Genomic DNA, 144,179 nt, shown 5'->3' with positions numbered 1-144,179 from the left:
AAACTAAAAAATTGTAAGGTGACATAATGTCATAACATACCAAGTTACTTGAGTTTGAGCTGTCAGAGAATATTTCTGTAAAGTGCCAAAAGACCTCAGAGCATCATAATAGTATAACTGAGTACTTATTATGCACATTGAAGAGCGTATATATTACAGAAAAATATATAAGCCACCTGTGAAGTTTAATTGCATCCAAAGTAACCTGCATATTACTACAGAAAGCAAGATAAACTGCATTAAAAAAAATGGAGACAAGGCCTTTATGTTTATAAACAGTAAAGTCTTATCTGGTATAGTCTGTGCAGTACTGAACACTACTCTGTAAAAATACATATCAGAACAAGAAATGTCTGGCTATTGACAAAGAAAGATGATGGGATGCTTTAAGGACTTGTACCTTACATCAGGAAGAGGAATACTAAGTGACATCAAATATATAACCCATATAATGAATGGAACACTGAGCAGCTATTGTCTCTGACCTGTGACAGAATAGGGACATATACAATCAAACAAAAAGAAAGTAAATACCCAGCTGATTAATTGTATTTTTACCCAAACACAAATAAAATCAAGGATTTTACTGCCAAAGGCTGCCAGATACCTTCCAATGTGCCACTGTTAGACTGAAAATTTGCATTTTACCTAAGGTGGTAGCACAAGACTGATAAGGATCCTAGAAAGACTGGCAACTTTACAGCCTTGGCCAACTTCTAAGTGGAGATCAGAAGCCTCAGTATTGGAGTCTGCCAAGCTCTTACAACTTTCCTTGAAGGACCAGGCCCTGTTCACCCATTTGATGAAGACTCAGTGTCATTGTGCCTAAATCTAAATTACAACACTTGTATTCATTAGAGAAAAATCAAACTTGATTAACTGTCTGAAATTCTTAGTTCTGTCTGTAAGGCACACCCATGGTCTTTCAGTTTGACCCAAGCACAGAAGGATAAAAGAAATGGAAAAGAAATGGTCACCAAGCAAAGTATTTGGGAGTTTACAAGTTTCGATCTGAAGAAAGGTCTGGTTTAGGTGTACCACCAAGCCTAACGGCTATAGGATGAACTTAGTCAGCATTAAATATTCCCCTCTACAAACACAGACAGTGGTCTGGTGACAAGGTTGATCATTTCTATTGTCTCATTATTGCAGCTGAAACCAATACAGTTTTATTCCTGCAAAGACTGAAGGATCAAATTCTCAATAATTAAGTACAAATATGATTATGAGAGCACCTACATCAACAGGAGAGGCTGTGAAGTGTAGAAGATGCTTTTACATTGCAGCTGGCATTGGGTGATTTTGAAGGAGAAGCAAGGTCAAACTGAGAACGTGTGAGTCCTTTCATCATGGACTAGTACAATCCTCCAGCAACGTTGCTTAAAGAATTATCACTCTCTGTTCTTTAGATCATTTGTGTTTTGGTTTGGAATGACCTTAAGAAGCCCAATGGAAAATACTTCAGAAGCAATGAAACTTTGGACATTATTTTAATTCCCCAATGAAACTGATTGTAGTCATCTCTTTACAGTCACATCTATCTTGATGTGCTTGTGCACCTCCTTCCAGCTGGCTGCTTGCTTAGTTTGTTTTCCCAGTGGTTTTAATGCTAATTAACAGAATACCGAATTTCTATGGCCTGTGAATTAATTTGATCTCCTCCCAGGTCCTTAATCAATAGGAGCCACCTCTCTTTTAATGAGGAAGAGAGAGTAAACCAAAGATCTTCAGTGCTCAAGTGAAAAAAAAAACCAAAAACCAAACTCAAAATAAAACCACCAAAATAATTCAACACCAACACCATCTTCCTAGCAGCAGGCTGTAACTGGCAGCTTTAAGCTGTAAAAGTAAGTAGCACAAACCTGAGCCTATGCTCACACAGTAGAAGGGCAATCTCTTTCTTTGAGGAAATGTATTTCAGCTTCAAACTCTCCAAGGATTGCTCCAAGCAAATTCTTATTTTAAATTTTAAAAAACTAACTTCTTGATACTACCTTTTGAAACAGCGCTTTTACTCAGTGCAGCCTGAAAAGACCGTGAGAGAAAGTCTCCACAACAGCTTTAGAAGGGGAAGGAAGAAACACCCCTAAAGAAAAAAAAACCCTCAGAATGGAAAACACCCTCATAGTAGAGCCATCAAATAAGTGGTGGCAGAAAAAGCTGTCAGGGAGGAAAGGAATTGACCCACCTACAGATGCAGAGCACTCATACTACTGTTAAACCAAGAAAATTAAGTACCAGCCACTGACTCATCAAGTCCTGTGGATTTTAAATTAAAAGGACTCATCAAGTCCTTTTAATTTTTTAGCACCTGTGGTGCTACTGGTCTTTGTTGGAGTCAGCAGTGAATTCCAGTGATGCAGGCTAGAGGGACATCCACTATGGGTAGATCTTCGAGTATCACTGTCACACTGGACACACTCCACTTAATCACATGATGGTATTTCATTCTTGAATTTCATTTCACCCTTTGCATTTCACCCTTTTCTTTTAATCACCTTTACTAAGGGCTAAGATGAGGGTTCTCATATTCTCCATAAAAATGATCATAACTCAAGTAGGCTGCAATCACTAACCAGTAAGGGAAAAGATCGGAAGAAAGAGAGAAGAGGGCACATTGCTTGGTGTTGGATCTATTCCAAAGGAGTCCTCCTGACTCAGGTTGTTTGCAGTTAGTTTGAGAACTGCTCAGTGCAGCATAGAGAGGTCACAACAAAAGGTCAGGCATAGATTTACAGGAAACAGAAAGTTTCCCTCTTTAAAGGTATTTTCTTTCCTTTTCACATTACATCTAGAAAATCAAGTTTTCTTGCTGTTATGTGGGAGAGAAAGTACACTTTTTCATGAAGAGCATTTAACACATGAAAGTTAGGAATTGGGCACTCCTGTGTCAAACAGGGTCAGAATATTTAGTGACAACTAGCAAAGCACACATGAAATCATACTGACAAAGATATTTTGTCTGTAATCAAAAACTAAAGTTTAACAGCAGAGTCTATTTATTCCTTTGCCTTTTTTCCATGTTGGTATGATGACCAGTTTTCAAACTTAATTTCTTTAAAAATGTATTCTGAATCTGTGAAAATGCAGTAATTTGTGAAATGTGTTCTCAGTGTATCAGCCACTAAATACATAGATGCTATTACCTGCAATTTCATTAGGCACATCTTTCAAGACTGAAAGGAAAAGTGAAGCTGACTGCAGGGCAGTAAGATGCATTCATGTAGAAATGGCTTTATTCATGTGTCTCATCTTCTCACCTCAGGGAGTGACATCTTTGCAAAGACGGATGCCATCACCCCTCCCATCTGCATCCTCTTTGATGATTCCCTGGAGACATGCCTGCCAGTTACACACAGCCTTTCCAGGAGAGGAGATAAGCACTGCAATATGATACCATGGTTTTGCATGACAAATTTTATTGTTATCACCTTAGTATCAGACTAAGCAACCAGATATCTGGATGAGTTGATCTCATTGAGAGTACTGTGAAGATCAAACTAAGGCTCTGGGAGGAATAATGAAGAACAGATGCACTCCATGAAACTATTTTTAATACTTTTTTTAAAATAGCTATAAAGTCATGACAATCAGAACCCATTACAATTGAGAAATACACAAGATCTCCTTCCAAAAACTAAAATATTTTTTAAAATTATTGATTTTGACATGTACTATAGATTTTCAGGTTTGAACTTGAATATTTTTCTTATTTTGGATAAAAAATTATTCAACTTATTTGGGACTGCTGATGTTGAAAAACTAGCTAACGGAATTCAAATAGCAGCTTTCTAAAAATTTGAAACAGAATGAGATCAGTTATGAATATTCCGCTATCAGATCTCAGATTTATTTTTTATTATTCTTTAACACCTACATTCTGTCATTGCTGGTTTTTCTACTTTTCTCTGCATCTACCCATGACTCATTTGTCACTTGCAAATCTGAAGCATTTAATTTTAGACATTTGTCTTCTTAGAATCAGTCATAAAATACTCTAAGAGCTGACAGTCTTTTAGGACAAAAATGTTACCTCCCTCCAGAGATGTTGAGCCTTTTTCTCCATCCTCTTATCTTCCTATTCTTCCACTCATTTCTGCAGAGGAAGTCTTAATTCACATCAGCCCCAAAGAAGAATTAATTCGATAATTTCAAGGCTTAGCAAAGAATACCAGTTAACTAGGAGTAATGGATTCAAAAATACTCATTTGGGCTGTAGTAAGGTATTTTCAGCAAATCCTATTTTAAGAGAATTTGCACGTCCCGCAGTAGAAATGAATAAATGTCAGACCAAAGAGAAAATATAAAATCAATATTACCCAGTTTTATGTTTTTAGAAGTAGAAGAAGACTTTTAAGCAGGAACTAAATGCATATGATGACTGCTCCAACCATTTGCATCATTTGCCTTGTATTTTAATTTTAATTTTTTGATGTTGTTTTCTTTCCCTTGCTTTAAAATTGAGCTAGTGAATTCTTGTTTTGCTGTTATATCCAGGAAAAAACCTGCTGGGATATCACAGCTATTGTGGAGCTCTGCCAAACGAGTGAGCCCACACACACTGGCATGGGTCAAATGTTACCATATCAAACATTCTTGACACCTTTTAAAAAGGTACATTTTAATCATATTGCTCGTGAAAAATTGCACATGGAATTTCTTTTACTGTATATAAACATGATCAGGCTGGGCCTGTCTAGAAGAAACAGAACTCCATGAAAACCAACCCCAAATCCTATTAATTCTCACAGAATCACAGAATCATCTAGGTTGGGAAAGACCTTTAAGGTCATTGAGTCCAACCTATGATCTAACACTACCTTGTCAACTAGACCATAGCAGTGACTGCCAGATCCAGTCTTTTCTTCAACACTTATAGGGATCATAACTCCACCATTTCCCTGTGCAGTCCATTCCAATGCCCAATCACTCTTTCTTGAAGAACTTCTTAATGTTAAGCCAAAACCTCCTTTGGTGCAGGTTAAGACTGCGTACTCCTGTCCTGTCACTGGGTGCCTGGGAGAAGAGGCTGACCCCCTCTCCCCCTCCAGCTACAACCTCCTTCTCAGTAATTGTAGAGCATGATAAGATCTCTCCTGAGCCTTCTCCAGGTAAAACAACCCCAGCTGCCTCAGCTGCTCCTCACAGGACTTGTGCTCCAGACCCTTCACCAGCTCCATTGCCCTTCTCTGGACAAACTCCAGCAACTCAAGGTCCTTCTGAAGTTTTGGGCCACAGAACTGGACACAGTACTCAAGGTACCAGTGCTTTGTACAGGGGAAGAATCCCTGCCCTGGTCCTGCTGGCTGCACTATTACTGATAGAGGCCAGCATACCAATTGTCCTTCTTGGCCATGTGGACACCCTGCAGGCTCATTTTCAGTTGCTGTCAACCAGCACCCACAGCTCCCTTTCTGCCTGACTGCTCTCCAGCCACTCTATCCCCAACCTGTAGTGCTTCATGGGGTTGTTGTGACCAAAGTACAGGACTCAGCACTTGATCTGTTAAACCTCTTAGTGCTGGATTCAGCTCATCTATCCAGCCTGTCCAGGTCCCTCTGCAGAGCCCTCCTCCAACAGGTCAACACTTGCACCCAGCTTGGTGTCATCTGCAAATTTGCTACTGGTAAACTCGATCCCTTAATTCAGATCATCAATATACTGGCACATCGCAGATTATCCCATTTGATATTGTACACACAGGTTTTTCTTAAGAAAGTGTCGGTGCCTCCACAAGGCATTAAGTAATTATTTTTACTTAATAATTAAGTAATAACAGTGCTTTAAAACCATAAGAAAACAGGTTTTGTTTCAAGGGGATTACCTTAGAAAAAGGTAAGTCTTGAGGGCCATGGAAGACAATAGAGGAAAAACTTCAACATCTGAGGAACTGAGAGAACGGCATCAAAGTGCATCAACATTCCACTATTCCCAGATAGCTACAGATGTGAAGATACTGAATTCAAAGTGTTGACAAAAGAAGAGAGAGACACAAAAGAGTGGGAACAAGGGAATATGGGAAAAGCCAGTTGTGGGCCTAGGCAGGAGTATGTAAACAAGCAAAAGAACCCAAGACAACAGGAATGAAATGCCATTAATGAGGGTTAAAGCAAAATTCAGAAAGAAAGGTAAGGAAGGACAGACTGGGAAGATCAGCAATTTGCCCTTTATGTTGAGAGTAGTGAGAATGCACGGGGCTCTAGGGATGGACATGAGCCAGCAGGCAATTTTCACATTATGACTGTTGGCCAGACTATCATGGGTGACAATGCCGTGGGCCTCTGCTACAGCCCTCTTGTTCAAGAAGTAGATGAGGTATTCTTAATGTAACCGGATGTTAGCCCATGTGAAAATCTATGAGCTCTTCCAAGGTCCTGGGTGTGTAAAATCTTGCAACCAGAGTACACTGACACTTCCATTTGAGTCACCAGTAGTGACTACATTAAAGTTATAAAAGTGATGACTACCAAGTATAAAAATAGACCTTTTGTTCTTGCACAGTAGTCAGGCACACTAAAAGCAGACTCAGACCTGCTCCAAATGTCTTTGCAGCCTCATGGGTATCTTTCCACTCACTCCAGCAAGAGGTGAATTATAAATATTGCACCAAAGATGTGCAAGGCAGGCACATCTTGCAATATATTCATAATGGTGACATTTGACTGAGCTGCAATGGGCCATGAGTCACATACTGCTAGATGTAACAGTCTGACAACAAAAAAGGCTACACACATAATAAGGAGAGGGGGTGGGATAAGAATGCTGTGCAGGATAAGTAAAAGTTACGTGCCTCCAAAAGCCACAAAAACCAAAAGATTATCTGGCCATAAATGCACTCAAACATTTTAAAGTGACATTTTAAAGACTCAGTAAATCAAGAATGCAGGAATTGCCCACCCAGCCACATGAGGTAGTTATGTGATGCCTAACTCTTCTAAAGTTAAGAAATGACAGCCTGTTAAAAGCTTCTTGTTTTGCAATAGATTTGAGTATTATCTGTAAGTTTGCCAAGTGCAGTCCCAAACAGATTCAATTCCCTGCTGCCCATGGCCAAGCTCAGCTCTGTAACAACTCCTTAACCACTGACTCATGAATGCAAGGACTAAACAAAATCTTTTTAGTTATCACAGTTAAACTACTCTGCCTCAGATTTATTTTTAATATTTCAGAGGATGATTCAACCCATGATCCCAACATCCATGAGCAACATCCCTTTGTCCACTGGAACAAAAGCTGAATCCAAGTTTTTCTATCTCTTTCTGTTGTCAGCTACAGCAGTGTACAGTAAGGTCTGGTTGCTCCCTAAGGGATAGGAAGGTGGAAGCCAAGCATGATGTCCAGCCAGCAGATCAGGTGTCTTGCCAGTAAAGGCCCAGCTCCACAGTACCCAGGCAAGGGCAGGGCAGACCCAGAGATGGCAGCCAAACTCAACCAAGAGTGCAGATCATCAGAAAAATTCCTGTTGATGAGGCAGGTCTGAGATCAAGCCATGAAAGCAGCCTTTGGTTAGGGTCTTGATTAACAGAGCCCATGGCCAGGAAGGGCTGTGGCTGAGCTAGAAACCAGCAGTCTCTGATACAGCTCAGAGAAGGACTGAAGGCCTGGGCTAAGCTGAAATCAGGCTCCCTGGCCCATGGATAGAGGTGTAGACAGAGGCCCAACAGGAGGTTGGTCAGGACAATTAAGGTCTAGTCGTGCCCTGATCATAGAATCATAGAATGTCCTGAGCTGGAAGGGACCCATAAAGATCACTGAAGTCCAAGTACTGTTAAGATCCTTCACCAGCAGCAATCAGTTGAATGATTCCCCATGTCATTAAGAATTGTATGTAATGAACATAGATTAATATCTGATGGAAACTTTTTGGTCAAAGGGCTAAAAATTATAAGTATCATTTCAGCTTTCATTTAGCAATGACAGATGTGGAAACAACTTTGTGACTATTATGAATTAGGAAGGCAGCTGAGACACAATTTATGTTTTACAAAGGTTGTTTTCTTCTGGGTGGTTTTTTTTGGGGGGGTACGTATTATGAAACACTATAAAACATTATGAGCCACTACACATGAGAAAATTGCAGGTTTTACAATGAATGTCCCTTACATGCTTAAAGGTAATCTTGAATGTGTATCAATTTTTATTTTGCTACTTCAGTTGTTCAAATATAAATGCTCCATAAAATGCTGATCTTGTTAAAATCAACGATGACCATTGTAATTCCTCTTTCTTAGAGTTAGGTTTTCAATTTTTCATTCCTCAATACTTTACTGAAAATCAATGGTTAAAATAGGCAACTTTTTCTACATTGACATCTGGCTCAAAGTTTCATTAAAATATTGTTAAAATGTTAGACAGATGGATTAACTGAGACCAAACATTGCCCCATATAAATTAACCCTACAAGTATAATGAAAGCTCTCTTTCACACATGCTACTATAAAGCTTTTGTTAATAAGATTTCCCCTTCTTGGATACTAAAAATGAAGTATTGTTCATTGTCATGTGGCTCACATTAAATACAAGGAAACAAACAAAAACACAGTAAGTCTTTGACATTTTAATGACTGTGGATCAGCTACTCCTACCAGAAGCTGCTCTATTAGCTAATGACACTCACTAGTAAAAACATTAATTTCAGCTCCTGCCTTTTCCCACTGACTTTGGGTTCAGATCTTGGTGCTGGAAAAGGTTATGCGCATTATCAATAGCCCTTAAAGACCTCATCTGAGATAAGAGTTATTTTGGCCTTTCATATTTAGAATATGAAAGAAAGCTTTTGAATAAGATTGCTTACACAAGACAGAAATAGAGATATGTTAAAAGTGAATGGACATGAGAGCATCTCCATTTTTGGGTAGGGAATTTTCTTCCCTGTGGGGGAAAAGGCTTTTATAGAATCCACGCTGGTGGTCTAGCTGGCTCCAAGGGCCAGTCAATAAAATTTTGCACAAGCACAAGCTTCCCATTAATCTTAACTTTTGGAATTCAGGTTGTTACTGAATGATGCCAGCTCCTACTGCTACCAGAAGCATTTGCAGGTTTGCAGTAGTTCATAGGATCTTCTCTCCATCTCCCTTTGAAAAGCACAGATTTGCTATTGAATATAGATGAGACAGAAAATATCTTTTCAGTACAGTATTGTGTTAAATGGAAATCAGTTCTCTTCAGAAGGAGAGACATGGTGATCAGACTTTAGAATCATCATCTGACTGAAGATGATACTGGCTGACAGAGTGAGATAATAATTAGTAATAATTAATATAAGTATATGAAAGTTAAGTGAAAGACTGATGCATATGGTAGACATATGCATCAGTCTTTCACTGATATGTCCAAGACACCATTGGACTACTGCCTACCACGATGTCAGGGTACTACTTTGTGCCAGAAGAGATGTCCAGTGAAAAGAGGACAAACCCACAAAGCAAAGTTATTATCTAATTTTGAACATTCTCCAAAGATCAGGCCAACCATGGCTGGCACCTTTGCTTGTAGTCAGTCTCATATGGAGGAAAAACGATAAACCTTTGTATATGGACAAACTGAGCTTGAGCATAATGGACTTACGGCAACATATCACAGATACAAGAAATGGAGTACCATTAAAATATTTCTTACACTGAAATATTATTAAAAGACAATATTTTAAGGCCCTAGGTGATCCCACATAAATATTTGGAAAGATTACAGATTCCAAGAGAAAAAATACAAAGCCATGCAAGCACAATTATTTTCCTAAATGCCAGTGTTGAGAAAACAAGGAGTAGATGTCATGTGAATCTGACAGTGATGAAGACAATGGCACAGACACATGGCTGGGGCTCCTAAAGGTTCAGATTCTGGGTAATACACCAACAATTCCAACGTGCAAGTCTGCCCCCATCATTCTCTGTACCCACATATTCACCCTGATAGATACACACAGAGAGAAAAGGATCTATTAAGTGTCTCCTTGGTCTCTACTGAAAGATAATTTTGCTTGGTTTTTTTTCCCTAAATAACTTCCAGTATTTTAAATAAAAACAATGGAACTGGAAAAGATTACATCTGTACTTCAGAAAGGTATTGAAAAGATAAGCATACACCTCCACGTAACACAATTGCTTTCAGCACTGACCTGCTCTGCATAGAATATTACTTGGACATGATGAAGGAAATGAGCACAAGAAATGCAAGGTAGGTAAGAAACAGCCTCAACAGAACATAGTGATATGCAAAGTAGAACTATTCATTTGAGGGGCAAGTCTTAAAGAAGATCTTCAAGGATCCATTTGAGGATGAGTCTTTTCTTAATATTTTCACTGATGACCTGGACACAAAAAATTACATGCACTAATTACTCTTTGCTGATGTAAAACTGTAAAGCAGCAACAGTCTTGGCTGAGGGCCAGAATATCCTACACAAAGAGCTCTATGACCCTGAGGACTGAAGTAATAGAAACTGGATTAAATTTTAATACCACAAAATACAGTGTTATGCACTTGAGGGCTGCTATGAAATACAGATAACTGGAAGCAGTAGAGAAAAAGGATGGCCATCATAGGATACCCAAGACACCCATTTGATACAGCTTGGAAAAGGACAACTGAAATAATATGATGCATAAGAAAAACTATTTCCAGCAAAGAAAAGAAAATATAAGTGTTATTGTATAAAGCACTTTTAGTGTTGCAGCACAAATGCAGTCTATACTTCTGAACATGTATGTTAAAAAAAAATACAAACTGGATCAGGTGCAGAGAATTCTTCAAAGATAATCAAAGGAATACACAGCTTCTCTGTCTACTGAAGGAAGACACTAGCATACACTGGGAAAAATAAAATTAAGCCAACTATGATACCACATATGCATTGAGCTTGCAGGGCAAGACTTTAATAGTGGTAGGGCTACAAGGGTGGCTCCTCTGAGAGTCTGCCAGAAGCTTTCCCCATGTCCAACAGAGCCAACACCAGCCAACTCCAGGACAGACAGGCCACTGGCCAAGGCTGAGCCTGTCAGCAATGGTGGTAGCACGTATGGGATAACAGATTTAAGAAGGGAAGAAAAGAATTTTGCAGAAAAAACAGCAGCCAGAGTGAGCAACAGCTCTGCAGACACCAAAGTCAAGAAGAGAAGGAGGAGATGGAGGCGCTGCTGGTGCCAGAGCTGAGGTTCCTCTGCAACCAGCAATGAAGAGCATGGTGAGGCAGCTGGGTCCCCAAAACCCATGGAGGTCCATGCTGGAGCAAAGATCCACTTGCAAGACCATGCAAAACTCTACATAGAGCAAAGGTGTCGCTATGGAACATGAAAGAACACAGTCGCACACCACTGCTCTCAAGGTGAAGAGCAAAAAGGGAAGTTTATTTACTGACTCAAACATTTATAGTTTTCTAAAAGTGACAGTGGATTAGAGGGTGATGGTGCCACCTTTCCAATGACACTGGACAAACTAACAGTCCATCAAATTTCTCTTCTTCCATAAAAGAATGCAAAACAATTTGTTATTTACAGAAAGTATGTGAGAGAGTTCTCTATAAGAATGTCAACATCAGAAGGCTTAGAAAATCTTAAAAAATCAGGGCGACACAAGGGAATGCCCAAAAGAGGCTGTAGTCCCTTGGGAAGCAGGCTTCCGTCAGGACCTGTGGACTCATGGAGAGAGGCCACACTGAAGCAGTTTTGCTGGGAGGACTTGTAACCCTGTGGGGGACCCACGCTGGAGCAGTCTCCTCCTGAAAGACTGCACACTGGGGAAGATATTAATGTTGGAGTTGTTCATGAAGAACTGTAGTTCATGGGAAGAACTCGCACTGGAGATGATCAAGGAGGGCCTTCTCCTAGGAGGGATCTCACACCAGAGGAGGTAAAGAATGTGAGGAATTACCACATCCCCCATTCCCTGTCCCTCTGCACTGTTTTGGGGAGAGAAGTAAAGAAAATGGGGAACGAAGGTGAGGCCCAGAAGACAAGGGATGTTTGGGAGAGCTGTTTTAAGATTTAGTAAGATTTCTCATTATTCTACTCTGATTTTTTTGGCAATAAATTAATTTCCCCAGGTGGAGTCTGTTTTGCCTTTGACATTAATTGGCGATTGTAATTGGCGACTGATCTCTTCCTGCCCTTATCTTGACCCATGAGCTTTTCATTACATTTTCTCTCCCTGTCCAGCTGATGAGAGGAGTGGTAGAGGCCTTTGGTGGGCACCTGGCATCCAGTCAGAGTCAATCCACCACAACATCAGATAGGAAAGCACCAGCAAGGAGAGGTTAAACTAGGCTAAAGAATACTGGCCAAAGGACAAATGGATTCATAATGGCCACAAATATTTAGGCCAGAATTAGGAAGAGGCTCCTCGTTTAATCAGTAAAATGTATTTTTGCAAGAGCCTTCCAACAAAAGTAGTGAGCGCTAGAAATATCACTCACATCAAAATGTATCTTAAGCTCCATGAAAGGGACTCTAATATGTTCTATGATATGATTTCTGAAAACAGCTGGAGGCTAAACCTAGTGACACAGAGATCATTTCACTCCTCTTCCTATTTTCCTACGTCTATTCAACAATTAATCCATACATATGCACATGCTCCACTTTACAGGAGAGATTATGGACTATGCTTGTCATCATGGTTGGTGTAGCCATGAAAGAAATACCTGTGTTGTTCTTACAACTTCACTTGACTGGTCAGCTAAGTGAGGCAAAGGGGTACTTCTCACCAGATGACATTTAACACTTATTTCTTCCCTCGCCCAGAAGTCTCAGCCTATTTCAAATCACCTTATTGAAAAAACACATATACATTCCATCAATTACCATTATCTATAGCTTGGTAACAAAAGACAAAATTACAGGAACACTTTGAAATAAATAGGTAAATTTTGTGTGAAGGCAAACTCTTTCTAGCCCTGCACTTAGCTCACTGCACAGAAAGCTAGAGGGCATAAAAAATGCTATCCCAACAGTAACAATTCATAATGACAACAAAATTAAATGACTGTCTTTATAAATTCAAAGGTCATTTGCAAGGTTTCACTAGCATCTTTTACAATCTTTACTGATGAAAATAATCCAGCTTTTTCAACATCAGGAAAGAGGGAATGAAAAGGCAAATGAAATTAGTCTAATTTCCATGTATTGCCAGAATATTCTTTACAAATAAAATTATTTCAGTTTAACTTTTTTTTATGAAAAAAGAAAAATCAGCTGCTTGAGGAACATGCTTTCTTACAGATAATCTGTTAGAGATCCAGAATACATTTTTTATTAATCTAAATCTGTTCTGGCCTTTGTGGTTCTGCCTCTATCATGAGATCTGAGAGCATCTGTTATCCCCTGGGTACAAGTGCATGTGCCTGGGTCCACACCAGCATAAGCATTACTCATTTTGCGTGTATTGTTTCCAAGGAGGAAGACATTTAAAGGAATAGTTGGGAGGACAATCACAGAATACTTTTTCTCGGCACCAGAAACCTAAATGTGCTTAACCTGGCCTTCCAATTCAGGGACTATTTCCCAATCATGGGAAACTTAGTAGAATCAATGTTTGCAAATTGTGGATTACTATTCTGCCATTTCTAACTCAGAAATGTATAATTATTGCATTATTGCATATATATATATAAACATACATACACATATGTATATGTAATACAAGGTATGCTAAAATAATTTTATTGCTGTATTGGGGAAGTGAATTCCAACAACTTTTTCATGACTGCCTTAGTATTGCTATATAAAAGGATAAAAGGAACACAAATATTTTTTTGTCACAGTGAAAAGATGATAAACACATAAGACTGAAAAGTATCACTTCCCAAGACATACCAATAACGTAAATATCTAGAACTAGTGGGTTCTAAGAGCTACTAACACTATGAGAGTCCAAAAAATTTGGACTCTCATAGTTCATCAATATCGACAGAGTTGCTGACACCTGTAGCATTCAAGGTGAGAAATCAAGTACCTATGAAATGCCAACTACACTGTGAGCCATCATATAGCAGAAATGAATGATGAGAATGACAACAGTATGTTACCAACAGATTCTGAAAGACACAATTTCATAGGCAGCTTTCAGATGACCAAATATAAATGGGAAAAGGTTATTCGTATCAGAGATCCAAAGGCACATGGACTGATCAAATAATTTATTTCATATGCTGATAGCTACAGAATCTGGTTCGCAGACAGAAAGGGACATTATCATATGGATCTTGACACTGTAAATGTAATCAAGGATAGAAAGGAAAATGGGAAGATAAGAAGTTCTAGAACAAATGAAGTAAAAAGAAAAAGTGCAATTTTACCTAGTGGTATTGTAACAACACATATTTTCATCAGAATTTTAACCTAGCATAAGATTTATTTCCCAGCTGGTATGCACCAGGTGTGTTGCAACAGCACAGTCCATGGGAAGAGGACCTCACTGCTGGCATACAAGACAAGCAAGCAAGGTGATTTTTACTATGACTGGAGTCAACATTTCTACAATTCAGAAGAGGTAAGGACTAGCACAAAATAGATAAGCAGCAATAGAAGTATCTATTCCCCCCCCACTACTCTACTTTTGGGGAAGTATTTAGCTTAAAAATTTATGAATATTCATAAATTCCTTAGATATTGACTAAAGCTTAGAATATCCATGTCTCAGATAACCAAAATGTCAAAGCCTAAGGCTACATTGCTAGCAATTTCCATTGCCAATATTGAATTCAGGGACCACCATAAAGTTACTGCTGCAGAAAGTATAAAATTTTAGCACAGCTTTTTTTGGATATTGACAGTGACAGAATCTTTCAACTGTACATCATAATTCAGAGCTGCTCTAGTAGTATGAATTTAATTTAGCAAAAGCTAGCCTCTGTGAGATGAATATCATATTTCAAATATGACAACATATCATATTTTAAAACTGAACAAAGTCACAGCTTTCCTACTGATAGGGAGCTCAACATACAAGAAGTCATCTGAATCACTCCCTGAAACATGTTTCTTTAGCATCAACTCCCACAGAATACTCCTGCAGTGCTTCCTCATTCCTGTATCTAACTCCATAAGCCAAAAGGACATCTCTTCCTAGAATAGTGGTCACCAGAAACTAAGACAGGAATTAGAAAGCGTTGGAGAGCCTAAGTAAAATTTGAATTTATGCAAATTCTATTCAGTTTCCATATGCCAGAAGAGGGCTGTGTGGATTTTTACAAACACAATCTAGTTTTGCAAGACACAAATAAACAAGAGATCTCCTCTACACAAATACTGATGGGAGACACAAATATATAAATCTTTTGGACAAACAGACAATCAATTATGAGCATTTTTTTACATTCCCAGCCCATCATAAGTTTTTCTGGAACACATGGTAAAGATAACATAGGCGATATAAAAGCCTGATGTTTATAAGACAGCCACTGATTTCCTGCAATAAACTGATAGGCTGCAGTCTAGGACTTACCATTGTGAAAAACATTTAAGCAGTTCTTTCTTATATCGCAAATAATTTTGACCCAGTTTATGCAGAAGGGTCACAACTGCAATGCTTAAAATGTAAACTCAAATTACATGTTTTCTTCATTCTCTCCCAACACTCAGAAAAATGATAATTCTTTCCCAGTTTGTAAATAAATATGAAATTGTCTCAGGCCAGCATTGTGCATGGTACTTTTTTGGAAAACAAATCATAACAATATCCCTTGTATATTTTTTTTTGATTGTTGAAGGTTAAAAGTACAATAGTGAATACAGGCTGAAGATTAAAAATACAACAGTGAATACAGATAGAACAACATTCCAAAAGGACAGAGTCTCCTTAAGACATGCAAACCAGTGCAGGATTTGTGGTAGAAATAGCAGTATAGGTTTCCACAATAATGATTCAGTCATTATATGACAGTGAACAGCTACTCTGTTCACATTAGTGAATTATGCTGCAGTTAGAATCATTCAGTGGCTGGATCTATCTTGGGGGACATTTATTTCATGGCTGGGCTATTACCACAATTTATATAGAAGACATACTTGCTTTTTGCTCATTCAGATAACAAAGTAGTCTTTAAACAGGTTTGTAACCTGAAACAATCATCCATTCTAACACCTAGACCTTTCATGTGCAGGACTAAATACTGTATTGAACTGCTATTTTTAGTGTTCTGATGAGAGTAATAAGATACCACCTCACAATCTCCGACTGGTTTGTCCTCTAAGGGGCATGTATTTGAGTAAGGATAGCAAAAAACCAAACTCTACATTGATCCTGAGTTAAGGCTAAACAGCAGGAATCGAATCAATTTGTAGGTGAAGTCAAGACTTAGGTTTTCACTTGATTATGTAAGTATCTAGGGGTCTTACAGATGCTATAGACACCCTGTTAGACTACTTGCTCTCTTCAGAGATACAACACATGTGTATGCAGACCAATGTTTTCAAAAGAAGAACAACTTGCCTACGCCTGTGGTTGCAGAGTTACCTTACACTCAACCATCACAGACATTGTTTCATGAATCTTTTACTCCCTGCAGAAAAATTACTGAGACTCTCTTCTCACTCTTCTTCAGCACCTGTGCAAAAACAATCTTCCACTCCATTACTTTCTGTTCATACAATAATTTTTTTCTATTTAGTAAATATCTGTGTAAAGGAATATTATTTAGGGAGTGCAAAGGAATATTATTTACAGAGTATCAACCACTTGACTGGATCCACTGATTTGCCTCATGCATGCAGATATTTGATCAAAATTGTGTAAGCATTAGCTTTGAAAACCCAATAGCAAAGTCCCTTCTTTTGGAAGCCCTATATATTTTTAGCATTTTTGCTTCCAGAGGAAGGACATATTTACCAGGGGACACATAAAGGAGCTACAGTTCCTGCTCGACCCCATTTGCTCTGCACAGATAGATGTGCTCTCCAAGTCATATCACAGAGGATGTGTTATGCTGTTCAACAGCACTCTTATTCACATCCTGACTGTATCCAGTCCTGCTGTATAGCAGTACTGTGTGAACAGATTGCTTTCATGGCAGTTTTGAGACTCAGAGGGAGCTGGTTTGAATTGCAATTTTATTTGTAATCATCCTACAAGAGATGTCTACAATCTAAGACACAACTGTCTCCAACATGATGCCAGTGTAAATTGTGGATGCTTCTGAATGGTTACCTTACATAGCTTTAAAAGGCAAGCCATGATCCTGGAGAGATTCAGAGTCCTAGTACCCAGTTTGGAAAAAAAAAAAAAAAGCCTTTTCTTTTAGTTCCCATCTTCTTTTTCTTGTAGTAACTACATAAAAATGTGGTGAATTTAACTACATAAAAATGTGGTGAATTTGGGAAACTGCTCCAAAAACTATATGGAAGTACCCACATTCAGCTTGAATTCTGTATTCCTGGATAACCAGAGTAGTATGACTCAGAGGACTGGATAAACTTCCCAATCATCTGTTTCACAAAAGTACTTCAAGTACTTTTTAAACATTTTCAACTAAAATTGTGTGATTATTTTAGCCCTTTGCACTTGCACTGTGAAATGCTCAAATTAAACAAGACCAATTAGGCACATTCTTTTTGTACAGGATAACACTTATCTCAAGTGGTGTAATTGGCACTTGGGTTATGCGTACACTATGTAATGCAGTGCAATACAGAGATATCCAGCCTAACAGGAAAGAACACAATCATGGTAATTACAAAAAGAGTGCAACAATGTGGAAGGGAGGAGAACTTTGGAAAAAGGAAAATTAACTTCCGGAACAAAAGCTTCTTTAGCATCCACACTTGGGTTTTGCTAAACAGCTTTAGGATATTTTTACCAGTGGATAAATGAAAGTGCCAGTAATTGTCTTTGATAGACAAGAAAAAAATATCTGCATCTCATTACCGGGTCCTACTACAGCAGATCCATTTTAATCAACTGATTCCAGTCTCCTTTCCTAGACAGAAACTCACATCTCCCAGAATAAATTGCCACCTGATTACACAGTCTCTATGGCCTTATAGCTCTGTCCAGGTAGTAATTATCTTATCAAGGTTTCCATGACAACTTTCTTTGGTCACAATGGCCACTAAGTAAAGCCATTCATTTAAGTGAACACATTTTGGTTCAAAGCAAGATGCAATGAACTATCACTTTCCACCTTATTCTATGTATTCTAATGCATAGAGGCTACTCACAAGGGAATCCCAACATCTTTGGCCACATGTTGTATTCTCCTCTAGATTAAGGCTCCCACAAAGTGAAATCCACTCTTCACTTGTGGAACAGTTCAGTAAAATCCAAAGATGTTGTCAGGACTGAATGGGAGAGAGGAAATAAATGAGTTGCACAGGAATAAGATCACATGCATCAACTACATAAAAAGTGCCAGATATGAGGTAAAAAAAAAAAAAAAGCTTTTTTGAAAAAGCACATGGACTCATTCACCAGCTGTGCTGCATCTCTCTTGAGGCAATATCATACAGGCAGAAAGAAAACACCATCGTGGAGAAAGATTTCTGAGAAATGCAAGGAGTTAGCAATTGGCTACAAATTGCTTAATTAATAAAGAACCAAATTATTACGCTAACTAATCTTGTGATTATAGACTGATTTAAGCATTGCTGATAAATATTATTATTAGTCAGCAATGCAGCCATATTATACAGTATTTAATTTGCATTAGAAAAGATGAAATTGTAAGAGGTCAATGCTTTTTCTGATTTATGGAAATTTAACTGCTTGCCTCCTGTTACTGTAAGTAGCCATGTGGTTAAATCACCTTTCCTTATTTTAAAGAAACAAAACCAGGGATTTTTTAAAAAAAATTATTTCAATTCTTAACATCTCTCACAACAAAATTTTCCATTTTGTTGACATTCTTGGGTTTTGTCTCATACTACAAAAACCACTTGGTCACCAATATCAGATTATACTAAGATGATTAGAGTGCCATCAGCTGTAGGATGATGACAATGGTCCTTTGTGCTTTATATCTGTTTCCAGGTATATGTACACACCATAATAGGTGCCTTCTTCAAGTTATATTTCTGCTGGCTCACTTGATTAATTCTAGATTTTTACATATTTTTCCCCAAAAAATGAAGCTAAATCAAAAATTTTTTTACATAGAATGTTAAATGTTGTGAAGATATACTTTCAGAGAGGAGTTGAAAAGGAGGAAAAACATTAGTCATACCACAAAGCAAAACTTATATACCAATGGTGTGAATATGAGAGACAACAATGGCGAAATTAAATGATAGCTTGTTACAAAGTATAAATCAAATTTTCTATAATTTTCTTATAACTCTAGCAGATGGTCACCTTTTACGAGCATGGAGCCTGATTTGCACTGGCGTCCCTGCCTGCTCTATGGGATGCTCCACTGAGCACACTCTCAGCAAATCTGCTTGTGACACCTGCAGCAAAGTGCGTGCTGCAGTTAACAGGCTGGAGGGAAGGGATGGTGTCCAGAGGGACCTTGGACAGGATTGAAAGGTGGGCCCATAAAAGCCCCATGAAGTTCAACTGGGCCAGCTGCAATGTCCTGCCCCTGGGTTGGGGCAATTCAAAGCACAAGTACAGGCTGGGCAAGAATGGATTAAGAGCAGCCCTGAGGAAAAGGACTTGGGAGTGTTTGTGAATGAGGAGCTTGACATGACCTTGTAACACGTGCCAGCAGCCCAGAAATGCAGTCACATCGTGGGCTTCATCAAAAGCAGAGTGGCCAGAAGGTCAAGGGAGTTGATTCTGCCCATTTTGTTCTTCTGAAATGCTATATGGAGTGCTGTATCCAGCTCGGGGGTCCTCAACACAAGAAGGACACAGACCTGTTTGAGCAAGTCCAGAGGAAGTCCATGAAGATGATAAGAGGGCTGGAGCACCTTTCCAATGAAGACAGGCTGAGAGAGTTGGGGATGTTCAGGTTAGAAAACAGAAGGCTCCATGGAGGCCTTAGAACAGCCTCCAAGTACCTAAAAGGGGCCTAGAAGAGAGACAGAGAGGGACCTTTTGCACAGGAATGTTGTGACAGGACAAGGGGGAATGGCTTCAAACAGACAGTAAGTAGGTTTACATTTGGTATTAGGAAGAAATTGTTAACTGTGAGGGTGATGATTGCTGGTACAGGCTGCTGCAGATGCCCCTTGCCTGGAAGTGTTCAAGGATGGGTTGGATGGGTTTTGAGTCACCTGGCCTTGTGGAAGGCATCCCTGCCCATGGCAGGGGGACTGGAACTAACTGATCTTAAAGGTCTTTCCAGTGCAAAGCATTATGTGGTTATATGAAAAAAATACTGTTGACCTTTTCTCTAAGAACACTTAGACAGCAAATGCTTTTCTACAGGGTTTCTGAGATGTTATTCCACAATTATATATAACCAAGGTGTTTGACAATGATTGTAGCCTATTTCATTCAATGGCTTAATGCCAGGTGGTTGGCTGAAAGCCACAGCACTTTGCACAAATGAACAAAGGGTCTTGCTAGAACCTTCCAGAAGTAGCAGGTGCCCACATCCTTTCTTAGATAATTAATTACTGATTACAATGCTCACATACAGTAACACATATACAATGACTTAAAATATGTTAGAATTCAATTCACTAGTTTAACTCAACACATTTTTCTGAGAAGTCTTATGACATTTTGTAAATTTGAACATACACAACTGACAACAGAAACTGGGTACCTAATAGCAATTTGAAAAAAATCAGTAGTGCTTAAGTATATTCAGGTGTTTAAGTGGGTAGATGGCACTCTGAAGACACTGAGTCTTTAATAAGTTTGCATTAAAAACAAGTGGAGTTTTAGAACATTTTAGTAACATCCAAGATTTTTTTTCTTTACTACACTATTAATGCACTATGGTCCAATTATAGTGAAAACACAATTAGCAGTAATTCAACAAGAGTTTCCAAAAATCCTTCTTGCAACATCTATCCCATTTGTTGGTTTTCATTCCTCCCCTTTTCCTTAATTAGCTCCCTCTAGTTACACAGAATGATTTGACTGATAGAATCAATGTAAGAAGTTTTGCTGTTCTTTTAAACCAGCTTTGTTACTTGAACAAAACAAAACCAGAGTTGAAACTCCCATATAAATAAATGCATTTTCTGTGATGAGGTCCCTGCCTAGCTTCCTCCTTTTCTTCTTCATATGAACTTTTACATCTCTCTTCTGACAGGCAACAAATGGGAAAGCAGATAAGTAAAAAAGAAAATTGAACAATTAAGGAAAAAAATAAGAAATAATGCAGAAGAAAAGCAGTATGTTACGTTGTGTTTTGTGGCATACTAAAAATGCTTTAAGCTATGTCCTGCTGAATTATCCAAAACCTTAAGCTTTTTTTTTACATTTAGATCTGTTGAAAACTGGGACCAGAAAGAAAGGGGTTAAATGGCAAGGAAGCAGGTACAGCTGAGACCCTGCAACCCAACAGCCAGTGCTGATACCTTGGAAGGAGCGCACTATAAAAGAGAACAAGGCTGCTAGTAAGAAAGCATGCAGCTTGTTTCATAGATTAACAGCCTACTGGCCTACTTCGGCTTTGTTTGCTTTGCTGTTGTGACCTGCAATGGTAAGAGTTTTCATTGGGAGTTGTTTGTTTTCTTAATCTGTTGGCACATGTAATTTAATAAGAGGGTTTTATCCCCATTTGCTCTGAGAAAAGTAGAATAATGAGGTTGTCTTACAATAGCTGGTGTATTTATCTTTTTGCTGAGAAAGCAACAACTGCTGATTAGCAAAGGTGCTAGCTAAGTTGTCTTGAGATGAGTACTACTAAGTATGTTAGAAAAAAAGTCAAATATAAGGGAGCTGACTGGAAAGATTTGGGTTACTTGGTAGAACCAAAACAATTTGGCTCTGAACAAAAACCAAAACTGTTTGTGCCCTGAGGCATCTTGTATATGGTGTTCCTAAGTTTAAAACATATTTTTAAGTAGAACAGGTAATTATCAAATTGTTTTCTTGTGTAAATACAGAATAACATGCAAAGGGGATGAAGAGACACTGTTCTATAATTTTTCACCAATGCAATATGAATGTTCTTCTCATGTTCGTTGAAAAAGTGGCATTGATAAACTTAAGACAGTTGTTTGTCTCTAAAATGGGAAACATCTCTCTGGATGTGGAGATTTGCATTTGTGTCCTGCATGAGACTCTTGATAACTTTGGCTTTCTGTGTGGTGAAGTTTGTGGGGGTTTTTTTTTGGTTTTGGGGTGTTTTTTTTTGTTGTTGTTTTTGGGTATTTTTTGTTGTTCTTAGCTGGGGCTGTTTTTTAAGGCTTTTTCTTGATTTAGAGTGTTAAGGGTTTTTCTTTGAGGGAGGTATGTAGTATTTTTTTTAAAGCCATCTTAGCTAGCCAGTACTACTGAATGTTACCTGAGGAGTCTCTAGGAGAGGTGCCATATGAGCTCACAAGACAGAGGCAATGCCTGTGTATTTTTGTCAGTATACTATGAAAAAAAGAGTGCTTAAAGCTTGGATTGTGCTGGTAACTAAGTTAGTAGCATACAAAGCTGTCAGACTACTATAAGTAGGAGATGAAATGCAATTTCATTATATTCAAGAATATCCCTAAGAGCTGTGGGCATTTGTGGCTTGTGAAAAGTAGCATATCTCAACAGAGACAAAGCTTAAAGTTACAAAATCTCAAGGAACAGTGATGATGCTAAAGACAAAATCTTTCTGTGAAAGAAGTACTTGTTACCTTCTGGGGTGATTAAGTAGGCTCCTTGAAGTTGAGGAAGCATGTCAGGACCATCCTATGGTGTGAAATGTCTTTTAGACATACTGTATTTGCAGCTTCCCGGTGGGGTCTATCCTAGATGGGTTACTCTACTAAGAGCAGATTCAGCTCTGTGGAAGGAGCACGAAGCCCAGGGCTACAGCATCGAGGGGAAATGCCACACTCTGCTTGGTCTCCCAGCACCATCCCAGTGAGAGAAGGCTTGTTTCCCAATACTGGGTATAAAAGCCTGCCTTAGCCCAAATCATCATCTTTGCATATGCTGTAACCATGGGTGAGGACTTTAGACAGGTTTTCCTGCTGCACCGCTTGTTTATGGCAGCTTATAGTAACAAGGCAGATGAAAGGTGAATGGGATCACAGAAAACCGAGTAGGATGTTTTCTCAGTGCTCCCTATGTTGTGCAATGCCATGGCATAGCAATTCCAGGTGAGCATCACAGCTGACTGGTTCCAGACTGGAAAGAGTAGAGCTGTGGCAGCTTCAGTACTTCACCTGAATTAATTAGTTATGCTTATAGATGGAAAGGGTAACTTATTTGGGAACAGACTGTGCTAATGCCACACAGCCCTAGGCACTGAAGCTGTTAGCTGGGAATGGCACGGTGAGAATATGTGGTGTTTTGTGTTACTAGCTGGCAGAAGTTTATTGTATTGCTACACTACAAGCCATATGGAGTGGAAACATCTGAACAGGTCTGAGGGAAGAATTTTAAATATGAACATAAGTCTAAAGGCGATGTCATACTTTAGCACTGCCTTAAAGACTTACATAAAAAGCAGTTTCTGTTGCTTTTGATGTTTTGTGGTTGCCAGGGTGCCCAGAAAAATGCAAGTAGAAAGGTTTCTTACAGAAGTTGCTAAATATAATTGGATTGTTCACCCTAAACCATTTACTTAATCCTCAAGTTTAGTGACTCTCAGAGCAATAACAGCTACAAAAGTTATGATTTGCAAATGGTTTATTGAAAAATCTAGACTACTCTCCTGCAGGATGTTAATACATAAAACTGGATTTACCCTGCCGCTGAAGAACTTTGCCTGTTATAGCCAGCAATTCTGTGTCTCTCAGATAATAGGAATATGATCAATTCTCCCAACTGAGCTGAATTCCTGACTCACTCTATTCTAAGCCAAAGTGACTCAGAGACACAATTTTCTACCTCCTCACCACATTATTTGTCAGGGGAAGAAGCCAAAGCGTACATACTAGATAAAATGTTAATACCATCAGCCAGAACTTAGGGGATGTATATTATTTCATTATTCCTATTGACTGCCACCCTAATATCCAGTTACAGAAGAATGTGACTGCTCTTGATGTGAGGAAACTGTCCCATGAAAACAGGGTCCTGAGGTTCTGACACTGAAGATTGGGAGGTGCTGTGTACTAATACAATATAAAACACATGCCAGTCTTAGGAGTTATAATGGTAAAACAATGTATAAAGGGTTTGTCTCACTGGTAAACATGTTTATCAAGTGTTGCTTCTTGCATATCAGAAATACAAAACCTCACAAAAGGTATCTACAAAGTAGTCATTGATTTTGAATTACTTGCTATTAGATTACTTTCATTTTTATGTATGAGACCAAAAACTTTCCTTTTCATTTATTACCAACAGGGGCACCATCCGGACTTGATACTTTTTTTCCTCCTTACCCGTATGCAGTATTTTGTACATAAGCAGGCAAGAGTTTAAAGTGAGGACTAACGAGTAATTTCAATGCAGAATAGTGTAGGTGTTCTGTGTTCCAAGCACTCATAATTTATGTGATCAGAATGGTTTCCCATTCTGCTCTTATTTGAATGGTATTCAAATAAGAGCAGAAAGAAACGGTTTGGCTTGCAGTAAAATACTACTGCCACCATAAAATTATAGTCTACTGGTAGCTGCCAGATCTAAATAATAGTGGTTCAAATGCCGGATTACAGCAGTATTAAGCTGTCAGTTTACACTCTTGTCAAGAGCAGTTATTGCAAGGCTCACCAAATTGATGCCTAAATAATATTAATTTATATTCTAAAATATTTATCTAACTTCAAGTCCTTCACAGAAAGACTACTGTGTTATCTTCACCTATAGTCCTTTTTAAACATTCAAAACACAAAGTATCCTGAAACCTCTAGGCTGTCTCAGGAAATACATGTCCTGCAGTATCCTGATCAATTTTCTCCCAGTTATGACTTCCTCTCTGCACTGTATTCTTTCATTTACCCTGGTGTATGTAGCCTTCCTTGCAGAACTGCAAGGGGAGCTGGCAGGGATCCAGGACAACCTGTCAGCACAAGCAGCAGTGAGGTGATGAGTCAGCAGAGGCACTGTGTGTCTTTGCGCTCTGCTGCAGCATTGCTCACTCCCAACCCTCCTGGAGACAAGTCTTGGCTTTGACCTTGAAAAGTGTCCACAGCTCCTGCTCATCCTTATTTTGGTGAAAGGGAGGATGTGTCCTTCAGTGAACCTGAAAATGTAGAGCTGCCCTACAGAAGCTAATAGCCCAAGGAACAAGAGGCTCTGTGTAATCTGAGGATTATGTGAGGCTTAAACTGAGACCAAGGCTGGCAGTTTTGTAAAGCAATTCAGTAAGAACCACCACATAAACTGCATTGTTAAAACTATTTTAAAATAGATCAATTTCACTGCATTTGTGCCACACTGCATTCAGCACATCCCCAATGTGATAGCTGTAAACAGAAATGTCCAGCAGCTGCTACATATGCTGTGATTACATAGAATAAGACAAAATTATCTAGGGCTCAGAAATAAGATGTCCACATTGAAAGGACATCAATGTGGCCACTCGTGTATTCAGGTATTTTTGTCTTCACTCTTTATACTGCTTTTTAATAAAAAGAATTTAAATGGCTCCCTCTTGTGTCAAGAGAAAGGCAGTATCATTTCGGCAAAAATCTAGTCCTTGAACAGAAATGAGATTTTTATCTATATTTATACTGTAGAGTCTAGTTATCAGTATGTTGTGGTGACTGAGGAGACTGAACACCTGTATCCCTTTCTGCTAAGGTACTCTTTGAAACTACCTAAAATAAGTACCATAAACAGTTACCCTTCAGCTGCACATGATGAAGGGTAGGGAAAAATAACTTGTGAACCATATGTATTGCATCCCTTCTAATTTGCTAATGCATTCTAGACTAGATAGGTATCTTGTCTTGGAGATCCCTGTCCTTCAAGATCTTTAACATCTCAGCATAGAATATCTGGATCAGTGTAGCTTAGTTTACTTGTGTTTTTCGCAGGTGGGTAAATCTTCACCTTGTAAGGGGTGGGAGGAAAGCAATGAACTCTGACAGTAAACTCTGAGCATGAAAGAATCAGTGAATGGCAGTGAGGAAGGAAAAACCTGATTTCAACAATCCTGCAAGTCTTCTTTCCTTCTTTTTAGTACCTGCTAGCTGATAAAGTTTATTGTTCTGGCTTTTGAATAATGAAAACTTTTTCCACAATAATTAATACCCATAAAACTCTGAACCTGAAAACTGAGAAGATTGATTTTTGGTTTGTTTGGGTTTTCTTGGTTTTTTTGTTTTGTTTTGTTTTTTTGGGTTTTTTGGTTTTTTTTTTTTTTTTTGCATAGCATGGAGTACACTTTGGTAACTTTGGATATTAAGCAATAATCTTGGAAATGAACACAGAAGAGGAAAAACCCTTATAGGACACTAAAGTCTTGCGAACCTCAAGGGGCAAATAAAATGTATGAGGAAATATGTGTGTGTGTATACACAGGAAGTATCTACAATAGCTTTTGAGAAAGCAGGTCTGAAAAGCTTTGTTTCAAGGAAGCATGCTTTAGCTCTGTAGTTTCTCACAAAATCTCTTCCTGTACTTATAAATTAACAAAACAAAAACAATCTAAATGAAAAGAAATTAGGCCCACTTCAGAGTGGGATTAATCATACTGATGACTGGAGAGCTTGATAAAGCTACTTTGTAGATAATTATCTTGAGATAATTTCAGTTTATCCTGATTCAGAAGTCTGGTGGCACATGCACAGGAAGCTATCTATGTTTTCTAGCTTGAAAGGGAGGCTTTAAAATACCATATTATAAATTCTGCTGTAGCTATTTATCCTTTGTAAAAAGTCTTCCTTGTTACAGCCTTACAGGTTGTTATCAGAATAAATGAAAATATGACTACCAATATCAAATTATATATTCTTTTCAAATCTAGGACTTTGTATCCTCCTATAAGAGGAGTAAGACAATTTGTCCTTACTTCTCATACAGAAGGAGTTACCACTCGTTCATGGAGAGGAAAAAATTACTAAGGTGGACAGACTGACCATTCAGTATCTTAGCATTTCTTGTTTAAGGGCCTCTACAGTGGCACCCCACAATCTGTTTCCACATTTCAGAGAAGAACTGCTGAGGGTAGACTTAACTGAAGAGAAACTGAAAGGGTTTATTGAATCTAAATCATGTACTTAGGCTCCAAACTTCTGTTTGGAAAAGATCTCATCAGCTGCCACCTGGGACTAGATACATCTAGACTAAAAAAAATACTCGTTTTATCTATTCAACCATGCAAAGTTACTTTTCTGAACACAACCATCATCACAATCTTAATGGAACTGAGCTACCTGCCTCATATTCCAAGCCTGAAAAGACAGGATGAGGTAACTGGGCATTTTATTACCTATTTCTTTTGAGGTACTCATTCCAAATTTACTTGGAAGGTACTTATAAAAATATTGAGTTGCACTATATACATACACACATAAAAGTATTTTAAAAATCACATTTTATCTTAAGTATGGCTAAACACTGGTCCTCTTAACCAATAAACCAATAATCTTGTGGCTGGGGTACCTGCCTGGAAAGTATAAGAGACCAGGGTTCTCAGATGGAGAGCATTTTGTATGCTCCTCCTTGGATTATGCACTTTTTTCTTTCCTGGCTTATTTCCAAAGTCTGGGCTGTCCTAGAAGACAGGTGCTCTTGGACTCTTTAATAGCTTGTGTGGAGAAAAGAATAAAAAAAATTGATTGATCAATAAAGCTCATGAGCTGTATCTTCAGTGGTAAAATCACCCCAAGTTAGGCTTTAGACACCCACCACTACCACTAAGTCAGTGTAGGAGTATTTTTCTAGTCAGTTTGCATTCTTTCCAGTATAAGTGTGCCTTGTGAGGTACTGGCATATCTAAAATGGGGGCCACTACAAATTTATTTGATGCTTACTTTACTTCTGTTTTAATACTGTAATGCAAAATATTGTAAGAGGCAAAAGTCAATCATTTTAAAGGTAGAAAACTTTGAAAAGCTGCTGTCTTCTTCTTGACTCAAAGTAAAGGTAAATGCTTTCAGGCTGACCTTATTTACTTGTTTTTCCTTTGGCTGACATTTCCCCTAGCCTCCACTATGGCTAAGGTTTTGTATAGTACAAATTGAGTGAGACTCATAATTTAATTCTAGAAAGCATTTCCCAAAGAAACCTCAGGCTAGAACTCTTGACACTTTTGAGAAAGTAAATTAGGTTTGTGGTTTCTCAGTAAGCTTTTGTGCCTCGTTTCTGCTTAACCTCAGGCAATGAAATGTAAATTGTTAAACAAAGTTTTGATGTGAAATTTAATATTCCTTGCTTGTGTATGCAGGATTTTGCTAAGCAAACAGCAGGTATGCTGATTTAAACAGTAATTTTTCCATCTGAGAAAGGTGACTTTGATGCAGGCTTTGTTCCGCATCTACATCATAGCAAACCTTGCTGGTTTATGTACAGGCAGTACCATCCATCAGTCAGGATCAAGTTTCCTGTGACTTGTGTGTAACTCTTAAAAGTGAGTGCTGCGACCTGACTTAACATCATCGAGCTTTTGTGAAGTCATACAGCTGTCAGGTGGCTGAAGCACACTGCACCTTATTCCTAGACCTAAGCTAACAATCCATACCACAGCAAATATTTACAGCCTTAACAGACTGCAGGATAAAAAGATCTTATGGTATTTATTTATGCCATACACGCATCTATCTTTCTGGTAGGCACTGTGAGTTCACCAATCCTGTAGCTTAAATACATAATGTTTCTTTAAATAAACCTATTGCGATCCCGCTTACTGAAACAAAAAAAAAGTGAAGTTTTATAAATAACCAGCTTCCCACTGCCGCCTCCTGTGCCGCTGGTTTTCCAGGCCCTCTCCTTTGCAAAGCACTTGAGCAGAGTGAGCGGATGTTGCATAATGTGATTATGGGCTGCTGTAAACTGAGGAGTGTGTCCCACTTGTGGCATGCTACACACGGCTGCCTCGGTTCTTTCACTGAACAGAAGCTGTGATGCTGTTTTCATACTCCTGGCAGCTGTCAATTGCTAAAGCAGAAGATTAGGGGATTGGGCTTTTTTTTTTTTTTTTTTGGTACTGAAAATCTGTATTGCTTCCTCTCTCTTATGCCTTTAGCTCTGAAGGAGATGATTACATTTCAGGTCATCTTTTCTTCTGTCTGATCCCAATACACCACCCTAACTCATATTACAGGAATTTGCACGTATATGTAAGTAGGATTTAAACAAATCAGCCTCCAAATATCTATGCGGTGTATCTACCGCTGAGGGAACATGGCGGTGAACTCCCGACTCGTCTTCAGCACCAGCCGTATCCGCCGTCCGAGGTGAACTGCGACCCTTGTCGTGCCCCGTCGCTGCCCCCTGGGTGGCCGCTGTGGCGGCGGTGCCCCAGCCGGGGCTGCCGGCGGCCCCCGCCCCCTCAGCGCCCCTCACGCTCCCGGCCCCTCACAGCCCCTCGCGGCCGCCGCGCGGGGCCGGGGCTGCGCAGGCGCGGCTGGCGCGCGGGATGCGGGCGGCGGGAGCGCATGGCAGGTGGCGGGAAGCGGAGGCCGCGCGGCGCGGCGGGACCGGCCGGAGAGCAGGTGGGGCGGGGGGCGGCGGGGACGCGGCCGGGGGCGGCCGGACACCCGCCTGCGAGGGCCGCGGGCTTGCTCCGCGCGGGTGCCTTTTGGTGTTTGTTGGCCCTCTGTCTCCTTGCCCCTAGTTCTGTTTTGCTCCGTGGCTTTGGGGACTGTCACAGGGCCCCGCATTCTCCTGCGCGGCAGACGCTCCTCCGCCCGGGCGTTCCGCGGGGACCGCCGCGCACGGGGTGCGCTGGGCCCACCGGCCGCCGCATCATCCCGGCGACACGCGCCGCGACCCGGCTTAGCTGGCAGCGGCCCTGCTTCGGAGATGCTCTCCTAAGAACGAGAAAGAAGCCTTGTTGTTTGTTTATTTATTTTATTTGTATATTCTTTCCAATGGGGGGAGTAGCGATTCCTACTAATTCATGGAGACTTATGTGGGAATGGTGGTTGAGGCTACTGCCCCAGCAGAGTGTGCCCGTATGGATAATTTCCTAGCCTGCTTCAGCTCATGTAACATCATTTTTAAAAGCAACTTCACCTCTAAGCTGCTTCTGAAATGCTGCGTTGCAAACTGCAGTAGTCGTGATATGGTAGTACTGCTATACACAGTAGTACTGTGAATAGCACAGTAGTTAAAATAGTAGAGACCAGCAGATTTTTGCTGCATTATTTAATTTGACAAAATAGTATTCTTACTTTTAACCATCTGTAAAACGCATAAACATATTGTATATTGTCTGCAGTATGATTGGAAGTGGTCATTTTAGAGCAATGTAGAATTAGATTAAACTTTAGGATTGCTTGCTCCTTTGCTTAATTAACTAACAGAAGTAATTCTGTTGATTATATTGACCCATTAATATCAAAGTAGCAGTTTGCTACTGCAGATGTGATTAGTACGTTTGTCAGCCTGCACTTTTAATGGGTTCTGTCCAAAACAGATGTTTTAGGCTGTATATATACTGCTTTAACTAACAAACATATCCTAATGGATCTAATCCTTGTTCCTTCAATAATATAAAAGTTTTGTAGACTCCTTTGGTAGAATTGAGAGAAAGCAACCAAGTTAATTCCGTTTTGGGTTGAGTTTTTGGGTTTTTTTTAATCTGCAGAGTGAAAAAAATGGAGCTGTCAAGAAGAGAAGATCAAACCAGGCAGATATTCCTGATAGTCTTTGCCAAGAAGCAGAAACATGCTATCGGCTTAGACTGCCTGAGGACTTCTACCAGTTTTGGAAGTTTTGTGAGGAACTAGATCCTGAGAAACCAAGTGGTGAGGTTTTAAATTTTGCCTCTTCTAACTTTCACTCTCAAAAGCAACCTGGAAGCAGGTGAACTGGAGTTGGTCAGATGCATTTTAATGAAGCTTCAGCTTTTCACTTGAGATGGAGGATATTTACATGAGTGTAAACTAGAACACTGGCTATAATCACTAAGATGTACACTTCAAGCTTTCTAAAATGTAACTACTGAAGTTGTGCAATGTAAAGGGACTAAATGTGGTCTAAGTCTGCCTTTCTCACAGGTGCATTTAAAATGTTTAGTGTGGAACTCAAGTTTCCTCCTGTATCATGGTTTAATCCCAGTCAACAACTAAGCACCACTCAGGCACTTGCTCACTTTGCCTTGGTGAGAAAGAATTGAAAGGGTGAAAGTGAGAACATGTGGGTTGAGCTGAAGACAGTTTAATAGGGAAAGCAAAACAAGGAATTAATTCACCAATTCCCATGTTCAGGTAGGCAGGTGTTCAGCCATCTCCAAGAAGGCAGGTCTTTGTCATGCTGAGCGTGATGCCAAATGCTGTGGAATATCCCTTTGGTCAGTTGGGATCAGCTGTCCCAGCTGCATCCCCTCTCAGCTTCTTGTGCACCCACAGCCTCCTTGCTGGTGGGAAGAGAGGTTGACAAGACTTTAGCTCAGTGTAAGCACTACTAAATCTGGATTTCAGCCTCTTCAAGTTTATTATATAACAGAATGTGGCATCCCTGTGTGCTCTAGAAATGACCGTGTCTTTCAGAGTCAGAATGGTTTGGGTTGGAAGGGGCCTTAGAAGGTGATCGAGTCAAACCCCCTGCACTGAGCAGGGACATCTTCAGCAGAGCCAGATTGCTCAGAGCTGGGTCCAGCCCAGCCTTAAATGTTTCTAGGTCATCCACTGTGCCTCTGGGCACCCTGTTTCAGTGTTTCACCACCTGCATCATAACGCTTTTTTTTCTTGTATTTAGTCTGAATCTGCTCTGTTTTAGTTAAGAACCATTACCCCTTGTCCTCTTGCTACGGGCCCTGCTAAAATATTTGTCCTTACCTTCAATACCTAAAGTACTGAAAGGCTGCAGTAAAGACCCTGATACCTTTTGTTCTCCAGACTGAACAACCAAAGTCCTCTCAACCTGTCTTTATAGGAGAGGTGCTCTAGTCCTCTCATCATCTTCATGACCCTGTTCTGGACCCACTCCAGCTGGTCCATGACCTTGCTGTGCTGACAACTGTAGAGCTGGATGAGCACTGCAGGTGGGGTCTGAGCAGAGCAGAGGGAAAGAATCCTCTCCCTTGCCCTGCTGGCCACCCTGCTTTGGATGCAGCCCAGGATGTTTGGCTTTCTGGGCTGGGAATGCCTGTGGCTGGGTCATGTCCAGCCTCTCACCCCCCCAGCACGCCCAAGTCCTTCTGGGCAGGGCTGCTCTCCATCTGTTCATCCCCAGCCTGTGTTGATACCAGGGGTTGCCCCACCTCAGGTGCAGAACTTTCCAAGACCACTTGGTCTTGTTAAGCCTGAAGAGATTCCAATGGGCCCAATTCTTGAGCTTGTCAAGGTCCCTTGGGATGGCATCCCATCCTTCAGGAGTGTCATCTGCACCCCTCACCTTGGTGTCATCTGCAGATTTGCTGAGATTTGCTGATCCAGTCTTGTGTAATTGATAAAGATGAATATTAAACAATACTGGTCCCAGTATGTAACCCTGAGGGACACCATCATCACTGATCTCTGGCCTGACACTGGACTGTGGCTGGATGGCCACTTTTTGTTACAATATAATAACTCTTCAATGAAAACTATCTGGACAAAACAATTCTTAGCTTTCCTTGTCTAGTGAATAGTGTTTGACTGAATTTATGGAAACCTTCGATACCTGAGCAACACCAGAACTTCCCGGTCTAGACGTGCACCTGATTCATGGTTTGCTTTTCAGATGCACTTGTGTCAAGTGTTGGACTTAAACTGGTTGGACCATATGATATTCTTGCTGGAAAACACAAAAAAGCAAAATCAACAGATGTGAACTTCAATCTTCATTGGAGATTCTTCTATGATCCCCCAGAATTTCAGACTATACTTGTTGGGGATAGCAGAACACAGTATCACATGGGATATTTCAGGTATTTTTATTTCCTGTGTGCTCTTGTTCCACTACAACTATGCATAGCTTTTGTCCTCTTTTTCCATGAAACATAACTTGCGTGCTATCACCAAGCAAGAATCTTTCTTTTTTGTAGTAGCACATTAACACATGGCTTTATCTTTTTATTCAAGAAGTTTGCAGTAACAGGAGTTGAAGACTAGTTTTGAATATTTATTAATCTATCTCCTCCAGCCATCCAGAGCACCTTCATTCATTAATCTTTAACTTTTGCCATGATGCTGAGAAGAAAATAAAGTTACCAAAAGGAAATGTGTATTCTCTGTGCATGTATGGATGCAAGCTCTTTTCAAGGCTTGCTCTAAGATTTTAGAGCTTTAGCTCTAAGGGCATTTCTTGGTGGGGTTCTGAAGGAGATAGCAGCATAGTGAGGAGGAAAATTTAGTTTTACTTTGAAATAGGAGAAATGGACATAGCTTGACTATTTTGTGTGTACTTTTTCATCAATAGGGATGTGCCAGATGAGCTGCCAGTGTGGGTTGGTGCAAATGAAGCAAAGAAGGGTTGTGTGATTTCACAAGTTGGTGATAATGTCTTTGCTGCAGTCAAGTAAGGTTCATATTAACTTTTATTTACAAAGAACAGAATAGACAGAAATTTTTAATTAGGAGGTGGGATGTGGAATAATGAAGCTAACTTATTATATGTCTTTCTTAAGAAACCCTCACTTATTTTCTGCCCCTATTGGCAAGTTTTAAGATTCTCTCTAAAGCCTTTGTAGGCTTTTAACAGTGCTTTCCTTTCGGAACTAAAATAAGTGCTAATTACATAATTCCTTAAATATATTGGCTGTGACAGCCTCTAAATTGGAAAAAATACTCACTGGATATGTTAAAATATATTTTGTAAGTAGAGAAAGGGCATCTCAAAAAGTGGTGAAGGAATTTGAGTATCATAGTAGATTAATATAATCTGGCTCTTGTTCTTGTCTACATAAAAATGATACGTTATTTTGTATATAATTAATATTGACAAGAAGCACCATTTCTGCCCTGTGGCAGGATAACACTGATGTGGATGTGTAGTTCAGTCTGATTCATGGAACTTTACATGTTCCTGTGTCAGGAAGGTAAACAACTGACCTCATCCCTGCCTGTTAAAAATGGAAAGCTTTCTAAGGACAGACACGTGTCAGTCAGTGAAAGCCGACTGAAGAATGGCTTCTGCAAAAGAACCCTTGTGCACTGCAGAGTTAAACGAGGACATTTGTTTTGAAAATACCGTGGGGAAGCTCATAAATATGTATTTGTGTGCATGACTTGGATGACAAATGGTGTATATGGCACAGAAACAGCAAGCTGAATTCTTTAGATAGAAAGATGATCAGTTACTGAGCCTGGGAGAACCATCAGCACCTGCAGATTGCATAAGCTAGATTGTAATGCAGGTACAGATAAGAAAAGCCCAAGTACTAGATGTGCCAAACTATTTTCTTGCCTCTTCTTAAGAGGCTTGCATTTTAAAGTCTGTATAAATAAACACAGGACTGCTGATCTTTGTTGTTAAGATCTAGAGGTTTAGCGTTTAAAAGGCTATTAATTTTTTTTGTTTTCTTGACACGTTTCATCTGTTTGCAGATTATTTTTGTCAAAAAAACTTAAGGAAGTGGCTGATAAAAAGAAAAATGCTGTTTTGAAAGACATAGATGAAAAACTAACAAGAACAGCAAAAGAACTGGGTTATTCTCTGGAACAAAAAACCCTGAAGATGAAACAGAGAGATAAGAAAGTATGACTTTCCTCATCTACTGGAGAGAACTAAGTTCTGTTAAATTTTTTTTCATTTACTTCCTGTTTGTGTTTTTCCATTCTTCTAGTCAGTAAGGATGCTACACTAGGCATTTCCCGAGGTAATCAGCTCTCTATAAAACTTCAAAGGAGGGAAGATTACTGCAAGTGTGTTCCAAGTACAATTTAATAAAAACACTTCTAAGTCATAGCTTGGCATTCAAATGAAAACAAAGTAAAAAGAGCAAACCACCAACAAAAAACTCAGTGAACTAAACAGTAGTCTAAAAGCTGGAACAAATAGAGGCCATGGAGAAAACTGCTTTAAATTGAAGATTGTTCTAAATAGTTGGGTTGGATCTGTTAGAAACAGGACCATTAAGGATGGTGTGGATGATAATAACAGACATTTTTTGCATACCTATTAAAAATAATTATAGTAGGGGACTAAACAAATGCAGTACAGTGCAGCACAAGTGACTACAAGGGTTCCTATAATTCAGAATTTCACTGAAATGCCATTTCCAGTTATTTCAAACTTCAATGCTTAAAATGAACTGTAATATAATTTGAAACTAAGTTGATGTCCTGGAGCCAGGACACCATGTTAGGTTTGACCACCAGCAGTCAGATGTTAGTGTTTAATGAGATGAGTTATTTTTAGGTCACAGTACTGTCTTATGGTGCTATGTTCCATTTTCTGTCTCTTTATTCAGGTGGTGACCAAAGCATTTCATGGAGCAGGTCTAGTCGTTCCTGTAGACAAAAATGATGTTGGATACAGAGAACTTCCTGAAACAAATGGTAAACATCTCATTTACTGTATCCCTCTGATTTTTTGAAGTAAACAACCCTCAGTAAAAAACAAATTTCATTCATGTTTTCTACTTAAAAATTTGACTGATGGGAGTAAAACGTAGAAGTCCTAACCATCACACTTGACCTCAAAGTATTGTCTTTAAAGGAGCCAGGTGAGACTCAATGAAACCTGCTGAATCTGAGAAAAGAATAGTTTAGATGATCTTTTCTTTTGTGTTGTCAAAGCCATGCAGGAAGTAGATCAAAAAGCTGATCTACATTCAGGGATGTGTGGGCTTATTTCTTATCCACCACCTTCCTCCAGTACCATTTTAACCAGAATCAGTTCCTTGATGAAATTTCATCACACAAGTGCTTGTCTCCCTTTGTGAGGAACTGAGAGGGATGGGCATGGGACAAGAACGAGTTCCACAGAGAGTGAAACTTCACCAGCTGTTCAGGGTGTGCCCACTTACCTTACATGTAACTGTGACACATGGGTATAGTTTTGCCACAGAATACTTCTGTGCAATATTAAATTTCTTTATTTAATCATCTAAATATCTGCTTTTCGTTTTTTGCAGCTAATCTTAAAAAAATTTGCAAGACCATTGTTGATGCTCCGACTGATGAGGAGAGAGTGAAGGCCTTTGCACCCATTCAAGAAATGCTGACCTTTGTTCAGTTTGCTAATGATGAATGTGATTATGGAATGGGCTATGAGCTGGGCATGGACCTATTTTGCTATGGATCACATGTGAGTACTACTACAATCAAACTTCACAAAATTAATGCATAGTTTTATACATGGACTAGAAGTTGTTCTGCTGTAGATTATTTATCCCTAGAAATTGTAGAGGTCTATGAGAATATTCCTAATTCATGAAGACTGTTAAAAAGTCCATGTTGAATTTAAAATTGTGTGTATGAAAGCCCAGTCCTGCAATCCAGAAGTGGAGTGTGAAGTGCCTGGTCCAAATACACTGAACAGCTGGAGTCCCCTGTTCCCAGCTACTTGTGTAGGTGCCCATATTCAACCTGAACAAGAAACAGACTTGTAACCCCAGCTTAGAAGAATGTGAACCCAGGGGAGCTGTACTGCAAAGGGCACCTCCCACCTGGAATCCTCTCCCTAGATCTCTTCTAACAGTGAACATTGTCAGTAAGGGGATTGAATTAATAGCACTTATTGCACATAAAAATTATACTTAATGCTTTTTGTTCTGTATTAGCTACTGGCCTGTTGATGAAAAGGGTCATAGCTGTAATTAGTCAATGGCTAGAAAATAGCACATGAAGTTTCAACATCAGCCTAATATGAATGGATCATCATAGAAACACCCCTGCAAAACAGCTGCTTCTAGCAAAACTAGTATTGGCTAAGTGGTGCTCCAGAGTATCATGGGAAAGATAAGTTTTTCAGTACTAAATTGTACAAAGAGCTGTGCTGATTACTGGTTAAAATACTTAGACATTGAAATGTATGAAAACTGCTGCTCTTGCCATGCACTGTTAAGTTACTAGTGTGTTTCTTAGACTTCATGCCCTGCTCTCTTAAGTTCCATATAGCATCTGAAAATGTGTGGTATTTTTCTTCAACATCGTGCTCATTTAGAAACCTTCTTTCGCAGACTAGGTTGCTTCAGCTGCTTAAATGCTTTCTACAACTGGAAGGGCAGTGAAAGAAACAGTTCCATTTTTCTGAGTAGGTGGAAGCAAATACTCATCTTCCAAGCTCTGTGCTTCTCAGCACATGAGCCTAACCACTAACAAGGTCCTGCAGTAAAAAGTTGTATTTACTGTACTGTCATGTGTCTTGTCTGTTTTACACTGCAGCTTAGAATGCCTGTAACTTTGCAGCTGCTTTCTAGAGTTAGAAACCTTCATCTTCTAGTTTAGTAAGCAGAAGAAACAGTGGCTTCACACATAAGCTTTGCTCAGTCAGGTCCCTGCCTTTCTTGGAGCTCCTACTTGGAGCTGTTTCCCAGTTCTGACCAGAGCCTTCCTGGCCATTTGCTTACCGAGCCAGAGAAACACTGACATTTATATGTAGCCCAAGACATAGAAGAGAACTCGAATCATCCCCTTTGTTTGAGAGGTACAATGGACTTACATGTACAATAATAATTTCAAATGCTAAATATGCGTTAATAATATGCATTAATGCATAATAAATTGTGTTTATACATTTGAAGTTCTTAAATGGTTACTGTAAGTACCACTGTAATCCACTCAAACTGTGGGATGGGATGAGACATGGGACTGTGACAGGGTAGGGGACTTCACCTGCAGGCTGCGGTTTGGGATGCTATAGTGAGTGGGTTCATCATCTCTTGCACTGCTAACACTCGGTTTCTCTCTCACTGCGGCAGCTCGGGCACCCTCCCTGCCCTTACTGTGGCTGTCACAGGTGTGTAGCATGAGGATGTGCTCAGGCGTTTTGGGAGGGGTTGAAGGGCGCAGTGTGAATGGGGCAGAGCCAGGAGGTGGGGCTGCTCCCTGAATTAACAAAGCCACTGGGGCCCAGGACGGTTCTTGTTTTCGCTTCTCCTCTGCAGTACTTCCACAAGATGGTGGGCCAGCTGCTGCCCCTGGCTTACACCCTGCTGAAGAGGAACGTCTTTGCCGAAATCATCGAGCAGCACCTGGGCAGCCGGCGGGAGGAGGACCTGGATCAGCTGGCGCCCTGAGCCGGGCACGGGGGCGGCAGCTGGGGGGCGGCCCTGCGCGCCCGGGACCGGGCTTGTCTGTTTGTCTGTTGGTCTTTTTGTACGCGGTGGCGGTGTTCCCTCAGTCAGTAAAGATTTTCTAAGGAACGCGCTGCTTCCCGCTGCTGGCTGCGCCCGGAGGGCCCGGGTCGGGGAGCGGGGCGTGGGGCTGAGGAGCTGCGGGGCTGAGGAGCCGCCCACGGGCGGGGCTGTGGGACTGACACGCCCGCCTGGCGCTGTCCTGCGGGCCCCGGGAGCTAAACGCGGGCGGGGTCTCTGCTCCAGGATGGCTCGGGGAGGGCGGGCCGCCGTCCAGCACTGCTCGGAGCGCCTGCGGGCACCGCGCCACTGACTCGGCACGGCGGGGCCGCTGGGGCTCGATCACCACCCGCCGTACCAAATGCGAACCGATCGATCCCCACGTCCCTGCTCCAGGTGATGGTTCTGCCCTTCTCTGTTTCTCCAGTTGTGTCCTACCCTTCATGGTAAAGCATTCCCTTGAGCTGGTTCAAGTGGGAGGAAACTGATGGGATGAAGGAAATGCTAACTGACATTTCAAGAGAAATTAGGAATTCTACACAGTTGCTACCTTGCTAACAAAAAGCCATCTTCAGTTTCAAATATTTAAAAATTAAAGCCAAGTGATTTTATACGAGGTGCAAATTAATTCCTTTTTAGGTCCTTAGTCCCAAGTTCTGTGTTCTTGTTACTGCACTTGGAGGTTTATTCTCTGACAATTAATTATAGTAACAGTCCAGAAACAATGGAAAATAACATTTGCTTTTACTCAACTGCCCTGCCACCATCCAGTGACTTGACGTCCATTGTAGCAATTCACATCAGTACTAATGACAGCAATACTAATTACTACTGATAAAGATTATAGGCCAGTAGCACCATGCTACAGTGCAAGTCATTCCTCCTCTTTTAAGCAAAGGATTGCCAGTTAAATGGTAGAAGGGAGCAGTGAAGGTACAATGTAGGTTAGAGTGCTGCAAAAGTATTGTGCATTTCAAATGCACAAGGTAATCACATGCCACAGCTATGAGTGTAAATTTGACAAGTTTACCCCTTTCATTCAGCTTACTAATGTCCTGATTATTCAAGCACAGACTTACAGGCACTCATTCATAGGCCTAGAGGGCTTTTTTTTAATACGTAAAAAACAGGTACTTTCCATCTCATTCTCCTTTTTGTTTCAAGTACAGGAGACCTTAATATCAAGGCCCTGTAAATCACACAAGTACTAAAACAGAAGAATCATGGAAAGGTTTGAGTTGGAGGGGTCCTTAAAAATTCAACTTTTTAACTTTTCCTTAAATATGAACTTAGATCTGCAAAAATGAGGAGCTGAGACTGGACATCCATATTTATGTATTAACTAACCCCTGATGGAGAAGGAAGTTGTTACAGCAGCTGCAACATGACTGATGTGTGCTGTGTATCAATAAACTGGGACAGACTTTTTAGCAGGGCCTGCTACACTAGGACAAGGAGTAATGGTTTTAACTGAAAAGGAGTAGATTCAGATTAGATAGGGGGAATGCATTTTTTATTGTGGGAGTGGTGAAATATTGAAAGGGGTAGCCCAGAGGGGCGGTACCTGCCCGTCCCTCCAAGTGTTCAATGGGTGGGGCTCTGAGCAACCCGTCTCATGGAAGTTGTCTGCCCATGACAGGAGGGTTGGAATGAGGTAGTCTTTAGGCTCCTGTCCAAACCAGGGCATTCTATACCATGTGCATCATCAACAGATGGTTTTCAGACAATAAAAGGATCATCCATTTTTAACTATTGTAAAGCAAAACGATTTTGGTTTTATTCTGTAATTTAAACACAATCTTAAATGTTTATTTTAGAAAAATACCCCACCTAAGGTAGATCCCTTTGATGGGCTTGATTTGGCTGCTGAATTTTAGCCAAATGCTAGGCAATGCAATACTGCATCTCCTAAACTCCATTCTTTTTGTCAAATCTTCTTACTAGTTTTGTATGTAAAATTCCTATCTGTTAACTTTCTCTTAGGGAAAATAAATGCAAAAATCAACACAAATCTTTTTTATGAAAACAATGAGAAAATATGACAGAACAATAAATGGTCATACAGAAGTTTTTAATGCTTGATTAAATCATCACAGTAATAAGAATTTTTACTGTAATGATATGCAGTTCTACCACACTATTATAAATAAAAACATTAAGATCAATATTAAATACAGCTCTAGGCAACATCACAGATTAACAAAGAATGCATTCTTCATGAACCAGTATCTGAATGATTTAAAAAATAAAAAAATGCTGACACTTTCCCCCTCCCATCCACCACCTTTTTTTTTTTTTAATTAGTAATTTGAGTAAGGCGCTGCAAGTTTCACGTTAGAAATTTTTTGTCGCACAGCACAGGCACACATACTTCGTTAACAGAACCTCTACTGCACGTTTACCAGAAGACATTTTAAATGTCAACAGGGAAAGCTTAGCAGGCTAAGAACAAACAGAGATGCACAATGTATGTGCAGCTCTCAGGATCCACAGAGAAATGAAACGCAGCAGGAGAGTGAACTGTGTTTTAATTCAGACAGCAGTCTCTAGAATTAGATGCAAGTTAATACAGTACACACAGCAGTGTTTTACAATAACACCAGACAGGGCAGAGATTTCAAACTGACTTAAAGTGATTTTTGTTTGTGTAGTGAGTTTGTATTCTTCCACTGTAGAAAAAAAACAGACAACAGAAATCAGTGTCACAGACAACTTTCAGAGATACTTTCTGTAAATGGGCCTAATCCTCCTCTTTGTGAAACTTCCTCTTCTTCAGGCTTATGTAATGTAACAGAGCAAATTTTTAACTGGCACTGATGTCACATGGAAGAGAACAGGTGGTTGTTGCCATGCTCCCATTTTTACATAGCCCAATTCCCTGTATCATTTCCAAACCTGTTTTTAATACAGGGCCTGATCACTGTGATCCCCCTGGCACATTGCACTTTCTACTGGTTCCAGTTGCTGCTGGAACTGAGATGATTAAATGTAAATGGCAGTTTTTTACTATAAAAAATAAGTTCAAATTCAACAGTGCAGTTACTTAAGCACAGCCATTTTTGTGCAGCACAGCAAAAGTGCCAGAATTTTGGTTCATTGTGTTATTGTACTTAAGATAAAATCATACCGAGTACTTCATGAATAAAGATGTTTGAGGTAACTGTGATGAATGCCTTAGAGATATTTAAAATTATAAATATCTCTATAGTAAGAGATATCTCTATAATATCTCTATATTATAGAGATATCTCTATAATATCTCTATAATATCTCTATATGGTAAGAATATAAACACTAAAAGTTAGACTTTTAGTGTTTATATTCTTACCATTTTTGCAGTCTTGTGAGCATAACTGTTAAAAGAAAGAAATTTTATCCTACCTCATATTACAAAACATGATTTTTGTCAGCCAGATTAATTTTTTCCTTCCTAATTTAGGTTTATAGCATATTGTCATTTTTCCTCTGCATGCAGTTCTAGTGATAGTCTGATAAAATGAATAGGAAACAAAACAATGTACTGTGAAGTTAGGGGTCTGTCAGTTCACCTCCGACTGCGTGTGTGTTGCTGCTGAATTTTAAAGTCCTGCCAAAGTTTCAAGTACTGGATTCAATTCTGCCCGGCTGCTCAGGTGTGACTATATAATTTACACCTTTATATACTTGGGAGAAAAGAAGAGTCAAAAGCAATCTAATAGTTGCTTTCTCCTATTACTTTTAAAACCCTGCAGGTTGGTTTTTTTTTTTTTTAAATAAAACCCTACTATTACTGTTCCAGTTATCTGCTAGTAAAGAAAAAAAGAAATCCAAGGTAACGGCAGTGAAAGTTACATTTGAAAATGATCTTGAATGTATGTTGGATCATAAAGAAGCCATTTTCTTGAAACCCTTCATCTAGTTGTAAACATTTGCTAATCCTCCATTACTTGCAGAGGATTATGAATTATTCTATAAAATCACATTAAAAAGGTAATTAGTTATGTGAGATATTAACTGATTCATATTTAATAGATTTTTTAAATCCATATAAATATAAATAAAGAATGGTAAAACTTCAAGAAAAATAATATACATTTAGTGCAAATTATGAGTTACATTTCTTCCTACCATGTCAGCAGTGGAACATCTTTTTTGGAGAAGAAAAAATAAAAATGACCATTCTCAAATTTTACAGGGGGGGAAAAGATCTCCAGTGTTGAAGCATGCATTTTTTTACCAGATACACGTATACAGAATTGTTCCAGCTCTTAAACTAGTAGAATAGCAGTATTTTTCCTTATACTGCACAACATTGGTATATATCGTAGTGTGTTCAATAATACAAAAATTGCATAAGACCAGGTCACATTATTGATATTTTCTGCGGCAAAACCAGTATTTTTCCTTAAAATACCGGTTTCACCTGGTTTTAGTTTTCTCATATCATGACAGCACACGGGTTGAAAGAAGTCTTGTGTGGTTCTTGGAAAGTATTACCTGTTCAACCTGGTTTTGTTGCAGTGCATCTGCACTGCCCCGAGCATTTAGTGATGTACGAACTTACACATTTAATGGCACAAGAAAAACCTCCCTTCTTGTGATCACACCTCAGTAACTCACAGTACATCTCAATATGAGAAACAACTGCTTCAAAAGGGCACACCAATTTAAAGAGGCTTTGTTACGGCTCAGGAGAGAGAGAAATAAAGCTCTTCTGGAATGTAGAAAGGTGACGAGTAATAGTTAATACGTTTCATGAGTTAACACAACAGTTTTCAATGGTAAAAAGGGCAAGACCTTTCAGTCTCCACAAGATGGCTCAATTCAGAATGATCCCTCCAGAAACAGGGATTAATAACACATCTCTTCAATGCTGAAGTACCAGGCTGGGCTGGAGAATGGCACCGCTTTGCACGGCTCACCCACTGCACTATCATGGCAGACCTGATGTCTCGGGACGCATCCAGTGCAGGACAGCAGCTCTCCCTTCCCACACTCCCATCAGCCTTCCTCCTCACCACACGCTCCCCCAGACTGACTCCTGATTGCCAGCAGCACTGTTACATAAAAACCCAGCTCGTCTCTGATTTTGGAAGTTTTCCCCAGACTAAAGTGTTGTGCTATTCAACAAATGAACCTCCTCTTCCGTTTCCTCTCTCTCCTCAGCTATGGGTTTCAGTTGAACATTATGGAGGCGGGGTCTTGGTTTGCCGTCTGGGCCATATGACGGAGGATATCTTTTTTTGTTATAATGCCAAGGAGGCGCCTGAAAAGGATAAATGGAAGACCAATATTAATCCAAGCAGGAAAATAATAAAGCAGAACAAATCTGTAGCCAAGTCCTTTTTGTTGACAGGAATAGAGCAAAAGTAAACAGCCTGATTTTCTTATTTAAACAGAAACATTTTATTTATAAAAATGTTGAGGAACCACCAGTTTTATAAAACACAGCAATACTGAGACACTGTATCAAATGGTCTCTGACAGCTGTAGTCCATTTTAATGAAATACAAGTCATACAAGTAGAGCCCATTACAATTTTTATTTAACTTTTTTTTCTACAAAAATCAAATTTTCATTAGCATATGCCAACAAAAAAGTAACAAAGAGGGACAAAGAAAAGAGAAAAAGAAGTGACAGTGATCCATTTCATAAGGGAGGCATGTTCCAACCTAGCCATGAGAAGTGATGTATTGCTTGATGGCCCCAGATCAAGCAAATCAAACTCCCCTTCCCTCCTTTTTTAAACCAGACAGATCCTTCCAGTCTGACACACTGGCTCAGATTGAATGTATTCATAGGAGCACACTGTACTGGCCACAAAATTTTTGTAAAATAAACAACAGTTAATTAGTTTTTGGAGTTCATGGCTTTAGAAAAAAATAAACTGTGAATAATCAAATTTTCATTTTCCAATTTAGATACTGTGCTCTTATGACAGGGTCTTTTAAAACTATAACTGCGAAACATCAACTAGAGTGAGACTGTCCAAAAGGATAATATCACAAGAGAAGCAAAGAGCAGAATGAATGAGCTACTGCCCTTGTTATTCTGGTTAGTACATTTCAATTTGTCTTATTAAAGGACGCATGAAATACTTGTGAAATATTAGCATAAAATGAGAACATTATGTTTTGCACATAAGCAGCTAAACATGGTGGGTATGTTTAGTAGACATGGAACTAGCAACCCATGTCTAAATTAACACAAAGTGTACCACCTATCTAAGGGGTTAGTTCACAACATCATGGTTAAAATCATATCTAGATTCTGAAGTCAACAGACTACATAGTAGCAGGCCACTTGGTGGCTGGTATCACTGCACATTTTGTAAAGGATTACACTCACTGCTGTAGGTAACAGCAGCAGAATCACAGACTTTACATAAAATCACAGGACTTTGCTAAAAAATATTTTCAAAAATTCATGTTAATAAAGGGGGATTACAGGGAAGATCTAATGATGCAATTAAAACATGCTTATCTCTTCTTCTCAAAAGATGTGATGCTTTGCTATTTAACAGCTATTTAAAGCTGTCCAAATCAGAAAAAGAAATTGGCATATATCAAAATCTTAATTTGCATTAGGCAGGGAAAAAGTATTCCTAGTTGCATGCCTTCCCACCTGGGGAATTCAAGAGATCAACCAGCTGGACAGATGTGATCTCATCAACACAAGTATCAGAAAGTTTATTGTTTACTTTCCTTTAATGTTGTGACTAACAGCATGATCACATTTACAGCTTCTTTTCTACAAAAGGATTTTGCACATGTTGTTTTATGTTTATTACAAATTTTGAGCATAAGATTTCATGGTTCAGCTGATACCATAAAAGCCCTGAACAGTTCACAAGTTTCATGCTTCCTGACTTCTAATGTGTCTAATTATGAGATCTGATATATCTAATCACCAAGGGTTCGACGTGCTGCTTTAGTTGCTCGAGATGCTCTAATATGTTCTTCTTTGTGATGATCCCCAAGACAATCCTGCAACAGATTATGTTATGCTAATAACTGTGTGAAATCAAACAGAAAAAAAAAGTTCTAATCATAATGGAAAAGGATTAGAGCAAACTAAAAATAAAAAACAATTAAAAAAAAAGAAAGAATGGTTGCAGGAAAGCTAATGAGATAATTAAATGAGAATTTATTTAAAAGTCAGTACCCTTTCCCAGAGTGTGCTTTTTTTCCTTTCTCCCAAAATGCTGAACACAATTGGCTCTTCAACTACCCCAGAGCAGTATGTTTCTTGTATCAGGTACACATCAGGGTAGCACACTTTATCCCTTCACCCTAAATTCATACATTTTTGGGTTTTAAAGGTAGCAAAACTAAAATCTACTTTGTATTTCCTTCGTTTAATAGTTATTTCTCCTCAGACATACAGATTATTATTGACATTTTAACAAGCCACAGTAGATGAACAAAGTAATAACTGTGCAAAGTCATAGCAACTGAGGTTCAAAGCTGCCCTACAGAGCTGGGCTATCTGGTCTCCTTAGAAACAGAGCAATTCAGACAAATTTCTTATTTGTGACAGGACAAATCAAGAGCAGCTCCCTGGAATGGGTATTCTGGTACAAATTTGGAGGAGTAAGGCTCAGTCTTCTCTCTTGTCATCTGCACCAATTTCTGTACAATCCACTCTGGACTGGAACCAGTATGTTGATGCAAGTCTTTAAACAGGTATATTCAGTTTGCAGGAAGTCTGCCAGCCAAAATATAAAGTAGTCCTTGATGTTCACAAGGCTATATGCCATGGATCAACACCACCAGTACTAGTATTTATGAGCTACTCTTCTTGTAATGGACAGAGTGCTTGTGGAATGTCACAAACTTGTAAACTGAAGTAGGTTAAAATAAATATTAAAGCCATTCCTGCTACTTTATCATAAAATGGTTTAAAATTTATAATAGAGCTTGACATAGCTTTGCATGGTCAAGCTTTCTCTAGAGAAGATTTTAGCATCAACATCAATGCTTGAGCACCCAACCACAACAGAAACTGTGAAAAAAAAAATCATAGTAAATATTTTTTAGTGAATTTCTATTGATTCCAATTTCCCTCCCCAAAACAAGAATAACTGCATGCCCAGACTAACTTCTAAGTATCAGATCATTATGTCCTTTCCCTATCAGAGAAAGACTTTTGGAAACACTACTTGCCATTCCATACAGAGATGCACTGAAGAAAAAAAAAAAAACCAAAAAAAAACCCAAAAACAAACAAAACAAAAAACCAGACAGGAGAACATTTAAATAAATTTGTTTTAAAATACATCTGAAAAAAAAAAATCCAACTTGGACATCAACAAAACATTTAAATATTCGCCACATATAGCAGCAGTCCTTTTGCCCACAGAAAAACTAATGAAGTCCCAGTCGTTTCAGACTTCTTGTCCCAAGGACGTTGGGACAAGAAGTCTGAAATCAATCAATCCTAAACATGTGAATGAGCAGACAACATTTCACTCCCCAGGTGCCTTAAAAGACATGCTAAAGGGAAAGCAAGATACTAGCTAGGTAGGAGCTTTGATGTTGCAATTCAAGTGTTTAATTCAAGAAATACAGAAAAGCAGAATGTTAAAGGAACAGCTGCACAGAAAAAGATCATGTAAAAAGAAAACAAGAAGCAGTTTAGATAAGAGGCAATTACAATGAACATTTAGTTTTCATGCTGGGGGCTGATTTATTTAGTAGATAATCACAGGACAACTCCCAACAGTCTCATTCACAAACATTCTAAATCTTAAAACTACTTTCCTGAAATATTTTGAATTGTAGAAACAAAAGTTGCAGACTGAAGTTCCAGAACTAGCAGCAGTTTAGTTGTTAGTATTCCAAAAAACAAAAGCTTGCTGGTAATTGCCATCGCTAGACTCCAGAAGAAGAGATACTGACTAGATCATTTTCTCCTTTACTCTTTATGAACCCGGTATTTGTAGATGTTCAGTAACAGCTGATACATTGCATGTTGCCAGAACATAGATAATAACCAGGAAATACAGGCCTTAGACTCTGCAGTGCACAAGACTAAATTTCTGCAAGACAAGTTGTGTCTCCTCCGCAAGCAAGTTGCACAGATCAAGCTTGCTGAATGGCAGTAAATTTTTTACAGAACATCACAAAATGACTGAAATCATCTGCTTGCTTACTTGGAATATAAGGAAGGTGTAAGAATTTCAGAGGTGCTACAGCACAGCACATTCTTAATGAACAGCTGGGGTCCTCAGTTGCAATACCAAACTTACAGGTTCAAATACCACGATCCTGGTGTATATCCTGGTTCAAATACTCTGATCCTGGAAGTGAAAACTACTGTATCTAAAAAAATGCACAGCATTGCTGCTACTTTACTCACCCATTGTGTGTTACAAGGCACTGCCTCAGACCCAGCTTCCGGAAAATATCCACCACTATTTCCATTGGTGTGTGGTCTGTCACGGTGAAAGGGCTCATATCAAGTATGCTTCTGAGCTTCAAAGGTCGAGGGCTTTCTGCTGGAAGCGATGGGGTATGCTGGGCAAAACACACCCTGGAACTGCCAACAATCCCCTCCTGCTTCTTTCTAGCACTTTCTTTAAGAAAGACAGGGAAGGGGGAAAAACAGCAGAGAAGGAAGAATTTATATTCTTGGAATACGATGTTAATGCAGACATACAGCTCAATCAACACTACCAGGCTCTCACATAAATTTCCACAGCCACTGCTTTATCCCTGGGAAGTGGGCAAAAATCACAAAAGCCATTTGCCATTCAGCTTTAGTCATTATACAACTAATTTTTCTCACTCAAATAAGTCACTGTTATTTACTATAAAGAGGTGGAAAGGCTAAAAAAAAAACTACTCAGCTCCTGAAGAAATTGCCAGGGAAAAGTCAGTCTCAATTGACAGCGCCCTGAACTTTGTCCTAATACCCAGCTTAAACCTCCCTCAGTACAACTTCAGGCCATTCCCTCAGGTCTTATCAGTGGGCACCACAGAGCAGAGATCAGTGCCTGCCCCTCCCCTTGCCCTCATGAGGAAGTTGCAGACTGCAGTGAGGTTTCCCCTCAGTCTCCTCCAGGCTGAACAGACCAAGTGACCGCAGCCACTTCTCATACAGCTTCTCCTCAAGGCCCTTCACCATCCTTGTGGCTCTCCTTTGGATGATCTCTAATGGCTTTATAACCCTCTGATAACCTGGCACCAAAATCTGCACACAGGACCTGGGGAGGTGAGGCTGCCCCAGAGCAGAGCAGAGCAGAGCAGGACAATCCCCTCCCTTGCCTGGCTGGCGATGCAGTGCCTGATGCACCCCAGAACATAATTAGCCCTCTTGGCTGCCAGGGCACAATGACTCTCAAGACAGAAACAACCCAAGACTCAGCAACTCTCACTGTATAATCTCAGCAACTGAAATGAGTCTTAACTGTGGAAAGCATTTTCTAAGAAGAATGGTCTGCTATTCCCCCATTTACTCAAGCAAATGCAAACTTTAACCAGTATGGTGTTGGCAATAATTTCCAAGTTTTGTACGTTCATATACATCCTATGTAATGTAATACCAAGGTATACACAGTAGTAAGACCACAGGCAAAAACCTGACTGAAGTAAACACTGTTATGTTCACAAAATATGTTTTTAAAAAAGTTTCTGGAGACTTCTGTCCTTTTCTCAAGTGTCTTTGCTTAAAATATAGGTATATAAAACAAAGCAGTTTAAGATGCAACTTCCATCACTTATTTAATGTGTATTAAATGTTACAGTTTTGTAACATTTTCTTACACAAGTGTGTTTTCTCTTTTGCTTATGATAGAAGCCTCAAAATCCACAGAATTTTTCTTGCCAGTGCACAAAGCATTATCACAAGTATCACACAAGCACTAATAATATTCATCCAGAAAGAAATGTTCCAAACAGGGCCTGTGTGCTCATGTGCCCAGGGACTAATTTCCCATTACATAAACAAATTGAAAAACATAAACCTAAAATAATTAATACTGCACTTATCTCTCCGTAATACAACCTTAATTGTTATAACAGAAGTAAATAACACACTGTTAAAAAGAATTAGGATCTACATTTAAAAATTACTTGGACAGTAATTCTCACAGAATACTGCAGGTCAAAAATGAGAATTACTCAATTTTGAAGAACAATGTTAGTACAGCATTACTCGAGGAAAAGAGATACTATCAAAAGCCTCAAAAAACTAAAAAATTCTAGATTAGATTTTGTTTTGACCTGTTTGAGTATGAAAACTTTTGCTTTTACAAGAGACAAAGAGAGGAGGATTTTCTTCATTTCAGAGCCTGCTACTGAAGATATATTATCATAACCTGAAGTCTAAAAACATACAGAATAAATTCTATTTTGAATATATTATAATATAAAACAATTTAAATGGGTGTAAATAATAATCCAATATGAAAAGTTAGTTACCTATTGCAATAGTTAAATCTCTTCTTAGAGCAAAACCCACAAGTCTCTGGGATTCCTTTGACATAATAACAGGAAAACCATTATAGCTGGTTTCGTTGATCAAGTTTTCTATGTCTTCGACAGTCATATTATCCTGCGTCAGAACTGCTAAAGGGGGGTCGCTCCTCCGAGGCCTCATCACATCAGCAGCCAGTGTTGTGTGAGTGAACTCTTCCTTTGCATCCAAGAAAGGATACCCATTCAGTCGGATGTGTGCTTCATAGATGCCTTCCCTACCAAAGGCATCTCCTACCCACTTACTGGTCATGACTGCAGCCATTAGGGGCACAATATATTCCAGCCCTCCTGTTAGCTCAAAGACAATAACTACCAGGGACACAGTCATCCTTGTCACACCACCTGCAAGGAAAATGATAACCAGTAACATCTGAGTATCAGATAACAATGATTTTAGAATTTTCTGCCTTCCTGTTGAGATCTACAAACATAACTTTGACAAGAAAGGTTATCTGACAAACATCTTTCTGCATAATACCAATAGATAACGACAGAGAAAATTAACACAAAACTTCAAGAAGTGAAAAAGAGAAAAGGGAAAATTCATTGAATGGGAGGTAATATGGGAGGTAATAAAGAGAACTGGAAAATATGTACAGTTATTTAATGTAAGCTAAGGATAAAACTGTGTATGTCTCCATACCACATCAGGGTTTAAAGTACTGTGAAATGCAAGGAAATCCAGTAATGTAAGAATTTGAAAAAAGAATGTAACTAATGCAAAAATGTCATAGGTAGCAAATCAACAGTTATGTTGTCCAAAGGATTAAGAAGCTAAACAGAATTATGAACTGATGAAAAGAAATCTTTTTCTTGGAAAACAGAAGACAGGGATTATATTTCTCTTTTGTTACTATTTAAAATCATTTTTTTCTCCTAAAATTCCTGATGCTGTATCTTCACGCAATAAAAGAGTATGAACTGTCTTTCAATTCAAACAAGAGTGATTCAATTTGGACTATTAAAAACCAGAACAACCTCTTCAAAACCTAAATCTGTATCACTAATTTGATTGCCCAAACATACTTTTCCTTAAAGAGAAGTTCTACTTCTTGCAGAATCTATCCTAAAAGCTTTTAATTTCTAAGGCCACCAAGTTATAAATGAGGAAAAGTTTAGGTCCCCAGTTTAAGCCTCCTTCCATGAAGCTGATTTTCAACAATTAGAGTTGTTAAAAATACCTTACACTCTTCTAAAATTTTGTTGGGATAATGAATTTCAAGAACAATTTTTTGCAATTCATGTAGATGTGGTAGCTGATCACACCACTTCCTTCTAATAATTTTAACTGTAGTTGACAATGTAAATGCTCTACTTCATATATTTCAAGGAACTGATTTCTCTGACCAATGTAGTGATGACATCTCTTGATACCAAAAAGAGAAAGCAAACACTACTAAAATTTTCCTGTTTCTCAGCAATTTACATTTCACTTTACTTCTCAGATTACAAGGATATGAGGGTCATGTGTAGAGATGTGAATGTATTACTCTGGAGGGAAGACCCTATAAACAGGTGCTCCAAAACTTCACAAGTTTATATTTCCTTTCATTTTTTAACAATTATTTTGCTATATGAAGAAACCAGATACTTATTTGTTATATTTTATTTACCTAAGCATGCAGCAGCACCAACCATGGCATAAAGACCAGGTGTAATACAGTCAGCTCCAACTTCACACCACTCCTTGAAAATGAACCAGTCATGATGGTAGTAAGCCAGTTGCTCCACTGCAATTCCTACAATCCTTCCTGCTATTGCTCCAATTGCCATACTAGGTATGAACAACCCAGATGGAACCTGCAACAAAACCAGAACTGTTGTTATGCTGCTGGGAACATACCTGACACATGGCTCAACAAGTGATTTTTTTCATTTTTTTTCTGAAAGAGATGCAAACACTCAAACTGTCAGGTTAAAATCATGTAAAGTGACCTTGGAAGGTTAGTAGACAGAATTCTATTGATATCTCTGATTGACCTGATTAGCAGAAATCATTTTATGCGCATGTTTGTTTATATCTTACCGTGTTTAAGAGAAAATCTACCACCAATACAGGACCAAGAACTAGACTCAGTGCCAAGAGCAGAATTCTCTACCATGTGCATGTCCAGTGTGAGCTGTGCTAGTCATACTGGACAGAGCTCTTTATCATTTCCTGTCTCCCTCATTCCTTCACATTCCTCAGAGTCAACATTCACTTACTAAACAGGACTGCATTCCTAAACTGCTTCCTGACACTGTTATAAATTAACTAAACAGGTGAGTTTTAAAAGAGGATTTGTACTATTATTGCTGTTTCCTGTAGAAATGAATGTAGAATGCTAAACACAAGAGAAAAAAAGGCAAGATAATCCCCACCATAAAAAGTAGGTAACACAATAGGTTGAAGAAGAAAGAAGCTCCTACTGTCAGTTTAGTTACTTAAAATGTTTTTCTAGTACTAACTAAAGCCTTGTCACACAACCATGGCTTAGTAAAATATTAGTGCAAACTTCCTTTTATGAGCAGTTTCATATAAAGAAACAGTTCTGTATCTTTTCTTCTCCTTACGAAGCCAATCTTTCCAAGAAACATACTGGTCCCTAAATGTCTCATTAAACTGTAAATGCCTGCTGCTTCTCCTCACAGCAGTTGTTAACATCAAGATATTTTATACTGTGACTGAGGTACAGATGCGACTACAAAAAAAAGTAGAATTTTTACTTTGTCAAAATGCATCTCATCCTATCTTGTTGAAATAACTTAATTAAATATTGCATTCCTGCTGTAATAGGACATATCATGTAATTTTTCTTGTAGCGTACAGCTGTGAAATTTAAGTATTGTGGAATTCCAAACTATAGATTTTTGCTGTGTTCAATAGCTGGTGCAGAAATCTATTTCAGAATTGCTGTTGTTAGTATGATTATATTTTGTCTGTATTTATGGTTGTAAAGACTTCTAACAACAAACCAAGGAAAAGCAAACATCGCTTATAATTATTACTTCTTTATATTTTGTCTATATTTGTGGTTGCAAAGATGATTTCCAACCAACAAACCAATGGAAAACAAACTTTGTGTTAGTCAGCAGAATGGGTTTTGAGAAAAAGTTTAATAATCCTTAATTCCTGTACTGAATTACCTAATATTTCAGTGTTTACAGAGATAATATTCAATGCTATCATTTTAGTCTAGTATTCAAATTGTGCATTTATACCACTACTGTTATTTCCCACAATAATTATGCATCTAAGCCCCTTCCTAACTGCTAAAATATTTTTTTTTTCCTGAATGAAATTCTTTCTTGGCAAACAGTACAACAGTACTCTGAAAAAATCCCATATTTCCAATATAAAAGTAAGTAAATAAACTATTGAAACTGCCTCAGATCCTACTGTGCTAGCAGTATGCAATAGAAATTTAGTCTCCATGTGGAAATTGCATCCAAATTATTTCTGGTTCTTTGGTAATGTAACTTTTTATGCACTATCTCCTTCTCTTTTTTCCATCATATGTGGATAATGGTTACAAGTCTAACTATAACTATGATTTTACAAGTCCATTTGTTTGCATAAGCCTGTGAATCACAAATCACAAAAGGGAGAGGAATCTTCCCAGAGAAGTAGCAAGGGAAAACAGCAAAGTTTTTCCTCTTCTCAGCTTTCTTCTCTGGGGCAAGCTCAAATTACACTCCAGAGGAAAAGATTTGTTCTGTGTCACGTGTCATCTTTGGAAGAAGCAAGGATTAGGATATGGGTACAACTTTCCACTTCTTTGGTAGTGCAGCTGTGTACCAGTCATGTTCTGAGGCAAAACTGTAACTGCTTCCCACCTGTTGATCAGCATTTAGACACAGAAATGAGTCTACTGATAATAAGCAGTACAGTATAGGTACAAAAGCATGAAAGGAAAAAAAACCAAAGCAAACAAAACAAAAAATGGCAAACCCCTGCCATATCAGCCTCCTGCTAATGCATGTCCAGAGCAGTACTAGCAGCAGGAATCACTTTGCCCCACTGGCAACAGCTGGGTAGCTTTGCTCACCTCACAGGAAAGCAGTTCCTGTGGGGAAGATGTGTGTTTGCAGACAGCTACAGCTCCAGGAACAGACGCAGAGGATTTTTTACAATTATTTGAATGACAGGGTAATATTATTTCTTCTCTTTTCTTTTTTTCCTTCTATTTTGATTTTGCATATTTTATAGAGATAAAGTCTAAAGCAAATAAGTATCAATAAAGTAACATCCTCTTCTCCAGATCCTGGATGACATTCTAACTAACCACATGCTTTAAAGCTTCCAAGAAATTAATGTAGCACAGCTCCATCAATGACAGCAACATGACTCCTTGCCTATTGGCAAAGTAATAAATATATTCTCACAACTTAACAAAAATATTTCCACGTGCTGAAGTTCTGAGAAAATGAACCAAACTCAAATGAAGCATAAGCTCTCCCATTCTGTAAACCAGAGAATTCTATCTAGCATGCAGTGTGACCTTGTGGTGACAACCCCATGCAAAAGAGCCAGATGCACATAAACATGTGAATGGTAAAGTAATATCCCAGACATAAATGAAACCCAGTAAGTGAATACAAAGCTAAACAATTGAAGTGGTCACATCACACAACACTGCCTGAATTATGGACCTAAGGAAGACTGGCTTTTGGAACACACACTCCAAGATTCCTCTCACCCACCAACCAACATATAGAACATAACTTCAAGTAACAACCTGCAACATCTTCTAAAATATTGAAACATGAGAAACACAACATGATGTTATTGTTCTTTCAGTTACAGAATAGTCCAGGTTGAAGATGACTGCCCCACACTGTCTGCCCCTGCTCAAGCAGAGTCACCCTCAGGAGGTTGCTCAGGCTTGCAAGCAGTCAAGATCAGAGTACTTCCAAGGATGTTCTTTGCACAGCATATTCCAATGATCAAACACCCTTACAGAAAGGAAGTGTTTTCTTATGCATGCTGTTACATGGAACAGCAACTTACACTGAAAAGTTAAGGCAAATTGAAACACAAATCTTGCTTAGTGAACATTCTACAGGAAGTTTTCATTAAGACACATTTGATTATGATGTATTTGCAAAAAAAAATGAAGGGAGCCTGACAAGACAGAAAATGATGAAGGTGTGACAATTATTCATCATCACTCAGAAAACAGCCACAGACTGGGAAGAAGCTGAAGCCACCTCCAAAACAGATCTATGAAACAATTGGGAAAAACAAAAATTATGCTGCTTGTAATGGAGATGAAATTTCCATTACAATCACAGGAACAAAGCCCACTTTCTCATCACAGGAGGCAATACTGGGAAATACAGCAGAAGAAATCATCATTGTCTCCTTTTAACATCTGTAGTAATAAGATTTATGTGAACAATGAGGAGAGTGGATATAAGAATTACTACCAATGAGTAGTGTAAAGGGTATAGTCTGTTCTTCTTCCAAGTCTAGGGATTCCAAGACTATGGAATCTGAGTGGTTATGCTCGAACTTTGCTCTTGGAAATTTTAGAATCATCTCTTATTGCTGAATCAGGCCCATACAAACAGGCATCCATCCACACAGTTACTGCTCCCTACTGCATTTAGCACATTTCTATTCAGCTGAACAAAGGACTATTCTGAATTTAATTAAAGTTATTAATGTTTGCTACAGGACTTGCTTATTAACCAAAAGTAAAAAGACCTTTTTTTAAAAGAAATAACATGAAAAAAAATAAATAAAGCTTCTAGCTTCCAGAGATAGGAAATGAGAAAGGCAATAATTAAATGATGACAACAGCTAAGAGAGCTACTGCATTCACACTTACCTTGATACCAAAAGTGAAGACTGTCATGATTATTTTAAATATGAGTGCTAAACACAACTGCCATATAGCTGAATAGACTCCAGTGCCTGCTGGGCGGTCAGGAATATCGTCTACAATTTTGCTTGCGTTCATATCATTTCTGTAGTCACAGAGCGAGGAGGATTCTAACGGCCCACAGTCTGTGAAGAGCTCCTTAATAAGCTCACTGGTGTTTAGCCTTGTATATGGATTAGGAAATGCAATCACAGCTGTTATTGCTGCAACAATAATAACCTCCAGGACAGGATACTTCCCAAATTTTGTAGATTTGCGTCGACGACACCATGCAATATTTGCTCGGATGAAAAATGCTCCCCAGAGCCCACCAAATACTCCCAGAAGAATAAAAGGAAGCAGTTCAAAAAGGTACCAAGGAGTGTGATATTCCACATAAAAAAGAACTAGGCGGCTATTACCAAAAGGATTGATGGACCTTAGAACAAATGCAGCTACTAAAGCAGCAAAAAACGATCTCCATAAAGTTTTCAGTGGGAAATAGTAACTGACCTGCAAAAGACAATACATGAGAAATATTAGTGATTCAATTAAAACCTGGAAAGACAAGTTTATTCATGTGCTAGAATACTGCTGCTCACATGGTATAAGCTAAAAAAGCTGTTCTGCTTTGTGTCTCCTACTAGCCTTCATGAGAACCAGTGTGCACAAGCTGTACTATCAGATTTCCTGCTAATATTTTCATCTCCTTTCCTACCTACATTGAAAGGTTTATCACAAATCTGTTATTTTGAAGACGTATGATTAAAACTAACAAAAAAAAAATTAAAAAGCCTCAAAACAGAACATGCAATTTCATTTTTAAGCCCCACATAGCCTGACTTGAACTTTAAGACAGTTTTCTTCTGCATTTTCTGGACACAGTGGAAGTCCTCAAAATACCCTAAGAATATTACAAAATTACACATGAAAAAATATCTTCCCTGCTTTTCAGTTCAGAGATTTTTAGGGCTTTAGTTGTCTTTAAAAATGCCAATGATAGAAATAACATTCAATTGTATTCTGAAAATTACAATTAAAACTAATTTAGCATAAAACATATCTTGGAGATGAGAATTTGCTTGCTTTTGAGGTAAGTTTTATAGTATATTTGTCCTTTTAATAATTATCAACTTTTTCTAAATTATCATATCATTGTGCTTAGTGTCTGAAGCTTTAAGTAATGTTTAAAAACTTGCTTTACAAAACTGTCCAATAAGTCTTGAAAGCCTTTTTCAAAAATTAAGAGCCCCTATTTCTTTTTTTTTTTCAGAATTAACTCCTAGATGGAAAAGCTGCAGTGTCTCTATCTGTATGTAAACTGTAGTTATGAACAGACACAGCCCTTTTCCAGAATAAAATAACTGAGAATAAGGTAAAGCTGACATTCATTTAAAAAAAAAATATCTTCAGGACTCTGCTGGTAACAGGACTCTTGGCTTTGAAATATGGGTCAAAGAATATTTTCCTTCTTAGGAGAGACTCCATAGCTTAAAGGAGTCTGAAATTATTTAAACTAAGAGAGTTCTTTTAAAACATTTATTCTTCAGTGCCATCTCTTAACATACCTCCTCCAGACTGAAAAGGACTCCACCAATTGGGGCACCAAAGGCTACAGAAACTCCTGCTGCTGAGGCAGCTGACAACACCTGGAAAACAATAAAGGTGAGGAGGTTTGTCAAAGTCTATTTGTAAACATAAACAACAAAATCTCACTATAGCTATAAGCCAAGTTTGCTGATGATATAGCAGAGCAGATGCATGGCAGAGCAGATCTTCACCATGCAGCCCTTGCAAGCTCCTGGCAATCTCCTAGCAAGAGCCATGGCCTGTGAAAAGGAGCCCAAGCAGGAGCAGGTTTCTTGCCAGCACTGCAGCCTGTGGGTGAACCAGGCTGGGGCAGTCCTGAATGGCTGTACCCTGTGGAAAGGACCCATGCTGAAGGTATTTGTGCAGGACTGTCTCCCATGGGTGGGGGCTCACATTGGAGCAGAGAAAGAGTATCAAGAGGAAGGAGCAGCAGAGACACAGCATCCCCTTGTGCCACTTTGGGATAGAAGAGTTAGGAGTGCACCTGAGCCTTTCAAGAACGGACCGTGGGGGCAAGATACATTTAGTTTTGTTTTCATTTCTCACTAGTCTACTACTGGCAATCAAGAAACTTTCCTCAAGTCTGGTCTGTTTGGCCTGTAATGGTAACTGGTGAGGAATCTCCCAGTCCTCATCTTGACCTCTAAGCTTTTCATCTTACTCTCTCCTGCTGTCCTGCCAGCGCAGAGGGGTGAGAGAACTGCTTGGCCGACACCAAATCTAACCCACCACACTCCCATTGACAACAGTGAACTGAAACAGGGTAGAAAACACTGTTGCTACCAGAAACATTTTGTTCATGGGTTCAGAGTACTCTGCTGTCTTCACAATTGAAGACACTCATCAGTTACCAAAGTTTAGAGACAAGCATAGAAAGAATTTAAATAAAACCAAATCGTCTCTGAAGTGGAGACCATTCTGGAGTGGAGACTCTGCCATTATTTACCTGTGAGAATGCTGGGGATAATACATTGTTTTTAACATAATAAATAACAATTGATAATCACTAAATATTGTCCAAGAGAACGAAGATCATCTTTTAAACATTCAGTGTAAATGCACAAATACTCAATACATTCTGGAAATGCTTTTTCAATAACTTACCTCTCTTTTTTTAGCTTCATTTGTACTGTATTTTGGAAAGAGGTAGGAAAAAATATTCCCACAGCAGCAGGCAACATGTACCAAAGGACCCTCTTTTCCTAAACTTAAACCTGATGCAACAGCCAAGACTAAAGTAATTGTTTTTATCATCAAAGTCCACTTCCCCAAATAACCTCTGATGATGAAGCCGCTCAAAATAGTTTTTATCTGGAAGAAATAAAAAACTGTATCTGTTACTGCACTTTTCAATTTTCAGAAAGTAATTCATCCGTTAATTTTAGCTCAAGAACTTCAAAGCCAGCCTTTTCAAATTACTAACTTTGTCACACTTTAAAATATGTATCATTTAGATTGCCATACTCAGTCTATCTGCTTGCCAGAAGCTTTTCATTGGCAACTTTCTCTAAAACACTGGGTAATAACACACAACTACAGTATCAATTACATTTAGTAGAAAGTTAATCTGCAGCAGCTTCTAAAACTAATTAATTAGTTTTATGATGTAAATTAATTAGTTTATGATGTAAATTATTGAGTGAAAGGCAGAAAATTTCTAAAGGAAAAATACATCTGCAAAAACCATACTAAAGATCAATATATTGTAGCAATATCCCAACTTGCACCAATATCACCCGTTTTTTCTTTCTGTTTTACCATCACTACATAAAAATCAACAGTAGATTTCTTCACATAAAGATGGAAAAGGTCAGCCTATGTCCACCAGAAAAATGTGTCACTTGCCAAAGGTATTACTGTGCTTAAAAATGCACTATTGTAAGCCTGGAAAATACATCCATGCAGAGTAAATAATATACAGCTACCATAGGACAACATGTCCCTAAACAGGATGTACATTAAACACTGGGCAGCTGTGTCTAGAAAGTAAAGACAGCTAGATTTGAAAACCAATTTAAGATGAAATTTCTTCTGGAATAATGGCACAGAACTACTCCAGGCTTAAACAGAGGTGGATAAAAAAACATTTACCAAAAAACTGAAGAAGTGAGACTGACCAGAATTGATTTGACTTTGGATTTTTCTCTCCCATTCTGTGGATAGTAGCTGACAGCAATGTAAACAGTGAGTTTTTGAGGACATTACACATTTAACATTGTGACTGTTCATTGGTTTGTGCAGTTAAGGCAACTAAAGCCATTGCAACAAAAGATTGATGCTCTACCAAATGACCCATATCATGTCAATGAATCACTGCTCTCTTATCACCATAGTGAGGGTGTGGATTAGGGGAGGTTTGGAAATCATTCTTCAGAAGTATACTAATCCAAATGCTTCCTTAAAAAGTGGTCCCAACAGAAATAGTAACCCAGGAGATTCTTTTAAATTTGAGGTATTTTCTCAGAAACAATTAGCAAAATTACATGTTTTCAGTTTGAATATTTATATTACTATTTCTTCAAAGACACAGGGTGCTTCCTCTTGCCTTTCCCCTGACCCACTAAGACAGCAGTAGTCTACATATTAATACAAAACACCTATAATACATATATATGTATGTACATATATATGTACTAGGTTAGACCTCACCTCAGGTATCCCTGAGCCACAGGCGTAGGGAGCAAATACCTTCACCAGAGAAACTGCTAAGAAGGCAAAGCTCAAAGCCCAGAAAATGTACATGATGTAGTTCATTATGTATGAACCTGGACCCTAAAAGCAAAAACAAGAAGTCAGAAAACGGATTTGATATAAGAGCAAAATCACTACTTAAAATAATCCTGAAGTACTCTTGCTGCAAGTACATTTATACCTACATTTTAAGGCACAATAATTATTGCCAAGAGTTTTGTTTGAAAAGCATAAAGCCATGACACCTGCACATTAGCACAGACTAACATAGAACAGGTATATTTTTTAATAGCTAATAGCTGCTAAAATCTAGTGAATCTTATTTTAAAAAAATAGTAGAAAAAATAAATATATTAGATATCAGAGAGCACGACAGATGGATTTAATTTACATACAGCTATGATCAAGAATAGAAAATCTTGTGTTATTAACAGTTCTATATTCTCACAACTTCCTTACATTTGCAATACTCCAAGCCCCCTTGCAGCACATGAAATAGACATTTATTACACTATAATCTAGTAACCAATTCAAATGCTGAAAAATGGCACAGACAGAACAACCCAAATTGATGTTTAGAATCCTAACCTTAAGACCATTATTTTTTTTCCCTATTCAGCCAAGCTGCTGAACAAGACCATCAAGGAATACTCACTTCTGCTTGCCCAATTATTAGCTCTGCCCATGTTTTCCACTGCGGACATTTATCTCTCTCTTCAAATGTGGTCTCATTTGAACCCCAACAACACTGCTCATGGTTAAACCACAAAGCACTAAGGCAAATGCCTTCCTTCAAGTCAGTCATCCAGTCAGCAGCTATGTCAATTAATCCTGCCAATGCCCCTGTTTTAGAAACAGTTTTGTATTAATGTCCTGGTAAACAGAAATAACACACACAGCTAAAATGAAGGAATGTGCTTGTATTAACTGAAGTATTAAGTATTGGCTTAGCTAAATAGACATTTAATATTCTACTGATTTCCAGGATTATATCCTGTTTTTGTTATGATAAGACTAATATTTCTGAAGAATTAAGTACTTTGTATAATTCCCAAATTAACTGACTTGTTTTTTTCCTTTTTTTCCTATACCACAGTTCTCCAACAGTCCACTGAAACCAAGGAGTTAAGAGTAAAACCAGAATGGTTACTTTTTTGTGATGGAACAGTTTGTATGCCACCAAGCCTGCTAGAAAGAGATGGGATTCACCTGTCTAAAAGGTGCAAAAGGAGTCTAGCCCATGTATTGGCAAGTCAAAAGCAGTACTTCAGTAGAACAGAATTTCAACCAAATTATTAAAACACATAAACATAAGATCTCCTTGTAACTGAACTCAAGGTTGTAACCATTTAAGATCCAGCAGACATACAACTGAAGGCATCTGAGACTGAAAAACCTACCAGTGTTCAAGACCACAATTTGCTCACTTTGTTACTCAGAAACAGAATAAAGGAATTTTCATAAACAGCAACTTAGGGGATGGAAAACACTACACTGCATGTTCCCACTTCAACTGTCATAAACAATTTCCAGTGATTATACACTCCTGGTTTGTGCATCCAGAAGTATATAAACATGCTACAAACTTTGCATATATATTAATTTATATGTGATTTGTGAAAGTGATTATGTATATACCTAAGCAGTAATTATACTGTTACCATGCTTTTTAATAGGCATAGCCTTACTCCACAACCAACTTTAATGACATTTAATCTAAAATGTCTATTTGAAGTACTCATTTTGAAAAACTGGGCACAAAGTCTGTGACCTTTCCTTATGGCAGGTTTTAGTCACTTCAAACTATACTAACAGAAAAAGCAGTAGCACTGCCTGACCAATGGGCTACAAACTATTGGATGGTTTTAGGTGTGAAATCCATTCTAAAATACGTTAAGAAGGAAAGAGAGAATTGAAGTATAGGTCAACAAACTTTACCAGTTAAAGTCAGTATTTTCTGTGGAAGAACCTCTGTAAAGGTGCAACATAAACATATGGCTACATTCACTAGTCCATAAACACATGCTTTACAAGTGTGCTTGCCAAAACTACACATATACCAGAGCTACTTTTACAATCAACACTTCCACAAGAAATTCTACAGGTAAAAACCAAAATTTTACAGAAAGGGAAAACATAAATCTCAATCACAGGATTAAAGAACATTGATATTTTAGTAGGTGGAAGTTCAAAAACACTTGAGAAACTGTATCTAAATTCAGTGAGGATTTTGGTTCCCATCTCATCAGAAACCCTCACCTCAAAATGGTGAAGCCTGTAAATCAAGATAGTCAACTTTTTTCTTCCCTTATGAAATTGCTGTAGCAGACTGAACCAGCTCTTAGCTGGGCTGGTGGAGAACAAAGGAAAAGCACAACAACTACACTTGCTGACAATAAGAAAAGAATCCTTTGTGTTTTCATTTACCTGATGCCAAACCAGTTAACGTGACTACCAACCATCCTGACCATGCATCGTACAAACTTTTTGTCATCTCCCATGCTGATTCTTTCTTCTTGCTGTTAATCTGCAAAGAGAAATCGGCATGTAGAGTTGTATGTATTTCAGTAATATGAATAATGAAACAAAAGGAAGTATGACATACAAATTGCATGATGCAAGCTGCAAGCAAATAAACCCTCTCTTGAAACCACAAGTGTTCTGCTTGTATTTAGTGCTTCACATAGATAAATCAGTTTAATTATTCAGACATCAAGCAACTGACAGAGAAATATATATTTGCTTAATTTAAAGAGCTAAAATCCAGGAAATACATTATTATTTCTGTGGCATACACCTAAAGTGTGAATTGTTACATTATTTCCCTCCTATAGATTAAATATTTTTGAATTTCAATTAAACTGTTAGCATACTAATAATGAGCTATTTCATATGATTCAAATTCGAAAACTTCTACTTCAAATATAAACATTTTTATCTTTAGACTAAAAAACATATAAAAGTAAAATAAAATAAAACATTGGATAATTACCCTAGAGTACTTCTAGACAACTATTATTGTACTGAAAAAGTTGCTACTCTTATTTTGTCCTTATTTACTCTGCACACTTAGCTGCAGTAACACAGACACTTGTGTCAGTACAAAAGCAATATACATCACACTTCACTTTTCTGTACAAGTACCACCAAAAACACTATTGTACTATTACAAATACATCTACACTAGAAAACAGCCTTAAATATACTAGCATGCAGAAATTGCAGTACTTTAAAAATGGTATTTGGGTGACAGGGACCCATTCCCACTCTATTAAATTACTGCTTCTTTTCGAAGTTATAATAATGCTGCAAGACTGCGGGTATCCAACTAAGCAGTGCTTTTTAAGCAGTACAAAATGTAGCTGATGTAACTATGTACATATTTAAAGGACATGCATATATTTGTATGTGTTACTAAATCAGACCTTAATTCCAACATGCAACCAAAAAAGTACTATTATTTATCTCAAGTACCCGTCTATGCCTTTCTCTGTCTTTGCATTTCTCTCGAACCCAGTCAATGGTATGGAAGTCATCGTATGTTCCTACTCCAGGAATTGGCTCATCCAGAAGGTCCAGTAAATGTGTTGAACTGTTGATATTTCCTCCATTTGTCATTGTATAATGAGTTCCTGCAGCAGAGAAACATGGGAATCAATTAATTCTGTGATAAATGAGGTATTCAAATTATGTTCATAGCACAGAAATTTCTGAGCAAGTAATTAAGACACTTTCCATTCTATGCATATTGTATTGTCATTTAGGTCTCTCAATGCTGCATGCCACTCTTCTTTACTGTCATTCAGCTGTCAGTTAAATTTGTCCATTGGTGACTTTGTGTTTCCATTGGTTAAATAGGAATGTCCTAGTCAAATTATTCTGTTTTGTGTGCAAACTTCAGAAAAACTTCAACAGAAGGAAGCAGAAAAAAAGAGCAACTTTGACACACATTTAACTCAAAGTTTATTTCAATTTATGAACTACCAGAAGAAAATCTGTTTGTACAAAAACAAAGCAAGGATGATTAGCTAGTACCTTCATATGTAACCAGTAATTTCTAAATATGCATTCTACTGATTACTGATCTCTCCTACACATCTAAACCAAACCTAAAATACATCATTAACAGATTGTAAGTGCATCTAAAAAGCAACAAAAACCCCAAATACTCTTATTTTGGTTTTATGTATTTTTTTCAGCTAAATCACAGAGCAGTCCTCCATCACCAAAAATTGGAAACATTGTATAAAGAAAGTATTTTCTGCTAATTTGTCATCACTACCTAGTTTGTTCACAAGCAGTTTGCAGAGCAGCTGCAAGCCCCACGAATATTTACTGCACTGACCATATAAGAAGAGCAAGAGGGGGGTACTGAGAATGTATTCATTTTCAAAAGTGATAAAAGTAAGTTTTCACTTATTTTAAGCTTTCAAATGTCATAAATTCTGTAATATATTGGCTTTTTTTTCTTAGTCCTCCCTTGTTTGACTAAGAACAAAATAACTTGCCCAACAATATGCAGCACACCATAGTAATCTCTATTCATAAAGACATAGGCTCAAGTTGACCAAGATTTCTATCAGTTCAGACAGACACCAGAACTCATTCACTAGACTGACACTGGGATTTTTAGACAGGTGGGGGGTTTTTTAACTTGGGGTAGTTTTTTTTGGTTTTTGTTTGTTTATTTACAGGCTTCTTTGAGGTTCTTGGTACCATCATTAGAAATTTCCAACTAACCAAAAAAACCAAAACTAACAAACAAATAGCTTGTCAAAGGACCTACTTGTCAAACTCTCAAATGCTATAAATGCTGAGTTCACCAGCCCAAGCCCTAATAATAAGTCACAATTACATTTATACATAAGTAAAATGTGCCTTTTCCCTTTACAAATGTGAATTCTAAAATCTAGAAGCAGCAGTGCGACACCTGGAATTACACTACGACCAAAGTGGTGCCTCAGTCATCTACTGCTCAAGAGGTCATGTTGATGCCTACTATATAACATATTGTTTACTCAGACATTTTCTTAGTGGTGAAAGACAAAACAAGAAAATCATCCAAAATTCATACTAAGACAAAATGCAATCTATGATATTCAAGACATACAAACAACTATTATTAAAAATTCTATAAAGATTAAAAGAAAAGTACAGAAAACAATGCAAATGCAGCAGACAGTTCCCCAATAACACCAATACCATTCTCTTATGTGAGCCTGGCTGCCATCTTTAGCTTAATACCTTTTTCCCCAGTCTGTGCCATACTAAATTCCCTGTCTATTTCCCATAGCTAAGCCCTGCAAATCTCTTCCCAAAGCTGCTGCTAGTCTCTCTTAAGGCAGACATAAAGAAGCATTACCTATGCTTCCATTAATAAAAGGCTAACAACAACAACAATTTAAATCAGGTTTGCTAATAGAGGTGATTGTGAAAACCTTGCTTTAGGATAAGGGATTCAATTCCCTTGCCCTTTCCAATTCTCCTAACTAGAAGTCTAAGATTTGGGTAGCTGAAAGGGCAAGGTGATCTTGTGGAACAGACACTAAGAAAATTCAGTGTGATAACTCTGAGTTTAGCTCTCAGAATTAAGAAACCAATAGAATACATTATTAAAATATTATTTTTACATGAAATCAGCTTCCTCTGGCAAAGCAAGGGGACATAAATTAACCTCACCCACAGCTTAATTATTAATCTCCTAAAAAGTTCCAGTGTGATTACACAGTTTCCTGAACCTGAGTGAGTTGGGATGGGCAAAAGCTTGTCTTTGCTTTGGAGGAGTTAGTTTTATGCCCTGCTATAAACGAAGCAGTACCAAACTACAAGGAACATGCAATCCTATACTACATAAGGCAAAGGAAAGTTGAGAGTTATAAATGAATCACAAACAGTAAAAATTATTTTATGCATATCAGAAGGTGCTAAATTGGAATTCCCACCAGGGGATTATCAGAGATGCCATCATCAGAGATGGCACTATACTAATTGCACCAGACCCATAGCAGAACTTGGAGTAGATTACAAATGAAGGTCATTGTCTAGATACAGTAAAAATTCCACTGAAACTATGTCACATTCCTACTTTGCCAACAGTTGCTGGCACACCAAATACTGGAATAAAAGTGATTACTCTATGATGGGGAAGAGACACAGAAGAAGATTTGAAGCTGAAGAGGAGGTTTTGTTGAATACAGAGCTGCCATGAGTGCCTGATGCAACAACTGAATACCTGTAATCTTGTACCAAGTGAAAGAACAGGCAGCAGTGAGCGTGGTAGGAAAGATTCCTTAAAGGACCATGAAGAGAACAACTCTACAATCTGATGCTCTGTATCTAAGATACAGAACTCTAAGATAACATTCTCCTGCAAGCATTATGATCTATGTAGTATGCAACTATTCTAAAGTAGATGTTAGAGAAATATATTTTTACTAAGACTCAATATTTTCCAAAGATTTCACTTCCCTTTCTACCCTTCCTTCTCTAGCATTTCACACAGCAAGACGCTCCTTCCAGCTATGAAGATAATGATTCTCACCAGCCTAAACACACAAATTCTTACTATTTACTCCCAAAGTGTCATTAAATGTATTTTCAATGCAATGTTAAAACCCTTACAAGAATACAAATATTTCATCACAACATTCTAACCACCAGACAGGAAATCACCATTGTCTAGATAAATCGAGCACTTAGGAAACCTTCAGAAGTATTTCCCCTTCTGTCTTCTCCCTCTTCCCAAGTCGTGAAGTTTCAAGATGTTTTCTCAGGCTACATGCTTTTCACCACAACAGAAGCAGTTTTGGTTTTATAAACCACAACAAGCACTTAGCATACAAGATGCATAGGTATAGTCCCTAGCTACAATAAAAGAACACTTCTAAAGTTCATCTGAGGACACCCAAGCCATTTTGGAGGTGTAAAGTAGGTAAAGCCTTTCTGTTAAATTTGAGTTTGCTTAAGTTTTTATGAGACTGGAAGCTAATGGTAAAAGTGGCATGCAGAACTTTTATTATTACTAATCCAAACTAACCCATGTTACTAGAGAGAGGGAAACAGAATTGATATTCTCAGAGGCTTAGTACAATTCATAAGAATCCTTATAAAGCAAACAGTCATTCACACTTTGCAAAAATAAGGCAAAATCACAGAATAGTTTAGGTTCAAAGGACCTTAAAGATCATCCAACTATTGGACAAGGACACCTTTCACTAGGCAGGTTGCTCTAAGTCCCATCCAACCTGGCCCTGAACACTTTCAGGCATGGGGCATCTACAGCTTATCTGGGCAACCTGTTCCAGTGCCTCACCACCATCACAGTAAAGCATTTCTTCCAGAATGTAATCTAAACCTCCTCTCCATTTGAAGCCATTCCCCCTTGTCCTGTCACTACACACCCTTATAAATAGTCTTTCTCCATCCTCCTTGTAGGCTGCTTTCAGGTACTGGAAGGCAACAATTACATCACCTCAAAACCTCTTTTCCAGGCTGAACAAACCCAACCCTCTCAGCCTTTCCCCAAAGGAAAGATGCTCCAGCTCTGTGATCATCTTGTTGTCCCGCTGCTGGACTTGCTCCAACAGTCAGTGTCCCTCTTATTCTGGGGACCCAGAGCTAGATGCAGCACTGCAGATGGGGTCTGAGCAGAGCAGAGGGGCAGAATCCTCTCCCTGGCCCTGCTGCCCACACTGTTTTGGATGCAGCCCAGGACATGTTTGGCTTTCCTAGCTGCAAGTGCACATGGCCAGGTCGTGTCCAACCTTTCATCCACCAATACCCACTTGGGTCTTGTTAAACATCATGAAATTCCCATGGGCTCACTTCTGGAGCTTGTCCAGGTTCCTCTGAATGGTATCCTATCCTTCAGGAGCACCAACAGCACCACTCAGCTTGGTGTCATCTAGAAATTTGCCAAGCATCACTCAATCCCTTCATCCATGTCATTAATGAAGATATTAAATAACACCAGTCTCAATATGGACCCCTGAGGGATACCACTTGCCACTTATCTCCATCAAGACTCTGAGCCATTTATACCCCTACCCTCTGGATGTGACCATCCAAACAATTTCTTATCCATCTAGTGGCCTAGAGATGAAATCCATCTCTGTCCAGTCTAGAAAGAAGGATGTTGTGGAGGTCCATGTCAAAGGCTTTACAGAAGCCCAGATAAACGATATCTGCAACCCTTCCCATTTTCACTGATGGAATCACCATCTCACAGAAGGCCACTGGGTTGGTCAGGCAGGAACCCTGGTGAAGCTGTGCTGGCTGTCCTGAATCTCAACATGTAACTGCTGTGAGCTGCTGTAATAACAGACTGCAAGCTTGTAGACAGTAGGCTTCTAGTCAATAAAAGCAACATGCTTCTTCAGAAACAGGAAACTCTTTTGGGGAGTCAGTCACTCCAAGTCTTAAATGAACTACCTTCTAGAAAGGCAGCTGACTTTTATTATCCTTCCATGCATGTAATTCCAAGCCTTGAGCACAATCCTTTCTCAGCAATCAGCTCTGGCATTGCTGAAGAACTGTTTCAACTGAAGTTGTTAAAAAAAAATAATGCACAACATTAAAAGAAAAAAACTGTAGTAAGCATCAAGGTTAGCAGTTAAACACTGTACTTTGGGACACCTGATGAGAATGAAGTACAAGAAAAACAAAAATGCTACACAACAGAAACCAGAATAAGGAAAGTGGATTCCAACACCATAAAAAAAGCTGTTATGTCTGAAGAAGTGAAGGATTTTTTCTTCTTGGTTTTTTTTTTGTTTTGTTTTTTTTTTTATTTTAATGAGAACAAATAAAATACAATCCAAAATTGCTTGAGAAGATACTATGTCTGACAAAAAACCAACAGTCATTACCATACTGCTCTCCTGCATTTCTCTTTGAACATGAAGTTATACTCAATGGCTGTTGGGTCCCAACACTTATCCAACTTCCTGCATTGCCTAGTTGGTTTCTGCTGATGGAACCACTAGGTAAAAAAATTACAGGTTTTGCTATACTCACAGAAGCTACTTTAAATACCAGGATTCCTCCCTGCCTTTTGTCCCTCATTTAGGCAAGGAACATCTCTTCTTTCATAATTTATAGATGTGCCTCATACAAGCGGTATTCAATCTTGATTGATGTTGGAACTATGATAAACATGACAGAAAGCTGATTTATGTAGGTTACACAGAGCAATTTTGAGGCCGTGCACAGTATTTTTAAAAGCTGCCTCACCTCCTGCAGCAGTAATCCCATACTGCTTTGTCTCTCTGCAACTCAGGAGATTTCTTTCAAATTTAAAAGTAACCCTGCATGCAGCTGATGAAAAATGTGTTTTTAAACGAAAAATACCTGGTAACTTTATAGCTAATTTATTTCACACAAGAAAGGGGTTTAACAACATACATGCTGCTCCTGATTCACGCATAACTGTTCAACAATCCTCCCCAGCTCTTTCCTTGTAGGCTGTGTTCCTTCTTTTCTCATGAAAATAATGAGAAGAGAAACATCAAGATTTAAGACAAATGCTACATCCTGCATAGTCAAACGATGCACGACAGATTTTTATGTGGTAATCCACCACGTGATTATCTGAACAATTACCCAGTATCACCTAGAGAACAAATCCCCACAGCTACACCCCCGCAACAGAATAAGGTACAGAACTGAGACACGAGCAGGCTTCTCAAGAGGGTGGCTATCAGAGTTAAGAAGGGACCACAATCTTATGATAAAACTTAAGACCCCTTCTATATGCTACACAGCACATGATACCCATCTTCTGAAGGCACATCACAAAATACATCACTGTCTCAATTACCTTATTTCATTTTAAGAAATGAGACATACCTCTTGGGACATTATTACACAGTATGGCTGAGCTGATCTAATAGACTGCTGCCACACAAAGAGTAGATCTTGCTCCCCCTATTTCTCCCTGCTGTTCTTGGCCACACACTCCCACTCTTACCCTTAGATCAGCTCTGTCACCCTTGATCTGACTGCACAGTAAACCAACCCAACATGCTAATCCAACTAAGCAGACAAAGTGACAACAACAAAAAAATCTGCCATTATAAGGAACTGGAATCAAGTTTCTTTGCTGTTGGACAAGAAACAGAACCAGTGCATGGGCAAAAACTGAGAGAATAGATGGGGAGCAACAAGCTTACCCCCTTCCATAGCAACAACCTGACAGACTAGTTATCCTTAAATACATAAACACACCCTTGGGGTCTTGTTAGATATTAATTATAACTTTCTGCTGGAAACAACTCAAAACTATAAATATTAATGTCCAGACACTATACAGTAACATCTATTTCACAGAGCTCAAAACTCCCTAAGGTTTAGAAACATTCCAGAGTTTTGAAAACAACAACAGATAAACAATGTCAATGCTGTATTCAATAGCAAAGCAATAACAGGACCTAATTTCTCAACGGTATTTCTCTACAAGCTATGTAATTGTTAACTCTTACAGCAAGAATTAGTTGCTGCTGCTCACCCATCCCTTTTTCTAAGCAATGCACAACTACACAGCATTTGCCTCAGCTGCTGTTCTTATGACAGCAGTGAAACGTGTCTCCTCTGGGCTACTCCCAGCAGTGTGATAGGAAGAAGGAAAAAAATAAATGCACCTCTGGGAGTGAAAATGAAGTCAGTCAGATTACAGTAAAGGCTGGAATAAGCTCCCCCTGACATGACCATCCAAATCTGCTGAGTGTTAAAATCAGCAGGGGTTGTAGCTTTCCAGAGGCCAGGTTCTAATCCAAGGCTTTGCTTCACCCGTGTGTCCTTGGGTATTAGGTGGCAAGGGGAGTGGAGGCAGGGAAGCACCCGGTGCTACTCACGCTGTAAGGATCACTTACGCTTGTAACAAAGAAGATTTGTATACACGAGGCATGTGTTAGTGCCTCAGCTTCTTTCTGTCACCATATTCAGACCTCAAAGTATGACGCTTTCAATTAAAAAGACAAGAAACAACCATCAGTTTATTTTAATTTGTCTGTAACCACTCAAAAAGAGTCATTAAGCACTACTTCCTTTTCCTGGCTAGAAGCAATTTTTACATTTCAGAATCAGAAGAACAGCACACAATGCCAGTGTTATTTGCTACTGTTGATAATTAATGATCTTAAAGTCTTTGTAATCTAGTAAAACAATCCACTTGCAACTTTAAATTTTCAGCATGTCTCTTCAGTTAGCTCTTCTAACTGCATCAAAGGCTTTCAAACAGTAACTGGTCTCTGCATTACAATCAAAATGCATATAAAACTGACACAACTATATATACACAAACAAAAAATAAGCTGGAAAAATATGAAAAAATAATAAATGGAAACAGGAAGACATAGAACAAGTTTTGAGGAACGAGGATAAGTTGCACTATTTACCAAAGTACTGCATGATAACACCCTCCATTTCACCTGCCCCCAAACAGATCTGGGTTTAAATAAAACCTTTTAAAAAGTAGGAGTGAAATCAAAGTTCAATAGTAGCACCACTGAGTTAAACCAAGACTTTTGAAGATTTGTGTCCACCACACATAGACACACAAAAAAACCCCACCAAAACCTTGAGCTTTGGCTTTTCACTTTAGGTGAAATAAACATTTCTGTTTCTATGATGCAGCACAAAAAAAAATACTATTACAGATTTTTTTTCTTGTAGTCATAAAGGCAGACAGACTATGTTTATTTAATTATGTCTATGATGAATAGGGACTTCAGATATGCAAGTGAAAAGTTATTGAGATCCTCCCACTACTAAATTTATAACTTATATTTAAGGTGAATAATGAGGAAGGAGATGAGAAAAATAGAAGGTATATAAATACATAAAGTTACATAAAGTAAGCATTACAAAAGGGAAGTTATCTATGATCTAACAATGACCAAGGCCATCGGAGTCAGAATACCAGAAATTTAGATAAATAGATTTCTAAGTGCCACTGCTGCATGCACATAACAGCAACTTACTTATAATGATGTTTTAGAGGGCAAAGACAGGACTCAGCAAAAATAATAATTCTGTTAATATGATTATCCCAATCAGACCACATTCAGGCCCAAGGAGGGCATAATCTTAATCTGTTTATTAGCTTTCTAATATCTAAAAAAAAAAAAAACATGAAAAAATTATTTCCAAAACTGAGAAACATGCTTCACAAAGAACCTTACCAGTTATACAGGACATGCAGACAGATAACCTCTAACTACCTAAATTAACTGTATTTACATCTGATGGTACTTCATGCTAATCACCAAAGTCAAATATGCTAAACTCATAATTGAAAATCCTTATCCTTCTTTTATACAAGGAACCTTAAAACAAAGCACAGCAGAAATACAGTGCCATAATCATACTTCTCCAAGTTGGGTTTTTTCTCAAAGTACTTTGAGAATGATAATAATCCTGATTACATTTTTTGTTTTGAGCATGTAATTAATCAAGCAAAATAATTTTTAAACTCTCATTCTGCAACCAATAAAATTTAAGGGTCAAGCTCTAGCTCTGAGCATGTGTACACAACTTTCATACTCATTTATTTCAAAGGTCACACTGATATTGACTTTTGACTTATTACTAATTCTTAAACATAAGAGGACCTTAAGCAGAAATGCAGCCTAAAATACCAAAGTATAAGTTTTATCTCTTAAGAGCATCTGAACTGGCTCAATATACATCTGACTCAAAGTCTTCCCAGGCTATTATTAAATAATCTCTGCCCCACAGTTTACAGTAACAGGTAACCTCCAGGTGGCTGAGAGGTTTCCCCTGTTACTATCAGTATTGTCTAAGCAAGAGACGTTTCACCTTTATGGCTGGTGACTGGTGCATGATACATGAAATTGTGACTTATTTTATCTCCCAAAAAAATTAGGTTTATGAAAACTAAGCCATCAGTACCTCTGGCATGTTCTTTATACGTGCAGTTTTCATATCTCCTGGCTACTGACTCTATCAGAGATTACTAGTGAAACAAAATTTCATTAATTTTGCTTGAGGACTTCCAATTTCTTAAATCTAAGACATGTTTATGTTCATTCAGAAAATAACTAGGACTTAACAAAGCTTGTGCCTACTAAAGATAAAGTCTTGCTTGATCTGGTAGCCTGGCCACTACACATGTTCTGCATTGCTCAGATTTCAAATTTTATAGTGGGGTAAAATGAATACTTATTTAGGAATAATAAAAAGAGGGTCGGGGTAAGAGAATCAGTGTGAGGATGGATGTGAATGGCTGCAAGACAAGCAAGATACTGATCATTCTGAACTTTCAAAAGGGTCAAGGTAGTAAAAACGATGCCAAGATAAATCTGAGGGCAACACAAGTAATTTATTTACATATGTTGCAGTATATGGTTTGCTATATGAAAAATTCTTACAGAAATGTACATACCAGTTATTTGGGATATATGCAATCCTACATAAGAACTTTTAAACTCTTTCTGAGAAGTAGTATTTTTAACTCTTATTTAGTACAGAACAGAGCAGAAGTGAATTGTGTTTCTGACTTTTTATTTGTGTGGAGGACAAGTAGGTCTGGAATGATGCATTTAGTATCACATAAAAAGAAATCTTAGGACAGCACAAGTCAAAGAAGCTCCTGGCAAGAAGCATTCAATAATATCTGTTTAGCTTTTTCTTTTATAAAAGACAGTCGTGAGTAATCAACATAAAAGACAAATACAATTAATAAATACATATTTTTTTTAAATCTTTCCATTTGATGTTTCATAGTATACTTGCATGGGGGAAAAAATCTTAATGCAAGCTAACGGATCAGGCCTTTAATAATAATGTATTATAATACTTTGTATTTCATCTCACTGAACATTAGTGAAGGTTGTTAATTAAACCTCAAAGACCCCTGCCGATTTAAACAGTCATTTCATAATTGCTGAGGTACAGCTACTTTGGGTGAGCCACTGCAGTCAATTAGTGCAACAAATGCTTTGATGTTACACAGCAATTTTGCATGATGTGAACATTACTCTGCAGGACATACCAGGTGTGAGTACGTGAATAAGGGGGAAAATCCACCAGCCTTTAACAATTAAGTCTGCTTTCTTGAAGTATCTTTACCCATGATCTCTGAGCTTGTTATCACAATGCTGTGAAATCTACATGAGAGGAAAACAAAAATCTTGGTAGTACACAAAGTAATGTGAAGGATTTACTTTCAATTTCTGGCTTTGTCTGCTAGCATTTTGAGCTTTATTTCAATAGCTTAATCACAACAGATTACTGTGATGGAAAGCAGCAGGAAACACAAATTTTGGTTACATCTACTGAAACAAACTGGATCTGGAGTCATCTTATGAGACATATTGTCATGGTTTGACAAGCACTTGAAAAATTCAGAATTGCAAAAGGCGACACTATTCAGATTTTGGACTTTTTTTAATCTAAACTCACTAGAGCAAGCCCAAGAAGCACAAGTAACATTTGTTTGAAATATAGTATTAGAATATGAGAAGCACAAGCCCTAATAAAATTCAGTGGAACTCCAAAAATGACAAATCACAACTGGGAATTGTCTTTCTGGCCTCCAGCAGTGTCACCACAATGGAACCACCTAACTGAATCCTCCACAGCCCTCATTACAGTATTTGCAAACACTATGTTTAACAGCAATACTCCAGTGTGGCACACACCACTTTGCACTGCAAATATCTATTTTTTGTATTGTAAAAATCAACTAAAACCTGTTATTTTCCATACAGCTGATCACATTTCAATGTCTAACTATAACTGCAGAGTGTCAGTAAAAGACTGAAAGTGTCATGTTAGGACTGTTTTGCAGTTCTCATATTTAAATCTATCTACAAATTTAAACTCACAGAATGGTTGAGGTTGGAAGGGATCTCTGGAGGTTACCTTGCCCAAACCCCCTACTCAAGCAGGGCCACCTAGAGCTGTTTTCCCAGGACCATGTCCACATGGCTTTTGAATATCTCTGAGGAAGGAAATGTCACAGCCTGTCTGAGTGACCTGTTACAGCGCTCAGTAAGAAACTGTTTGCCCATGTGCAGAGGGCACCTCCCATGCTTGATCTGAGCCCATTGCCTCTGGTCCTGTCACTGGGCACTGCTCAGAAGTGCCTGTCTCCACCTTCTTTGCACCTTCCCTTCAGATATTTATATTCGGCCTTGATAAGATCCTAAATTCACATTTTGCAAACCTTTTAAGAAAACACTCACCTCAATTTCTCAGAAGTGGTTGTAAAATCTAACTTAGAGAACTATCTAACACTTGCTAGACAACGTAAAATTTGCTTGTCTAAAATAAATTGTACTGAAACTTGTTGATGTTCTTAAGATATGCCAAAAAACATTCTAAGAATCATTAAAAGACAACAAATAACCTTCTATGTAAACTACTAAAAGACAGATAAATTGTCAGATGAAAATAAATTATGATCTAATTTATTTACAGAAATAAGAGTTTGCACGAACATCCAAACCAATAAATTTGGATGAGATACATGGAGAGAAAAAAATAATTTTATGTAAATCACATCTCTATTCTCAGCCTACCTCCTCTCTAATGCTTACGCCAGCAGCTATAAATGTTGATAGCATTCTAATTTTAGGTTACCCAATTTAAACAAAAGTAGAAATTCACTACATTTATTGTTTTAAATACCACATTGTGACCATCCAATCCAAACAAGAAAACATATTCCAAGAATTTGAAGGCATAACTTTTATTCCTGCTACCACTTCTCAGAACAAAACCAAATCTTCACAGAAGGTATTCTGCTTTGAATTTACAGTGAGAAACAAAATGTAAGCTCAAAAGAGGATTCACTCCCCCCCCCAACACTGATAACACTTTTCTTTCTAGATCTGCTTCCTTACAAGCAACAGTGTAAAGAACCTCACCTAAAGTACCAGTTCCTTATGAGTTCATCAATATTTGCTGAGCTGACACATAACCATTGCAGAGCTTTCCCTTGGCATAGCAAAGACGGCAACAACCGGTCAAGTCTTAAAACCAGGTACGGAAACTTCAAAGCCAGACAAACACTGCTCCTATACGTTCTAGTGGAAGGCAGGTAAATATTCTATTTAATAACTCTAGCTAATTTGGTCGTAGTCAAAGACAAACACAGATTTTGGAGGGTTTCTTTTTCTGCATGAGATGGCTTTATTGATTAAAAAACACACACACCAAAAAACCCGCGAGGGAGCGAAAGGCAAGCCTGCCACATATCGAAGATGGAGTCACAGGGCGATGAGATGCGAAGCAGGACTGATCTGCCGGCAGAGAAAACAATCCCTGACAACACAGCAACCAGCCAGAACTGAATTCTCCTTCCAGAAAAGGCATCGGGCAGGCGAAAAAAAGCAGTTCGACAATTTGCAAGCCTTTAGGTCCCCGTTTCAAACGTGGACAGAGGTCCCGCACGTACAGCTATGCAAACAAGTAACCCAAACGCCAATCCGGCATACCTCGTTTATGCAACTCCCGGAGCGGAATGCCGTCTCCTCCCCCTCCATCGTAAGGCAGATACGGATCGGAAGAGACATCCATGGACGTGACGAACACGAGGCCCGCCTGCCGGCTCAGGAGGGCCGCGGCATTCCTCACGCAAGGGCGGCCGCGGGGGCCGCTGCCATGTTCGGCCGGGCCCGGCCTGCGCCGCCGCCGTGGCTCTGCAGCGCCGGGCTCTGCGGAGCGGGCTCGGCCCCGCCGCTGATGTCAGCGCGGGGCGGCCCCGCCACCTGCGCCTCCCGCCCGCCACACGGACGGACGCGGCTCCGGCCGCACGGCACCGCGACGGCGCGCACGGAGCGCCCGGCGGGAGAGGGCGGAAAGCGGCCGCTGCAGCTGACGGCAGAGCCGGCCCCGCCGGCCGAACGGCGGGAGGAATCCGATCGAATAGGTGAACCGGCCAAAGCTGCCACCCCGTCAACAGGTGAACGGTGGGGCCCGGCTCAGAAAAACGGGCAAACCTGCCGCGAAAGCGCTGCCCATAGTTCCTGAACCTCTCTGGAACCACGCCTGCTGACGCTTCAAAACACCTATAATCGCATTTTATCTGCAAGGGAAGATTCATGCATTGCTGGGGTCTGGGGAGAAGCCTCCTTCCTAGGCATTTTATTTACTCTTTTCTAACACCAAACGATTACCTCAAAGGAACAACAACATTAACTCGCCAAAAGCCAACCCCTCTGCTCCACAGGATCAGCTCACCCCACTTTCATCAACCTCCTATCCCCCATTCATGTAGAACTTTCAGTCCTGTAGCAGTGACTAACAGATTTGAACATGTGTCATAAAAATATAAAACAAGAATTTAATTACATATCCAACTAAAATGGAGTAGTGTCTCCATTTTTTTTTTCCTGTGATTATTCTGGTATTATGACTGTGTAACATGCATACTCACACTACAAAGCTTGGGGTGGGAAGCTTGGGAAGTAAATGTAATAAACACTAGTCCACACTTAGCTTGCATTACTCTACACATTGATAAAATGGTCTGAGTCCCTTAAAAGTCACAGGCTCAAAATAGGCAACAGCCCACATGAATGCTAACCAAGGCATTCATGTGATGCATCATCAAGCCGTGGCTGTTACAGCACTGGCAAAGCCCAAGCACTTCAAACAGCCGAGATCTAAAGACAGGAAATCCTACACTGACTACATGCCTCCATTTGAAGCAGATACTATTACATATTGAATCCATCTACTATTTTATGTTGAATGTATGATCTTGTCCTGGTCCTGTCTTGCAACTGCTGATAAGAGCAATATGTAAGAAAGCTATTTTACATGAGATTTCCACAGTTGGTCCAGTGGTAATGAAATACATATGGAAGGTAGGCACAGTTTTTCCTTTTCTTCCCCTTCAGCAGGTAGCAAAGTTAAATATATTGCATGCCTACTCCACAAGGCCAGCTTCCATTTTATTCACACAGCAAACAAGGAATTAATTTTATTGTGTATGCCTCTGCACCTCTGTTAGTGTGACAGAGTTATTTTAGTTTTCAAATGCATTAGTTTCCTAAATAATTTTCCATATATGTTCTTAGGGAAGTAATTTCTCTTATAAGCCAATGTTACAAGCTCTGCACTGCAAATGATCATTTTGAGGACAGAGAAGAACATTAAGAAATGTTACATTTACTTCACACACTTGTAAAAATACTAAATGTTAAAAAATACGTCTCCGATACAAACATTGAGAAAATGCTGGCATCTCTCTAGGTGGAAAAAGAAGTGAGAAAAAGAGGGGAAATGAGCATATAGCAAAATATATTTCAAAACCTTAAAGACTACCTTATCTCCAAGACAAAGGGAACCCTTGAGCCATAGATACTCAATTCTTAAAAACAACTCCATTTGCTATCACCTATACAAACAAATGCTTTTTTAAGAGTGGCCTCCCACAAACTTTTTAACAAAAAAGCCGGAATGTTTAAGATCTTCCACATGCAAAACTTTCAGAGCCATTATGCATTATCACCATTTATTTTTGCCTGTGAAAAGACAAACCTAAGCACCTCTGAACTTCAAATTATCCGTATCCCTTATTTCCAGAGAAATACAACAGAAATCCCTGAGCATTCTTAATTCCTTATCTCAAGAGAACCTGGAAGTAGTCTGTAATCTCATTGTAAGGTTCTAAATAAAAAAATCATTCACAGCAGGAAGAAATGCAACAGTTTCTGTAACCTGAAGCAAGAATTATTACAGAATGAACCGTTAGTGCATTTATTAAATGTTGATTATAGATGACAACACTAAAATTCAACTTCATACTTGAGAGAATATGAAATATAAGATATAAAGGACTTGCATTAACAAAGTCTGGAAGATCATCTCTACTTTAGGAGTCTGATGTGGTAACAGAAATTCTGGAATTTCTTACAACTGATAATAGAATTCAGTCACAGCAAAGAAATGGCTCACTTGTTGGCCTAAACCTGTTCATTGGACTAAGGCAAATGCAAAGTTTCTGCCCAAGACTGAAATCTAGTTTGAGCTGGAAAAGGTGAAGGATATAACTTGTTTGAGAGCATATCTGATCAACTGTGGATATGAGGGAAAGTCATAACAAGATGTCTGCCATGAAAAATAGATTACTTCATATTTGCTACATGAAATTTCAAGTCCACCTAATACTAAAAAAGTATTCAGCTTTCAAAGGTCACTGCTTATAGACTGGCTGCCAAATACAGCCCTTTGTCTACACTTAAAAAGCAAAGCAGTCATTTTCCCTTCTCAGTTACCAGTATCTTGTGTTCTCATTGTTCATACTCATCACCACTGTGTGTATTCCCTTTCGTACAATACCAGGAAAGGTGATTTTAGTTTTTGTGTTGTCTTGGTTTTCTAAAGAAAGATACTATGCATACTAATGTGACAAGCAGTCTTTTTCCTTTGTAAATATCTAAACACCTGTGCAATTTAATCTTTTTCTACCTGATCTGAAAAAGTGCATGGCTTGAACTGACAACTTTATATTCCAAAGAGTGTGTCAGTTATTTCTGTTGTGAAGGTCTGCAAATTCCAAAATTATAGTCATTTAAATGGTGTCTCTAGCTAACTATGTACTTTGAGTATTATGGAGTACAAACCATTATGAACACTTGTAAGGCCTAAAGCAAGTTTAACAATAGCCTTATTTTAAATGGTGAGAGCTCCTTCAAATTGCCAATTTACTACATATAACAGCTCATATGTAAACAGCAGGTTTGTATAGCAGCTTGCTTTCCAAATGTCATCGCAGTAATTATAGCCTAGGTCCCAATCCCAGAAATCCTCCATGCCCAAATAACTTCACACATCCAAGTGCTCCCATTGTTCTCTGCAGGCACAGCCTGTGGTTAACCATAACTTAGATGCACCTGTCTTTGCAGAAGTCCATTGTTCTGAAAATACTGGAATGTACACAGGTGACGTGCCTTTAAGGCATACTAAGAATGAAAAAAGGCACTTTAATCCTCTCTCCACACTTTGTCTTTTCCAGTTTAGGGAAAGAGAAGAATCATATTCAAGGCAAAGTATCTGACAATATAAGAACAAGTCAGAGGTTATACAGTCAGTTACACCCAGAGAAATATGTTTTGAAGGGACAAAACACGGCCAATGAAAAGAAGGAAGTACCACAGAGGTATGACAGCCTGCTTACCCAAGCCTGCTGGAGGGAAAACCTTAACTCTGAAGCATTTCCCACCATTGCATATTCAAAGGTAAGCTAGGTTTAAAGAAGACAGCCAAGCACCTTGTTACATATAAAATAAACATGCTCTCACTTCTCCCAATTACTTGCTTTATTTTGGTGACAGACTATGTAATTTTGTTGCACCAGAAAATGAAAATTAAAATCATGTCTTTTATGAAATTACAAATGTAAGTTTTGGGATGCTGAATGATTTCATCAGCATAACAACAGATGCCAAAAATGTGACTGATAATAATAAATGTTAGTCTGACTGATGCAAAAGATTTTGGTGACTCTTAACTGTCATTTTCTTTCCTATTATTATTCAAAACTAAAGCTTCTCTTTCAGCAGAAGATAATGTTCTCCTGAAAAATGCTACATATAGAGCACTCACAAAGTAGTGCTCTATATGCCATCTTCAACCATTCTGAAAAGAATGTAACTCATACATACCTTCTCTTGAAGAGGAGAGGGGAAAGCATCTGTTTACAAGAGAGTACCCAAAGTACACATAAAATGTCTCAAAACCCTCTGTGCCTCATCATTACTTTTCCGTCCAGCTTTACTCTCATACCTTTTCTCCCAGTTTTTCCTTTCATTAACCCTTTTCTCAAACCATGCAGCCAAATTGAGCCCAGGTCTAACCCCTCCACCAGGCTGACTTCTCTAAATGTCTCTGTTTACTATCTTACAGCCCCTTCAGCCTGACTTTGTTCATTCTACATAAAATCCCAACAACTTTCTCATATGGGTCACACAGAGCCTTCTGTGAGAACAGGAAAGATTATAAAAGGACAAGCACCGTTCTCTCAGTTCTAATTCCCAGACATGGTTCAGGATGATATAAAAAGATGCAACCACAGAAAATGGGGAGGAAAGGAAGAGAGAAAAAAAAAAGTACAGTTATACATAGCTTCAGATTGATACACAGTAAAAAACAAGGATAAATTATTTTTGAAGCGCTGTAAATTAGAGTCTTGAACTTCATTCCTTCATTGGTAGTATACAGAATTCTGGCCTTGATCAGAGTGTATCAGGCTATATATACAAGACTCTGTTACCATTACCACCTCATCAAGAGCCTCAATAGGGCAGACAGATAACAAAACAAACAATTTTAGACCAAACATAATGTAAAAGCAGAAGAAAACAAATTTATAGCATATGCTGTTGAGTAGCTTAAGGAAGATCGGGTTTAAGCAACACAAGTAAAAAAAAACCTAGAAGAATGTGCACAGCAGTAATACACAGTAAGATTTTTCTCTATTTTCATTTTATTATACAGAAAAAAATAGGTTCCTAATCACAGTTTCTTTTTTCATAATTGCTTGTTTCCCACAAATTTGTTACTTAATTTTGCTCACAATCATTTCACCCACCAGAGAACACTAGTTCAAGTTCTCACCTAATAAACTCACTTTTTACTGGCCGACCACAGGATTTTGTATTATACTCCTAGAGTTCTGTATAACTTCCAATGGTGCTTTTATTCACTGTCCAGACACAGAAGGTGGTAATTGAAGTCAAACCCAACCAGCAAACAGAATGCAGTAGAACAGGTCATATAGCCAAAAGCATGTTGTGTAATCAATTCTGAGACTGACTTCCCCTCAGGGAAGTTGAACCTTCACTGCCTATCAGGGAAACAGCAGTAAAGGTTTCCCACTGCCATGCAAAACTTCAGGGCAGAAATAAAAACAGACTTAAAAAGGGGGAAACAATAAAATCATGACACAGCATTAACACCTAGGACCAAAAATAAACTGAGGGGGAAAAAAAAGAAGTTTGGTCCCTAAAGACCGGTTTGATATCTTGGCCCAAAACACTGAAAGCAAGGCTAGTCTCTCCATTTTCTTTCCACTTCTTTCTGGGCCTACCTGTAACACTACTTAATGTGTAACCCAATGAAGAAAAGAAGACATCAAGAAGAAAAGACTTGACATCAACAGACTACATATGACTACCAGGTGTGAGAAGTGTGTGTTAGCCTTTTTAGTCTTTGGGGTTTTGTTTCATTTGGGGATTTTTGTTTGGTTGGTTGGTTTTTTCTTGTTTTTTGGGGGGGGTTTTGACTTGTTGGTTGAGTTTTTGGTTTGTTTTTTGGAGGTTTGGGATTTTTAAAAATTTATCTGTTTTACACTGACATTAGAAATATCACTTCTCTGCATTAATCATGCAAACTACAAAAAGCAAACTATTTTCTATAGACAAATTGCTCTCTCTGATTCTCTAAGAGCCTCTTAACTACTACTAAAATTTTTTTTCTGTACTTTTTGTTTACTAAGGAAAAAAGTACTGCTGCATTTTCACCTCTGCATATGTGTTCTCACATTCCAGTTTGCTAAAGCTGTACCTACAATGCATCAACAGGAAGATTTGGCATCCTTCCCTGAAGTTCACTTCTCCCCTTTCTCAGACTAGCTAAAATTCTGCTGTGGAGATTGTTCTATTTTAACTCATACCTAGCTGCACACAAGGATATAGGTCTTATCTGCTCCATTGCCCTTATTCTGTTTTAGGGTTGTTTACTGTTGGACACTATTTCCAACGTGGTGTTTGAAGCATATTGAGAGGATAAAATTCCAGCACCAAGACATATTCCTCCCTAGACACAGCACTGTCCTGGCTCTGGCCTCGCTCAGCGGAAGGGCCACGACCAAGACATTGTGTTATTCCATAGCACCTCACGCCATGGCCGGGGCAGGGAAATAGGATTTGCTCTAATTCCCAAGAAGAATTTCCCTTTCCAGCTGGGAAAACATGGCTGCAGTAGGGTTCAGTCAGGTCAGGCTCTGAGGTGAGAATTTTTGCATGTGAATAATTCTCTATTTTTGTACACATTTGTTATTACTATTGTTGCTGTCACTGTTCGTTTTCTTATCCCATTGCTATTTCCATTAAATTGTTCTTATCCCAAGCTGTGATTTTTGCCTCTTGTTCCTCCAGTTCTCCTCTTCATCCACCCACAGGGGTGGCAGGAATGGGAGAGAAGGTGGAGCAAGCAGTATGATTTAGAAGGTCTCAGTGGAGAACTGAACTGGGGAGTATGACTCCTAAACCACAACAGCCATATATATATTTGTTAAGCTTACCTTCTATCTTTGAGAATATTACATATTCTTCATAAATAAATAATTTTTGTGAACATAGTGCCAACAGCAATTCTGTATGTTGTTAATATATAATACTACATACATTATGCCAGCCTTATTTGAATTCCATTGAACTATGGGCTCAGTACTAAGTAGTGGTCAGAATAAACTTACTCCATTTCTAGGACATGCCCATCCTCTAAATGCTGTGTGAAGTTCTGATCCCTCCCTTAAATTAGAGATATTAGAAAGGGTTCAGAAAGGGGCAGCGAAGAAGATCCAAAGGATGGGATAGCTACAAGCATAGTATCAAGCAAATAAGAAGACCTCAACCTGAAAAAGACATAACTGAGGAGAAGAAAAAATAAGTAGGGATGGAAATAAAATGTTCACCATCTGTTCTAATAACAGTGACAGCACTACATAATTCATGTGTTAATCCTTGTTAGTTTCTACATGCATATGGCCACTGCATGATAGGCTTATCAGGGTATGTGTATTTGGCACAATAATCCTAGTTTCAGGTCACCCTGTCCTAGTTTTATATCAAACCTTTTCCTATCAACAGCAGTTTCACTTCAATAAGCTAATAATACCCCCTAAAACTTATTGTATCAGCAGAAATATTTTCTGCAGTTACAACTGCAGATGAAAACTAAAAAAACACAAAAGAGAGCTTAAGCATTTATGCCACACAGGGGGAGATCCACGTGTCAGCCCATGCTAACACATGGGCCAGTGTTAACCTAAGTAAGATTCTGGCACTTATCTCTGTTCTCAACAGTATTTATACCTGGATTTGGGTTCAAAATAAAGAAAAGAAGCTGGTGCTTTACATAAAACATAGCTAAGAGATGAGAGCTTGCAAGGGATGGTTTAGATGCTAAAGAACTGCGCTTGTGAGAAAAGCTCAGTTCAAGAAAAATACTAAAATTAAAAAGATAAAGATAATGACTAAAATTAAAACCCACCACTTAGATGAGAGGGGCCATCAGCCAGACAAAAACTGCTCTCCAAGTACTGTGGTGCCTATCTCTTACCCTGTTATTACTCTTCCTTAAGCACTGACTTTTAACTCCTGCCAGAGACAGGATGCTAAGCTAGGTAGATTTGTGGTTTGACTCAGTACAGCTCTTCTCATGTTTCAGGGACATCATGATATTCTCTTTCAGAATAATATTTTTGTTTAATCCAAGCAAATGAAAAGCTTTCACTTTAAAATGCTGGTAAGCAAGAATATTCTCAAAGGCAGAAAACAAAAGTACAGCCCAACATCAATTTGGGTAAAATCCTATCTGCCTTCTTTGTCTGACTTGAGAGAAAAAAATCAAAACTAAAATGAATAAATGAAATATTATTAAATCTGTAAAAAAAAAGTCTATTTAGTTCCTAAAGATTTTATAGACATATTATACTGAATTATTTTATTTTACCTTTCAGACTCATCTTTCTACATATATGCCATCACACTTTCTCTGTTTCCATTCCTTCACTTGACACTATTCATACCGATTGTCTGGGAGAGGGACCTACACATACTAACACTTCACCAAGCTGTCAAGTTGGGAACAACTTCCTCAGCAGCATCTGCTGAAAAAGCCAATGTGCTTTAAGCACTTCAGGAGAGCTGCAAATGGAAGCCAATAAAACTATGTAATATCAGAAAGAAGGAAAGAATTGATTATTAGGACTATAATTCATCTTCTAGAGCATCAGGCTCATGTGCTAAATAAATCTTTGTCAGAAAGGACTGGTGAGACCGTTCAAGGACTGTTAGGAGGGTTGACAAACAAGTCCTTGAAGAGCTGACCATGGTATTTATGAGATATTGAAATGATAATTATTTGTTTGCAAACATATAAGAGAACAAGAAACTACTTGGTTACTAAAATTCTACACACTGCTGTAATTTCCATGCCTCAGAAAGCCTAATGCCTAAACTGACTATCTAGCTATAACACCATTACAGGCTGTTCAACTACAACAACATCAAGTGAATTTACATTTTGGACAATAATGACAATAAAAAACTAACCAAACAAACATTAGAGTTCAGGAAATTGCTAGCATAATAAAGAGATACTCACTGAAATTCACTCATTTGATAATGACATCCCACAACTAAGATAAAACATTTTTTCCTTAAGCTAAGAATCTTCCAGTCAGCCGGGGAAGTGGGGGAGGAGGCATGGGGGGAGAGAAGAGGTGTTGACAATAATTTTTAAATCCTTGAAGAAGAACCTTGTTAATTAGCCCAGTTACCCATTTAAACATAGTGTATAACAATTTCTGTTCCAGAGAGGTGGGCAAAATCAACTTCATACATTACTAATAAAAAAAGTAAAAGAAATCATGGTTTGATTCTATCAGATATCCTGTGTTTAGCTGCATTAGTAGTATGAAACACAGGCAAAATGTCTGTAGCCTAACTACAATCCAACAGAAAAAAAGTAAATTATAACTAGTTACTCACAATTTCATTTCATTTCATTCTATTAATGAGCTGTGCCTCATGCTCACCCTTGTGATCACAGCAAGTAATGCTATCTCATGCTTTGATCTGTATGGCATCTTTTGGGAGTGAATATACTCCTTACAGCTCAATGGCAATGAGCTCTTTAATGCAAATATTGCTAACTTGGAAAATACGTAGTATGTAACTTAGGAAAGTGATATGTCAAACTGTCAAAATGACTGTTCAGTCAAGTCACGTCTATTCATTCATTCCATCCACGTTTTATAACGTGTGGATGGAATGAATGGATAATAAAAACAATGCCAAAGGTGCAAAATTGCTTCAAAGGCTCTTCTTCATATCACCTGTGAACAATAGGAACAGTAAGCTATTTTATTCTTCTCTTTGTATTCTTCCTTCTATTCATAAAGAGCATTAGCTAAAATAGAAACAAGTATACATGTGAAACAACATTCACATGTTGCTGGAAAAGATAATTTTTTTTTTGAGCTCTTGCTCAAAAAATTATCCCCCGCTATGGTACAAATGTCTTGATTATACTGAACTGCCTGCTCTTGCTGAGAGTTGCATTCTATTCCTCAAATAATGCCATAATATTAGTTCAGTACTATAAGATTGTTTGTGTCGGTATTTAAGGCACCAAAAATGGATTGTTTAGGTCTCTCTCTTTAGGCAAGGGACTCCAAATCATGGTTAAGGAGGTTTTAGGAGAGATACAGAGTTTTACACTATGACCTGCTGGCATATTCTTTTCTTTTTCACTGGCAATGAGGTAGTAGCAAGGAGGAGAGTAGCGGCTGTAGCAGCAGCTTTTGAATTACCAGTTTACAGGTTGTCATACTAAGGTTAAGTATTGCCAATTTTATGCTAACACCATATGTCAAATTGTAAACTGTCTCCACACTGAACTCACAATATAAGCAACTAAGCTCCTTTAACTGAAGCAGGAATCTCTATAGCTACCAGGAAGAATGCAAGCTCATTCAGGACTCAGATTCCCACAGACAGATCAAAGTACATCGAGATGTAAATATCAATGAGGTCATTTGTTTGCAAACCATTTTTACTGCAAATAAGGTTAAACCATCTAATTTCAGGAAGTGCCTTGAAAAAATTGCAGTCTGTCAACAGTACAACAGCTTACCTTATAAACAGCCCTCAATTCTGAGAAAAATTATTGACACCTCTGGGATGACAGGATGACAAGCAGCATCCCATCAAGGCAGGGCTTTGGGACAGGCCATCCAAGCCTCCACATGCATGGCCATGTAATTATTTGGCATGTTAAAATACACTATGCTCAAAGAATTCAGAATTTCATAATACCTACTTGTTCTCCATAACACTGCCACTGAAAATCTGTCATTCATGCAAAGAAAACAGCTACCAGAAAGCATAACAGGCATAGTACATATATAATTACTATACATATATATGTGTTTGGTTTACAATGCTACATCATCACAATTTCTGTATTTTCCTCATATGAGACCCTGAGGGACAGGTCACATACATGCTTTCAGATGTTGTTAAGAAAAGCAAGATTGATGCACAGCATCAGTTTTAAGATAATGGTGATTACCCAAAAGAGAACTATCCACAACCTTCCAAATAAGATGATTCTAAAAATTGCTATAAACTAAATATTAAAGAAGCCTAAGAATCTAGGTGACAGCACTTTCTGATTGCTCATTTTAGTTAAAGTTCATTTGCTTAGTCCAATATAGTATCAAGGAATTTCCCTCATAAGTATATGAGGTTAGCGTTCTTTCCCAACATCATCCAATTTCCACATGCTTTCAACAGAAGGCATATTCACCACTGAGTAAGAGCTTCAATGGCATTCTAAACCTCAGTTAAGTACTTAATATGGGTGGTAATGTGAATAGCAGTACAGTGCAGCTTTATGGAATTGCTGTTCCAAGAGCCAAGGGACTGACCAAGCCTAGTGAATTAAGCAGACTTTTTCTGTTAACTTACTACCCTCTGAACAAGGGTGAAAGACTACAATTACTTAAGAAATTTCACATTGTTAGACATTTCTCTACATCCTATATGTGCAACTTATGTTTCCATTTTCATTAGCTGAAAAAAGAAGATAAAGACTCTTTCTTAATCCTCTGTTTTTTCCTCAATGCATAGTCTTGATTTTTTAAAAAATCTGCAATTCTATATTTTATTACATAAACTGTAAAACATTGATGTGCACTCTATTGCCCATGGCAACTTATGCAGATTGCATAAATTCACATCTGTGCTCATCTGTACTACAAGCTTACATTCTCCAGCTATGCAGCTTTCAATTTATCCACATTATTTCCCCAATCATTTGAACTACAGATAAACTGTTGCCATTTTGCTAATGTTGCTAAGATACCAGGCTTATAAATTCTTCCAGTCTCACAGACTTAAACCACACTCTATTTTTTAAATAGGGTGTCCTGATTTTGGCAGGGTTCACCTGCTAAAGCACAGAACTAGACCTGAGGCCTCTGCATTCACATCATGCTCTGGAGGGCCTGCAGTGCTGAGAAGCATGTAATCTTCCAGTTACTGGGGGGTCTTGCCCTCCCTCAGGAGGTGAGAAATGTTCCATATTGTATGTACTGAATCCATCTGTACTTGGACTTAACAGAACAAAAATACAGCTAAAGGATAAGAATATTTAAATAATAGTAATAATAATAAAAATACAAAAAACCCCAAACGTTTCATGCTAAGCAAGAATTACAAAATGGGCACATGCAAGAAAGCCCTTGTTTTGTCATGTCAATGAGACATGCTGTATTAAAAAAACAGAAGAAAAAATACCTGTCTCATTTGGACACCTAAGAATGAGAAAGAAATGAACAGATGTTCACCTCCTGAATGGAACTTTATGTGTAACATTTTTCTAAGTATGTTCTTACCACTCTAAAAAGTAAACTAACATCAGATTCTGATGTGATGTAAGATACTTATTATGATTTGCTGTACAATAAAACATTTTCCTTGTATGGAAACACATAAATCACCATTCACTTACATAAAATAAGAGGGCTTACTGCTGCCTCTTACAGGGAGTCCAGAACTGGGCAAGCAGGCAAGTCATTAGCAAAAAATGAAAGTTCAGGAAAGAAAATACATTCATATTTATGTACCAACCCACATTGTGTTACTTCAGTGTTAGAACAAGATGGGAGCTGCTGGCATGTGTGCAATTAGCACTGATTTTGACAATGCAAACAAAACAACCACCTCATCTGTTTGGACTCAATTTATGGATCTGATTTCACAACAAGGGCAGAACAGTGGGTCTGAAACTATTTATTTTACTGTAAACTCATTTCTCCTTCATGCTTGAAGTGATGGAAATTATTTATATGAGCAATAACCAGAGCAGCTTCATACTTTCAGTACAGGTTGTAAATACTATGATAGACAAGCAAGGCACTCACTTTATTATAAGCGCCAGATACTTAGAATAAGGAATTATATACAGAAGCCAGCTATTCACCTAATAATTTCCCAGCTCTTAAGCACTGGACTTTAGCATGCTAGTGTTCTCCAAGAAATGTGCCAGAAGGAATATGTAGATTGAAGGTGTGCTAGCTAGTGATACCTGTATTGGTATACAAGTTAAACCACTGCACATTCAAGATATCTAATTAGACAGAAGGAATTCAGGTGAGAAGGATGCTTATATTGATATGGCAACAGTGCCAACATCCAACTGCTAAGTGCAGCAAAGGCAAAACATAGGGAGGAAAAGACACTGCAGGGAAGGAAAACAACTAAATACTAGTGGGAGTAAAAAAGAGGCAAAGGCAGTAAAAAAACAAAAAATACAGGATGCAGATTTGTTTGTTGATTTTAAACAAAGTGAGACTAAGTGACTAGAGTATACATTAAACCAAGTTTAGTATCTTTAACAGGAGTTGCTTTCTTTCCCTCCTTCAGTTCACCCCTTTGACTACTGCTAAATGAATGTAAATATTTTCACTACCTGAACTGTTTTCTTTCTAAACTAAAAAAAGAGAGCTTCTCAGTTCTTTCTTCTTCGCATTACTTCAGTGTTTTTATAGTGTTCACTATAGAAAGTTTTCTTTACAACTTTTTACCTAATCAAAAATTCAGCTCACATTGTGCTTTCTGTTGCTTCCAGTAACACCCCTACTTTTCCCTTTTGCCTCTGTTTTACAGAGGTGAAGCTGAACGAAGCAGAACAGATTTATCTCTAGAAGTAATGATTAAAACAGCCTGTTAATTTTTACATCAAAGAAACATTGGAGACATTGATACTTCCAAAATCCCACTGCAGAGAAGAAAGACCAGGTAGCTGCAGAATAGCCATCCTTTTACTTGACAGCAAGTTTTCATTTGTTAGCAGCATGTTAATATCTGCCTTGTATCAGAAGTCATCCTACGCAATGTAATTGTTAGGCAAGCACACAGAAGAATGTTCAACCCCTTTCAGGTTGAAAGCTTCTCTCTGAAGGACAGATTAGCTTAACAGAAAAAAATCAGATTTGGTCATATAAAACCAAAATAAAAAACAACCAAAAAAAAACCCCCACGACACATAAAAAATACAACCCAGAGAAACTGTTAAGCTGAGATTAACTTACCTATGGATGCATCACCATCCAAGAGATTGTCATCTTCAGAGGTCTGAAAATCCATTATTACCCCTGCTCCATCTAAAAGCTCCTCATCGCTGCTTGCACTAGTTATGCTGTTGTAACTGTTTCGATAGTAGCCTCTATGAAACAGCTGCTCAGACTCCATTTAGCTGCTTTAAAACCTGTATGTATACACAAAAAAAAGTTATTTCCTATTTGAATAGTCAAAAAACACTGAGAAATTTGTATCAAAATAAAACAAGAGTATTTCATGCTTTGGGGAAAACTTTATGGTGCCAGTACTACTACAAGTTAGAAAAAGGTAGCAGCAATACAGAGCAAATATAACCAAACTGAAGAACAGAGAGTAAAGCAGGATATCTTACCTGTTATGACTAGAGAGAGCAAAGAAAGTAATGAGCACTTGGGCATAGCATATAGTGGAAAATCTAATTAAATACAGTGCAAGCAGGAAGTACACTGGTAAAGGAGAACAGTGAACAAACAGCTACATTAATAGCAGAAAAAGCACGTAAGGCTGTATAGTTTTCTGCAGTCTAGTACCACAGGCACTTTTCTGCTCTCCAACGTCAGACATCCTGCTTCTCTTTCAAACTCTACAATTAAAAGGTCAAGCACAGAAGCGAGTCAGCTGAGGAAACCACTTCCAGTCCAGAGACATGTCTATGGAAAGCATAATATGGGCCAGTAAAAACCCAGATTTACAAGACATTTGCTGACAGCTGATCCAAGCAATCAGTAAATCTCCAGAATGTGCTCTGCTATCCCACAAAAACACTTTTCTGTATCTCAAAGGAAAAACAAAAAAGGCAGTGAAGGCTTGTTATTTCCCCAGAAGCGGGGGCAGAGTGAAAACTTTAAAGTACTCTTCCAAATTTGCTTTAAATAGTTCAAAATCAAAAACAAATTAAAAAAACCCAACAACAAAGAACCCAAGAAACACAATCAACAGAAAAAAAACACAAACCAATAAAAAAGCAGAATGATTGATCTTGACAAAAGAGCTCTTTTTCAAACTAAGAATACTGATTAATTAAAAAAAAAATCAGTGTAAAATACTTATTTAAGTATTTATGCATATTTCAAGAACAGACAAATAAAATGACAGAGACAGTTCCCACACCCATTCTTAAATTAAAATTTTAACATGAATCCATATATGTATGGGAGTCTCTATGCCAGAACACCTGCCCAAAAAATGAAAGCAGAATTAAGCTTTCATCACTAAATTCTAAATCTCCCATATCAAATTATTTTAAAATCCTGCATATTTTTTAGTTATTAAATAAACCTGCGCTTCAGAAAGAAATTTTAAACTCCGAAATTACAAGAGTTTTACAATAGTTCTAAAACAAAGGCCATGTTTTGGCCAGTCTTTCTCTTAGTCTCACCAGCATGAAAATTACATTTCCATTTTTACCACAGGCTCATCGTATCCATCTTCATTTATTTATTCTGTCTGCAACATTAAAATATTTAAGTAGGATGAGAACATCACTTATCTTCCAAACTCTGGGTTTGGAAAATGAGTGAATGAGTTGTCAGGAATTTCTCACTGTATTTTTTAGATCACTAGCAGATTATTTCTTAGCAAAAAGGCACCAAAAAATCTTAACACTTTACGTTAAGCTTCAACCACAAAAATTCTTAAGAATACTCAGTTATTCAAACTTGAAATTTAGGGAATGCTTGTGCAAACCTTTACAGAAATCCAAAGGCAGATCATTCTTTGTAGCACTCAAAAAAACCCATCAAAACCCTTTTTTCTTTACTGGGATACACTGAGACAGCTTGCCCAGAGAAACTGTAGATGCCCCATTCCAGGAAGTGTTTAAGACCAGGCTGGATGGGGCTTTGAGCAACCTGTCTCATAGAAGGTGTCCCTGCCCATGGCAGAAGGTTTGCAACTGGATTATCTTTGAGGTCCCTTTCAACCCAAACCCTTCTTTGATCCTCAGGAAAGGATCGTGGTCAACTTTTAGGTCATCTTTGGAAAAACAAAGTAGGAAGAAACACTGCCAGTTAACTGAAGCTATTTGAGTTTTAATAACAACAACAACACAACATTGAGTTTATGTAATAGATTCCTAGTGCCTTGAAATAGGAGACAAAGAGTCAGTTTCCAAAAATATCCATAGGTAAAGCTTAGATTAGTTTCATTCACAGCTGCTCCCAAAATAAAACCAACTTGCATGGAGGAAAGAGACCTACTCAAATATGAACAGAACATAGACAACCACAGGAAAAGATAATACTTGTAAAGCACAGTCTTAGCTTTAAAACTGCAACAAAACCTCTCAGTATTCATATTTATGTTCTACTGAATCTTAACAACCCTAGTTAAAAACACTTAATATAAGAACAGCCTGAAAAATTTCTTCATTTTTATGACAAATACCAGTATAGAATATCATCACCATAGACCTGATCTTCACAAAAGCAGAACCTATAAAAAAGTAGTATCAAAATGAGCATTTCTATCTCCTTAGCTTAAAAAAAAAAGAAAAAAAGAAGAAAAATAAAAAAAAAAGAAGCCAACAAAAAACCAACTAAAACCTGAGAGCCTAATTACTGTATGAATAACGAACTCATGCTTCTGGTCATATGATGGCAAACATTAAGGGCATTGACTTAAGTTTGTATAAAGTATTCAAAACCACTGCATCTCCACTCCCTAAAATGTCATAACCAGAAAGATTATGGCTACCCATATTGTGACAGCTGAAGAATTATACCCACTGGCACAAAGATATCAGCCTACCTGATGGAAGGCATTGCTTCCTTCACACCCAGTCACTAGTTGGAATACTTTTCACATTTACTGAGTTACTAATGTGAATACTTTAATAGCATTCAACCAAACTGGCTGGATTAGCTGAAAACTCCAATTTAAGCTCACTAAACTAACTCCATTTATGGATATATAAGAAAAAACTGCTATCAGAGTTGAAGAGTAGTCTCCTGCACAGGTACAGTAACAAGCAGCTCCATGAGTGGTAAAATCTTGGCGGGGTTTTCAGTCAACAGTTTAAAAAGAAGGAGACAAAAGAAAAAGAAAATAAAAAGCTAATCCCTTAGCATGAACCTGAACTAAGTATGAAAGCAATTATGACTCAAAAGCTTTAGCTTCACAGGCAGGTACTGATCCTTAGTAAAATCACAGTAAACAACTGTGTCCATGGCTGCTGCTTTGGAGCAAGCCTAAAATACATGAAAGATACAGTACTAATTTCTAAACTAATGGGTCAGTACCTACAGGTGGAAATATTCAGTCCAGCAAAGAAAAGATGAAGAGTTCCCTTGACAAAAAAAAAAAAAACAAAACAAAAAACCACCAAAAAAACTCTGGTGTCCCTTCTGTGATCATGTTCAGATGAGAAATAATATTGCAACTTGTTAAGACATATGAAAGGTAAAACCCATCCTCCTCTTTTGAAGGGCAGGAACTATGACTGCAGTTTCCATTGTAGACAACTTCTGTTTATTGAGTCTTAGGTCATTTTCTGTTTGATGAAAAGACACTACAACAGTGTATTTTTACAGTTTTTAAAGGCTTTTGCTCCTTTTTAAGGTGGACTTGTGTTGAAGTCATCTGAGGGTTATACAATGGAGTAGAGCTTTTACACATCACCAGAAATCTCATTAATCATACTACTTTTCTTCAACTTATCAGAAAAATGTACTGAGCAGTCCCTAACTATGCGCACAGATTCCTAAACTCAGGGTCACAACTGAGTTGAGAATCTTTCAGACAACTTCGTTCATGTTCAATATAGTTCAGGATTTTCAAACTGGAATGTCAAAAATCACCACTATCCTCAGTTTAACTCCAAGCTTCTTCTCAATAACAGCATCAACCACAGATTTTTAAGGTCTGAATTAAAATTTCTTTAGAGACACAGTAAAGCCCCTGAGATCAAAATAAAAATCCTATAGAGGTCTCCAAAACACGACACAGGCACAGGACCACTACTTGTGAAATCTTGTGGGGACCCCTGGTGGTTCCTGGTCCTTACTCTCCCTACTAACAAATTTCCAGCTTCAAAGTAGTGAAGAAAACATCAGCTAAAGAGGAACATATCCCCTGTACTCTGTCGGAAGTGACAACCCTTTGGTCACCAGAACCAAAAAAAGGCTGGGCACTCCTCTTGGTATGTGTAACTGAAGAATCCCAGAAGATAAGGGGCTAATGTCTATGTTTCAAACAGTGATAACTGGATGGCTGTGGAGCCAACCAGGGATTGTTGGTAATAACAGACAATTGTTGGTACTAATATGAGAAAGAACAAGATTGGCTGGAGAAGGGGCCATTCAGAGGTAGGGCAGCACTCTCCCAAGACAAACATCCTTGCTCTAGTTCCAAGAGAGAGGCACAATACAATACAGCACAAGCACAGGAATGAGGCCAAGGTATGGGCACAGACTGTAGAGAGGGATCAAGTCTGTCCCAGACCCTTGAAGCTCTCCAGCCCATTTCCAGAAATTTCTGAAAGAATGGACTGCACATGATGGGTAATTTGCACAAAAAACAAGAAACCTGATTTCCTGGTGAGGAAACCTATCTATTAAAAAGTACTCCCCTCCAGCAAGCCCAGGAGTGCCCCCAGCACCCTGGACATCTCATCAGCTGAACTGATGCTGGAACCACAACCAGTGATCTCTTTTTCACTCTTCCCTTTCACCCTATCCCTTTGTCCAAAACCAAGTGCCATGCACTTATACAGACTAACACAGCAACTTTGACGCCAAGTGTGTAATGCACTAACAAAACTTTCTGATTGTTTGCTGACCCTCTGACTTTTGTTCTTCCTTTTGACCACAAGCATTTATGAATCCTGAGTGCTTCTTTCCCATTAAGAGAGAGACATCACAGTAACAGAGTGATAAACTGACAGATGCAGTAAGTACAGCTATTTAAACTTCAAGGCCAGGAGTGCTGACAACAGACTTGCTCAGCTTCTTGCTCTGTATCCTCACAAGCAACAGTGTTAAGGCAGCGAGGTGAGGAAGGACTGATCTGTGATCAACACCTGGCTCTTGTTTATGGCTGACATCCTTTGCTTGACTACACAGAAGCCACTTCATTTTTTTCAAAACAGCTCTCCCAACCATTACTGGTGGCCATTCTGGTAATTTTCAAAGGATGAAATAAATATACAAATCTTTTCAAAAACCTGTGAACTTCTGATGTTAATAAACAAGACTGTTAATAGCCTGTTCCATCTTTTTAATACAAACAGATATTCTAACTAAAAGAGATTTTTTTAAAAAAATCAAAAGGTAGTGAAGATGCACAAACAGCACCAAAGCAAAGTATTTCCTAAATCAAGTGTGTTAGTAGTTCAGAATGCACAGCAAGTTGCCCTCATTTGAATATTCTTCTCTCCAGCTGTAAAACCTAGCTGAAACATTGGCAAGGGCATTGCCAAAATTATTTTTATTTCATCAGGGTCTACAAATGGTAGACAAGTTTCTGGCAGGAGAGTCCAGAGAGAAATTAGCTGTTCAATAGTGGTATCAAGTTAAAAACAAAACTCACGGTGGGTATTTTATGAGGAAAAAAAGAAATTGGGTTCATGTGAGATTTTTAATATTACCAAAAAAAAAAAAAATCACCTATAGTTTACTAAAAGGCTTTCAGCTAACAGACTGCAAAGAAGGTGAGTTATCTTAAATGTGTTGTTATATAACCACAGATATGAGGTCAGTTCACTGAGTTCATAGATCAAATTTATTAAAAGTAATTCATCTTCTACCTATCCAAAGAAAACAAGCATTCTTGAAAATTTCTTAGGAATAAAAACTGAGATTTTTCTAACTGTGGTAATGGCGTAAGTACTTAGGACACAGATTGTTAGGTCTTCTCAGGTGTCTTAGAAGCTCTACTGCGTAACTTAAAAGAATATTCGTGTCTCAGCACAAAACAAATGAAAACTGCTAAGTCTGTAAGATTGGTAGTAACTTAAAGTTGTCTGCAAGACTAGAAGCAAAAAAAGTCAAATAACAGTTAAAGGGATCCCCAGATTTCTTTCCTAGATATACTCTGGAAATCTATAGATTCAGTTTTCAAAATCAGAAAATGAATGTGCTTGGAAGCATATGGAGAACAGATTTTTTTCCCCCATCATATACAGGAGACAAATTAAAAGCGGAAAACTCAGGGGAAAAGGCTGCAGTAGATCAAAACCAGCAGATAACACATCAAAATCCAAGAAATCTGGCAGAGAACACTAATTTGAAGATAAAAGTGGAAGGAACTCAAACACAAACTTATCTTTCAGGAAAACAAGTACTTGAATTTAAACTGGCAGGATGTCAAAATATTAAATCACCCCAGTAGCTTTATCTGGAATTTAAACAAAGTACTGAAGTGAAATGCCATTTTTACTATTTCAATTAGGAAGCATTTCTTCTTTGTACTTATTGCAGCATGAACATGCAAAATACACATTTGAGTACTTAATTTCCTCTGTAATTTTTAGAGAAATGTATCAAAATATATCAAAAATAAGGAGAAAAATAACAAAGGTTACTTAACCTTAAGCAAAGGTTATTTTTATCAGTGTCTGTGCTTCAAGACTGAACTAATTAATTAATTAATTCACGTTTTCATTTACTACTCCTCCTTAGCCCTACAAAGTAAGCACAGTCTAATCCTATAACTAGAAAGCCTAAGGAAAATGCTTAACAAGCAAAACAGCTGAATGCCTAGAAAGTTCAAGGGGAAAATACCTGACTACACTCTTTGCAAATTATTAAAAGTAACTGCTCGTACCCACTATGAAGTTATAAATTCATTTCTTTACATTCATTCCTAGGAATATACACTCACAACTAACTACTACATAATACAAACTAATAAGGGTACTCCAGATGTAAACAGATTTGTAACCATTTCAACAGCTTTGTCTAGAATTCTTTTCATTATGCATGAAGCCTACGAATTACTTCAGCTTCCTTCTCCAATAATAAAAATATCTGTTCATTAAATATAATTACTATCTCAACAATTTACATTTTTTAGTTTCTATGTTTCTAAAGCAGAGTACATTTCTCAGCAGAAAAAAAAGTATCTGTTTACAGCCCTCTTATTATAGTCAATTTAAATGAGTATTGTTCTGTCTAGACTTTATTCTATCACCTGACTTTTCATAAAGGCTTTCAAAATTCAAAACCAAGATTCAAGTTAACTCTAAAAATTTGTAATTGTCAACTTTACACTATTCTGAGCATCTTCAGTTTGCAAAGCTTGGCATACAAACAAGCATGAAGTACTGTACTGTGGAGCCTCCTCGTCCACAAGCACAGTAAAAAGCTGACCTGACGCCTGAACAATTTTAGCAAGTCAGACAACACAGAACCTGCACTTGAAGGTTATGACATGAGGGAACAACTGTAACAAGGAAGGCAGAATTGGGAACTTGCTCACAGGCATTAAGCTGAAATCTTAGTTTTGGGAAAATAAGCAGGAAGAGTACAAAAGCAGTTTCATGCACATGATCACTGCCACTGCTGACAACTTTTGGAGTTTATTGGATTACTGCTGCTCTCAAGGTACCAAAGCAAGAAATTTAGGAACATGCAAATAGTCTGAGAATTAGGAAATTAACTCAAATTGGCACTATCACTTCTGGCACAAATCTCTTCAGCAGGAGAGCTTCTATTCTACTTTTTTAATTTATGACCAAGTCAAAAACATCCCTACTGCCAAATTATTATAAGACTTTACCCTGAAATCTTGATCTGTACAGTTACACCTATTCACATGCATAAGAAGTCAGTTTTTTCCTGCTCTTATTTAGCTATCTTAATGTTCCTAGAATGCCTTTTGGCAATGCTTGTGAACTTGGAACAGTTGTCCCAGCTTTAGTCCTCACACTCAAGGAATGCAACTTTGCTGTTCTAGGTAAGACACACACACACACCTCCCAAAGCAAAGTCGGGGGGGGAAAGCCAAACTGTATATTCAGTGAACAGGAGAAGATATTGTTACACAGCCAGACCCACCTGTTCATAAAATAACCAGCACAGTGGGTTTTCATTGCAGGTTACTCAAACATCAATTTGCTGCAAATGTTTGTGTGCAAGAGACCACAACATGAAGTATAAACATGGTCATGAGAAAACGATTACAAATTCATAAAATAAAGTGGTTCAGAGCAATGCAGTCACAAAGATCAAAGGTCAACAGCTTCAAGTGTCTTTTGTGGTCAAGAATTTGGGTCGGCTTGTTCTTATTACAATGGAAGAAGAGGGAGGAAGGGGGGGAATTTTACCCAGGATTACTTTAACTTGAAAGTATGCACCACAGAGACAAGTGTGGAATAGTAAACCACTCAAAGAGGGCACTGTAAAAATTTGGGCAAAGAAAACCTTGGAATACAACAAGTAAAATGTGTTTCTAGAAACATTACAGTACACATTCTGTATAACATCTACCATTACCAAGCAAAGAATTTTTAGAACTGACATACCACATACCAATACTAAACAGAAGGAACCAAGAAACAAGCTCCATTTTTCAGAACACCACATAAATTGTTTTCACATGTGTTGCAGAGAGATGCAGAGTCATTGTGTTTCAAGCTACCTGTAGTTTTTCCAGAGCAGAACTCCTTCCCACACTGACAACTTTGCAACAAGTTTACCTCTGCTTGCCAGCCAAAGAGACAAGGCATCAAATTTACAGTAGTTAATGAAACACTTATTTTAGCAAAAGTGATAGTGACAGCTGGTGAGTTCTCTTTTATTATTCTTCACAAAGGTATGTTTCCTATAATGCACAAATATTTTTTAAAATTTTACATTACAGCATATTGACATTTCCTTAAATAGAGAAACAGTTCTGATGACTATCTGCTTTCAAATCTGTCATACCAACACATCCTTCATTCAAATAGCTGTATCTGCAAAGAAGTATCTCTGTTGCTAAGGGATACTGAAACTCCTTCAGAGGTCCACCAAAAAGAAAAGCATCTAAAAGCAAAAAGCACACATTCACCTGACAATTTCTTCCACAAACTCTGCACCAGAAACTTCCGAGGTCCCACAACCTCAAAAATGAGGTGCAAGTTTTCACACCCCAATGAACATTTACCGGTATGTTGCCAAAAATATTTAAGCATCTATTCTAACATAGGTTAGACCCAGAAACATTTTATATTTGGTTGTAGAGCCCTATTTCATCAAGTTTAGTACTTTAAAGTGTGACACAGCAAATTTACTACACTACACAGAACAAAGTTCACTATTAGCACACCCTTTTCCACTGTCACATTCATAGGCATTCATTTTAAGTGAGAATTGATACACACTTGTTTTACAGCCATTTCCACAGTATTAGCTAGGTCAGGGAACAATTTTGGTCAAGTAGGGAAGATAATATGAAAGAATGCACTCAATATTCAGTTTTAACCTCACTGACCTGCACACCCATATAATTATGAGGCTCCAACAAGAGCCCATTACCTCTCTCCCTTGTCTAAGAGCGGCCCTGCTAGCCAAAGCCGCGAGTCAACATAAAGCGAGCAACTCATGCAGAATAATCCTTCCAGCGCTGGGTACGTGGGGAGGAGACCCTGGACACTGCCAGCCGCAGAGCCCCCCGCTTTCCCTACGCTGCCCGGAAGAACACCGAGATGGGGTGACAGGGTGCAAACAGGCTGTACTTACGCCGTGTAAACACACGGGGCATTCCCCCCCTCATGCCGGCCTTTCGGGGAGGCACACGGACGAGGTGAGGAATACGCGAGGAGCCACCACGTCCGTCCCTTCCCGGCCCCGGCCGGCCAGAGCTGCCGGGCTGGCGGGGGTGCAGCAGCCGCTGGGCGGGCGGGGGCTGCCCGCTCCCCTCCTCCCGCCGCCTCGGCCCCACTCGCTCCCCTGCCGTGTCCCCGGCCGTGGGGGAACTCGAGCCTGCCCCGCCCCGCCGCTGCCCGTACCTGCGCGGGCAGCGCCGCCCGCTGATCCCCGGGGAGGCGCTGGCTCATCCTCCCTGCGAGCACCAGCGGGACACGGGCGCAGTCCCCGGACCCGCGGCCGCTCCGCCGCCCGGCACCGCCCCCTCGGCCCGGCGGGGGCGGGGATTCCCACCGCGCAGAATCGGCGCCCGTCGGGCGCCCGGGGTCAGCATCGCCGTCACTGCTGATTCTGCTTCCCGCGGTCCGCCCGGCGTGGGTCCGTCCCCGCTCCCGCCCGCCGAGGGGCGCGGCTTCCCCGAGGCCCGGGAGGGGCCCGTGCCGGGCACCCTCGCTGCGAGGGCGGGTTGAGGGCCCAGGGGGAGGCAGGACAGTCCCGCGCTTCAGAAGGGGTGGAGGCGGTTTCCCAGGTAAAGGAGGCAGAGAGAAGCCGGCTACATCGCGGCATCGTTCGGCTTCGGGCTAAACTGCGCCGCCTCTAAATTCCAGGCGCTGCGGAGGCCTCGAGAGCTTAAGGGTTTGCCTGCAGAAAAAATGCAGGTGTCGGGCTGAGCACGGAGCTCCTGCCAGCCGAGGTGCTGAGGCCAGTATGGGGCCCACTTAACACACAGCGAATGCAAGTTCCACCAAAACGTGCCAAGTCAAGGGGTGTATTTTTTTTCCCCTAAGGAAAATGCCCGCTGGTCCGCTTATGTGCAAGGCTAACAAGCCCGCAGGGCGCCGTGCCCTGTGGCACTCGGACTGAGGAGGTGCGTTGTGAATCACGACGCTCTTTGCCCATAGGTGCCACTAAGGCGCGCTTTGGAGTCGGGAACGGAGGAGCCACAGGTGCAGCCCGACCCTCCCCGGTAAGCGCTGCGCTCAGCCCCGCCGCGGCACACTTTCCCCCAGGAACCCCGCCCCGGGGCTGTCCTGGGACAGACACATACCGCCGGAGCCGGGCCGTACGGTGCTATGAGTCTCGGGTCGCTGGTGAAACACTTGTCGCTGTTTTTGGAGGGTTTCCCCCAAAAACGCTGACACCCGCGCGCGCCCCGCCCGTCACGTGACCACGGCCGCGCGTTACCAGGGTGAAGTGCCGCTAACGCGGGCAGGGCCGCAGCCCCGCCCCGGTGCGGACGCGTCCAATGGGAGCGGAGCTGCGGGGCGGGGCCGCCAATAGGGGCGGAGGGGGGCGGGGCCTTCCCAGGCGCGAGGCCAGGTTGGCAGTCGTGGCCGCGGCGGGCAGGTATGGCGGGGTGGGGCCGGGCGGGCGCGGGGAAAGCTGAGGCGGGGTGGGGACGGGGCGGACCGAACCGCCCTTCTGGGAGCCGGGCAGGTGGCGAGTGGTCTCTTCCAGCCACCCTGGGGCTGGTTGTTCCCCGCCACGCCTCTTGTCCTGGTGCTGGGCTTACTCCGGCTGTGCGGGGGCGGCGGCCTGGTGGGGCCCGCTGCGGAGCGCGGCCCAGCTCGGCCCCTGCCCTGCCCCTCTCCGTACGCGCGGCCCGGGCCTGGCCGTGCGCTCCTGTCGGGCGGGCTGCCTCGGGGTGTGACTTGAGCCGCTCTCCTGCGTGTCCGATGAACTGACTTGCTGCCCTGGGCTTGAAAAGACAGCGCCCCGTCAGTGCTGATGTTTTTCCTCTGGACGCCTGTTTTTCCCGTGTCACATGTAAAAATAAGCTATCCAACTCATAGAATATTATATACCCGCTTTGGCTGTACTGTAACTTCTCGCCCAAAGGCTGGTTACTGCCCATTTGTATTTGCACGGAGCAGAGCAGCATGCAGAGCCAGACCTAAGCTACGCCTAATGCAGCTGTTTTAACTGTAGAGCATCTCTGCTTGTTTCATAAAGTAGGGTTGGAAGAGAACTTCACTAGAGTCATGCAAAGTTCAAATTGTGTCCCACCGGCTGTGCTTTTACTGTTGCCGAAAGGGAATATTGAAGTTATTACCAAGACCTTCTTATGTTTAGAAGTGCAACTTTAAATTATGTACTGTAAGAAAATAAAAAATTAACCTTACCAATATACTGCAGGCCTGTAATTTTAACGTTTTTCACTTTCCTGGTAGTTATGCTAGTCTTAGCAGGCTTTGCATCTCCTCTTTTGCAGAACAGATTACTTTACATCTCTCTTGTTTTGTTTTGCTATGCTTATCAGGCTTATTCATTTTGGTCTGCTTTCTTGGTATAGGTCCTGTTAAGCAGCATCTGTGTCTTGTACATAGTAATTATGTTAAAAAAAAAAACTCAAATTGAGGAGAGACCCTGACTGTGAGACATGTGATGTGTGTGAAGTTTGTATCTAAGCTACTAGGATCTCCTGCTGGTACAGCAAAGCAGAAATGCTATTAGTTCTTGCAAATGAGGCTTAAATGAAGAAAATCTTGGGGCGCTTTTGTCTTTTTCAGATTATAGAAATTCCCTCAGCATATGGATGGTCTTTTTGCTTTAAAAAATATAATCTTTTAGTCTTCTGTGAATTTGTTTGGATATTTGTCGCTTTGGTCTTTGTTTTGCCCTTTCACTGTGCTGTTCTGACACATCTGTATGTTACCATAGCTTTTGCTTGCAGCTCTCTAGTGTCCTGTTTTTACCAAAGTATTTTTTAATATAGAACCTTAAACACCATAAAAATTCGCCTTCTAATCTGAAAAGGTACTCTGAATGGTCAGATTGTACCTGAAAAATAGGGCTCTCTGCCATTTTGTGATTATTTGTTTCTTATGAATGCAAAAAGAGTCTTTCAGTCAGGCTTAAGGCCACACCTCTGTTTTGAATAATGATTTGAAACAGGATGGGAATCCATCGAATTCAGGCCATTTTTGGCTTCATTATAGTGATAAAAAAGCTGGATTTAGTGCTTCTTAAGAAACAATGCATAGGAATTCCCCTCGCCTCCATTGTGTTTCTTCCAAGTAAAGTTGAGCTAAACATTTTTAACCAGGTGCTATAGCTCTATGATGTTTGTGTGCCAGCTGAATCAGAAGCCTTGGCACTGATAACACTGATTTATTTAAAGACAAAACAGGTCCTTTTTAGTCAAAATGAAAGATGAAACAGGTTTTAGTTATGCAGCCCTTGTTGGCCCAAAATCAGTCAGCTGTACCAAGTTAGAATTGAGACTAAGAGTAGGTGATTTACAGAAAATCAACCAAAGAGACAAATGGATCAGCATTTTGAGTCAAAAAAAAAAAAAAAAAAAAAAAAAAGCCCTGATCAGGCTAGATCACTAAGTACACCTAATTAAATATGCTCATGGGTTTTTTTGTGTTTGTTGGTTTGTTTTTCCAGTACTCAAGAAAGGATGCCTTAAGACAAGAAGTATGGATAAATATATCAAAGTACGGAAGATTGGAGAAGGATCCTTTGGGAAAGCAATACTTGTCAAAGCTAAAGAAAATGGCCAACAGTATGTCATTAAAGAAATAAACATCTCTAAGGTAAAGTGATTGTTATTAATAAATTCCTGAGCCATTCTTTTTGTATTTCTGTTCTCACAAATCATTATTTTCCTTCTGAAGATGTCAAATAAGGAGAGAGAAGAATCAAGGAGAGAAGTTGCTGTTTTGGCTAACATGAAACACCCAAATATTGTCCTGTATAGGGAGTCATTTGAAGGTAAGATGAACTAATACAGTAGAACCTGAAGTAATGTGAGTGACTGTGTGCAATTCTTACTGCACTTAGTCTAAAAGTCAGGGAGTTTTCTCTCTTTAATCAGTATTTTTCATACCTCAGTTATTTCATACTTCAGTTATTTTCTGTGTTTTTTCAGAATTCCAATCCACATTTAAAAATAATTGCAATTCAGGAAAAAGGGCAACAAATAAACAAATATTGATGACTATACATTACATGCATTGGTTTTGGTTGATGTTTAAATGAAAGATATTCTCTTGTTTCTCCAGAACGTAAGTCTCCTTAAATAAACCCTAGCAACTGGAATGCTTGTGTAGGTTAAATTTGTGTAGCTTAAATTACAGTCTAAATTTGGATATTGATAACCTAGCGAGAGCAGTTTTATGTCCAAGTCTGTTGTCTTAGAGTGCAGTCTTCAGTAACTGCAACCATATAATTGCTGTCAGAGCTGGGAAAATAGATGGGACTGTTTACTTCATCAGCCAGTGAATGAAGGAGAAATATAATTCTACATTGTCTTCACAGTGAATGTCTTGGGAAATGGGCATAACAGAAAAAAAATTCCAAAAGACTGTTATAAAAGTTAAAATATTAAAAGCCCCTAAATATTATTTGAACTGCTGTTTAGAGATTTTGGTCTCTTCTTTCCTTCCTTTCTGCTGACTTTCTTATGTCTTTCGCCTGGGGCTTTCACTTTGTCTTTTCATTAAATTAGATTTTTGTGACATAATCATATTACACAGCCACACTTCTGGTTTATAAATACACACTGCTTTCTTCCTTGTGGTAGAGGGCTCTTCTTTAAGACTGGTTTTTACTTACAAGGTAGATTTTCATTGTGGTAGAGAGCTGTTCTTTAAGACTGCTTTTTTCTTACAAGGTAGATCCTGTAATCCATAATTCACAAGACTTTGCGTTGCATCTTTATTGCCAGAGCACATTGACTTTGAATACACTGAATATAAAGTTCGTAGAAGAAAATTATTTCAGCAATAGATATGCAAGAAATCTAGACTCTTAGAATCATCTTTTAAAATTACACAAATTAAAGATAATAATAAAATAACCAAACAGAGAAACTATAAGGGTTTGTTGTTTTGAAAGGCAGATTTCAGAAGCTCTATGGGAGTGAAATTCAAGTGACTTAGATGATTCAATTTATTTTAATTCAAAGGTTTTTAAGTGTTGTGACTAACTTTCTCATAAAATAGGAGTTCTTTTTCCTTTGACCAGCATGTGACTGATTTTCTGCAGTTATTCATCTCTTCTCAAAATCATGCCTAGTATGTGAGTAGTGTAGTTCTTACGCTTTTGGCAACTTGCAATTTGCTTCTGCCTAATCTGTTTTTTCATCAGTAACTGGGAAAACCATAGCTTTGAATGAAATGTATTATGTTTGTTCATACCTCCTACTTGAAACTTGCATGGGATTTTTTGAAGTCTCCTGAGATTTCATTCAAAAAAGAGAAAATAATTGTTTCCATTTCTCATTGTTTGCTGGAGGTTCTCTTACTGTTCTTCAGACTGAAATAAACTGCATGTCTAGTATGAAAGCTGATGGCTGTCATGTTCTGGCAAGTCCAGGTAAAATTCCAAGAAAGAAGAAGGCAAATAGAGGCAACTTAAGATCCCTTTAGGGTAGGGGAATCTATAGGATGTTTGAAAAAAGTTTAAAGATTGATTTTATATTGCGTTCATAGAATGACACCTTTAATTTCATGGTGGTTTTGAACCCCATGTTAGAACATTGGTTCAGTAGAGGTAGTTCTTCTCCTTCCCTTTTAAATTAGTCCAATGTTACCAAAATGGAAAAATTAGGTTTTAAAACTCAAAATAATAAACAAATTTTTGCTTGAGGTTTGAAAAAATGGACTAGTAAATTATATCTAAAGCTGCATGTGAAAAAGTAAATTTTTGTTGCTTTTTCTGTGACTGTGGTGAAGATATTTACAAAGTTAAGTAAAGAAGGGTCTTGTGTTTGTCTTTTTGAAATGCTTTGTCTTTTACTTTACAGAAAATGGCTGTCTGTACATAGTGATGGATTACTGTGAAGGAGGAGACCTATTTAAAAAGATAAATGCCCAGAAAGGAATCCTGTTCTCTGAAGATCAGGTAACAGCAAACTGCTGTTATAGTGTTTTGTTGCAGGATACTTTTCCATTAATTTGAAATTATTTTGGTTCAGGTTATAGGTATGGTTGCTTAATCTAAAAGGAGATTTGCAAACAGTCATTGTTGTTGCTATTGGTCAATGTAGTATCATTAAAAAGCAAAACCAAACCAAAACACAGATGAAAAAACCAACTGCACAAAAAAAAACCCAACAAAACAAAAACCAACAAAAAACCAAACACCCAGAAAGAAAATATGGTTGGAAGTCCTGGGTAGGTTATTTGAGATTTTGTCTCTCTGTGTAAGATGCTTTTAAAAGTTGGATCTCTTGTGAAGTAAACTAAATCTGAGACATGAAAAATACTGAAAGACAACATGACTATCCTTAAACTTCTGAAATAATTTTTAAAGTTTTTTAAGATGTAATGGCATAGGATTTTTGTATTGTAATACTGATTTTCCTGTGTCATAAAATAATATACTTTGTAAGTATAATAATATGAAATAGGGAAATATGGAGTTGGCATCATTCAAAATTTCATTTTGCCCATAATAAAAATTTAATATTCTGCTGATATACTTCCAATACATTTTCTTTTGACACAAAACTGGTTATAAAGTAAATTTTAGGGAAAGAGAAGTGACATAGTTTGGAATAAAGGAGAGGATTTTAAGTACAGATTTGATTAAATGAAGTGAAAATAAGTTAGGTAGGATTCAGGGTGGGGTTTTTGTTATGACTGATATGTTTATTTGTTTATAAATTGTTTCTATGCTTTTGTGTCTGTGTCCAGTAGGATCCCAATTTACCTGGGCTTGGAAAGTCTTAGTAGTATTTGAAACATTTGGGATATAATTTGTAAAACTTGTAGTTTTCTAATTTGATCTCACTTTTTACAAGAAGGGCTTCAAATGGAAAAGTGAAAATCATATTTTGCATTATACTATAATTTTGTCATGTATGTACTTCTAAGTAGTGAATGTAAAACTACTACTCATATGGCAAAATTCTTGTCATTAGTCACTTCTGAAATTGTGATTTTTGCCAATTTACCCAAAAAAAGGGCTCGTTCAAATTGTTGGCTCATTCATAATATTTAAGTTAGATGTTCGTTGCTTTTCTCATCAAAGTTTACTTTGTAATATATTTCTTTGTAAGGTAAGACACACAAAATTACTATATGTAGAATAAGTTTCTGAGACATCAGTAGGCTTCCTAGGACTCTTGGTCAATTAACTGAGTGCATGAAGACTTGTACTGGCTACAGCAAAAGTGCAATCTTTTAATTTGTAAGTTCCACATCTTAGGCATTTTAACCAATCAAATCCATGTTGCATACCTCTGCTAGGTTTATAATAGGTAATGAAAATAGTAGTCTCAAGCTTAATATCAAATTTGGGTAATAAACATTTTTCATTAAAAGGTTTGCATTATAGTGAAAGTACTATTAAGTTTTTAATTATTCTTTTCTACAAACGAAGTGGGTAAGAGAGGGGGAAGGGTAAAATCCATAGTTATAAAGTCTGGTTTGGTAATATCTTGTAAGTGGGGAAGTTTTCAGATAAATGATGAAGTTGATGTTGCATTTTCTTTTATTAATAGATTCTGGATTGGTTTGTACAAATCTGTTTAGCACTAAAACACATACATGATAGAAAAATCTTGCATCGGGACATAAAGTCACAGGTATGTAGGTGGCTATTTTTCAACTGAATTGTCTTTCAGTGATTGCATTCATATCTTCCTAGTTTGTTAGTGGAAACATTTCTAATACTGGAAACCCTTCTTCAGTCTGCAGGAGATTTATATATTTGTATAAACAGATGAGGCTATTAGATGAAGCTACAAGTGTTACTCATGTATTTATGTGTGGGGACAGAAAAGATTATGTTTGACAACGTGAAGTATTGTTTTCTCATATTAATGAAGTAGGAGTTGTGTAAGTCTGGTGTTCCATAGTAGTCAGTAGCAATGACTTCAGGGGGATTAAATGGTAGAAAACTTTCTTCTCAAAACATGTAGAGAAGAAAAAAGTGTGCAATTGTTTGAATATTTTAATTAACAGACTTCTTAACATTTCTATGTCAAGAATATATTTTTAACCAAAGATGGAACAATACAGCTGGGAGATTTTGGAATCGCCAGAGTTCTGAACAGGTAACTCCTTATTGATACCGTTTTTCCTCTGACTTAATTTAAATTGCTTTGATCAAGGAAAATACAATCTGTGTACTTCATGTGAGTTAACCAGTTAACATCCATCCTTATTTTTGTCTTAGTACTGCAGAGCTGGCACGCACTTGCATAGGAACACCATACTATTTGTCGCCTGAAATATGCCAGAACAAGCCTTACAACAATAAAAGGTACTAATAAGGATTTTATTAAACGTCTTTGGTAAAAAGAAGAAAAAAATTCCTATAAGCTCTTATAGGAATTTAAAGCTGTTCTAATCAAATGATGGTGAGCATCTGTTAGTTTGTCTCTTACCCAAGTTGGTACGGTGCTTCACTGTAGAGGTTGTACCTTAGGTCTGAAGTAGAAAGCCGTGTCATGGAGAGATTACTTAGCTTAATGCTCCAAGTTCTAGATCTAGTTGTGTTCTTAATTGTGTCTCTACTTTTGCCTGTCTGCACAGTGGTTGTACTGCCTTTGTTTATGCACTACCAAAGTGAAACTCTGTTAAGGATGAAACACAGCAATTTGATGATATGAGCACACGATGTGCATAAATGGGTGGCTCAGCTTGCTCCAGATAAATCGCTTACGCCTTTGCTGCCCTGGCAGCAGCTTGTACCTGGTAACAGTGTCCCCAGTGTAATTAATGGTAATAATTAAATGTTAGTAAGTTACCTTTCCACAGCACCAAGCTGTTGCATTTGTTCCTGTAACTGCCTAACACTCATTTCAAACGGTTTCTTAAGAGACAAAAATTGTTACAATTCCTTTGCTTTAATTTCTTCTACCTGGGGTTTATTATCCAGCGGTGTTTTAACCAAATCCTGTAATGACTGAGGGTAAGTTTAGTCACTGCTAAACAGAAAAAATTGACTTTCAGAGTTGTATTTTTTGAGTTAGGAGATGAGGGTTTTTTATTTTTATTTTGTTTGTTTAATTCTAAGACCTCAGGCAGATGTATATATTTAAACAAAAAAAGCCTTTATCCATATTTTGTCTGATTTCTGTGACTGAGATGGTTCTAAATCAGAAGCCAAAATAGCATAATGTGATTTTCAGGGTGGCCTTATTTTGGTTGATGAATTAGTTTGGGGATTTTTGTTTCCCTGGGGTTTTGCAGAGTCAAGGAAGTCCATAGAGAGAGCTGGTGCATACTCAAAAAACCACCCTTTTCCTCTTCAGAGATAGACTTCACAGATACAAGTTAACTGGCAATGTTAACCTCGAACTAAGTTTTAAAATAATGTGTTCTCTTTGATTTAGTGATATCTGGGCCCTTGGTTGTGTTCTCTATGAAATGTGTACACTTAAACATGCGGTGAGTAGAAACTTTGTGTCTATAAAAGAATAGTGGTTTCAAACAGAATTTATTTCTGATGTCATGCAGATATATTTTACTTGATGAAATGCTTTCATGGTAGCTGTTTGAAAGTTACCTTCAGAATTTTCATCTCCAATTCCTGTGCCAAACCACACTTTTCATTGATGTGTTGCTCCATGCCAGTCTCTCAGCTGTCTTGGCACTTTTGTTTTTAATGGATTGTATTAGCTGAAAAAATTGTTAAGGTGTTATAGTAAAGGATACTAGGAATAGTGGGGGTATTTGTAGGGTTTTTTGGTTGATTTGGGGGTTTTGTTGTTGTTTTGAGTTTTTAGTTGGTTGGGTTAGGTTTTATTCCAAAAGAGCTTGAATTCATTGACACCTTCATTGAAAATCTGAATTTGGATTCTGCTTTTTTTGCAGATGGATTAATGTATTTCTGTTTAGAACAGAAACAGTGCTTACAAAAAACTCCCAAGGTGGAAGAGTTACCTTTTTCCAGTTTTTTCTTCTTCTGTCTATGTGTGTTATAGTTTGAAGAGTATGTCTTCATCATCCATTTTTCAGTTAGGAAGGGAAGAAAATGTTTGGGGTTTTTTTCTGTCCTTTCCACAGATTTTTTGTGGATTTTGTTTTGTTTGGAGCTTCTTAGTAGCTGTTTTTATTAAAAGAAGAAGATTGAAACAACATGAAAATGGAAAGAACTATTTTCAAGGGATAAGGATTTAATTTCATTTCAAGCTTTTGTAATTTCTTCTTGTTTGGTCTTTTATGTGGCAACACTGCTGACAGTGTTTCATTTCTGAGAGTTGATGTCAAAAATTTGTTTTCTGTAAGCTGGGTGGTACATATTGTTTTCTTTTTATTGTACAAAGGAATTGAAATGGTGCTCTCTGTTACCTGAGCTTAAACTGAAGTCTGAGCATTCCCTTGGATTTCATCCTGAATGAGTGTGAATACTTCACATTCTGTAATTTGTAATGGGGGGTTGCTAAAAAAGGCAGAAGGCAGGTTGTGGTTGAAAGCCTTTGGAAGAGGAGATCAAACAGATAATTATTTTTTCCTTAGTTATATATCATTGTCAGTCTGCATCTGGAGGCAAGTAATTACTTGTTAGCAACATTATGTCTCCTTAGTATGACAAACCTGTATTGTGATGTATTTTTAATTGGAATTTTAATTTGAATACTTGGCAACAGATTATTTTGAACTACTGGTGTTGACCTTGAAAATGTGTGTGAGGCAAAGGAAGGTGATCACTGTTAGCTTGGTTTCCTCATCATCTGGATGTGCAGCCTTGCATGTGGACAGGCGATAGGAATAACTGTTCTGTTCTTTGTACGATACAGTTTGAAGCCGGTAACATGAAGAACTTGGTCCTGAAGATAATCTCTGGGCCTTTTCCTCCTGTTTCTATGCATTACTCCTACGACCTACGTAATCTGCTGTCACAGCTATTTAAAAGGAATCCTAGGAATAGACCATCAGTAAACTCCATATTGGAGAAAAACTTCATAGCCAAACGGGTTGAAAAATTTCTCACACCAGAGGTATGGAGTTAGTTTTAATTCTAACTTTGCTAAAAACATAATAGGACTTTGCTTTTTCTTTATTCTAATGTTAGTATATTACATGGAAAACTAGAGTAATAGTTTTCCCTAGAGCTCTTATAGACAGGGTCAGTTGAGGAAAAACTAGTTTTACCTCAACTGTAAAGAAAAGTCTCAAATTATTAAGTGTTTGGTAGTTTCCATAAGTAAATCTAAAGTGACATTTCCTGAAGTGCATTGTTTTGTGTGTTTTTCTATAGCATGAGGAATCACCACTGAGATGAGTTGTTTAGATATGTATCTTTTCATAAAATGCTGCTGTCAATTACTTCAGCATTGTTCCTGTATAGACTTTCTTCAGTCCATTTTTTGTTTGTAATCTGGAATGGCCTGAGAGCCTGTTGTGGAAAATAATGCTAAGTAAAATAATCTTTGGGTTACTTAAGGTTTAAATGTATCATGTGTATATACCCTCAAAGAAGCTGCTTCCTATTATGTTTAAAATCTATTAATATAATTTTGTATCTAATAATGTCATTTTAATATGAATCTAGTTAAAAGAGATCAAGATTCACAAGTGAATAATAGTACTGATATGAGGTAGATAAATACAGAAGAGAAAGGACATGGAGGAAGTGCAGTATAAATAATTCTAATGGATTCTAACTCACAACTAAAGAAATGTCTTGAAAAGGCCATATATAATTGGAATTTCTGAATTTCTGTGTTGAAATAGACTTTCAATTTACTTAAGATTGAAGTCCCAAAGAAAGGTAAAATTCAGAAATCTTTACAGATAAGTTTGTTCTAACATTTGCAACAGTAATAGTTTGATCTGGTCTTATTTCCAGTAGCTAGAATGGATATGAAATTTTTACTTGAAGTTAGTCAGTCAAAGTATCATTAGTAATAGGCTGTCTGTATCTCCAGATGGTGATACTAATTTGTGCTAGATGGAGTATGAAGGTGCAGTTTTTCCAACTGTACTACTGCTGTGTTTGACTTAGAAGTTTTATCTAATATTTGAAACAACCAAAAAAACCCCATACAGAAAGCACCTTTTATGAAATGTATCAGTCTAGTACATTCATATTCAGCAGGAGGTGGTCATTCTGTGATACAGCTGTAATGCTTATTTTCTTGCAGTATCATCCATGGCTAGTGCTGTTGTCCTCTGTTTTCCTTAGTCTAAGCTTAAAAATTATTTCGTAGTTGACATCTTGCAGCTGTTGCTGAAATCCCGTTTTTAAATATCAGGAAATCAGTCTTCCAGTTTCATGTAAATTATTTCTTTAGCTTCATAGTTACTAAATTGCATTAAAGAGCAGATCTAAATTAGCATCAATTTTTAAAAAGGAGAGGGGGCTCTTTGAAAGATACTAAGGAGTCAGGTTTCTTTTCTGTCAGTAAGGGTGTTATCATGGAAACATCGTAATTCAGTTGCTACAACTTGCCACTCAAATAAAAGCTTCAAAGTAATTGAAATACCATTAGTAAGAAACTGTAGGAAACTGTGTGACTTCTGACTTACAGAATCTTTGATGCCAAACTCTACAGATTAAAAATTTGCTTTGCCATGTGCAAAAGTGCAGAATCCTAAATTTTGCACTTTATGTGCAGAGTCCTAAGTTCTGCACTTTGGTTCTTCCTTTGGGGTTTTTTTTTCAGGTTTAACTCCTCAGCATCCATTGTAACTGACTGGTACAAATCAAAGGAATCTCAGTAGTTCAAGATTCTGTAAAGACTATTCCTGAACTGACACTTTTCATTTATCCTTGCTGCTCTTCCTTGAATACTTTTCACTTCTACTATATAGGTTTTGAGGTGTTTGGTTCAGAACTACCTACAGTATTTAAAGATGATGGCCTATTAATATTCGAATTTTCCTTGTCTAGTCTCAATTTTTTCACCCCATTAAGACTGCTTTCCATATTTTGTTATGCTAATTTCATATGCCTTACAGCACACCATATGTGTTTTTCCAGATACCCACATATGTGGTCATCTTCCCATCTTGAAAAGGATAGCAACGTTTTTAAACTGCAAGCATTTTTAAAGAACTATTTTTGACTAGCTGTATGAGAAATTGAGGTGAACTTTGGCAGCTACTCAGAAATCTAAAATTAATTATGCATAAAAATTGTGTTGATGCTCACATTAACTTTTTTCCTAGATTCTTAGCTAGGTCGTAAATGAGATAACATGTGCCACCCAGAAGTCAGACTAAATTGCTTTTTAAAATTACTTGAGTAATAATGCCAAAAATGTTTGAAAATACTCCAGCTCCATATTGGTAGTAGTAGATTCTAGTAATACTAGATTCAATGCATACAGCTGAGTATTTATTTTCATGTAATTTACAGTAAATACTCTTAGTTAGGTGCTTACTGCTAATGGCACGTTTGTCTGAAAATTAGTTATTCCTAGCTTTGGTCACAGGTATTATTGACTAATTCTTCCACTTGTTTAGCTTATTGCAGAGGAATTCAGTCACAAAATTTTCCACAAGTTTGGACCACATGCATCACCAGGTAAGTTGGTGTCTACACTGCTTTTGCTTTCAGCTCTGTCAAGATCATGTATGTAACCTTGTTCTTTTACTAGGTTTTTTTTTTTCAGTGTGCTCTCATACCTGACTGTAGGATTTTCAGGAAAAAAGAGAAAAGAAGCAATTTCCTCCCCTCCCCTGGAGAGCTGGACTTATGTTGGGTACAAATGATGCAAATACAAGCTATGGGCATGTAATATATTAAGTGTACTTTTTCCTCTTACAGTATGCTACACTTCCAAATGTTAAGGAGACAGTGTAGACTGCAAATGGAGCTAATTCATATGCTATGATTGTATGACTTATTTTTATCCCTTAGTAGTGAAAAATGGCTAATGAGAAGTACGATTTCTTCCAAAAAAATGTGGGATGCTTTATTAGAGATTCCAAGATAGAGTCCTGGCTTCAGCCTAATTTAGTAAAATTTCTGCTAGTGTTAACAAAGATTAATTCTGTCAGCCAAAGATGGTATTACTTCATTTTACTGCGTTAGTTTGCCTTTTTTTTTTCCCCTAGATTTCCTTTCCAGTTATTTTATTTCCCTGTAATTATTTGATGCTCTAGCAAGTGCTTTGGTATCTTTTGATAGTGTTGATGACCTCCTATTCTGTGGTAAGAGAGCCCTGCTAACCGAGAATCAAACCCACAATATTGGTGTATGTTCAGGAACTCTATGGGGAAAGCAGTATCCCTGAAAGCCATTGAAGCTCTTCTAGAACTTATCTTCTGGTGACATTTGCATTACAGGTTTCAGTTCAGTGTTGTTAGTGGAGAAGGGCCTGTCTCTCCATTGCATTAGGAAACCTCTTCCCTGTGTACGTGAGCACTGTGCAGTTAAGCAAGGCAGCTGAGTGAAGTGTCAGTAATCCAGCTTGAAGAAGTAAGAAGTAAAAGCATGGGAATTGTTTTCTTCTATTTCTTATCAAACATTAAACTTGGACAAACTAATACATCAGCTTATGTGAATGAAATGTTTGTGGTTTGTTGCGGGTTCAGGAGGATGCCCATGCACACCAAACCTGAAACACAGCTGTGACTGCAAAGCAAATTTCCTTTTATTACTAGCAGTAGCAAATAATACATATATACCAACCCCTGGTTCCTGCAAAGCCACTGGGCAAGCAAAGGACATGAAGAGCATGGTGCTCGTGCAGGGGGCAGGCAGGCAGTGCACCTTCAGGACACCTGGATCCACAGTGTGCATCCAGTCCTTGTCACCCCTCCACCCGAGACCCACACCTCAAGGCTTCACCTCAGGAGTGGAATTTTTGCAGCTACGACATCTGGCCAGTGCGTGAGATGAGGCCACAGCAGCTCGTGATCCCACCTCCATGCTAATAATCATTGTGCATTGTTCCTCTCTCACAGGTTAAGTTTCCACCAATGGACCAATGCATTGCTTCTCTTTCAAGGGTCCAGTTCCCACCAGTTATACAGTAAAGTTTTCCTCATTGTCTTGTGGATGTGCACAAGAGCACACCAAATATGGCAGAACCTTAGAGACGATTTTGGTCCCTGACACACAGTTCATCTGTTTTTCTCTAATTTTGCTGTTCTAAGACTTTGGGAAAGGGAAATACCACACACAGGCCAGCCTGGGTAGTTCAAAACCAGGGTTTTTTATTGTGGGTTTTTTCTTCTTTTCAGCTCAAAAACCAGTTCAAGAACCAACACTGACTTCAGTTGCACCAGCTCAGAAAATTACCAAACCTGCTGCAAAATATGGAGTGCCTTTAACTATCAGGAAGTCTTGTGGTGCACCTAAAAAGCCTAATGAGAAGAAGCCATTGACTAAAATTAGACAGGTAAGAAGCTAAGTTAGTTAAATTGAGCTGTTTTGTTCATACCTTATTTAAAAACTATGCCTTCCTTTTCAAAATGTCTTGGTATGTGGACATGCCTCATGCACCTGCAGAGAAAGTAGAACTAGTAGTTTAAATGCTTGGCTTGCTTCACTATTGATTGTTTGTTTAGTTGGTTTTAATATAACTTTTGTAAACTCCTACTTTAGGCTTGGGTTTTAATTCCAAGGCTGAATTACATTTGTGTGTTTTCATTTGCTTTTTTGGTGTTAACTACTCTTAGAAATATTGGAAGCCTGTCAGGTATACCAAAATCATTGACACTGGATAGGAACCTTTGCATCTTTTTAGTTTGCTCTAAAATAATTTCAAATTTTTTAAAAAATAGGCAAACATTTTCTAGCCATTTTACAAAGTGTTATTAGGCAGAGAAACTGTGTAATTGAAAGAGAAGTTTCCCAGAGGTAATTTCATGAGCTAATGAGAAAGTTTTCCTTCTTTTCTTTCTCATTCTCTTGTCATAGAGGGCTTCTGATCTTTCTTCCTGTTGTCTTCTTTGTATTCCTGATTACATAAAACTTACATTCTCTCTCTTTATTCCATTAATTACTGTGTGGTCAGGAGTTGTTTTTGCTACAGCTAGTTTTGAGCTACATGCACATGCCAGAATACTAGCAACCAAGAGGCTGCTGCTTCAGCAAGAGAACTAGTTGAGATTTTCTTCTGAATGAGTAACATGATTGTTGTTGTTGTGAGGTTTGTTTTGGTTTTTTTTTTCCTTCTCCCATGGCATTCCAGGGAACATAGCTTTAAGACCTTTATCCATCTGTGGAAGTTGTTGGTAGATAGAAAATTATCCTGGAGATACAAATTATCTGTGAAGTTCAACAGTTACCAGAGGTTTGGAGAAAAGCTAATGGATCACACAAGCCTTGTTGGCTCTTGAAACACAGTTTGAAAAAGCAAGAAAGGGAGAGTGCAGGCTTCTTGGGTGTCCTTAGGAAATCACAAGGTTTATGTGTTTTAAGGCTTGGTTGCAAAGCCATCTATGGGTCTTTGTCATGGATTTCACCAACCAACACTTACCTAACTTACCCTAAGACTTAATGTGGCAGGGGAGAGACTGAGGAAATATCCTCTTCCACATGGAAGGAGTCAGTAATGCTGCTATTTCAGGGCAGTCTTTGTGAATTGTACCTAGTGATGAGATGCAGGATAGAAACAATGACTACAACTTAATATAAATTTTCTTCTCTGAGTCTGAGCTTGCAGCTCTTAGCTGGCTTTTCAGAGCAGCATGTAACAACTGTCTCCTTTATTTAGTAATAGTACATTATCATTATATTATTACAAGTCTCTAAAGGTTTCCAACTTCTGCAATACTTGATTTTCAATTACCCATTTGACAGGATTGCATGTTGTCAAAAGAAAATACTGTGAAGCTCTGTGTGTTCTAGTATGGTCAGAAAAAAAATCTTTAACAGCAATGATGGCTTTTTTGAGAAGATTAAGCAGCACATTTTGTTAACCATAGCTGCTTCTTTAGCAGGTATTCAGTGGTGACTGTGTTGTCATAGGTAACAAGAACCTTAGTTAGAGTTGGAGCCAAGTGAAGTACCAAGCAAAAGAGGATAACCTTCCAAATAAGAGAATTTTAATATCTATGCCTCCTCAAAGAGTTTCTATAGAGAAAAGGTTGTTATGAAGAGTGATACTGCCAAAGAAGAAAAATTAAGATAAAATAGATTTAAAAATCACTGCCTTCAGCTTTTGAGGAACTTTTAGTACAGGATGAACAAGTACCCCTATATCCTAGCAGTCTTTTTCACTTTGAACCTCCTGAATAATCAAGTATTTTAAACCCATTTAGTTCACACTCAGTTGTGACTTTAAGAAAATGTTTTCTGTTAGAATTTTTCTCTCATTCTGGCATCATGCTGTCTAATTTGAAGTTTCACCTTTCATGCAGGCATTTGCAACCTCATTGATAAAAAATATTTCAGTAAAAAAAGGAAAATGTTTGAGTTATCATGAAATCATCTGTTTTCAAACTGAGCAAAAGCCAAGTCCACAGCAAGAATGACAACATACAACCTTTAAACCTTTCCTCCTCATCTTTTTTCCCTAGCATTATATAGCAATGATTTCTTTTATTTAATCTTCATGGACATACACCAGCAATTGGATCAGTAACCCATCTTGACAGAGACTTGACAGAGTAATGGCTCAGTAATAAATACCAAATTATATGCTTATTTTTCAGGAACCTTCAAAAAAGAAAAGGTTAGAATTGCCTGAAAAAGAAAAACGCCAGAGAGAGCAGGTAGACAAGAGTCTTCAGATTTTTCTTTATTCCCCCATAGAAATTTTAATGACATACCTTGTGGTGTGGTGTGTAAGAATATGCAGTAGTTTGATTTCTCAGTTCCTTAACATGTTTAATCCTTACACATTGCAGATCAGTTTACCGAAGGCAGATGAAATGAGAAGATTGGAAAAAGAAAGGGTAAAATATGTTTAAAATGTGTTAAGAGTGAAGTTCAATTTTTACTTAGTGGTTCCTTGAATTTTGTTTTCCTGTATTGTTTTCTCCTTCAGATGGAACGAATAAACAGAGCCAGGGAACAAGGATGGAGGAATGTGCTTGGTTCAGGTGGAAGTGGTGTTAAGGTTGGCAGCAGATGCAGAAATGTGGTGCAGTGTGTTCCCCCCACCTTTTATTGTATGAAATGGTCTTCTCTTTTCAGAAGGATTTGCTCTTTCTACAAGGCTCAACTCTTGAGGCTGTCCATTATTAATCTGGATAATTTGAGATAGACTGTAACGGCTCCCCCCTCGCCTTTTGGAGATTATGTACAATTTTCATTTTTAATGTTTCTAAATTTCTGAATCCCTTTGGTTTTCATGCACCACTTTCTTATTTCCACACCTGCTTTTGCTACTTTTCCTGTGCTGAGTGTATGCATGAGCAGCTTCTTTGACATTCAAGTTCGTTCTTGAATTTTTTTTGTTCCCAGGTTTTCCCATTATAGTAATGGACCTCTTTCCCAGTGTTAAATACTTGTTTTTAAACATTCCTTTGTTATTTAGCAACGTAAGTGTTTCTATATATCAATAAGATGTTCAGGAGGGGGGTAAAAATTTCAGAGTAAATCTAATTCATTTTTAACGCAGTGTGCTGTTTAGCCATTCACTTGGTATGTAGTTTAAGCTGATTCCCATGACTGTTTCCCTTTTCCCTATTTGTGTATGTCATAGTTTTGTGGAAACATAACTGTCCTGAAAAGTAGTCTCATCAAGTTAGTAGATTATAAAGGGTCTGCGTACTTTCATCAGACAGAGCCAGTGTAGGAATTTAAGTTATGGTAAGTCTATCTGATAATAGAAATTGAAACACAGGGATTTGTTGTGGTGGTAGTGTGTCTTATGAAAATATTTGGCATAAACATGTTCAGTAGGATTTTAGTAAGCAAGCTTTGACTGAGCAATAAAGTCAAAATGGATAGAGGTTTTATTACTATTCTTTGTAGAAAAATGAGGAATACACAAACACCAACCAGGTTTCAATAGCTGCTTATTAAATATTTCCTTTCCAAATAGATGCCCTCTTTGAATGTGTGCCACACATCATATAAGTAAAGCTTAAATATAAATGCAAACTTAAACATAACAGACTTTTAAAAACTGCAAAGTGCTGATGTAATGGGAAAAAAAATTGAAAAAATGTGATTTCCTTCCTAAGTTGTCCTCCTCTCCTTCAAGATCAAATGGGCAGGCACCAATACAAGCTCTGTTACAACATGGTATGCATGCATCCTCACATTTGGATGAGAGCTGCGTGTGTTCCTGAACACAGTGTTTCTGATTAACTCAGAGATTTACTGTGAGCATACAAACTGTTCTATTGTAGCTGCAGCTGCATTGTTAGCTGTATTCTCAGTTATCTAGGCCAGTGAGTGTGTCTGTTTTCACATCATCATGGTAGGTGGAAGAATTGAGGTGTCATTTTTCAATCATGGTAGGTGAAAGAATCATTGAGGTGTCTTCTTCAGATTGGATAGTTGAGTGCATATCATACTGCAGGCTGCTATTATCATTTACCATCATTTCAGGTTTCCATATACTGTTATAATATTCTTGACTTAATTATCTTTTTCCTTTCTCCAGCATGAAAGCAGTATATCCAACAACTCCCTGACAGTGCTGTTGAATAGCATTGTTCAAGCTTTCCAATAACACAAGCCATACAGCCTCTTACAAAGGCACAACAGTCATGCACTGCTTGATTACGTCCAGTTTTTTTTTCAGTCTGGTTGCTGGCACCTGTTTCTGAGGAAAAGTAGAGAAAGGCGTGGCAAGTGTTTGGCTTTGGGTTTGTGGTTCTAGCAGGAGCTGTAACTGTTCTCTAGACTGTTGATGAGCACCTGCTCCATGTCATTTGCCTGGAGAATGATGATCATTCTCTAGTATTTCTTTAGATTTTGAAAACTGAACTCTAATAATGATATGTGAAACCTTGAATAGTGTCTAAAGTTAAGACTTTTCCCTCTATTTGTGGAAATCATAGTCTTGTGTAGTTATTTTTATTCAGACCAATGGTCTACCTGCATATTTTTTTGAATGCCTAGATTTGGTACTTCCATTTTTTTGAATGCCTTGATTTGGTACTTCCATCTGGATTATGGGGAGCCATTGATTGCACTGAACAACTAAAACTCAGAATGTGAGATAAATTCCATTGTCAAATATAGAGTCTTCAAGAACTTCTAAGCAGGAAGTCTTAAACCTGTCATATCTGCACTCACCTGTCTGAATTTGTATTAAATACTTCAGACCACTCTGGAATGTAGATTGACACTGTTGTTGAAACAAAAAATTCCATAGATTTACTACTATGGGCTATTTGACTGCTTCCCCCCAGGCATAAAGGAAACATTTTTATGCATGTGCTGACAACCTTAACTTTGTTTTGCCAGTTCACATTTTCTGCATCCATCCTTGGCTATTACTGTACACAGCTGCTTGAAACATTATTTTTTTCATTATTTTCACTTGAAAATTCTGCAGGAATTCTAATGCTTTGAGAATGACAGGTATAATTTGCACAAAGCAGTGCCTTGTGGTAGGTGTTCCCCTGGTCTGAGCTTTAGTAGAGAAGCATCTCAAGTCTAGTGATGGAAATAAAGTGGTAGCCTGGGTAGCAATGGAGGTTCTCAAATAAATCTGCACATAGTGCCATTCAGCAAACTTAAAACTGTGCTCAGCTGTTCCCAGCTTCATGAAAAAAATGTGTGTTTGGCTGTAAGTCACTCGTTACTACTTCAGTTGGAATTGTATCACCTTTTTTGCTAAAATTTGATTTTGGCCATGTAGCATTATCTATCTCTGTTTACACTTCAATGGAGTAATTTTCAGTGACTTCCAAAATGTGTGAGGTGGCTCATGTATAACTGGACTATTTTTAAAGGAAGCTAAAATGGTGTTTTATTCTGGACTGCTAATCAAAAAAAAAAAAATCAATTTATCCATCTTGTAATTTGTTAAAATAGGAGCATGCCAAGGACCAATTTAGAATTGTTGTAGAACATGTTAGTATTATTACTTTGCTGAAGAGGTAAAAATTGGAAGAGCCTATTAAAAGCAGCATTTGTGATTTCCGCCCTACCCCTTTTGGTTTCCAGGCACCATATTATGTCGGTGGAGGTGGTGTTGGTCCTTTTCCTGTGTCTTCCAGAGGACGCTATGAACACTATCATGCTATTTTTGACCAGATGCAACAGCAAAAGGAAAATGTCTTCAGAATAGCTGAAGAGAGGGAAGCCAAGCTGAGAGCAAAACTACAAGACCGAGGAGTTGTTGAAAGGTATGGCTACCTTCCATTAGAAGCTACGTGTGTTCTGCTTTAGATGAAAGTAATGAAAGTTACTGTACATATTTATCTACAGAGGAATTCCACCTGGAACACGTCCAGGAGTTCCTAAGGGACCTGCAGGTCATCACCATTTACCCGATGTTGGTGCAGTTAGGAAAAAAATGAAAAGATTCAAGGAGGTGTCTAAACAAGCCAGTGCAAACAGGTTGGACTATGATAATCTGTGAATCTGTCCCTCCATGTTAGATTCTTGTTCTGTGTCTGGTTTCATTTAGTAGTTGAGCATGTCTCAAAATCACTTCTATTCATTGGTATTGTGCTGTCTGTTTGTGTGTTAGACCCTCACAGACCACAATTCTTTTAGAGCCAATGGAGATCTTGACTTCCAATAATGGAAAAAAATAGTTTACTAAGCAAATGTACCTAAAGTAGATTTCAGACAAAATTGTTGGCTTAATGTAGTTGCAGATAACACCATAAGCCTCCTCCTTTGCTTTGTTCATCGTTAGACTTTTTGTGTTACCTGACAAGATGCTTCTTTCTCTCATCATCTTATTCTTCCTGCCTTCTCTGCACCTAAGTGTTTGTAGTATTGCAGAGCATCTAGAGTGATCCCAGAGTTGTTGGCTCCTGCTTATTGATTGGTGGAAAACTTCTTGGAGCTTTCTTCATTGGAATGTGAATGCCAGGTGTTATAAAGTGCAACCTCTAATTTGGTATTCAAATAGTGAATTAGAAGATCTAAGTCTAATTACTGTAAATAGGGTATTTTTATATATAAAAAGATTGTAAGCAAGTACTGATTTTCTTTTTAATGTTTTCACTCTTTCAAATAGCTTCTTCAAAAATTATTTGCTCTCCTTTAGATCTCATAATATTGCCCAAGGAGCTCTGTTTGCAGCTGTGACTAAGAAATGGGAAAATACCATTTTCCTGGAAGTTTAGTACTGTGAACATTACTAACTGACTTTCCTAGAGGCACAAATTTTCTCCTTCATTATTTAAACTTCTGCAGAGCCAGTCATCTGTTCCATGGCAGAAGAAATAAAATAAGTTAATGTGAGAAAAAGGAAGTGGCCAAAGAAACAATTTATTCTTTAAACTAAATTAATTCAATTTTATGTTCTAATATAATATGTATTTGCAATTATAGATTTTTTGCTATTTTAAAATTTGCAGCAATAACATCATGCTTAATGTTAATATTACAGTTCTGAAAGCTCTGAGGTATATTTTATATTCCTTATAGTAGGTTGGACTGTTATGAGATAATTAAAATTCTACCTGGTACAACCCAGTACTGGAAGGTATCTTTTGCCAGATGTAGTTAAATTTAGTTTATTGTCAATGCTTTGCACAAAGCGCACAATCCCCAACTCTTGCTTAGATTAGGAAGCAGTTTGACTCATACATTTGAAAATAATAGATTATATTTGTCTGTACCTGGATAAACTGTTTTAAATGTTTGAAAATGGAGAGAAACTATAGCGGAGTGTTGCAAATTATAAATAACACAGAGACTGGGAAGAGAAACCAATTCAGCCTTTCTCAAATACATGAATTTGGAAGCACTCAATGAAAACACTGTCCAGAAGTTCAGAAGTTTCAAAATAGGTAGAGATTTGTTTTTTTTCTCTTTATAGACTGGATTACTGTTAGCTGTAAATTGAGGTGCTGTTTCTTAGCATGTAAATGTGTTAAGAATTCGTATGTTACCTAGAAGCAATTTTATTATCATAGCCAGCCTAGCTGTATTTCCATCCTGGACTTAATTCTTCCAGCTGAAGACAAGTGATCATGATGTTTCACTCAAAGAAAGAATTTAAATAACAAGAACTTTGTTAAAGATAGTCAGTTTAGGGCATATATTGAAGAAGCTGAGAAATCTTCAAGTTGAAATCTTTCGTTGTACTTCCACTACTGTAAAGCTAAATATATTCACTGTCAACAACCTTGAAAGATTGTCTCAGGCAGAAGTACAGCCCAGAAGAAATCTAGTTAAAATGCTTTAGGAAAATGAGTCACTCACCTTTAGAGTAAGAAAAAACATTTTTATAAAATTTTGAGGTAAAATGTTCCTGTGAATTTGGTTTGAGTCCAATAGGACTATCTTGGTTAGGGTTTTTTTGGAAGGACCTCTACTCCAACACTGTAAGGTTCATGATGTGTGACGAACTTCAGCTGCATGACAGGCCTTTGCACAGATTTCACTATCCACCAATTGAGTTCATATGTAGTTAAAAGGTAGAATAAAAACCTTTTAGTGAGTCAGGTATGTGTACAAAGATTAGCAAGTGTTTGTTTCTTTACCAGTAACACCTGTGTGGATTGTCTTGCCTTTTCAGAGCAGTGTTTGTTTTATTGTATCAAAGTGGTTTTATCTCTGTCTTCCTTTCAACAAATTGTAGCATGTGGAAAAAAATTAATTTCCTTTTTGACTGGGGGGTTAAGGGTCAAAATAATAAAATGGGAGTATTTTAATTAGTGTGCTAATTAATTATGAATTACTAGAGCTTCCTTTATTGCAAAATGATTCTTTCTTTAACTGCCTCTTTCTAATGGGTTATTGCTATCAGCATATTCCAGTTTCTTCCTGACTGTTGCCAAAACCCCAGTTGTCCTCAGTTAAAGGAGGCTCAGGGAACCTTGGAAAGGCCTCATCATTCTACCATTTGTAGAATTTCTTAAACCATTTCTCAGTGTTTTGGTTTTATTTTAGTACTAAACTTCTCTGGGTCTACTTCTAACGAATTTGTCAGGGTCTCATTCCTCTATGATGTTATAAATGTACTGGTAGAGTTGCAGGATGCTCACTTATGGTAAACTAAATGTAGCCTTCTTGTCTTCCCAAGCAGGTCCCTGACCTAGGGTGAAACTTGTCAAAAAACTATCATCTTGTTATGGCTAATTCTAGGGTAGGAAAATTCCTTCATGGACCCTTTGAAAACAATCAAAAAAAAATCCCCTAGGATTCTCTAAAAGGAATTGTCAGAACACTCTGAGAATAGTAGCACTGTTGTAATTCCCTAAGTGGTAGAAGCTCTTACTGCAAATGTAGGACAGTCTTGAAAGGCTGTCACAGTATTGACTTTACTGATTGGCTCATGGGATGAGTTCTTGCTCATATCTGAAGGGAAATCTTGAAGGAATCTTCTTTTTCACAAATTATAACAGTACTGAAACAAGCTGAGACACTTCTAGAAACAATCACACCAAGATTGTGTTTTGACAGTCATTTTTCATACAATGACAAGGATCTGGAAGGACAACAATACAGTGGTTTGGATTTATTTTTTTAATAGTTTTTCTCACTTTTAATAAGCCTATTTTCCTCCATTTTGTGGAAGTGTGACTTGTATTTTGGCTGATGAAAGGCACTTTTTAAAGATGTCTTACTCATATAAAGTTACTTTTTTTCCTGTGTGTTCTAGTTAGGATAAGTGCAGGGGGGAGGAGGACAGTGGGAGTGGTGGTGTTTATAGTGTCATATTTCAGAGACTTTCATCTTGCTGTGTTGAAATTACTCAGGCAAAAAGGATGGATAGCTGCAGATAGAGCAAAGCAAGTTGAAGAATTCTGGCAGCGAAAGAGAGAAGCCATGGAAAACAAAGCTCGAGCTCAGGGACACATGGTATGAAATCTGGTCTTCCTGTGTGTATTTCTGTTTCAGCATGCTTTGTGAGTCTTTGAAGTAGCATCATAAGTGAAATGCTGACTAAATGTTTTCCTTAAGTGTTGAAATAACCAGAGAGAATAGGAGATAAGTTTTCTTCATTTTGTTGCTAATTTTAATAAAATGTAACATAGTCATGTAGTACATTTCTCATTACTTCAACCTTACTAACAAACTATGTTTGTTTGCATGTGTCTAACTTGCTATTATCAATTTTATAAGATTCATTTACATTCTTTTTCTGTTTATACTTTGGAGTCTTGGTTAAAATTAAACTTCATGTTAAACAGTAGCTTGAACCAAAAATGAAGTTTGATAAAACTGATACAGCTAATGATCAGACATAGCGGTGCATGCTAGGGAAACACATTTTGCTTATTGAAAAGGTATTACAAATTTATCCATATTGGTCAATGTTGAATCTTAGCAAACCTTTACTCTTTGGAAATTAAGTAGAAGATAGTGTCATAAAATGTTCTTCATACTTATGGTTATAAATTCAGTATTCCTTTAGGAAGTTTGTTTAAAACACATATTGGAAATGACTGTGGGTTTTGATAACATGGAAGGTTTCACTTTTTTAGTGCTTCTCTGCACTATTCCTATGCAATTCAATGACAATATCTTTGTCAGCTGCTGAAATTGAGCTGACTGTGCTGGAGTAGCAGTGAGATGAGACCAGCTGCCGATTTATAGCAGCATCTCCTGAATTATACCTGATAATCAGATTAGGATTTAAAGCCAGGTTTTAATGTCGGGGATTATTTCACTTACAGTGAGCAATTTTTATGTGCTTTGATTCACTACTTTCATGGTGAAGTATCCTTAGATTAGTATATATGTTGTAAAATGACTCTTCCTCTCTAAAACTATGGTTCTGTTTTCTAAAACCTTCAAGACCTGTAAATAATTTGGAAAAAAAATGAGCAATTCTTGTCACTACCTCTTCTTGGGCAAGTCGTTGTTAGTACCATTCCTTCTTGGAAAGTTGTTAGCAATACCAGTACTGCTTCCATTTTGTTCTTGATTTCGTTGGCATTGATAAGAATTTAAGAGATCAGTTAATTTAAGATACCAAAGTATTCATGTTAGTTTTTCAGTTTTCTCTAATGTGTTCAATGAGCCTAAAAGTTTTAATCTTAGATGTTCCCATAATAAAACAGGGAGGTTACTTAACAGCTAAAAAAGTAACTTCCAGATGTTTAAGACTTATAACTTGAAACCAGAGTACCAAGTTCATTTCTGGATTTGTCATTGAAAGTGGAACTTGTCAGCAGCTTCCTTCTATTTGTGCAGGAAAATAATTTGACTAGCTGGCAGTTGTTCTCATATAGGGATGGGACTGCTGTTTGGACACGATCTGAAAGGAGAAATCATCAGCTAATAGTCAGCCTTTTGTCTGATGACTGGCACTAATTTACCCAGCTTCTATAAAATATAATTGCTGTCAATTTTAATTTTCAACTGACATTCTAAATTTGACTCAGTAGTTGAGTCGATAGTACTTACAGACATCTGTTTCTTTAGACAGCTGCTGACCTAATTTGCTGCTTCACTGTAGCTGTGTGGCATTGCAAAGCATGAGTCCTGGTCTTTGAAAATTTAATGTAACAGATGAGTAAAATTAACAATCTACAAAGAAAATCAGTTCTCAAATATCTTGCTTCCAGTTCACCATCAATGATGGAAATACCTAAAATAACTTCAATGCTAGAACCAAGAACAAGGAAATTCCTTCAACAGTGCCAGTAAGCTTTTGTAAAGCTCAGGAACATGTAATAAAAAGTTAAAAATAAAACCAAATATTTTCTGAAAAGATGAATATGGAAAAGATTATTTTACATTTTGTATGGCCTAATGTTCAAGCTGAAACCAGCATTTATGGGGCCCTTATGAATGTATAGGATCTACTCTTCCACAACATTCCTTTAATTTTTCTCTGATCCCCTGGTTACTAAACCACTAAAGTGCAGTAGTGTGCTATTTCCTTTAGCTATTAATTTTTCTTAATCTGAGAGACTGTTTAACCAGAATATTTGGATTCAGTCAATAGCCTCACTGGAATCTACACACAAGCTTGAGAAAGCCAAAGCCCCAGGCATTTTATGAGGAAGAAGGTCTATCATGTGTATGTGTGCTTGCTGTCTTTATTGTATGTTGCACTAACAAATCAAGGAATTTTTAACCTTCTCAGAAAAAACATTGTGGTATATCATTAGTAAAATAATTCAAGTATTCTTGATTTTAATCCAGGCAGAAAACATGAAATTAAATGATTCTTGTACTGTTCTATACAGAACTTTCTTAAAGGTTGAAATCCTCTTGGTGACAAGTAACAGAGTACATCACATGAACCAAGGCTGTATGCTGCATGTGTATTAGACATTTAGCACAGCTTGTTAGGTGTAATGAGTATATTTAAGTGCTTTAGTAGATTTTTGAGTCATCATTGTTAAAAAAGCTTAATCTAAGAACAGTAAAAGATTCCACTTTCTATTTTAGGCTTAATTCAACAATGGCAGAAATCCCATCCCTGTGCCACCATTTTTATATAATGCAGATGTAGAAAGCTTATACCCATCACAATTTAGTTTTGCAACCTAAATTTTCTATAGTATCAGAAAATCAGAATTGAAGGGAAAAGGCAACTATATTCTTAGAGCTCTTATCTCTCTCTTTGGCTGCTCAGAATTTTTAGTTACTGCTGTCATATGTTTCATGTAAGTGAAAAAGGCTTATTGGTTGACTTCAGAACATCTGCAGATCTTTGATGGATTTGGTTTCTTATAAATGAACCGTTATTGGATAAAGGAGATAATTTTACTGCCCCAGCCACCTTAAATTTGATACCATTAAATGGCAAACAGGGTACACTGCAAAACCTGGCAGATACCTATGGAGGCAGGTCCATTTCTGCAAGAGGAAGAAAATCCAGAAACAAGGAGGAAGAGGTATGCTTGCTGCATGTTTGCCACTTTGCTCATCACAAAAATAGCAATATTTTGACCTTGACTGTGCCTAGTTTCCCCGCATGATTCCGTCTGTGTAACAAAATTAAAGGACTTTTTTTAATTTTTAGGAAATAATTTACTGTTAATGTACTAAAGTTTGGGCGTGTTTAATTGGTTTTGTTTTTAAAATAATCAAAATAATAGCTGATTTCATCAATCTTTCTCAGAGAGGTTCTTGAATTTGATACCCATAGGTATAGCTGTATCCTAATCCTGTTGTGATAAATGCAACCTTTCCTAGCTTTCAGTAATGTAAAGTGTAGTTATAATTAATACTGACAAACATACATTCCAATTTTCTATATTTTAATTACATGAGAATTTTTCTGGAGATTGGTATATGCTGGTGAAGTGATAACAATAATGTTGGAGGGCGGTTCACCCATTTTATTTCTTTATGGAATCTGATATAGTTTAAGTTAACCGTACTGGAGAGAGTTTCCAAAGAGCTGAAACTTGTTTCATTTTTTGTGTTAGGAATATTTGGCAAGATTGAGACAGATCCGGCTACAAAACTTTAATGAACGTCAGCAGATTAGAGCAAAACTTCGTGGAGATAAGGTTGGTTTAAAAATAATCTTAAATACTTATGGAAGTTGAGTGTGGGGTGTGTTCTTTTACCCCTGGTGGAAGACTTTTGTTTTAGGCAGTTTTATATAAACATATATTTAAGACAGTATATATTGTGAAAAAAACTTGGAATTCCAGAGCATCAAACCTTTCTTGTATACCTCACCTGCAGAACATGGAGCAGTGATGAGGGGTGGCAGGTGAGAGCCTGCCATTGTAGGCTACTTTCCTTGCAACAAGAGGCACATTAATCTTTTCCTGATTTATTAAAGCTTCACATCTTTTAAAACCAATCCTCCTTGAAAAACCAAACAAATAAAACCCCCACTGATCTCAGAGATGAAGCTCTGTTCAAGTAAACATTGCATGTAAGCAAGGAGTTAGTGAAACTGACCCATGTTAGTCATATAGTCGGTTAAAATATTCTGAGTAGGCACTCATATCACTCAGCTTTTAAATACATGAACTGATGATAATTCCATGAAGACTTTCACTTTGCAGAATGAAACTGCCAGTTCTGATGGACAGGACTCTAGTGATGAAGCAGAACTGAAACGCAAGAAGATAGAAATGCAGAAGGTAAGTGTAGAGTGGGAGGAGATGGAAGTTACTGTTGTCAGATATGTTTTTATATCTCATGAATTTTCCTGTATTTCATTTTCCTAGCAATAGTTTGTTCATGTATCCACTACAAGGGGAATGAGGAGAGTTTAACTGTATAGAGCAAACTACTGTGTTCATCTGCCTTATCTTGGTAATTTGAAAACATGCTGAGGCATCCTTGCAAGTCAAGGATTTTCTGTATCCCAGTCTTTGAGATTTATCTCTAGGGTAACTTTAGTCCAAATGGCAATTTGGTATAACTAAAACAGCATTTTGAGACTGAAAGGGTAAGGGTGGTGTACCTTAGACAACACCTTTATTTTACTTAAAGAATAAAGGAAGGCAAAACTCCTTAAATGGGCTGACATTGGTTATGTGTGGATTGGAATGTGAGTTATATAACCCTATGATGAATTACATTTAAAACAGGTGCATTTCATATAAATACAGTGTTTAATTAGAACTTTATTCCATGTGGTGGTTTTATATTGATAACTAGTTCACAATACTATACATACCAACTATTGCTCTTATCCATTTAATGATCTCCCCACCATCTGCAAAGTACAGTGTAAAAACAAGCTAACCCGATGCCTAACCAGAAAACTCGTGGTGAAACAGCAAGTGAAGCTTTTTGTGTATAAGTTAGTAAAATTAAAACATAATATTTAATACTTTTTGATTAATGCATATGTTTTCAAAGCTAATTTTAAGTAGAGTTTCTAATTTTACATTCATCTGTTTAAGATTACTATGTATACTAAAAATACAACCATACAAATCAAGAACTGCAATTAAATTTTGAGAAGTTGCCATTATTTCAGTATAGATGATCAGTTATTATACGTGTGTGGTGATTTTGTCAGTGGAGTCCTCCTTTCACAGTCTATACAGTAGCGAGAGAAAGAGATGAGTAATCCAAGAATATCCCTTCTTAAAATGTTCCATGAAATAGGCTGCTGATGATTTTAAGTTGATCTTTTTTTGCTTGTTTACTGTAGGCCCAAGCAAATGCTCGTGCAGCAGTTCTGAAGGAACAGTTGGAGCGAAAGAGAAAGGAAGCATATGAAAGAGAGAAAAGAGCCTGGGAAGAACATGTAAGAAAATAAATCTGTTACATGCAGTCAAAGTATGTAGGGCCATATCTTTGTATAAATAAAATCCTATATTGTGATTTTTCAAGACAAGTAGTTCTGAAATTGGAAAGAGTATCTTGTGTCAGTCAGAATTCCCTAATTAGAAGCCTAATCTTAGGTACGCTTGCAGGAAGACTTCTGAACATCCTACCTAAGAATCATTAGGATCACCCCAACTATCTTATTAATCGTCTGTTAGTGACCAAAACTTATTTTATTTTCTTTTACTTGTGTGTGCTATGGAACAAGTTCAACTAGTAATACTATGACTAGAAAAAGCAGGATGTGAAGCTGACAAACTGACATGCAGTGGGCAGTTGTCCGTTGCATGAACGTGTGGAATTATTGTCCTTTTGTAAGTATTACATGAGCCTAATTGATAATACTGTGTTTAATGTGTAAAGTCCTGAAGTAAAGTTTTAAATTTTTTTAAATTGCATCTATACAGCTGATTGCAAAAGGAGTGAAGAATCCTAACGTGCCTTTTCATGTGGAAGCTACAGAACATAGTCCTATGGATGGATTACAGGAGCCTGGGGCAGCTCTTCCTAAGCCACAACTTCCAGTGAAGCCTGGTGTACCTGTCATCTCCATGACTTCTGCTTTGAAGGAAGTGGGTGTGGTAGGTACTTTTGTGAAGAGGGTAAAATGAATGGAAAGGTAATAAATAATAAATAAATAATAAATACTGACTGGAAAGAGAATGTTTAGAGAAAATGTATAGGTTAGCTAAAAAAAAAATGTTAAAGATATTTGTTGCTTCTAATTAGGGAAAAGAAATTTAAAAAAATATAAAAAGAAACCAAAGCTTGAAAGCTGTTGAAACACATCTGTATGCTGAAACTGAAATTCATGTTTTGAGCAAAAAAGCTTATGATGAGCCCTAGGTTGCAGTTTCCACTTTGATCAGGGCAGTTATGTTCCATCGAAGAAGATATCAACTTCCAGCATTTTCATCAGCCCCTTGAAGAGGGGAGTTAATGAGTTGGTTACTTGGTGGAAGTGAGCAGATAAATTTGGAATTATAGGACTATGTTATATTAATGATTGATTGTTTTCAGTGAGCTTGAATGTGCTGAATATTACAGAGAAGACAAACCTTAAGATTCTTGAGTCTCTTAGTGCTGTCTCTTCTTGTTGTCTAAAACAGTATCCTAATTTCTATTCTGCGTGTTCTTGGTCCTGATATTGTAAAAACTTATATGTTTACCTCAACTGCTTTATGTTACAATTGTGAAACTGAGCAGATGAGTGTAACCTTGTACAATTTCAATTTTTAACACAATCGATGTTAATTTCAATGCTAGCTTTCTTACATTTGCCTAAGCTCTTTTTAAATTCAGTGTAGTGTGGTACTTCATACTGTGTTCAACCTTGAAGGCTATAGCTTTGGAAATAGAGTAAAACTTACACTTAAGAATATATGTAAAATATAAAATGTTATACACTGAAAGATGTCAGTTGATAGCTGGAAAAATAAATCGTATTTTGGACAAATACTTAAATCATATTTTTTAATAAACCTTTTTTTTTCCACATGAACAGTTTGTCACACAGTAATGCAAGACAGTGACTATAACAGGCTGAAAAATAGCACACAGAGCAATTTGAATTGGAGAATACAAGCCTTGTACACAGATTATAAATTCTACATTTTTGCCTTCAGTATGTCGTTTGCTTATTTACATATCACTAAATTTGACTCTTTTCCCTTCTATTTTTTCTTCATAAATTATCCTTGACTCTGCGCTTGCCACTTTTTCAGCTCTCTTGTAGAATTACTCATTTGTAGCATAGGAATTCGGTGTTATCTTGCTGTAGAGGTCAGATCTGGCTTTATCTCTACATGTTTTGTCCTCTAAAAATCTCATTTGTCTGTTTAAATTGAGTGATTCACTTGCTCATCACTTTTAGATAGTGATCGGTTCAAAGTTGGAAGGTGCCCTTGAAATTCTGTCTTTGGGACAGAATAAAACAGAATCATCAAGCATTCTGTTTCAGTCTACCGCAGTTGTATTTCGAAAGGTTTTGTTATATGTCTGTTACTATTCTCAAGATAATATTTTTCTGACATGTTCTTCTACTTTCTATTTCATGCTTCTGGGACTCAAAGGATGAACATGTAATAACTGCTGTCCAGGAGTCTGAGGAGGAATTAAAGAAGCCAGATTTTGCAATACAAGTATGTCAAATTATATAGTGTCATTTAGGTATCCTTTCAAGAAAGGTGCTATTTTAATACATATGTTGGTCCTTCTTTCAGAATAAGCGGGAAATTCTGAGAAGATTAAATCAAAATCTTAAAGCTCAAGAAAATGAGAAGGGAAAAAAGGAGGGTAAAAATACCTCTGAATCAGCTGCATCTGAAGATGGTAAGGAACAACAAGCCGACCAGCCATTTCTGGGAGATCGCAAAAAATGGGAATCTGGGGCGTCTGAGTTGGTCGTTCCTCTAGCTCAGTTGTCAATGGAAGATTCTTTCTCTGGAGCAGAGTGTAAGTTTGTTTTTTTTTGTCACTGTGGTATTAGTAAATCAGTTTGCCATGTGTAGTGTGTGTTTTTATAAACCAAGTACTCTTTATTATTATCATCTTGTTATCAGTTACATGTGATGCACTTCTAAAAATTGGGTGGTTATGTATTCCCTTTAATAAGGAATAAGGTGCAGGCTGAGTAGTTAAACATCCTGCAGGAGGTTCAATAAATAATTTCATCATTTCAACAACAGTTACCTAATTAAATGAGTGGTTACTTTCTTCTTTTAAATAGGCACTAATTTAACAGAAAGAATAAAAAGTATTTAAAATATATGAAAGTTTTTATTTAACTTGAAAATCCTGTTGTAATATCAGCAGTGAAAAAAAAACTGAGGGTTTTTCTTGATTTAGATCTATAACTTCATCTAATCTTCAATCAAGATTTTCCACTTGCCTTCTCTGGTCTTTTGGTTGAAACCTCTTTTTTCTGGTTTCACTATATCTTACTAAAAGTCTGTTTCACATTGTAGAAAGAGATAATCATTGAGAATGTAACAGACTTGCATCTTTGCATAGTAGTCTTATAGTGCTAGAATCAAGAAACTTCTTTTACTGTGGTTATCTTTGTCGCTTTGTATCCTGTTTTCTTTGGAGGGAGAATTAACAGAAATAAATGTCCGAGGATAGCAAGACAAAAAACTTTCTCGTTTACCATTTCAAGTAAAGTTCAAGACCATTTTATGCCAATGTTAAACATTTCTCATACTACTTTCTTTTGGAGTGTCTGAATTTCTGAAAAGAGCTGCTGCTGCTGCTGCTGCTATTAAGTTGCATATGTCAACTGGTATTGAATAATCTGTTATTGATTGGAATTGGCAGAAGAAAAGCTCTAGATAAGCACAGTCTTTAGGCTGTCTGATTTGGAGTGAGGTGACATGAGTTCTTTCTTTGTCACCTTTTCAGTTTTAAGTTTTGTGGAGGTTGTTTATTTGATTATTTATTATATAGAGAATGAATAAAAATGTCTAATTTAGAAAAGTTTTTATATTAGTTTGACCTGTTTGTGTCCCAACAGGTCAAACTCTGGGAGAAGTAATTAAGTTAGATATTGGTGAACCTCACAGGAAAGTCTGGGGCAAAAGCCCAACTGATTCAGTTCTGAGGATCCTAGGAGAAGCAGAGCTGCAGCTGCAAACTGACATCCTTGAGGAACAAGATGAGATAAATGGTAAGCACAGTGGGTAATTATCTGCACTGCAAGTGTAGTGACAGTTTATCTGCTGAGAAAGATTTTGAAGTAATAGAAGCATATTCTTATATTCTCTCTTGCTTTCTACTTCTGGGTGTTGCCTCAGTTCTGAATGTAAGCACAAGCTGATACTGGAGGACACCAAAATATTTCAAACTCAGTGAAGTGGTAAGAAATTAACCAGGGTCTGCTGAAAGGAAAGGATCTTCATTTTGCTGAAAAGTCTTAAACTTTGCCTTTTAATAGAAACAATCCTATTTTTTGAAAGGATGTCATCATCTGAATACTTCATGAGATGCTTCCTGTAACTTTGTTGGCAGCATGTGACTTACATATCAGTTGATTTTTTATTTTTTTTTCCTGCCCAGTCAACTCCTGCCCTTAGTTCTTTCTAAGGACAAAGGACTTACATTTATTCCAAATATAAACTTGTACTAATGATAATGTAATATAAGAAATTAAGATTTTTAATATTTCTAGCTTTCTTCTTTACATAATTGTACTAAAAGCATGCAGTTTTTTTCTTCTGTTTTTCTTTAAAGAAACAAAAATTCCCAACTTACCTTATTAGCCACATTGTAGTTTATTATCCAAATATAGTAAAGCACTGTTTACATAATAGAATTGTTTTCTGTTAGGTACTGCAGAACTTCTTGAAGGAGATCATCAGTCTTCGTTGGAGGAGAAGGAAGAGAAGGCTTTTTCTCCTGTTGGAGTTCAGTCTGCAGTACCAGTTGGTGTTACAAAGTCTGTCATAGCTGTACCAGAAGAATCTCAAAGAACTGGACCCACCCTGGTGCAGAGCAAAGCTGTTATGCTGGATGGTAACTCATTTCATCAGTAATTCTACTTAAAATCTGTTTATTGAATGCAGTAAGTGAAGTAACGATCCTGTATACTTTTATATCTTCCCATAAGTAATATGCAGGTTTTTATTAACACATTTTAGGTAGGACTAGGTGCTTTCTATGCCTGTGTTGTAATCTGATTCAGTAATGTATTTAGAGATTTCCTGAAAGATTTTTTATGTGCTTGTAGAAAACTTCAGAGTACAGGTAGAATTCTAAAGTGCTTCAAATATTTGTTGTTAATTTGGTGGGGGTTTGGTTTGTTTCTTCCCATCAATAGTGCTGGAATCTTTTCTCCTATGTGATACCAGCATCCTTTAGATCTCTAGGGGCATGTTACTGAGGTTTTTAGAAGATGTGGTTCATTGGAGCTTTAAGATACTCTTCTGGTATCAGAAAAAACCAAAACTTTTAGCTCTGGAATTACAAAACTTCTGCTGTATCTGCAAAATTATCTAAGATGAAGGATTTAAGTATAATCTTAAAATGTATACTTCCCCATCTTTTTGCTTGATTGGAATTAATTTTTAATAAAGTAAATGACTATTAATTTTAGAGCCTGATGATTTGGAAGCAGAGGTGCTGGAAGAAATGGAAGATAAAATGCACCAGAGTAAGGAGAATAAGGAGTTGCCTAGCACTGTTAATGAAGTGTGGGTAAAAGAGAAAGAAGATGTGTAAGTACTCTCTTCTGACCTCTCTCTCCAGTTCAAACAACTGAGCTTTAACTGAGTTTTATTTGGACATGTCAGTTAAAATTACACTTAGCTAAAGCTTCATTGCTTGCTGCTGTGTTAGTTTTACTGCACTTGATGACTTCCATAGATTAATGACCATTTTTTACATGGCATTTCCCCTTGATGTGATGTGTTATAATAGGGCACAACATGATGGAATGAATGAAGCAGCTTCAGAAAAAGAAGCACTCAACAAGGTGCAACCACAAAAGGAAGCTCCAGCAGGTCAGTGCAAGTCTCATGTTCCATGGCTTGGCAGTGTGGGGTGCTTGAGCCATCCCTTCTCACTTCATTAACCCCAAATGAGCAGTTTTTTATTTGCTTCTTCAGTTCTTACTTCTAAAGAGGAAATTTCTGATGGATTAGGAAGACAAATTGTAGGTTTTATGTTTGTCACTTTGGAGGAAAACATGTTACAAGAAAGCTACACTGTACATAGATGAACAGGACAGTGGCCCATACTGATGAACATCACCTTTCTGAATGTTACACCTTTTTCACATGACTATTTAGAATGTTATGCAATCTGATTATTTACTTAATAGAAGTGTTGCTTTGTTTATACACATTTCAAATTATTACTGAGCTGCAGCTCAATGTTTTAAGTGGCTGCTAATGACAATCCTTATTGCATAGAAGAATTGCTTGTTCTTGGAGGTCTGGGAAGTAACTTCAGAAAAAACATAGTCCATACTGTAAAGCATCATTAATGATACTCTTGCATCTAGTTAAGGGTGGCTTAAGCAAACTAGATGGGTTTTTCCCCCTGTTTGGGCAAATTGTATTGAGATAACTTCAAGGAGATCTAGAATAAGGTGATAAGCAGTGGGTGAAAATGGGTGATACAGTATCAGACATGGACTGGATAATGAGAAAACAGAAGGCCTGAGAACAGAGCAGGCTATAACTGAGGGTTGTATAGTCTCCAAAAGTTAAAATGGGAAAATTTCACATTGTAATTGCATTAAATAAAATGATCAAAAATATTTTAATACTTTTCAAGTGCTATCTGCTTTTCTCTTTAATTGTATCAGAGAAATTAGTTAAGTCTATTCACAGCAATTACCTTTTCCTTAAATATCTTGGGGTTTTCATCTGGTTAGATATGTAACAGAGTTTCTTTTTCCACATCAGAAACTTGTTCCAGTGACTCTCAGCAAGCTGAACCCTTATTCCAGAGGGTAATACAGCCCACAGCTGTACCAACAGCCTCACCAGTTCTGTCAGCTCAGTCTTCACAGGAAGAGTCTTTTGTACCTCGTTCACGTTCCATATCACCAGCAAGAAATAAAGGCAAAAGTTCACTGTTGATTGGACTTTCTACAGGACTTTTTGATGCAAATGACCCAAAGGCAAGTTCAAATAACAAAAAAGAAATACTTTTTTGTTCTATAGTATTATTCTTACTTTCTTGTTGAAGTTGAATAAGGCCATAAAGATGCCACAACTCTTTCAACCGGTGTTTGTATTTGTCAAGCCATGTTTGCCCTGTAGTTCAGCTGCACTGTGCTCATGACATCAGCAGGTCTCATGCAGCAGTGAAAGTCTCTGGTTTCACCATTCAACATTCTATGTTCCAGTTGTTTGTGGAGGAATTCCTCTCTTTTTCTGAGACATTACTGAGGGAGTTCATGAAAACATTCCTAACTTGCCACATCTGCTTTTTCCCTTTTGTGCAGTCTTTTAGAATGATCACTACCTTGCCGTCATAAACAATCACTGAACAGGGCAGCAAGTGATTTCCAGTGTCATTTCTGGAAACCAAGTGATTTTTTCCTGTAGGATCTAATCTACTAGCACAGCTTCTGGCTGTGAAGCAGGAAGCCTGAAGAGCAGTGAAATCTCATTTTAAAGTATTTTGTAAACTCAAGCTGTCTTTAATATTGTTACCAACCAAGCTTTCTATTGCCTTTCTAGATGTTGAGAACATGTTCCCTCCCAGATCTTTACAAACTGTACAGAACTTTAGTTGATGTTCCCAGTGTAGCAGATGTGCAGCATCAACATAATCTTGAAACAGATGATACAGAAGATGAACAAGCCAAAGAAGGACCCTCTGACTCTGAGGAGATGTGAGTGTATCAAGTTTATCAAGTATTTTAACAGACATCTTAGTTAAGAATGTTTCTGGTTAGACACTAACAAGTTATACACACTATACCAGCATGGAATTTTTACCCATATTTTAAATATTTTGTATTGAACCATTTACTTCATGTCTTGTTCCAGAGAATTGAGAAGCTAATGGGGTACACTGCATACAATAGCTGTCTAAATTTCCTTCCCAAAATCTATCCAAGGTGTTACTCTGTCTGGTGTCTGCAAATTGCATTTTGCTTAAATAACTCAAAGTTGATTGCTATTGCTCTTCTAGAACTAAAAATATCTTGAATATTTCCTTTCTTTCTATGTTCTGGGAATCTTGCTCATTTATCTCCTCTACTGTTTAATTAGAATGTTCTTCAAGTCCCTCAAAATCTGACCGTGGAATTGACTGTTCCCCACAGCTTTGATAGTCTTGTGTATCTAGTCTGCTTAGCTCTAGATCTCTGTTTTGCTCCAGACACATTTTTATCTGGATTGAAAATGTTATATTTGCCCGGGTTCTGTAGTAGTGCACAAATACAGGATTTTGAAATTACTTTACCAATAAAGTTGAATTGAGGACTTATTCTTTTTATGAGTCTGTGGGATATCTGTTTATTCCCTGTGTGTTGCATGATACAAAGGTATCAATGCTGCAGTCATATTGGACTGAAGTCACAAATAGCTGGGGGAGGAGGGTGGAGGGTGTCTCTACTTTTTTCCCCTCCAGCTAGACTGGCTTTTCAATTTGCTGCTAACAAAAGAAATGAGCTCTTTCTACAGGGTTTGTTTTGCAAAGTATTAATTATATAAACTTTATATCACATGTCTTTAGTATGTTTGGAGAGACAGACACAGATTTGCAGGAGCTCCGGGATTCAATGGAACAGTTGCTTAGGGAGCAGCCTGGTGAGGAACTGAGTGAAGAAGAAGAGACTACTTTAAAGGCTAATGCCATGGAATGCATAACAAATGGTACTGAGCTGGATGAAGGAGATGAAAATAACCCCAGCAGTGAAAGTGCTCTTAATGAAGAATGGCAGTCAGGTATACTTTCTGTTATACCTGTTTTATTCATGTTAAAAATTCAGATACAGAATAATGTTTTAGCTTTGTTAACTTATAACAAAGTAAAACTCTAATTGATAATTTTTATACATAAGTTTTAAAAAATCAGACTATATTCAGACTTTCTGAATGTTAAGGTCAACATCTAAGCAACATTCCATGTTGCAAATTAAAGCTTGTCTGTTTGTTGGGTAGTGATGGGCCTTTTTCTCTAAATTGTCTAAAACTTGGCTTCAGGGAAGATCAAAGACAGAATGCATTGAATGTCTTGAATAATTCATGGCTAGAAGTGTGAAAAAGAAATAGCAATTTACATGACTGGAGTATCTGGGATTCAGCTTAAATTACAGTTAAGTAATTTATCAGGCAATCAGAAGGAACATGAAATTGTTCACCTTGTCCTTAGCCAAAATTAGATATTAATGCAGTCAGACAAGAAGTGAGACAGATAAATTAATTACTGCTTTTAGCATTTTCCATTAGCTATGCACAACTTCCTGAAGTCTCATTTCTCTATTTTAAATTCTTGTGGAAATGGAAGTATTTTGCTGGGCAATGAAGTGCAGCTAGAAATATAGTTATGAAAAGATACAGAAAAATCAGTAATTCGTCTAAAACAAAGCTTTTGTGTAATTTTTATTGAAGAAAAATTTCAACAAATCAAACATCTAATAATACATTCCAATAATTATTATAAGGTAAAATAAACTTTGTTAATGTCTTTAATTTTGTGGCATGCTGATGTTATATGCTGATAACATGCAATACTATCTGTGTCTGCAATTCTGCTTGTAAGTGCTGGAGTTTAATACCAGTGTCCTACCTTCTAGCTATTCCATAAAAATTTCAAGTTTCATTGTTGGGGCAGGGAGTTAGGCAGGCCAGCCTTAAAAAAGGTAACAGATAGAACTTGAGACAAAATCTTCTCAAGATCTAGATGTTAAATAGAGGATTAGAAATAACTTAATGGGTTTTTAACCCATATACAACTTTTTATTCTGTTGATACTTTCTTATTGATTTGACTGTTGATACTTGAATGAAGGGTGTGATTTGGTCAGGACTATACCTTACACTAGTCATATATAAGAATTGTAAGTAGTAGACTTCTAATACTACCTCATGAAGTTTGTGATCTACAGGAAATAGTATTTAAAGGTTTGATATGATACGCTCTGAAATGTATGAAGTTTTTCCCTGGTGGACAAGTTCTCTCCAAATTTGAATGCTTATTTAAGAAAGTATTTTTTCCTGCATTTTACAATGAAAATTTACATAGGGATTCTGTCTTGTATTTTTAAAAAAACATCCTTTTTTGTTAATTTACCTCACGTTTTACCATTACAAACCTATTTTCAAGGTTTCTGAAGCCTATAAGCAAAATTATCTTGATTTTTCTCCTGTCTCTCCTGTATCTTTTTGCACCTCTTGGCATGCCTAATTTGCTACACAAAGGAGATGCACTTATAAAAGAACAAGGAACTCTGTAGCTACATTAGTACTGGGTTTTTTATACTTGCTCCATGGAACAAGATGCATCTCAGGGCAGAAAGCAATGGATGGGTAACATACATGTCCTCGTTTTTTGCTAGAAGACTGCTGCTTCATTAAGGAACTCCTTTCCCTTATGTGGGACAGCCACCAGCCCTTCATGAGTTTCACCTCAGAAATTTATAGAGTGGTGGTATGGAACTTGACTTAGCTAACTAAAATTCTGCTTTAAGACCATACCGTGTTTATCTTCAGGCTGAATACCCCTATCCCCACTAAATCCCCAGAGTGGGGATTTAGTGGGGATAGCTGGATGCTTCCCATTTGGGATTCAGGATTTTTTTCAAGAAAGGGACTACTCCTATTTTCTTGCGTATTGTCAGAACATCTGCCCATAAAAAAATCTGCCAACATCATACAGTGCTCCTGAGCTTAGCTGTTTGGTTGCTTTTAAAAGGGTATTTGTTTTAGAGATTTAGAAGCAACATTAAGAATGTAGAACTGAGGGGGTTTTACTGTTGTTTCCTTTCTTTCTAGATAATAGTGATGGAGAGATTGCCAGCGAATGTGAAGAATGTGATAGTATCTTCAGCCACTTAGAAGAGTTGAGATATAACCTGGAGCAGGAAATAGGCTTTGATAAATTAATTGAAGTTTATGAGAAAATAAAGGTTTGTGGAATAAGCTCAAGTGGAAATATTTGAAGAAACAAGCACCTAGGACTGTTTGCTGTGCCAGTTAACTACTTACTTTGTGTAACTAGAGTAAAAGGTTTTTTCTATAGTCTTTAAATCTGTTTTGGCACACTAAACTGTTATCAGAGAAAAGGCTTGGCCAGTGGATTAAAGAGAAAATCTTCTGGTTTAACCATGAATTGCATTTAATAGATTTGAACTACTTCATTTTATACCCATTTTAATTTTGGCAACATGGTTTGTTCTTTCCACTAGGCTGTACTTGAAGATGAAGATGAAAATATTGATGTTTGTTCAGCTGTAGTTCAGACTGTTCTTGGAAATGAACACAAACACCTGTATGCCAAAATACTTCATCTGGTAATGGCAGACGGAGCCTACCAAGAAGGTAATCTCAGTGTATCCTGGCAATTATGGCTTATGTTCCTACTTGGTCATATACAATATAGGTTCTAATATACTTTTAAAACATCATAGTATCACAGAGTTTAGAACATGTCTGTGCTTTGGTATATTGATTGACTAAATTAATTAAAATTTTCCACAAAGGTCATTTGTATTCCTGCAACAAAATGTGGCAAACTTTGCTGACCACTCTGATTTAACAGAATTTGCATGTGCAGTCAACTGCAACAATAATTGGCCTACAAAAGGAACAATATAAATATTTAATTTCTGTAAAACAGTTTCACACATGAGGAAAGGAAATCCAGCACAAAATTTGCAGAATCAAAACCATTTTTATCTTAAGAATTAATGAACTTTTAGCTGAAATAGTATTATGCTTTCTATAATGTTACTTTTAATAGGTTGCACCATCACTCCTTTTCAGAAATTTCATGGAGCTCTTTATCCTATAATTAGCATTTTTCAGAAGACCTTGATGTGTATGTACCATCCATCTTATTTGGTGTCTCAGTAATACATGAAAATAATTTATTTTGCCCTGGAGCCCTGCCCAGCTTAGCAGAGGTTACAAGGCAAATGGATGTTGCTCCATCTTTCAGAGTCACACTTATGAAAAACCACACAGACCACCATCAGCAACGGAATGGTTTTGGTTTTTTTTCATTTCTCTCATGTCAATAATTTAACTGCAGTTATGTATTTTTAGATGTCTAATGGTGAAAGTCTTCACTGGAGAGGAGAAAAAGAAGAAATCTAAAATTTTAATTAGTTTTATAGAAATCAAAAAGATCATACGTTGGCTTTAGAAACAATGATCACTCTTTAATGCATTTCAGTTTTTAAAAAAATATTCTAATGCATGTTAACCAATATGTACTTTCTGCATCTTTTAAATTCTTTTACAAATGTGTTGCATTGGTAGTGCAAGGTCAAATAAGGGTACAGCTTTCTATGAATTTTATATGTGAATACTTGGGGGGTGTCTTAAAACTACTTAGAAAGCCATAAACATTTTTTTTTTAATTCTAATCCAAATTACGTTTTTCCAATTTTTTTTTCCCTACTGATATAGAGCTGCTAGGTAAGGACAATCATTTCCATGTTGTTTTCATGCTGTATTAGAGAAGTGTGGCAGAGAAATATCTGAAAAATATTTTTCAGGCACAATTTCGTGATTTAGTGGCAGATTTGGAAAGATGCACCGTAGTAGTCCATTTTTCAAGTGTCCAAAAGACTGGCAATGTAAAATAATAAGAAAATGGTTACTATAGTGTCACCATTTTCTTTTGCTTACTTTTCTGCTTTAAGGATAGTTTAAAACTAGTACTAAAAGACTTAAATGAAAATTTGCTGAAATGTTGGCATACAAGTTATAAGCTGTTGTCTGAGTGAATCCTATTAAAATGAGCTGACTTTCATCTGGCAAAATGCTGATTAACAAGTGGCTATTTTTATTAGTTTCAGTTCTAATTCTGTATTTTACAAATCTGTGGTATCATCCAAAAATGATAAGAAAAAGTAATTCTATACATTTCAGACACTTGAATTAAAAAGCCCTATGCTAATAGGGGTGAATAGAGGACAAGTGACAGACAGAATGATCTTCATGAGCTTCTGTCTCAAAAGCTTTATGCTCTTCAAATAAGAAATGCTGGGAGAAAATCTCTATTCCTCTTTCCTAAGAGGATTGTTCTAACTGAAGCAGGGCACTTGAGGTGCAGCTATCTTAAATTCACTAATCCAAGATGACATGATGTTCAATGTTTGTGTGTAGTGCTTTAAGGCAGCTTTGGTCATGGTCACCTCATTGGTGACAGACTTAGTATATTCTTGTGTTATTGCTTACTGAATTGTGGTTTGTAGATTATTTTGTAACCCTAGCTTCACTTGTGTGTGTGTGTCTCCTTTTCACACTGTCTCTCCCCCTCTTCTACTTTGTACAGGTAACGATGAATAAACCTGACTCAGGAAATTTCATAGTGCTTACTACACACCGGTGTCCGAAGTCCGCACAGCTGAACAGCAGATTGTAGTGGAGAATGTAACATGGGGAGGAGAGGCAAGACTTGAAAAAAGAATGTTGATTGTATGAAAAAGAGAAAAAACATGCCTTTTAAACTGAGATACCTTTAGTGTTCTCTTGTGTGGATTTGCATATGTGTTCCTTAAATATTAGGTGCCCAAAATTTAAAAAAACCCCACACCAAGCAACCAAAAACAACAAAAAAAGATCAACAAAACCCAAAAACCTTAACACACCAAACAAAAAATCCCCAAAACTGTAACCTCTCAAATTTCAAATGAAACAGAGAAAGAAATACCTGTATATATTCTGATACAAAACTGAGACCTATGATTAAAACAGAATTTCTGCCATATGAACAGATAGCTGGTATGGTTGAACAGTTGGAAGTATTACTGTTTTTGTGGAAGTACTCACACCCAGCTATTCACTTACATACTTCTTTACACCTACACAAAGAAATTGCATTGGTTTTTAATGACCCTCATGTTTTTTTTAATAGTATCTTAATCTAGTGGTCCATTTCCAGCATTTGACTTTTATTATATTTTGAAATTGAAGGCTTCTGTCACATCTGAAATATCTTGATGGTGTTTCTTAATTAGGGCAAACTGGTACATAAGTCAGCCTTGAAATGTCTGGAGGGGGTTTGGGATTGTAAAATCCTTTTGGACCTAGAATACTCTTTTTTCCAAAATTTTTCTTCTTATTATTGTTGTTTTCTTCTTCTTCCTCTTCCCAAAAATCCCAGTTGTTTACCTCTCTTGAATTTTGTAATCTGGTCAATGATGATGTACTACACTGTTGAACTAAAAAGGGGAGGGGGTTTTCAGTTTGGCTTTGAAGTCTGTGTATTCTGGTCATTGCTGCAGCAGCCACAGGGGAAAATGAAACATTGCAGCCACAAGTGCTGTGTAATACTTCACATCTTCTGGCTCCTGTATTGTACAGCTTGGCTTCCACCACC

At 37.9% G+C, this 144,179-nt stretch overlaps 3 protein-coding genes across 21 annotated transcripts; 2 read left to right on the top strand and 1 right to left on the bottom strand.

Moving 5' to 3' along the window:
- The first annotated feature begins 29,500 nt into the window (after window positions 1–29,500).
- On the top strand, window positions 29,501–38,326 carry LOC103826216 (histone PARylation factor 1). Its single transcript, XM_050973507.1, has 8 exons — window positions 29,501–29,582; window positions 30,680–30,839; window positions 32,758–32,944; window positions 33,436–33,534; window positions 34,563–34,713; window positions 35,429–35,516; window positions 36,095–36,267; window positions 38,069–38,326. The coding sequence occupies exons 1-8, from the start codon at window positions 29,526–29,528 to the stop codon at window positions 38,198–38,200; spliced, it is 1,047 nt and encodes a 348-aa protein (XP_050829464.1). The 5' UTR covers window positions 29,501–29,525; the 3' UTR covers window positions 38,201–38,326.
- A 1,983-nt stretch (window positions 38,327–40,309) lies between these two features.
- CLCN3 (chloride voltage-gated channel 3) lies at window positions 40,310–101,195 on the bottom strand. 6 transcript variants are annotated; one of them, XM_030239035.2, is made up of 14 exons: window positions 101,063–101,195; window positions 90,202–90,377; window positions 63,318–63,475; window positions 62,271–62,370; window positions 60,499–60,686; window positions 59,802–59,924; window positions 58,257–58,463; window positions 57,131–57,211; window positions 55,530–56,075; window positions 51,330–51,516; window positions 49,660–50,058; window positions 47,597–47,813; window positions 45,147–45,222; window positions 40,310–43,502 (listed from the first exon to the last, which is right to left on the bottom strand). In XM_030239035.2, exons 2-14 carry the CDS (start codon window positions 90,359–90,361, stop codon window positions 43,344–43,346), a joined length of 2,601 nt encoding a protein of 866 aa, XP_030094895.1. In that variant the 5' UTR covers window positions 90,362–90,377; window positions 101,063–101,195; the 3' UTR covers window positions 40,310–43,343. The 6 variants fall into 6 exon arrangements, with proteins under 6 accessions (XP_030094895.1, XP_030094894.1, XP_009099403.1 ...); XM_030239034.2 differs by lacking the exon at window positions 101,063–101,195 and adding an exon at window positions 100,158–100,288; XM_009101155.4 differs by lacking the exon at window positions 101,063–101,195 and adding an exon at window positions 99,889–99,977.
- On the top strand, window positions 100,416–143,315 carry NEK1 (NIMA related kinase 1). 14 transcript variants are annotated; one of them, XM_030239028.2, is made up of 35 exons: window positions 100,416–100,543; window positions 100,917–100,981; window positions 103,408–103,556; window positions 103,638–103,734; window positions 105,770–105,867; window positions 107,471–107,554; window positions 107,958–108,025; window positions 108,148–108,234; window positions 109,310–109,364; window positions 110,717–110,917; window positions 113,388–113,448; window positions 115,113–115,270; window positions 117,531–117,590; window positions 117,726–117,773; window positions 117,866–117,937; window positions 120,949–121,130; window positions 121,213–121,344; window positions 124,668–124,770; window positions 127,680–127,763; window positions 128,301–128,384; window positions 128,895–128,972; window positions 129,998–130,093; window positions 130,581–130,754; window positions 132,246–132,314; window positions 132,396–132,627; window positions 133,685–133,837; window positions 134,497–134,682; window positions 135,263–135,383; window positions 135,586–135,668; window positions 136,578–136,795; window positions 137,361–137,515; window positions 138,364–138,575; window positions 140,624–140,757; window positions 141,037–141,169; window positions 143,133–143,315. In XM_030239028.2, exons 3-35 carry the CDS (start codon window positions 103,440–103,442, stop codon window positions 143,144–143,146), a joined length of 3,849 nt encoding a protein of 1,282 aa, XP_030094888.1. In that variant the 5' UTR covers window positions 100,416–100,543; window positions 100,917–100,981; window positions 103,408–103,439; the 3' UTR covers window positions 143,147–143,315. The 14 variants fall into 14 exon arrangements, with proteins under 14 accessions (XP_030094888.1, XP_030094884.1, XP_050829455.1 ...); XM_030239024.2 differs by having other exon boundaries at window positions 128,880–128,972; XM_050973497.1 differs by having other exon boundaries at window positions 100,432–100,543; window positions 100,803–100,981; window positions 128,880–128,972.
- Window positions 143,316–144,179: the final 864 nt, after the last annotated feature.

The sequence above is a fragment of the Serinus canaria genome, chromosome 4 (assembly GCF_022539315.1).
Source record: "Serinus canaria isolate serCan28SL12 chromosome 4, serCan2020, whole genome shotgun sequence".
In the NCBI taxonomy this organism is placed as follows: domain Eukaryota; kingdom Metazoa; phylum Chordata; class Aves; order Passeriformes; family Fringillidae; genus Serinus; species Serinus canaria.
Note: the sequence above shows the minus strand (reverse complement) of the source record. Positions and strands in the feature narration are given on the sequence as shown.

Coding starts and splice junctions, on each gene's coding strand:
- LOC103826216 (XM_050973507.1), top strand. CDS start 29,526: ATGGCAGGTGGCGGGAAGCGGAGGCCGCGCGGCGCGGCGGGACCGGCC. Junction 33,535..34,562: donor AATGTCTTTGCTGCAGTCAA/GTAAGGTTCATA, acceptor ATCTGTTTGCAG/ATTATTTTTGTCAAAAAAAC. Junction 34,714..35,428: donor TGAAACAGAGAGATAAGAAA/GTATGACTTTCC, acceptor CTCTTTATTCAG/GTGGTGACCAAAGCATTTCA.
- CLCN3 (XM_030239035.2), bottom strand. CDS start 90,361: ATGGAGTCTGAGCAGCTGTTTCATAGAGGCTACTATCGAAACAGTTAC. Junction 58,464..59,801: donor GTGGCTCAGGGATACCTGAG/GTGAGGTCTAAC, acceptor TATTTCTTCCAG/ATAAAAACTATTTTGAGCGG. Junction 45,223..47,596: donor TGCCTTGTAACACACAATGG/GTGAGTAAAGTA, acceptor AATCTGTTGCAG/GATTGTCTTGGGGATCATCA.
- NEK1 (XM_030239024.2), top strand. CDS start 103,440: ATGGATAAATATATCAAAGTACGGAAGATTGGAGAAGGATCCTTTGGG. Junction 117,591..117,725: donor AAAAACGCCAGAGAGAGCAG/GTAGACAAGAGT, acceptor TACACATTGCAG/ATCAGTTTACCGAAGGCAGA. Junction 137,516..138,363: donor CCCTCTGACTCTGAGGAGAT/GTGAGTGTATCA, acceptor ACATGTCTTTAG/TATGTTTGGAGAGACAGACA.